Source organism: Clarias gariepinus, chromosome 3 (genome assembly GCF_024256425.1).
Source record: "Clarias gariepinus isolate MV-2021 ecotype Netherlands chromosome 3, CGAR_prim_01v2, whole genome shotgun sequence".
Lineage (NCBI taxonomy): Eukaryota > Metazoa > Chordata > Actinopteri > Siluriformes > Clariidae > Clarias > Clarias gariepinus.
The window spans coordinates 42,682,312-42,826,490 of record NC_071102.1 but is presented as its reverse complement, the minus strand read 5'-3'; the positions used below and the strand labels follow the sequence as shown (position 1 = coordinate 42,826,490).

General features: G+C 39.6%; 2 protein-coding genes across 2 annotated transcripts; both read right to left on the bottom strand.

The window, feature by feature from the left end:
* Positions 1 to 58,686: 58,686 nt before the first annotated feature.
* Positions 58,687 to 69,895, bottom strand: LOC128518713 (B-cell receptor CD22-like). The gene is made up of 6 exons (XM_053491956.1): positions 69,871 to 69,895; positions 64,396 to 64,665; positions 59,326 to 59,410; positions 59,188 to 59,227; positions 58,897 to 59,108; positions 58,687 to 58,811 (listed from the first exon to the last, which is right to left on the bottom strand). The coding sequence occupies exons 1-6, from the start codon at positions 69,893 to 69,895 to the stop codon at positions 58,751 to 58,753; spliced, it is 693 nt and encodes a 230-aa protein (XP_053347931.1). The 3' UTR covers positions 58,687 to 58,750.
* A 2,373-nt stretch (positions 69,896 to 72,268) lies between these two features.
* Positions 72,269 to 115,402, bottom strand: LOC128518712 (sialoadhesin-like). The gene is made up of 10 exons (XM_053491955.1): positions 115,345 to 115,402; positions 112,940 to 113,275; positions 112,598 to 112,822; positions 111,799 to 112,149; positions 111,512 to 111,736; positions 87,080 to 87,093; positions 78,499 to 78,832; positions 78,212 to 78,430; positions 77,048 to 77,317; positions 72,269 to 72,591 (listed from the first exon to the last, which is right to left on the bottom strand). The coding sequence occupies exons 1-10, from the start codon at positions 115,400 to 115,402 to the stop codon at positions 72,269 to 72,271; spliced, it is 2,355 nt and encodes a 784-aa protein (XP_053347930.1).
* Between the last annotated feature and the right edge of the window lie 28,777 nt (positions 115,403 to 144,179).

Below are 144,179 nucleotides of genomic sequence, written 5' to 3'. Positions count from 1 at the left end.
ACCTCTTGGCTCTTGACGAAGGCGGTCGCATCTGCTCTCCCTCCCTTATCTCTCCCCGCTTGCTTCTCTTGTCTGTCTTGTGATACTATTCAGAGACTCTCCTCGCCTTGCTCTTAAAAATAAAAAGGAATATGGATTTGATCAAGTGGTCTCTGAATGAAATTGACACGATCTTCTCGACGAGAAGTGTGGGTTCTGGGGAACCTACTTGTCCTGCTGGGACGTTTGCTGCTGGATACACGATGGACGGTTGGGAGAAGTGGCGCATTGTGTGCCTGGCCGCACTGTCTCTGGAGGATGTTGAAGATATCTACATATTCGGAACTTTGATAACTGGGATTCTGCTGATTGGATTAGGTGGAATACTTGGATATCGAAAAATCTTAAAAGCAGTCAGTCTCAACCCTAAGAGACTGGCTGGCTGGGAAATAGTTGTGGCGAGAGCTGTCAGTAATCAGACTGTGGTTCTGGACCGCAAATTGGATAACATCTTGGTGAGACTAGCAGCTATGCAACGTGATTTGGACAGACCTGGAGACCAGTAATGGACATTAAATATCTGTGAAATTGGCAGATATTGACCGAAACCTGGAAAATATGATTTTCTTTTCGGCTGCCCCTTTTCTTTCCAGCTACTGCATTTCAAGGCCGTGGCTGGAGACATAACAAACTTCCCGAAGACCAAGATAACGAGACGCTCTGGATTCCTACTCCCCCCCCTTCAAGGACACCTGGCGCAGACTATTACGGGATGTTACAGGCTTACAAACTGACATGCACGCACTCACGCACACACATAACAGCTACAGATAGACACTACCTTCCCCATATCCAACGCCTTCGTGTGCTTATTCCCTTTAGTGTGGGTAGGCGGAATCGGGACCAGCGCTCTCTAGCTGCAGGGACTGGAGCTGTTTGCCTACATTGGACATTTCCTATCCCCTGTACCCTAATCGTTGCAATGTTCCTGTCTTGTGTTTACATGTTTTATGTGCTCGTTGCTGAGGTATTTTTTGTACCCCCGATCGCACACGGCCCTTTTCGAAGGACAGTCTGGGAGGGGATTTTTTACCCTCGTTATCCTAATGTATCTATTCCTTATCTTCTATGATGGCGCCGGTTAGGTGGCTGCCGTCGCGACTCTGTGGTCGCACAAAATCATTTCACTGCATATTGTACTCTGTATGATTGTGTATGTGACAAATAAAATTTGAATTTGGATTTGAATTTGAAATGTCTATAACACTGTGTGTACTCAGCTGGATGATTTGGTTGAATGGATCAATTACACATTGACAGATAATTCGTAAGTTTGTCTATGAAAAGCAATAGTTAAGTGTAAAGTAAGCATCTAAAAATATTAAAAAGATAACTTAGTTATCCATGGATACCATTATTGAGGCAAGTTTTACAATTTCACTAATATTTTCCATATCTAAGTAAGCTTTTACATTATTTATTTATTTACTTGTTGCTAATTCACTGGATGGCAGCAGTGCTCCTGCTAATGTTCACAGCAGCATATTGAACTTTCTTTTCCTCTTTGGTGTCTGGAGGAAGTCTGGGTAACAAAGACCCTTTCTGTGTGTGGAATTTTTTAAATTCGACATTGGTATATTGAAGGTTATCCTGCTCATCTGAGGCGCCTCTTCCTCTGCAGTCTGAGGCTGGGACAGTTGGATACACAGCATCAGGCAGAGACTAAAAAGAAGCATAGACTTTATTACATATATGAACATGTCATATAATTAAGCAGTCTCTCCTTTCACCCACACTCACCTGTTCACTCTCACCAGTGCTGCTGTGGCTGTTAGCTGAGCTCAACTTCCTCTTCCTGAGAAACACCAAGCACATGTTCATGATAATTTTATAAATAAGTATTTAATTGTAAATCATGTTTTAAACATACTCAGTGTGTTCATATTTACATACCACTTCCACAGAGCTCCTGGGATGAGTGTTAATGACAGGAAGACACCCAGTCCCACCATGATAAGCTTTAACACTGTGTTATCCTGTAAGACTTCGGAAACAAATCATTAGAACCAGTTAATCTCAATTTGTAACCAAAGACATTTTTATTAGGATTACATACTGTTGGAATTTTACACTCAGTGTTGATAATTGAAAGACACCTTTGTTTATGCAGATATTTATTGTGCTTAATTGCATTAAATCTCTCACTCACTCATCTGTACCACTAATCCTGTTGCATGGAACTTAACCCAGGGGACATGGGCCACTAGATGAAATACATGCTAATCAGGGTGCCAATCCATTTCAGGGCACCCAAGCACACACATTCACACACTCACTTACACAATCTACAGGCACATATAAAATGCCAGTTAGCCTACACTGCATGTCTTTGGATGGGAGAACATTCAAACTGCACATACACAGACCCGAACCAGGATTCAAACCTTCAACCCTGGAGGTTAGTTAGGCGAAGACGAAGTACAACAAAGATGGTGCCGGTGAGATTGGCTGCCGTCACGACTGCTCCGACCCCCTTTTCTTTGTTTTTGTTTTTTAAGTTAGTTTTCAGCATTATAAAACCGGCAAAATCACCACCATTGAGTACATTAAGTATGATACAGACACCCTTGTTTTTATTGTTATACAATATACTCACAATTCGAGGTTTTTAACTCCGGATCCGAGCTGGCCGAGTGAGATCCTGAGTGGTGCAAGACCATGCCATCCAGTCGGCCGAGTTCTTCTCGGTTCACCACATGGACAGGACACGGGACTCGGGATAATCAAGGGGAGGTGGCACGTGTTTAATGGTAAACAGCAGCTGGTGCAACAGCGCAAGCGTTGTTCCACTTACACACTCCTGCACACCAAACCTGGAACTACTGTCCATCATGTGTCGTCCTTTCATAGTCAGCGCCATTTATATCCCGCCTCAAGCGAACATGGACACTGCCTTATGCGAGGTGCATGAGACACTCACACAGCACCAGACACAGCGCTTATTGTGGCTGGGGACTTTAATAGTGCCAACCTTAAACACGCAGCGTCGAACTTTTATCAGCACATCACCTGCCCCACCAAGGGCGAAAGGACCACTGGACACTGAACCACTGCTACATTACAGTCAAGGACGGCTACAAGGCACAATTTTGTCCACCATTTGGGAAATCCGACCATGCCGCCATCTTTCTCATGCGAAAATACAAACAAAGGCTGAAACAGGAAGTTCTGGTTCAGAGGGAGGACAGACCAATTGGTGGCCGCGTTACAGGACCCACTTGATGACGCAGACTGTGACATGTTTAGAAACAGCTCGGATGACATCAGCGTGTTTACGGAAGCGGTTGTGGGATTCTTCGGGAAACTAGCTGATGATACTGTAGAGAAAAAGACTATCAGAACGTTTCCCAAACAGAATCCACGACACTCTGAGATCTCGCACCGCTGCCTACAACGCGGGACTTGCGTCGGGGGACATGAACCCCTACAAAGCTGGGTCATAATGTGCGGAAAGCGGTAAAAGAGGCGAAGCAGCGCTACAGGCGGAAACCAAAGTCACAGCTCCAACAGGGTGACTCTAAGAGCCTGTGGCAGGGACTAAGAACAATAATGCACTATAAAAGCACAAACATTCGGTATGACGAACGCGGACGTGACTCTGGCAGAAAAGCTAAACACTTTCTACGCTAGCTTCAGCTAAAGACGCTATATAGTGACTTTATAGTTTCTTTTACAGGCATTAAAATATTCTTCAGTAGGGGGATGCTGGGAGATGTCAATGGAGTAGGACGTATTTAGCTTGGGCTCTCGCTGAACCCCTGTTATATAAAATTAATAAGTGCCTTATCTTACATACCAGCACGAGAAATCTGTTTGAAATCTGTGTGAATGTGTTCCTAAATCCGGAAAATAGTTGATGTACGAACTAATGGCTGAAAAACTGCGTAAATACAAATTCGACACGCCATCGGCTGCTAGGCCCAGCGCCGCACCGGCCTCAAGTTCCACCGTTACTAGATCGCGAACGAATCCGCCCCCGCTGGACAGCCCAGAAAAGATGGAGGTGGCAGATTTAAAAGCAGAGATACTTCGCTCCCTCAGAACGGACATTTCGGAGGTGATTAAATCTGAGTTGAAAAATGCGCTTGCTGACGATTTCAACTACCTTAAAAACGAAATGCAGGCGGTTAAGGCCGAAATTATGAATAATACAGCGGCGATTCACTCCGAGATAGATCAAATGAAAACCTCGATCAAAGAGGTGGAAAGTGGATTGTCAACATGGTCAGACGAAGTAAATAGTCTACAGACTGTGGTAACAGACTTGAAAGCAGAGGTGACCGCTCTGAAAGGAAAATGCGATGACCTGGAAGGAAGGATGAGACGGTGTAACATTAGGATACTTGGAGTAGCTGAGACAGATGGGTCAAGTTCCACCGTGTCGGTGGCTAGGCTGCTGAGGGAATCGCTGCATTTGGAAAAAGATATACTTGTGGATCGTTCCCATAGAAGCTTGGCGCCAAGGAGATCGGATGGAAAGCCGCGGGCCATCGTAGCTAAACTTCATTACTATCAGGATGTGGCGGAAGTTCTGAAGCGCGCGCGCGCCCGAGCTCCGTTAAGTTACAACGGGGAATCAATCGCCATCTTCCCAGATTATACGGCAAACGTTGCTAAAGCCCGGGCTGCGTTCACGGAGGTCCGGAAATTATTGCACAATCGTCAAGGCGTCCGTTTCGGTATTTTGTTCCCAGCCCGGCTACGTATCTCACATGACGGTAAAGAAAAAGAATTCACAGATGCGGAGGAAGCAAAGAGGTATGTCAAGAAGAACATCATTCCCCCTGAGAAGGACTGAGACTGAACTTTACTGATGTATACGGTACTCCAAGTGCTACGCAGGTACAAAAATGTGAAGGTTTAATTGACCTGAATTGCTATTTGTTTTTGTTCCTTTTGGTTAATAACTTGGTTCACCTATTAAGGAATCGTAATGATCAGCCATGTTTCACTGAAAGATGTTAATGTTCGTGTTGCGTATGGCACTGTTCAAAGTGGAATCTGATTTAATAACAGTGCACGCTGCTTAAAGGGTTTTTGATTCAGGGGTTTGTCGAGAGCCTGGGGGGGTTGTATTGTATTGTTGTTTGTTCTTTTTTTGTTGTTGTTGATCTTATAGCATCCCCAACACGCACAAACACTCGATGTGTGGATTTGTTTTGGAAGGGTATAGGGTTCACCCTGTTCTTGTTGGTGATAAAGGGGTGGGTGGGGTTAGCTCAAGTGCCAGACTTACTTTGACAGATGCCCACTGTATCTTGCGTTCTTTATTACACTGTAGCATTCCTAATTTTCATGTATCCAATTATATCCCTATAATATGACCGATATTAATAAAGCTAGAGGAATGGAAGGCTGCCGAGTCAATTTCATGACTTGGAATGTTAAATCGCTTAACCACCCAGTGAAACGCAAAAAGGTATTTGCACATTTAAAGCAACATAATGTGGATATTGCCTACCTTCAGGAGACCCATTTGCGCACTATGGATCTTTCTCGACTTAAAAGCAGTTGGTCGGGACAGATATATCACTCTAATTTTAACTCAAAGGCTAGAGGGGCTGCCATACTTATTAATAAAAATATACTATTTACAATGACTAAAACAGAAATTGATCCATTCGGGCGTTATGTTGTTGTTGTGGGACAGCTGTTCTCGTTTCCAGTCATCTTGGCCAACATTTATGCATCAAACTGGGATAATCCTGCATTTTTTTCAAAATTTTTTTCCCTTTTACCAAATCTGACAACACACCACCTTATTCTTGGTGGCGATACAAATTGTGTACTTTCCCCTGTTTTAGATCGTAGTTCGCCCAAAAGGGTATCACTGTCCAGGTCGGCTCGCTCAATTAAACTTTTTCTTAAAAACTATGGAGTGGCTGACTGCGGTTTCGTAATCCTACCTCAAGAGAATACTCATTTTTTTCCCCAGTTCATAATACCTACTCCCGTATAGACAATTTCTTTCTGGATAATAGACTTCTTCCTCTTGTTACTAACTGTGGTTATGAAAGCATAGTCATTTCAGATCACGGTCCCTTAGCCATGACAATGTGTATTCCTGATACACAGACCAGCTATCGCCCTTGGAGACTCAATCCTCTGCTTCTGTCAGAAAATAATTTTATTAAATTTATTTCTTCTGAGATTGCATCATTCCTCGAGATAAATCAAACGCCAGGGATGTCCTCTTTAACTGTTTGGGAGGCGCTAAAAGCATACTTAAGAGGCCAGATAATATCATATTGTGCAAATGAAAATAAAATTAACACTATGCGCCTCAAAGAGCTGACAGATGAAATACAGAGGATAGATATGCTTAACAGTCATACGCCCTCTGTGGATATGATGAAAAAGCGTATATTATTACAAACTGAATTTGATCTTCTATCAACGCGGCAGGTAGAATATCTCATTTCTAAATCACGGCATACATGTTATGAGCACGGGGAAAAGGCTGGGCGATTACTTGCTCATCAGTTGAAGCAAAAAACTGCCAATCAGACAATCTCTGCAATTAATGATGAGCAGGGCTGCAAGAATACTGATAACTTAAAAATTAATGCATGTTTTGAGAATTACTACCAGTCATTATACACCTCTGGGGCTTATGAGGACCCTTCTTCCTTGGAGGACTTTTCTGGAAAAATTCACATTCCCTCTGTCAATCCAGAGCTGGTTGCTGGGTTGGAAAAAGACCTTACCGTCGAAGAGATTAGTTTAGCCATTAGATCTATGCAAAGTGGCAAATCACCGGGACCGGATGGATTCCCAACAGATTTCTTTAAAAAATTTTCGGATTAGCTCTCTCCCTTATTGCTTTCTGTTTATGAAGAATCGCTCCTACTGAAATCCCTGCCACTAACTACGCGGCAAGCAGTTATCTCTTTAATTCTTAAAAAGGATAGGAACCTCCTAGAGTGCAACTCATACCGACCGATTTCCCTTTTAAATACTGATGCCAAAGTGCTGGCTAAGGTCCTTGCGTGACGTTTGGAAGGGGTTTTACCATCTATTATATCCCCAGACCAAACAGGGTTTATTAAAAATCGTTATTCTTTCTCTAATGTCAGGCGACTTTTAAACATTTTCCATAGCCCCTCCCCGCCCGGTGTGCTGGAGATAGTTCTTTCATTAGATGCTGAAAAAGCATTTGATCGGGTGGAATGGGACTATCTTTTTGATATTTTGGGGAAATTTGGTTTTGGGCACAGATTTATTGCTTGGATCAGACTCTTTTATACAACTCCGCTAGCTGCTGTCCGGACTAACAATAATATATCTGCTTACTTTGAGCTCCATCGTGGCACGCGACAGGGCTGTCCTCTGTCCCCACTCTTGTTTGCAGTAGCAATGGAACCGTTGGCCCTAGCCCTGAGGCAAAGGGCTGATATCGAGGGCATTCAGCGGGCGGGGCTGGAGCATAAAGTCTCATTATATGCAGATGATATGTTGCTGTATCTATCAAACCCCAGCTCAAGTCTTCCTAAATTGTTGAACTTACTTACCGAATTTAGTAAAATATCTGGATATAAAATTAATGTTCAAAAAAGTGAATTAATGTCTATTGGTGATAAAATTAATTTGCCTTGCTTAGGCTCAGTCCCTTTCAAAATGAGTCATAATAAATTGAAATATTTGGGTGTTTGGATTACACGCAGATATAAAGACTTATATATAGCCAATTTTCAGCCCCTTTTATCTAATTTGAAATATGATTTTGAACGTTGGGACAATCTGCCTCTTTCACTGGGTGGACGAATTAATACAGTAAAGATGGCTATACTGCCAAAGTTTTTATATATTTTTCAGTGCCTTCCATTTTTTCTAACTAAATCTTTCTTTTCTAAACTGAATAATCAAATATCATCATTCATTTGGAATAAAAAACCGCCAAGAATCAAACGAAGTATATTACAGAGACCGCGTTCAATGGGGGGGGTGGCACTCCCGAATTTCATGTACTACTATTGGGCAGCCAACATAAGACCAATGTTCTACTGGATAACTGAGGATGACTCATCCCATGCTTGGCCCGCTTTGGAGGCGGCGGCAGTTAGACCTACTTTGTTAATAGCTTTATTGTGTTCTAAACTACCATTTACACAGCCCATATCTAGCTTAACCTCTAACCCAATAGTTATACACTCAGTTAAGATCTGGAACCAAATCAGACGGTCCTTTGCACTTAAAGATCTATTACATTCTGCTCCAGTTGCAAAGAACTTCATGTTCACCCCATCAATGATGGATGAAGCTTTTGATGTTTGGGCTAAAAAGGGTGTGGTTTCATTATCTGATCTTTATATCGAGGGGAATTTTGCTAGCTTTGAGCAGTTGGTACAAAAGTATGACATCCCTAATTCGCATTTTTATAGATATCTTCAGCTTCGGAGCTTTGTAGCGTTGAACTCTAATTGCTTTCCATCATTGCCTCCTGCTTCTCTATTAGACTCAATTTTTGAATATAAATCAATCGGAAAACAAACTGTAAGCAGGATATATGAATTACTTAATAGGCATAATCTAGAGTCACTTAATTTGCTTAAAAATAAATGGGAAACAGATTTGAAGGAACCTATTTCAGAAGAAATTTGGCACAATATAATAAAAGGAATTTTTTCGTCATCCATCTGTCTTAGGCATGCTGTGATACAGTTTAAAATTGTTCATCGCTTGCATTGGTCCAAGACCCGACTCTCTAAAATTATGCCTGATATAGACCCTATATGTGATCGATGCAGACAGTATCCTGCCACCCTGCTGCACATGTTTTGGACATGCCCGAAGCTTTACACATATTGGGTTAACATCTTTGAGACCTTCTCCAAGACGTTTGGAGAGAGGTTAGAACCATCTCCATTTATTGCGTTGTTTGGTGTGGCCCCAGAAAACATAATTATTAACAAAAGGATGAACACTGTGCTGGCCTTCGGATCTCTCCTAGCTAGGAGGCTGATTCTCTTTAAATGGAAGGACTCTGCTCCGCCGACACACACCCACTGGATAAGAGAGAGTATGGGTCAACTTAAGCTGGAAAAAATTAGATATACCGTTAAAGGGTCTACTGAGAAATTTTATAATATTTGGCAGCCTTTTTTAACTGTCATAGTAGATATGGATGCAGATAAGGCGGTAATGTGACAAAAACAAAGAAAAAGTAACAGAACGGGGAATCTTTATTAGGATATGCTACCCTAGGCTTATAATACACTGTTTGTTTCCATCCTTTTTTGGGCTTCTGTATGTATGCATTGTATATATATATGTCTGGCGATTGGGGAGTTGGGATGTTTGACCTTAGTTTGGTAATTTTGTATTTCTGTGTTTGTTTCTGTACTTTTATGCTTGGATTTCTATGTATGTGTTATATATGCTGCGGAAACTAATAAAAAAACTTTGAACAAAAAAAAAATATTCTTCAGTAAATTTGTATGAATAATACAGGCAGTAAATTTCAGTTTCAAAGTCACTGAAAGATAAATAACATTTGTAATTAACCTGATTTTTTATGATTTCCCACAATTTTCGAACTCATTTCCAAATTCTTTTGATTTTTTAAAGCTGTGACATTGACAGGTGTTAAAAGCCCTATAGATATAAAACTGAATTTGGTTTCATTTTGCTACAGATAAGACTTTAATCTTTGGTGTACTTAAATACGTTTGCCCAGTACAGTAGATAATGACTTAGGAAAGTAAAATTCACACTCACACACTGGAGGAGAGAGGAGACTGTCATGGCCTTCAACAGCACAGCTGTAACTGACCGCACCACTGACTGCAGCTACAGAGCAGGAGGCAGATTTACAGTCAGACACACGCTGTCCGTTCTTGTACCAGATGTAAGTGGGGTTGTTAGATAGAGTGCAGGTGGTAATACAGCTCAGTGTCATGTACTGGTCTCTCCTGTCTGATACTGTAACTTTCAAATCTGTGAAATTATAAAAGAGCTTAATAATTACATCCATTTATCTTATCTTTATATATTTGTATGTCATTACCTGTAACAGACAGAGAGACTCCAGGTTGTCCAGTGTATTTAGGATCTTTAGGATCATCAGTGTAGAATCTAAATCTGTATGTTTGAGCGTCTCTCTCTGTCAGGTTAGTGATTCTCAGACTACAGTTATTCTGGGAGCTTTGTGTGTACTGCACTCGGCCCTGATACTCCTCATCCTCTCTCACATCCACAGGCTCACCATCAGCCTGCTCTTTAATGAAACAGACTGATTTTACGACTGTGAGTCCTGCAGGGTGTTTATAAGAGCAGAAGAGATCAAAAGATGTGTCTTTCAGGGCACACACATGTTCAGAAGTGTAAGTTACACCCCAACACTCTGTACCCAGTACACCTGAAACACACACAGAGGTACACACAGAAAGGGAGAAGTGAAATGCTGACTCTTTTCTCACATAGAAAACAGTAAATTGTACGTTACACCATCACTAAAGCTTTTTTTAAATTACCATTTCAGAGATATATATCAGTATATATATATATTAGTAAAACATGATGTTTTAATGAGAGCAATATGAGTTACTGGTTTCAGTTTGATGCTGCGGGACAGATTTACTCTTGACACTTACACACTGCAGGAGAGCGGTGTTCACTCTCATACACCTGACAGGAGAAGCTGCCTTCATCATGTGGACTGATTGAGTCGAGCATAACAGTGGCATCAGTGGTATATCTAATGTAATGGCCGTTCCTGTACCAGTAAAAACGGGCTGTACTGACACTGCAGGTGGCGCTACAGGTCACTTTCACTTCTCTCTGTCCTACAGTGTTAGGATCCACCTTCACCTGCAAGTCTACACACAAGATTTGGTTAAATTCAAATTAAAATTAAAATTAAAATTTTATTTGTCACATACACAGTCATACACAGTACGATATGCAGTGAAATGCTTAGACAACTGCTCGTGACCTCAGAATAAAAGAATAGGAATAGGAAATAAATATGAAAATTAAAATAAAGGGTAAGTTTAACTAGGGAAGAATAAAATAAAAATATACAAATAAAAGTTAAAAATAAAATAACTGTACACAAAAATACACAATATAGAAAATATATAGAGAATATATGAAAAAATGTAAAACAATAAGAGCAGCCGAATAAATGGTAATAAAAGAATAGGTATGTCCATGGTTGTGCAATCCACATATTAAAAGTGACTTATGCAGTGCAAATATGCTTAAAGTGATTTGTGCTGGAGTGATTTTATGTGATTTGATTTGATGACCACGAAGTGTAGTTGTGCAGTGGCCAATAGTGTAAACAAATGTTCAGTGTGTGTGTAAAAACCATATGTGTGGGCCAGTACTGTGTGGTGGTGTGATTGTGATTGAGAGACCGTATTGCCTGCGGGAAAAAGCTCCTCCTCAGTCTCTCTGTGTTGGCCTTCAGGGAGCGGAATCGCTTTCCTGACCTCAGCAGAGAGAACAGTTCATTGTTGGGATGGCTTAGGTCCTTCACTATCTTCCTGGCCTTGGTCCAGCACCGAGTGCTGATTGAGTGCAGGTCAGGGAGCTCTGTTCGGATGGTGCGCTCAGCTGATCGCACAACCCTCTGTAGAGCTCGTCTGTCCTGCATGGTGCTGTTCCCGAACCAGGTTGAGATGTTTCCCATCAGGATGCTCTCTATGGTGCTGGAGTAAAAGTTCCTGAGCACCTTCGAGGGCAGTCGGAAGTCTCTCAAGTGTCTGAGGTGGTAGAGACGCTGTCGGGCCTTTTTCACCACAGTGTTGATGTGACAGGACCATGACAGGTCCTGCGTGATGTAAACACCGAGGTATTTGAAGCTGTCCACTCTCTCCACTGGGCTCTCGTTGATGATGGGGGTCTGGTAGTTGCTCTTGGTGCTGAAGTCCACTACCAACTCCTTTGTCTTACTGACGTTTAGAAGGAGGTTGTTCCTCTGGCACCAGTTCTCCAGATTCCTAATCTCCTTCAGGTAGGCCGTCTCGTTGTTATCAGAGATCAGGCCCACCACGACGGTGTCGTCAGCAAACTTAATGATGGTAGTGGAGCTGGTAGTGGCCACACAGTCATATGTGTACAAAGAGTACAGCAGGGGGCTCAGAACACAACCCTGGGGGCTCCAGTGCTGAGAGTGATGGAGGCTGAGACGTGTCCGCCCATCCTTACTGCTTGTGGTCTGCAAGTTAGGAAGTTGGAGATCCACTGACACATAGATGAGCTGAGTCCCAGGTGCTCCAGCTTGGTGGTGAGTGTGGAGGGAATTATAGTATTAAAGGGGTCATACAGGCCTACATGCACTTTTTTAAGCTGTTTGGACTGAACTGTGTGTTAGGAGAGTGCGTACACAACCACTCTACGATGATAAAGAGCCGCCCAGTGGTTTTCTTTTCATTTATTACAATAACATGCCCCTTCTGAAATCAGGCCAATCGCAAATGCCTGTCACTGTGACGCCACACCACAAGAGGCCGCTCCTACACTAGTTGATTGACACTGGTGTTTTAGCAAAGACCCGCCCCGAAGGAGGAGAAGCTGTCGGCCATTGTTTTTCGCCGCTGGAGCAAAATGTCGCCTAAGCGAGTGTGGTGTACAGTTGTTGGGTGTAAAAGTGAACACAGCAGTCGTCATTCACTACCGACATCTGAGCCGCTGAGGACGCAGTGGCTAAATTTAGTTTTTGAAGCTAATGTCCCCGCCGATTTACCTAAATGCGTTCATGTTTGCGATAATCATTTTTTAACAGACTGCTTTATAAACGCGGGTCAATATAAAGCTGGTTTTACTAGGAAGCTGCTCCTAAAAAATGGATCTGTACGAACGTTTCATGTTCCTGCTTCATCTTCACCAGGCTCAGTGAGTAATTTCTTTTTCTATGCAGATCGCCTTTTCTAATAATCACGATGAATGCGGAGTGTAGGTTAACTTATACTTATACTTTTTCTTTGCAGATCGCCTTTCCTAATAATCACGATGAATGCGGAGTGTAAGTTAACTTATACTCTCATAGGACATGGTTATGGCTTCTTCTCTATGTACATCTGTCTCTATATAATCCCTAATCGCCCGTTTATAATAAACAATGGATTAAGGTGATTGTCTAGTTGCAAACTGTGTACGTAGTCGGGAAAACTATATTATGCTTACCTTTGTTACGTTAGATGGTTTATAACGGTGTCTGTCGAAGATTAAGAAGTCATGTAAACACATCAGTAAACACATCGCGTACGTATCTCTCTCGGTAAGTTTCTCCGCTTTATGTTGTTGTTGCTCACGGCAGCGTAACAGCCCGTTAATTCATGCCCATGCAGTGATGAGAAAGACAAATCGAGTCGATGCATGTCCATTCTTTTAATTTCTGCGTTGTCAGGCGATATTACAAACTTCCGCGTAGGTTCCGTACTTAAATCAAACCAAAAACTACTTAAGAAAACAGGCTCAGGCTCTATATTCCAGCGTTTTCCAGTTTGGACTGCATTACCCACAAAGCACTGCGTTGTGGGCAATGCTTTGTGGGTAATGCTGTCCAAGGAATTGCCCGCACTGGACTACATTTCCGTGGCTATACCCCACGTGTGTTGTAAAGACACACCCCACAGAACTGGGGGGGCGGGCTCAGCAGAGATCATAAGCATTTAAAGGAACATGCACTGAAATAGGTTGCTGAGAACAGAGCTAGTTTTTACCAGTTAAAAGTAGTGTTTTTTTTACACAACCGTTGAGAATTTTTAATTGAATATATTACAAACTTTTCATTAGGACCCTAAAGATCATATTAACATTTACTGAAACATGTTTCTGGATGATCTCTTTAAATGCAGAGCTGTAGTCAATGAAGAGCATTTTAACATAATTCCCCCTTCTAGTGTTTAAGTGAGTAAGTGATGTGTGGAGGAGATGAGAGATGGCATCGTCTGTGGAACGATTTAGACGGTAAGCGAACTGTAGTGGGTCCAGTGTGGCAGGTAGTGAAGAAATGATGAAGTCTCTGACCAGGCGTTCAAAGCACTTCATCACTACTGAGGTGAGGGCTACAGGGCGATAGTCATTGAGTGAAGCAGGATGAGGTTTCTTCGGGACAGGAACAATGATGGACTCTTTGAAGCATGTGGGGATCACCGACTGAGATAAAGAGATGTTGAATATCTCTGTGAACACAGGTGCTAGCTGGTCTGCGCAGGCTCTGAGGATACGGCCTGAGATGCCATCTGGTCCTGCTGCTTTCCTGGTGTTCACACTTACACTTTATAACCAAAATACATACTAGATATTATACAATAAAGTGTGTGTGTGTGTGTGTGTGTATTACCTGTAACAGTCAGATGAACTCCAGATGAGGCTGATATCCAGGCCCTTCTCCGTGCTTTAAATCCAAACTTATAAACTCCAGAGTCACTCACTCTCACATTCCTCACTGTCAGCTCACAGTCAGACGTCCCTGTGCTTACAGACACTCGTCCTGAGTATTGTGGATCTGTGCTCAGGTCTTGTGGTTTTTCTTCAGAGCTTTGGACTCGATACCACTCTCTCTGTGTGACACTGGAGTGATCAGGTGTTGTAAATGTACAGGGGATTTTTACTGTAGATCCAGTAACAGCACAGAGACTCTGAGAGGAGAGAGTTACACTGTGCTGAGCCTGAACTCCTGGTACACACACAGACACACAGACACACACACACACACACACAAGAAAAAAGTACAATTAAACACATAAAGAAATGACTCATGCACTGAGCAGTAAGAGTGTGACCACTTTCAGTAAACATAGGCGTTCATGAACATCTGGTTTATAAAATTAACAGTAAAAAAGGTGCAGAACATTAATATATAATTTTTACATTTATACTGTAATATAATGATTATTATATTATTATATACCTAAACCCCACAACATCCTAAAAATGTTTTTGTCTGCACTAAAATGTTGTCAAATTTATTAAAAAAAAAAAAATTAATAAAATAAAAAGACTTCTAAACACACGTGCATGATGACAGCTTTCCTAAATTGTTACTGCAAAAAGCTGAAATATATAAAAAGTTTACCTGTCAGTAACATGAGGATTGCTGCTACTGTAATATTTCTCCACATTCTGTAAAACATGGTGACATCAGCCTTCAGACAGCTGACACTTGAAGATCCACCAGGTGTAGAGTTTAGAACAAAAATATCCTTATAAATACAAAATAAATCGATCTTAGATTTCTAATAAACTTTAACTGCATTAATCAGCCTGTTCCTCCTTCACTTGTACTGCTCTTGTAAGCAGTTATGAGCTTCTACTTGAAACTAGCGGTTAAGACAATGAAGATAAGTAGTGCACTTACCACAGCACTGTGGTTTCCACAACACCCAATTTTAGCTTCCCATTTGTACTCGCTTTACTTGTGAAAGTATTGAGGTATGTTTAAAACTGCATTCTCATTTTATTGTTTATTAACACTAGAAGCGCAGAGTACCGGTCATTTAACTGCAATGGGAAAAAAAAACTATATTTCACACTCGATCAAATTCCAAGACCCTTCTTTCATGACTTTTTCCTAGATCTGTGAGCTTAATCACCCAGCATGCTTACATTTTCAAAATCGCTCCAGTAAAAGCCAGTATAAAGCTATTTTGCTCTTATTTACGGAAGCATATATATATATATATATATATATATATATATATATGGGTCAATGACGTGACGCCCCCTTTTTCTGTCCGGGTTAATTTTATTTTGCAGAAAAAACTAAAAAATACATAAAAATTTCTCATCTACTTGTTATACCTTCTTTACCTACTAAACCACTCTAACTTCTCCAAATTTTTAAGTTTTTCATCATTTTTCTGCTATCCGAAGTGCCAAAACACCATATGGGGCGACCGTCCTGCCTTGACTTTAGTTAGGACAACTGGTTTAAAAACACTTTAAATCAACTTAAATATATTCCTAGTTGGCATAATTTTAAACATGTTTTACATCCATTGACAAAGCTATAAAGCATTTGCTCATATATTTCTATCATGATATACAAACGAATGTTGTCCGAATTATGTTGATTCTATCCATTTCATCCGGGGCGACCATCAACAAACCACAATTTTGGGATCTTTATTTTAAAAAACATCTCAAAGATGGGATACTGCATCAGCCAGACACAAGTGAAGACCCCCTGGAAACAACTGTATAGTAAATTAGTCTCTCTCATATAGTAAGAAAAAGCAGTTTTTTAACGGCTGTGATGTTGTAGTCACTTTTGGTCATCATGGGGGGCGACCACCCCAAAACTGTGAATTATAATTTTTTTCCACAAACCTATATTTTGATGATAAATTTGATAGTGCTTTGTCACTAGAAGAAGCTAGTTTGGTTTCTGAGGATAACTGTTAGCCTGTTATACTTGAGTAAACTTGAAAACATCATATGGGGCGACAGAGTATCATGTGGGGCGACCACTGCTAAATGTTTTAAATGATAGATATATGTCCTATATTTGTAATTTTCATACTCTATACATCAATTATATACATAGAGTTAATTGTTTTCAAATTAACAATTAACTTAATTGTTTTCCATTCCCTTTATAGGGATAAACATTTATTTTAACTGGATAATGAAGGAGACTCTGATATTATAGAATAAACTTGTGAAATAATGGTTTTCATAAAATGAAAGGGCACTAAAGTTTATCTTTCTTCATCAGTTTATCTACTTACTGATATAAGTTCAACAATGATACATAAAAATGTGAATTCTGAGATATATTACGGTCGCCCCAGATGACTTTTTTAAGGCTATGTTTTATTAACTTAAGTGTAAAAACACTAAAATGACATTTTTTTTACTTTTCTTTATAAAGGCATGTGTACACTACATTCCAAATGTTTAGAAAATGTTTAGAATTTTAAAATTGGCCTATTAAAAAGTCTTATCCGTCAATGACCCATATATATATATATATATATATATATATATATATATATATATATGCTTCCGTGAAATATTGATTCGCCATTTATTCCCGCGTTGATAATCAGCAATATTTTTTAAGGAGATTTAGCTCTACTTAATTTTATAATGTTTTGAGAAAATTCATTAAGTTGTTTATTCTACTTAATGCTTCTGAACTCGGGAGTTTTTTTTAGTGTGACAAAGCTTTAGATGAAGCAGAAGCAGCGATTTAGTTCTGAACTCGCTTCCGTGAAATTATCACTAAAACAATGTAATGACCCCTCCTGAGGATATAAAGCTTTATTATTGTGTTTGAATAAATCAGATTTACCACAGCAAATAATAAACTATGCTATGTCATACTGTAACTGAAGCAAACACCACGCCTTGTTTTGGTTAGTGTTGCTAGGCAACGGACCACGCGCCTAATTGGGAATGTGGAAATGTGGAAGTGATGTGTGGCCACGTCTCGTCGGGTGTCTAGTCTCATCATGTTTCGTCCTGTTTCAGCTCCACGCGTAGTTTGTGTGTCCTGTCACATGTTTCATCCTTCAGCCTGTGTTTCGCTACAGAGCTTAAACGTAGTGTAACAGGTATTAGAGCTTGTTGGTGTCCCTAAGTCTGTGTCCTGCCAGAGAGCCCATGTTTAACCCCATGTTATTGGGTATTATTTGAGTTTGTTTGTTCCTTTGTTTATTTTGTGTTTTTATTCTTTATACTTCTGTGACTGTCACTATTAAAAAAACTCTTTTGTTGACAAAAACCCTCTGCATTTATGCCTGCTCAATCCGCCCACGGCAATCAACATCTGCCATTACACCACGTTCGTGACATTACTAAGTACCCTAACACCATTGATCATGAGTTTCAGCTGAAACTAATTTTATACATGTAACAGAAAATGTAGATGCAAATTCCATATGTATTTAATATATATTTTATATTTACAAATAAAATTGCTATTACTTGACCCTGAAGTTTAGTTTAGCACACAAAAAACAGAAAACTCCTTTCTGGTAAATCAACTGCGTATGTAGTTCTGTATTTACAGTAATTTATAAAAAATGAATATACATTGTACAGTACAAGGTAAACTTAAGAAAGATTACAAAATGAAAAAAAAGTGTCTCCTTTATAAACATAGAATCATCACTGTGCTTGTTGTAACTGAAAAAACGGTTATGACATAGCATAGTTTATTATATGCAGTGGTAGATCTGATTTATTCAAAGACAATAATAAAGCTTTATATCCTCAGGAGGGTTCATTATATTGTTTTTGAGATAATTTCACAAAAGCTTCAAACAGAATGAACAAACTAATGAATTTTCTCAAAACGTTATAAAATTAAGTAAAGCAAAATTCCCTAAATCTCCCTTAGTTTTATTATTAGTTTTATTATATATATATATATATATATATATATATATATATATATATATATATATATATATATATATATTTAAAAAATAATAATAATAATAAATTGTGTATGTGTAGGAAAAATGTGTCTAGATAATAATGAGATAAATGAATGAAATTTCTCTGATGAGCAAGAAAAGGGTGACGGCGACAGTGGCAAGGAAAAACTCCCTAAGATGGCAATAGGAAGAAACCTTGAGAGGAACCAGACTCAACAGGGAACCCATCCTCATTTGGGTGATAACAAATAGAGAGTGTAGCTCCAACCATAATAAGGCAGAATCCAGCTGGAGCTGGTCCTTCTCTGGATGCCTCAGGATCCTCGCAGGGTTGGCCCTTGTCTACTGAAGCTGGTACAATCTTCAGATGCCTCGGGATGGGTAGAAAAGTACAGAACAGATGGAGAGAATTAGCGTAGTTGCCATTTAGAATAGATGTACTGAAGTAAGAAGTTATAGGATGAGTTACGCGTATGCCAGATTAAAGAGATGCGTCTTGAGTCTACTATTAAACTGGAAAACTGTGTCTGAGCCCCGAACACTGTCTGGAAGGCTATTCCAAAGTTTTGGAGCTAAATATGAAAAAGCCCTACCCCCTTTTGTAGATTTTGAAATTCTGGGAATTACAAGAAGTCCAGAGTTTTGTGATCTTAAGGAGCGTGGTGGATTATAGCATATCAGGAGACTGGTTAGGTATGTGGGAGCTAAACTATTTAAAGCCTTGTATGTAAGTAATTCTATTTTGTAATTAATTCTAAACTTCCTGTGCCTGCTAGTTGTCCTGGTGAAAGTTAATATTCTGGACCCAAACCCTTACTTCTTGTCTACTCAATAATGTACCTGGGTGCCTTGGTTAAACCATCATTATTGCCATTATAATTGATGTCCTTGGGTGCCATTCTCCAGGTGGTGTAATAAGTTATTTTTTAAAGAGAGGTCGGTGGAGTTAAATACTCTTAATCTGAGCCCCTTTATCTTGGAATATTTCCATTTGTGAAATTTATAAAAATAAATGTTTATTTTGTGAAACAGCTGATAGCAGTGGTCAGTGTTGGGATCTTATAGTACTCTTTATAACATACCATAAACACATACCATAACCATAATCATACCATAATCATACCATAAAAGAATTCCAAGAGACCCAGCAGTGTTGCTGATCTGAACCAAGTAAATGTTAAGGCAAAGAATAAGGTAAAGCAGTGAAGACCACCGTGTTGATGTGGTTAATTAGTCATTTACAAGACAATACTGATGCACTAACTCTTAATGGGTCACAGGTGTGTGTGATTGTAGAGGTGCTTGAGTTGGCTTTAACACAAAAACATTCACACACTGACATATCGAAAGAAACCCTTAAAAACACATTGTAATTTGCAACCTGTCTACAGTAGTCCGCACTGGTGGATATAATTGATTTGATTTTAAATTTTCAGTCACATTGTTTAAAAGTAAATTTTTAATAAATGTGTGTTAAAAATATTGAGTCACAGTGCAAAAACCTGAAAATTAGGCTAATTGCCATTCCCAAATTACCTGTAGTGGGTAAATGAGCAAGTGAGTGTGTGTATGTGTGTGCCCTGCAATGGATTGGCACCCTGTCCAGGGTGTATCCCGCTTTGTGCCCTAGTCTTCTGCGATAGGCTCCAGGTCCCCGTGACCCTGAATACAGGATAAAGCGGTATAGATCATGAGTGAGCATATCCTAAATTAGTTGCATTCAGTCCTTGTTCTTTTGAATTGGATAAATCAACTCTTCTCGCATGCACAATTTCTTTAATTGGCTTATACAGTTTTTTCATCCACATTTCAGTTTAAAGTTGGATTTCTTATGGGTGTTTTATCCCAGTTAAAAGCATTTCTTAGTTTTTCATTCTTATACATTATGCGCCGTATCTTAATGGCGGAGTGGCACTGCTGCTCTCTATCACAAACACACACACTGCTTCTGTTAAATGAATTTTAATCAAGTCGTTTAATCTGCTTATACATTTTTCTATAGCTGGTGAAAAAACGGTGGACAAATAATTATAACTTAAAAATGTTGCATAAATTATAACTTAAAAATGTTGCATAAATTATAACTTAAAAATGTTGCATTGCTGCTCACACAGCCTCTTATGATTTAAGCCAGATACAAAATTCCAAGAAAGTTGATTTTTTATATTAGTTTCCTGCTTTTTCCCTTTAGAAAAAACAAAAAAACTATAGTATCTTAACAATATACAGATTTTTAAAATAGATTTTCTCTTATACTGTAAGAGTCCTGCAGCTTCTATCAGCAGGTAGAGTTTTGTTTGTCAAACTCCTTGCATTCTTTCACCCATTTTAAATGTCCAGAGAATCAAGCTGTTTACTTTAAAACTGTCACGCGTAGGTTTCTGTGTTAATGTGTTACTGAGTATGTCTCGGGTTACTTTGCTGTAACTCTGTTCCTTGAAAAAGCGGGAACGAGATGCTGCGTGAAAACGCTATGGGAAAAAGGTCTTCGTTGATCGGTTGTTGAAGCATGTGTGTCAAACATGCCAAAACTTGGCTTATATAATCTCGGTCAGGTGACGTCATCTGATCAGGTACACCTGAGGGCATAAGTTCTTCTAGTAGAGGGAGCCCTAGCACAAAGAATAGTTTTCATTACATTGTCTGGAAGACCAGTATCTCTTAATTGGCCCCCCTTAGGGGCCAAATGTGAAGGTTCCATAGCTCGGGCCCGGGATGAAATATTATTTCCCACGCCTGAGACAGAAAATCCCTCCTGATCGGAATTGAGCCATTAAGGAGAGATATTAGATCTGAGAACCATATTCTGGTCGGCCAACAGGACGCTATCAATAAGTGGCAGAGTCCCTGTTGATGGACCTTCGCTAGGACTCCGGGGAGCAGAGCTATTGTAGGAATTGCGTTAAAGACGCAGTCTGGGCCACATGTGGGCCATGGAGTCCAGACCCAGGGGAGCTGGAGGATTCAGAGAGTAGTAAAGGGGACATTGTGTCATGTCCTGTGAAGCAAAGAGGTTATTGGTGAGCCATGCAAGAAGATGATCTCTCCATATCCTTTGGGCTGGATGGCCATCTAAAACCGCACCCCAACCCAAAAGTTGGCATCTGTCGTTAGCATCTTGCGATGACAACACGGACCTAAAGTGAACTTAACCCTTGTTTGCCTCAGGGGATTGGCCCTTAAATGAAATCCCCTGGTTCTTAGCCACAACTAAAAGGGTCTCATGTGCAGAGGGCCCAAGGGTATCACCATGGATACACCTGCCACGAGACCTAGAAGTAACGAACAGTCATCAATAGTATTTTTATTTATTTTTTTTGCGGTGGGGGAACCCAGAAATACTGGGTGTAGTAGCCTGACTGTCTGTCTGGCAGGGGAACATGTTTTATAGCCCCTTATTTCCAGCAATTCTTGTGTCAACAAATTCGCTCATTCCGGTTTCACAGAAAAGTAGACCATGCCGTTGAAACGCGGAGGATGATGTGCAAATTGGATTCTGTAGCCTCTCTTTAGGATCCTTTGAACCCAAGGAGATATACTCGGCAGTAGCTTTCATGCTGCCAATTTCTCTGAAAGGGGCACAAGTTTTAATACTTCGGCTAGGTGGGGGCAGGGAGGGGGGATTGTTAGATGTTCAGCATCCTGAAAACATGGCAGGAAGCAACTGAACACCTAACATTTTGTTGGATACCACTGTTCCCCAAAACACCAGTGGTGGCGGAGATTTGGGCAGTGGCCTCCTGAGGGTGCCAGGAAGGAGTTTCTTTTCTCTATTGGAATAATATGACACCCTCATGGTCCTGGGCATTTCACCAGCCTCTGGACTTCTTTTTTCGAGGAGATAATACTCCCCAGGTTTGGTCTTTTAGAGGCGGACTGTAAAGCGCAGCGAGTCGTACCCCAGTCCTTACGAGGGGGTGCTCAATTCGCCACACTCTCCCTTTTTGCGCTTCAGACCTCATTAGAGCTGGACCTGGTCGGGACTGGGTGGCCGACGGTCCTGACTCTTGAGCACGGCAGGGAAGAAACCTCACAAACGCTTCTTCGAAGCATTTTGCCTCCTGAAACCTAGTGGTGACGGTATTAATGGCGTCACCGAATAGGCCGTAAGGCAAGATGGGGGCATCAAGGAGGAATGTACGATCCTTATTCTTGATGCCAGTGAGGTTAAGCCACAGATGTCTCTTCGTGGCAACCATGGCAGCCATAGAACGGTCAATAGCATGGCCGTCTGCTTGGTGGGACAGAGAGACAAATCCGAGGCTCAGCGAAGCTCTAAAAAGGCCTCATCGCCGATGGACCCGCCGGTGCTCAAGTCCTTTAGCAGGTCAGCCTGGTATGACTGCAACACCGCCATGGCCGAAAAGCCTTCCCCACTAGCGAAGATGTTAGTCTTCACAGCTTAGTGGGGAGTGTGGGCTTTTTTTAATTAAAATGAACACACAGGAGAGAGATAGCCTGCAAGTGTCACCTTAATCTGTGGCATCATCATATAGCCCTGTGTCTTTGCATCAACGATCGTTGAATAAATGGACATTGATGGCACAAATATACAGGACGAATAAGGTTTACTACATGAAAGAGTTACCTCATCATGGAGGTCACCAAAGAACCTTCGTTGAGGTCTCTCCCCCCGGCCACCCGAAAGAAACCTGTCGTCCAATCTTGAGTGTTTGGGGATCTCCTGTTCCTAGGGCCAGTTGAGATGTAAGCGTTTGACTGCCCTAGTTACCACCTCATTTAATTCCTCATACTCTCACTTGTCACGAGAGGAGCATTCTGAGGTGGTAAACTCATCGAAAAGAATAGAGGAGGTCTCCCGCACCTGATTAGAAGAAGCACCAAGGTGCACTTGAGAAATGGACGCAAGAGTTTCCCAATCTGGCGAGAGCGCGAGAGAAATGGGCGAACCTGTCTCACGCGCTTCTGCCAGATTAACACACAATCCCCAAGAGTGAAGCATGGCTCGCGATTTCTCTTTAAAGAAGTCGGGCGAGAAGCACTCTGATCGTAAGAAGATCACAGTGCTCGCATTCTCCCTTGAGTCCATGGATAGCATGCTCTTCACCCAAACACTCAAAACAGAAAGCATGGCAATCATCATCGGAGAGAAGTCTCTCGCATGGGGGTAAACATATCTTTTTTAACTCAGCCATTTTACTTTCGCTTTCTTTTTTATTTGAACTGTCGCGCAGAATCGTTTTAAACACACACACACACACGCAAACACAATGCAGTCCTTGAAGACAAAAGACCTGGGGTCAGACCTATTTATAACCTCCAGGTGTACCTGATCAGATGACGTCACCTGACCAATGTTATATAAGTCAAGCTTTTGGCATGTTTGACACACATGCTTCCCATAGCGTTTTCATGCAGCATCGAGTGTAGCTACCTCGTGGTGACACTCTGCAAGTGAATAAATAGAGCCTGAATGGACATGTTCACTGTAAAATCTATACACGCCTTTCTTGCAGTAGAAGTCAGGGGTATCCTGGGAATCTCACATTGCTTGGCTGCCAGATATTCACCATTTGTGCATAAACTGCACGGTTTAGGATGTCAAGTGGCTGCCGCTGTAAACCTAGTGTATTATTTCATGTGCTTTTAGGCCATAAATTGTTTATTATTTATTTTGTTTAATATCTCCACCTAATTGTATTAATTATACTTAATATCACATTTTAAATGATCAGGATTATTCCTATGTTATGTAACAAGGGTTGTTCTGCTGTTTAAAGATACTAAATTAGTAAAAATCAATAAATCAGACAGACTTAAATTTATGTTAATGGAGGTTATTATTCCTGGATTTATTATTAACCATTATTAACCAGCTTTTCACCACAGATGGACTATCTATCTATCTATCTATCTATCTATCTATCTATCTATCTATCTATCTATCTCTCTCTCTCTCTATATATATATATATATATATATATATATATATATATGATACATTTGATTATATATATATATATATATATATATATATATATATATATATATATATATATATGATACATCTGATTTTTTATATATATAGCAAACACATTTGTAATAGGTTTAGACAAATAACAGAAAGATGAGCAAAGTTTATAAAACAAATAAACAGTGATAATTTCCCCACTCCAGCATGAACAGAGATCAAGTGAGCGAAAAGATGATGATCAGGAAACGATGGAGTGATAGGTATAGTTTAAAATATAAAGCATTATTCTAAACCACTATACACAGTAAATACAGTATGGAAGTGTTTATAATAGATCAAATGTTACAAAAGACGTCTGAGACACAAAAAGATAAATAACAAACAATTTTTTTTTTTAAATACTAAAGACAGAAATTAATTCTTTGTGATGTCCTCATGCTGTTTAACTCTAATCATTAACTCTAATCCTAAAGCTCTCACCCTAAGCATCCTTTTTATGCTGTTCATGATGCCGGCGGTAAAGTCACTAATCAAACTCAACTGTTATCATTCTCCAGTTCTTTAGTACTTCTGACAGAGTCGAGTGGGCACAATCTGAAAACAAAATAAACATATTATTACATTGTGAAAAATAGTGTTCATTATAGTGTATAAACACACACTATTCACTTTCTATCAAAGGACAATGTTACAGGTTTTGAATATCTGCATGCATCACTTCTAAAAAAAAAAAAAAAATGCACCAAAAAAAAATTCATAAACATTGGTTAACATTTAACTTTTACATTACAGAAAATTATAATTTTAAGTGAATCAGTTCAAAAACTACTCTTCCACTTTTAAATACTTTCCCACAGATACAAAACAAATCCATAACATCAAACTCAGTCTAAGCTACAAGACAAGATAAAATATAATCTTTGTGATGTCCTGGTGAAAAAGGCATGGCAGGGACACTGGGTGGTGCTGACTTAATACTGCCTCCTCTACCTACCTCACTGCTTAAGAGGACACTAATCTTGTATTTAAAAAAAAAAATCATAGCTAGTCCCAAGAAACTGCACCATCTAGTGTCAGTCTATGTAAATGCATTTATTGATGTCAGTCTGGTGAAGCAGGTGTACACACTTACCATCAGTGTGTCATAACCAGAGGACATGGCTGCAGAGTTCAGAGTTGTCTAAGTTTCACTGGCAGAGCTTTTAACATTCTAAGGGAAAATTAGAGTTTAAAGAATTAAATATGCTATGTACATTATGGTATATAAACACACGCACGCGCACACACACACACACACACACACACACACAGGACAGTATGCATACCTGCAGTGTGTCATAATCTGGAGACACAGTCATGAGATTCAGTGTTGTGTATGTGTCATCTCCAGGTGTTGAAACGCTCTGAGAGAAATAAGGTGAAAATTACTTTACTATTTATTTAAAAACTTTATAAAAACTTTATGTACTGTAGGAAAAGACATGCCTTCTACCCACACTCACCTGTCCACTCTCACCAGTGCTCCAGTGGCCATTAGCTGAATTCAACTTCCTTTTCCTGAAAAACAGGAAGCACATGTTTGTTATTTAAAAATGAGTATTTAATTGTAAATCATGTTTGAAACATACTCAGTGTGTTCAGATTTTACATACCACATCCATAAAGCTCCTGGGATGAGTGTTATTGCCAGGAAGACACCCAGTCCCACCATGATGTGCTTTAACACTGTGTTCTCCTCTGAGTCTTCAAAAAAGTCATATCTTGTATTAAGGAAATACTACAGTGATGGTAATTTCTACAACAAACATGAAAAATCAGAACCAGAGCTATTGACATTTACTGTACAATAATAGGTTAAAAAAACATTGGTTAAATGTTCTTTAGACAGACAATCAAGTTCACTAGCTAACATTTTTTTACAAAGAATGAACTACTTTATTGCCTTTTTCAATTTGTATCTGTTTAGACAACAAATTTTAAATACTGGAAAATAACTGGAAAAATAGAATAACTCAAAAAATACACTCTAAAAAATGCTGGGTTGTTTCTGTAAACACCTGGTTGGGTTATTTTGATCCAATAAATGGTTTATTCTTTATTTTCTTGGCTTCTCCAAACAGCAGCCTACAAAATGTTTCAAATATTACTCTCATTGTGCCACAAAGTGTAAGAGTTGTTTAGATGAAAATGCTTGTGTGTACAGCTCAAAACCTCCATCGGTTATTAAAGATAGTGTCTATTAAAAATATCGCCCCAGCATCTTCTGAGATTAAAGCTTCAGAAAATCCCCAGGTGCTCTGCGCTCATGTAGCCACTCAATGCAGCCTCGCCTAGGAAAGAATTTCCGAAAACTCCAGTTGATGCAAGGCTGATGTCTCTGTAATGGTTAAAACAGTGGATGTGTTTTATTTTGGGTATTTCTAATTGGTATTCTTTGGTATAATATGGTTATAGTATAATATATTGCGGCCGTGTGATGCATCCTCTATTCTGCATTCCAGACTTTTTGGTGGAGGCCGTGGGTGTTATTTTTTATTTTTTGATTATTATTTTTTTTTTTTGTCTCTAACGTTAACTACACAAAGCAGTGTCTTTTCACCTGGGAATTTCTTTAGCATACTGTATATCAGATTGATGGACATAAGTCCCCATCTGTTACATTTTTGAGAACAACAGTTTTTTTTTAATAATAATATAAAATTTTTGTTATTTATCTTGTTCTTAACGTTATTTTAAAGTAAATGAAATAATAATAATTAAAATAGTAAAATAAATGGGAAGGATGACATGTGGGCATTATAAGATTTGTGTTAAAAACTTCTAAATAAAAAGTGGCAGCTGGCAAGATTATTTATATAAAATTAGCTTTATTAATTGTGGGCTATTCTTGTTTACTTCCAATATTTGTTAATTTAATTTAAGTAAGGTTTGGGCTTGGGGTGTTAAGTCGACATCATAATTCTCCTCTTTAATTTCCTATGTAGTCTAATCAACGGTTAACCGTATGCATAAAGTTCTCGGGAGCGCAGAAGAATTTTGTTGTACAAAATAATATTTATGCATTATAATCAGGGCCTCGTATTCCTATTTATTGTAGGTTGTTGTTGTTTTAGTGTTACTGTGTGTTCTTTACAATGTCTGACAACATTCAAATGCAAATAATTTACCCCTCCCCAGGTGTGAATTAACCATTCTTACCTATAAATTCAGAGAAACTAAAATGCACCCCTCCCCACTTTAAGACCCTCTTGGATCTAAGGCCTTTCTGAAGACCTGCAGTGCTCCAGGCTTTTTCTTAAATTTGTGTGAATTTAAAATCTTCTGGATTCTACAGTAGATTCTAAAATTGACGTTACCATTTTAAATCCCTGAAAGGGAAGTAATAAAAAATCACTTATCATAACATATGTTGTATTGTTTTTTAATCACTCAATACACAATAATTTTAATGGTATTTTTATTGAATTATTTAATTTTAGATTTTATATATAAAAAAAGAAATAAATAAAACAAATAAAATGATTCCATGTGTATTTTTCATTTGTAAAATAGCATACAAAAATCACGGGTTGTGTATAGAGTGATTAAAAACAATACAAGGCATGCTATAATAAGGGAACTTTCCGTCACTTCCATTCCAGTGATTTAAAAACAGTAACAATGTTAATTTTGGAATCCGTAGAAGCTCAGTGGTCCGAGCACAACCTTTCTCTGAATACGCAATTTTTACTGGGTGGGGTAAGAAAAACTCATCTCCATTTATTAATCCTTGCTCCTGGTTTAGGTTTAGTATTCAGTGCACACCGTTTGTATATCTGTTATGGTACAACTATATTATAATAACTTTTTTCAGCAGAGCCTCTGTTTCACTGAAAAATTCATGACTTCTCATGAATATGTAAGACCTATTGACAACTTTCAGTGACACCACACACACACACACACACACACACACACACACACACACATCCTCTTAGTTCACAGCAAGTCATCCGAACTTTCCTTTATAATCTAAATAAAAATGCTTTTCTAAACATGGGCTATTGTTGTTGAATTCAATTAAATTTTATTTGTGCTTTTAACAATTGACATTGTCACCAAGCAGCTTTACACAATCAAAGGAATTATGTAAGTTTGTATGAAATGTGAATAAATAAAAATGAAAAGACTGGCCCTGATGAGCAAGCCGAGGATGACGGCGACAGTGGGAAGAAAAAACTTCTGCGATGGCAGTAAGAGGAAATCTTGAGAGGAAACAAACTTAACAGGGAACCCATCCTTATTTAAGTGAATGAGGATAGCAGGAATTGATCAGCATTCATACTGTGTGAGACTGGAAGTTCAGGAGATGTGTTGAAGTTAATATGGTTTCCAGTTCGTTATTGGAGGCTCAGGTAGACTATAGGAAACTCCAGTCCTGAACTATCGAGCAGTTGCAGTCATGACTCCTCAAAGAACAGCTGTCAGCATCAGCTGGTTCCAGGCCTGTCTTTGTCGAAAAGTGGAACTGCCCCCAGTCACCACACGCATCCCAGGCAGACCACACGAGGCATCCATGTGACGAGATCTCCAGTCAGAAGCGGGACATCAGGACGAGTCAGAAATCTGACTAACTGGCAGCTCGGGAGTGACATGTATAACTCCACAGAGAGACAGGTAGAGGGAAGAGAGGGGGAGGGAGAGGGAGAAGAAGAGAGAGAAGAGGAGAGAGCAGAAGAGAAAGCGATATGGCAGTTAGGTATGGTCACTGTCACACAATGTATAAGGTGAATGTATATTTAGTGCAGAGTGCAAGCAGGAACTCCAGCAGGACTGACTATGACAGCATAACTCAAAGGAAGAGCCAGAAGGAAACACAGACATAAGGACTCCCTGAGATGTAAAACGACCAATCACTTTATTGTCAACATCGTTAACAGTGATTAATGATGATTAATACGAGTGACGAAGACAGCATCTAAACATACCAGTTCACCATAATACTCTAAGTCCATGAGCACCCCAAATCTGCTCCTTTACCAAAGGCAAATCTATTTCCAAATACACTTGTTTAAATAAATAGTTTTAAGCCTAGACTTAATCATTGAGACTGTTTCTGAGCTTCGGAGTATGTCAACAAATACACATATCTAGGTATCTGGTTGGATTCATCTGTCATTCATTACACACATCAATAACCTTCAAATAAAAGTTAAAGCTAGACTAGCTTTTCTTTTCCGTGATAAAGCTTCCTTTACTCATGCTACTAAATGCACCCTTGTCAAGATGACAGTTCTGCCAATTTTGGACTATGGCGATATTATTTATAGAATGGCACCAAACACAGCCTTAAAAAAACTTGACATACTCTATCATTCAACCATCCGTTTTGCCACTGATGCACCCTTTCACACTCTTCACTGTGACCTGTATAAATTAGTGGGCTGGCCCTCCCTTCATACCCGGCGGCTCCATCACTGGTTTCTTTTCATATACAAGACAATCCTGGGCAAGACACCTCTCTATTTGTCATCTCTTCTTCATGTTGCTCATAATGCCTATCGCACAAGATCAAGTAATTTGATTAAATTTAGTATCCCCCCTACTTTTACTATCTTCGGAGGTAATGCCTTCCGCTTTGCAGCAGTACATGACTGGAACATACTACAAAATACCCTGAAACTTACATCTCTGATCCCAATCTCCACCTTTAAGCAAAACCTCCAAAATTACATAGTTGACTCTTGTTCCTGCTGACAATTATGAAACATATTTATACCCATATTTAAGCACTTTATTCTTTTTCTTTTTTTTTTTTATTCAATTGTTTGTGTGTCATGTATTTGACTATGTATAGTTGTACAGTATGTCCTTTTTGATTTCTGTAGCCTCTTGGCCAGGTCATGTTTGTAAATGAGAAGTGGTTCTCAAACAGTTTACCTGGATAAATAAAGGTTAAATAAATAAAAATAAAAATAAACATTTTCTGTAACATGTAAAATGCATATTTACTAACTAATAAGGAGTAACCACTTGCCAATTTAAAAATGAAGGAGGAGTTGGAAGGTTATAAAGGAACAAAGAACTGTTTGAAGAAGAGAGGGTATATGTTGGACCAGTAGCCAACTGTATTTGATATTCCGTTACCTGTTGACTTGTATTATGAACAGTTATTTTGGTAGTTTTTTTACCTCTTTTCTTTTCTTCCTACCTGTATTGGTTGGACTTTGGTCCTTGTGAACCTTTTGGAAAACGTGTGGCACAGTAAAATATTTTCCATGAACATTGTTGGCATATTTGCCATTTCTTTTTTTACTGCCTGCAGCCTTGCATCGACTATCTTACCACATAATATTTTATTCTATGCGAAATAAAATCCATGCGAAAGAAGCCAATCAAGTGAAGATAAGATAGGTGTGATGTACTTGTATCTTCGGGTTCTAGTGATGACTCTCGCTGCTGCAGTCTGGACTAACTGAAGCTTGTTTATGCACCTAGTTAAACAATCAGAGAATAAGACATTACAATAATCCAACCTTAGAGGTGATAAAAGCATGAACTAGTTTTTCTGCATCGTTTGGTGACAACGTATTCCTTATATACTTACCAATATTTTTGAGGCAAAAGAATGCTATCCTGGTAATATTATCCAGATGTGCATCAAATGAAAGACTAGAATTTACAATCCTACCAAGATCTCTTACTGTTGCACTAGATAGAACAAAAGGGCCATTTAAAGTTACAGTGTGACCTAAAATCTTGCTTCTAGCTGCATGCGGTCCTATGAGTAGAACTTCTGTCTTATCAGAACTAAGCAGAAGGAAGTTAATCAACATCCAGTCTCTCATATCCTTTACGCATTGCTCAACTTTAGCAAGCTGGTTTTTCTCATCTGGTTTTGCTGAGACACATAAATGTGTGTCGTCAGCATGCCAATGAAGTGAAGCCTAGTGGAGAGTTAATTATTTTCAACAGGGGTTCTGACATTTCTGGCATTGTCTGTTTGAGAAAATGTGTCTGTATAGGATCTGATATACAGGTTGATGATTTTGCTGAAGAGATGATTGAAATCAGTCAATTCTCTTCAAGTGGAGTAAAGTATTCTAGGATCTGATCTGACATGGTTAGTTTAACATCTGCATCAATTACATTGTCTGGTTTCAAAGCCTCAATTTTATGCGTAATATTTACAATTTTATTATTTAAAAAGTTCATGAAATCTTCTCTACTGCATGATGTTGTTGTGGAGATTTCTGCAGTGGTCTTATTTCTGGTTAATTTGGCTATGGTATTAAATAAAAATATAGGATTATTTTTGTTATTTTCTATAAGAGTGGAGAGATATGTTGATCTAGCTACACTTTTCTATAGTTCAGGATGCTCTCATTCCATGCTCTTTGAAATACTAACAATTTAGTTTGACGTCATTTACTGTACGTTCTAATTTCCGAGCTGTCTGTTTAACTGGAACTACGTTATCTTAGGTATAACAGAATGTTGACTCTAAATATTCCGTTGCCTGATCTAGTTCTTTGGAGTCAGATGGCGATCCAATCAAAGTTGGTAACTCTGGGAAATTACTTCTGGATTCTCAAAATAAATATTAAAATCTCCAGCAATTAACGATTTGTTTACAGAAATGACCAGGTTTGAGAGAAAATCTGCAAATTCACAGAGAAATTCAGAGTATGGCCCTGGGGGTCTGTAAATGATAATTAGCAGGATCGACTGAGCTGACTTCATATTTGTAGCTACACTTATGTTACTATAGACAACTTCAAATGGATTAAATTTGTGTCCGTGTTTTTGTAGGATAGTCAGATTATCATTGTAAATAACCGCGACGCCTCCTCCTCTACCAGTTAGCCGAGGCTGGTGTATGTAGCTGTATCCAGGGGGACTAGCTTTATTTAAAGCTACATACTTATCCTTTTTAATCGGTCTGAGTTGTCACCGATTAACTAGGCCTCTTTTGAGACTATGAGCTATACCACAAGAAATGAGAGCAGCGCCTTCCTGAGTGAAATAGACACTGTCCCGCCCTAACAGGCCAGCTTTGCTCAAAGGTCTTCCAGTTCCCTTTCAAAAGCTACACTCGATGCTGCATGAAAACACTATGGGAACATTTATTCGTGACCGGTTGTGAAGAACGTGTGTGTCAAACACGCCAAATATTTTGGCTTATATAACCTCAGTCAGGTGATGTCAACAGATGAGGTGTACCTGCAGGTTATAAATACCTGAAGACAAAAAAAACTTTTTGTCTTCAGGATCCGTTTTGTGTGTGCGCTTGTGTGCAAGCATTCTCAGCAAAATAGTAAGTTACTTTCAATGGCTGAATCTAAAAGGAAATGCATCTATCCGTGTGAGAGGAGTCTCGCGGAGGGCGATTTCCGTGCTTATTGTATTGGGTGTTTGGGGGAAGAGTACACTGTCCTTATGCTTGAGGGAGGATGTGAGCATTGCGATCTCCTCTCTATTAAAGTCCTTGGCACCTGGCTTGCCTTCTTTAAAAACGGAATTGCAAGCCACAGCGCATTCCTGGGGCTCGTGTGCTGATCTCGAGGAAGCGCAAGAGACGGAGTTTGCCCTTTCTCTCGCTCTTTCGCCGAATCGTGAGCCGCTTCCGCCTACTTCTCAAGCATGCTCCAGCCCAGGCTGCAGGATTCAATCATTGTTTTTCAACAGCGTAGGTTTTCCACTTCCGTGAAACCACAGTGAGCACCTCTGTTAATTTAAAATCACAGGCTTACTGTGAGTTCACTCTGGGTCCGTGCTGTCATCTCAAGTTGCTAACAGCAGACGTTTTCCCCCTAGATGGCCGTCCAGCCCAAGGGATCTGGAGAGGTCATCTTTTCGCATGGCACATCAGTTGACTCGAAATGATGACTCTATTTCTGGCCCTGAAATATTTCCTCCAGCAGTCAAGAGGTTAACATGTCCTAGCGCGGATGGACAACACTACGGCAGTCTTGTAAATATTACCTGGTATTTACAAGACTGTTTGCGCGCTAAGAAAACTAGCGCACTATGTTCTGCTTTAAGGACAGGACAAATTCTGTCCCTCAGGATAATTTACATTTCAGGACATGGTGAAACATGCAGACCCAGTCCACTGCCAAATTGTTTCAGTTCTGGAGTTTCTGCAAGAAAATTGACCTTGGGCTTAAGCCCTAGTACACTCAGAACTTTCGGCCTATGTCGTGACTGATGGGGTTTGTGGAAAGCACCCCATAGTTACAGGTTTATTCGCGGGCCTCATCAGCCTTTCTATGGTGCTTAGGCTTTACCAATAGCCTAGCTAGACCTATTTTGCATCCTCACCCAACTATCTTCCGCAGTTGTTCTCGAAGCCTCTGTCCTCCGCCGTTACAGCTCCGGAGCAGTAAGACTTCATTCACTGTGTCTAGTTCATGCTCTTCAAAATTTACAGCACACCACCGCACTAGCCAGTGGCGTAAATCAGAGCAGGTTTTCATATGTCATGGGGCCGCGGCCGAAGGGCAGCCGCCACTGGATGAGTCGGGTGAGAAATGCTAGTGCCCTAGCCTATGAGGCACGTGGCACACTTCGCCTCTAGTGATTAGAGCTCATTTGACCAGCAAGCTTGCCTCATCAATTGCTCTGGCAAGAGATGTTCCAAGTGTGTCATGCGGCAGGATGCTCTTTCTGCAAAACATTTGTCAGATTTCATAGTTGGATGCCAGGCTTGGGGGTCCTTTAATCAGCATCCCAAAATTATCTCTAAGACTCCTTGTGGGGACTGTGCGCACACTACACAACCCAGTCCAGACACTTGCAGTGTGGCGGAGTGGGTATTCTCGTTCCCATAGTGTTTTCACACAGCATCGAGTGTAGCTTTTGAAAGGGAACGTCTCGGGTTACTTTCCTGTAACCCTGTTCCCTGAAAAAGCGGGAATGAGCTGCTGTGCTCACCTGACCAAGGTTATATAAGCCAAAATATTTGACGTGTTTGACACACACGTGCTTCACAACCGGTCACGAGGAAACGTTCCCATAGTGTTTTCGCGCAGCATCTTATTCCCGTTTTTTCAGGGAACAGGGTTACAGCAAAGTAACCCAAGACATTATCTATAAAACCCACATTATTTTCGGGGCCCCACCTGGACACCCAGTGGCTCAGCGACCATAACCTGCTGTAAGCTATGTCGCCATGTCTCATTGGGATGGGGCCAGAGCATACTACTTCATCGGACATCGCCTTCGCTAATTTAATCACCTCTGTAAATTTACCCTTACTTACCTCTGACTAATGAAGGCGTATATCGTTAGCTCCAGCATGTACGACTATCTTATGCTCTGATAATCTTATGCCTAAGATTACCTGCCTTAGCATTAGCTGAACAATTATCCTGCCGAATCATTACCCACTCACCCCGCTGTGAGGGCTCTTATGCCGGAGTTGGGGTCTGGTTATATCTGCCTGCAGCACTCAGACTATTGGAATAACACTGCAGTCACGCTCTTAACCCTCTAGCTCCTCTAATGCTGATATCTTTTCCACCAGTGCTAACTAACACACACCTATCACAAGTAAAAATATCACTAATGACGAAGAAAGTATGTCCAAACATTCTGCACTCCACACACTGAACAAGCTGAATATTATCCATTATATCATACCTGAGTCGGAGTTTAGTTCTTTGAAACTGAATTCCGTTTGTTATTCTTAGACAAAGAAACTTGTGCGTTTCCCGAAATGCGAAAAAAACTGAAAAAAAACCTGAAGCCGAATAGTATGAAAATGTAAAAACTAGTTGCTATTAATATTATTATTGTATAAATGGAAAAGCTGTATAATTTAAACACTAATATGTATGATATTGCCTTTTACAGACAGAGAGACTTCAGGTTCTCCAGTATATTTGCCTTTAGGATCATCAGTGTAGAATCTGAATCTGTATGTTTGAGTGTCTCTTCCTGTCAGGTTAGTGATTCTTAGACTACAGTTATTCTGGGAGCTCTGTGTGTACTGCACTTCGCCCTGATACTCCTCATCCTCTCGTACATCCACAGGTTTACCATCAGCATGCTCCAGAATGAAGCAATGAACCAGAATGATTTTAACACTGTAAGTCCTGCAGGGTGTTTATAAGAGCAGGAGAGATTAATGGTTTTCAGAGCACATACATGTTCAGTAGTATAGGTCACACCCCAACACTCTATACCCAGTACACCTGAAACACACACATTTACTGTACATACAGGAAGGAGGAAGTGAAATGTTGACTATTTATTCACTTTAAACCGACAGTCCTTTTAAATATTTCGGCATGTCCCTGTGTCTAACATTTAATTTTACTGTTAAAACTGCTACTAAAAATTTTGTCTTCAGTATTTAGCAGCTCAGATGTGTTTAATCCTCTGCGAAAATAAATTCAAGTGTAATGTGAGGTAAAATTATAAAGTGATGTGTTTTGTTAACCAGCACTTGTATGAGTGTTTTTATTAAATAATAATATTTACTAAATAATTTTAAAAACAATAAATTATATCTTACACTATCATTTTATTTATTATTTATTATTTTTTAAGTTACCATTTCAGAGAAATAATTTGCACTACTCACAATAAGTTACTGTATTTCATTCTTGTGATTTGTTGTTATGTTTATCTTATTTCAGTTTATTAGTTAAGCATTAAACATTAAGTATCATACATATAATTTGTATTGTGACATCATTTCATGGGTTGTTCTGTGACATCATCCCACAGTTATGCAGTTCCATGTCTATCACGCACGTTAGTTGTAGTTGCTGTTAAGACACGGAAGGATACAGAAGGGTTTGGTGCACACAAGCTTTTGACCGTGATAACGTGAGACAGTAAGCTAAAAGGAATACAGTAAAATAAGTTGTTGTAACTGTAATCTATCGAAGCTACAGAACACAGCAAGCGACTTGTCGTGACTACAGTGGATTTATGCAAGAAACTGTAACAACCGTTGTTTTTGATGTTGAAAATAAACAAGAGACAAAGAAATCAACGAAACGTCTGATGTCGTCAGTGACACTGTGTAACTAAAGACACGCGTCAGAACTTGTGAATAACATGCACCTACATTAAAGTCAAAAGCTTGGCTCCGCCGCAGAAATGAAGATAAGTGATTTAAGATTGTGAAGAGCGCGCGTGCGACTTCAAAAACGCGCATCAACCGAAACCGAAAGCGAGAAGAGGACTTGCCTGCCTTAAACTTCACCATGTCACACGGCGAGGACAACGCCGCTATCGCCGAATTTGAGCAGGTTATGGTGCTCGACGAACTGAAGAGCACCAGAGAAGGCAAGTGGAGTCAGTTGACTGTATTATACAATGAACTAGAGGCGCTTATGGACAATGCTTGCAATTTGCATGACGTTAAAGCCAAGCGCCGCCAATACAAAGCGCTGCTAAATGACTTTATTGAAAGTAATGTAACAGTGCGATCGTGCGCAAAGGATGAAGAGCGTGAAACCGATCAGCACCACTGGTATCACCCTAGATTAACGCGCTGCTCAGAATTCATGGTAAGAGTGGAGTCGTGGATCGCGGACACTAGTAATCGCTTTAAGTTGTCTCAAACAGTTGACGATGGAGTTTCGCCAAACGACAGTGTGTCAATGGCGGAGCGTAAGACGCCCGCCCCCCAAAGGCACGGAAGCGTAACGTCAGCGGCATCCAAGAGGTCCTTAACGTCAGCAGCATCCGAAGCTCGACTAAAAAAGGCAGAAGCCAACAGAGCAGCTTTGCTGGCTAAAGCAGCAACTTTGAGAGATCAGCAGGCGTTGGAGCTGGAGGAAGCACAACTAAAGGCTAAACAAGCACAATTAAAGGCACAAAAGGAAAGGCTGGAAATGGAAACGGCGCTTGCAATGGCCGATGCTGAACTAAATTCTTACCAGAACCGCAAAAAACAACATCCTGCCAGACGGAGCGTGGTCGTCGAAACGAGTGGTGCACGCCCCCCGGAACCAGAGCAAAACGACCACTGCAACCACAGTTCGGCAACGGAATACCTCGAGCTGCCATCACGCCTCCGAGCAACCCACTTAAGCATGCCAGTGAGTACCAAACCCATAATGTCAAGCACCCTAATGGAACGGCCCACCCAAGGTAACAAACACTCACTTTACAACACTGACATAGTGGAGCCTCAGGGTAGGATGCCACTTCAGGCAGATCTTACAGAAATGTTTGCAAAGAGTCAGAGGCAACATTCCTTACCTCCGCGCAACGTTCCTCCATTCTATGGTGACCCTCTTGAGTTCACGTCCTTCGTAAGAGCCTTTAAATATGCCATCGAGACCAACACTGATAGCAATCATGAAAGGCTGTTCTTCCTTGAGCAGTATACTGAAGGACAGCCTAAGGACCTAGTGAGGAGCTGCCAGCTCATGCCAGAACATCGTGGTTACGCAGAGGCTATGAAACTGTTACATGATAATTTCGGAAATAGACAAATAATCGCTACAACGCTGATGCAAAAGGCACTCAACTGGCCGGAAATAAAGTCAGAGGACGGAAAGTCGCTCAAAACTTTTTCCCTGTTCCTAGTAAAATGTTACAATACCATGTCAAGCATTAACTACATGGATGAGCTAGACAATGCTACCAACTTGAGGAGTGTTGCCTCAAAACTGCCCTACAAATTGCGTGAAAAATGGAGAAGCCACGTATACGAGTACGAAGAGCGCAATGAAGAAACAGCTAAGTTCGTGCAGCTGATGAAATTCGTAGAACGGGAAGCAAAGGTAATGTCTAACCCACTTTTTGGAGACCTGAACGTTTCGACTAGTGGTACAACGATTAGTGGTAAAAAGCACAGCAACAAATCCCCTTCAGGATTCAAGCAAAAAATGGAAGAAAAGAGAGGTAGCAGCTTTGCGACCGGCGTAAAACAGGTTGGTAAAAATCATAGAGACTCAATCACAGTAAAGAGTAGTGGTGCGTTAGTTATTAGTGCCTTCACTAAACCTTGTGCATCCTGTGAGCAAGATCATACCCTAGACGAATGCCACAAGTTTAACAATGAGACATATAAGGTCAAATTAGACTTTCTAAAAAAGAATGGATTCTGCTTTGGCTGTTTAGTAAAAGGACATTTAAGCAAAGACTGCACGAAGAAAATTACATGTCAGTTGTGCTCAAAGAAACATCCTCGCATGCTACACATTGCAGCAAAGGACACAGCTCAAGTGATCGTAAAGGCTGACGAAACCGAACCAGTTCAAACATTGCCTGTTACAGCGAGTCACGAAACGAGTGCGTGTATCGGGGCTGGAGATGACTGTATTATAAGAAAGGCAACAAGACAGTAAAAGTATACGCCTTTATGGACCCAGGTAGCTCTGCTACCTTTTGTACAGAGTCACTAGCAAGGCGATTAAACGTACAAGGTAAAAAAATTGACATCATGTTAAGCACCATGAACGCGAAGAAACAAGTAGAAAGTTACGTGCTTACTGACCTAGAGGTTAGCAGTCTGGAAGAAAACACCTTTGTTGAACTCCCCAAAGTGTTCACACAAAAGAGTATCCCAGTCTCAGTGGAAAATATTCCACAACAGCACGACATTGATAAGTGGCCATACCTCAGCGAAGTAAAACTGCCTTACATTAATGCTGGAGTTGAAATTCTCATAGGTAACAAAGAGCACAGGCTCCTAGAACCATGGCGAGTAATTAACAGCAGGCACAATGGGCGATATGCAGTAAAGACTGCTCTTGGATGGACCATAAATGGACCTCTTCGAGAGTCGGTCGAGGAAGGCACATGTGACAATGAGCAAGTGAGCATTGCAGTCAACAGAGTCTCCATCGAAAGTGTAGAACAAATGCTGATACAACAGTACAACCATGATTTTCCTGAACGGAACTGTGATGACAAGACTGAGTTGTCACAAGAGGACTATCAGTTTTTAGACTCTGTAACTAACTCCCTGCAATTTACCGATAATCACTTCTACATCGGTCTCCCATTTAAGAAAGCAGCTACTCAAATGCCCAATAACCGAAGCGCAGCCATGCAGCGCTCACTGAACCTCAAACGGACGTTTAGGCATAACCGCTCCTTTCACAAAGAGTATTTAAACTTCATAAATGACATGTTTGAGAAGGGTCATGCAGTCAAGGTCCCCACACCCCACCTAAGTCGACAAGACGGGCAGGTGTGGTACATACCTCACCATGGTGTGTACCATCCTCAAAAGAAAAAGCTAAGGGTAGTCTTTGACTGTGCTGCCAGCTATCAGGGAATATCATTAAATAGCGAGCTTCTGCAGAGACCCGACCTGACAAACTCACTCATTGGGGTGCTCGCACGCTTTAGACAAGAAGAAGTTGCCATGATGGCAGATGTGGAAGCCATGTACTATCAGGTCAGAGTTCCGGAAAAGGACACAGACTTGTTGCGTTTTCTGTGGTGGCCGAATGGAGACGTGAGTCAGGACTTGGTTGAGTATAAAATGGTTGTTCATTTGTTTGGTGCAAAATCATCTCCAAGTGTAGCTAACTTCGCCCTTAGGAAAACAGCAGAAGAAAACCGCAGCAATGCATCTGCCGAGGCAGTCAACACAGTACTTAAAAACTTTTATGTAGACGACTGCTTGAAGTCTGTCTCTAGTCATAGTCAAGCAGTTGCGCTATATAGTAATCTCACCAAACTGTGCGCAAGTGGAGGGTTTCACCTCACCAAGTGGGCAAGTAATAGTCGTACATTGCTAGCTTCCATCCCTGAGAGTGAGAGAATTAAAGACATGAGGGACTTAGATTTAAGTAAAGACGCACTCCCTGTTGAGAGAGCTCTAGGGGTGCTGTGGTGTATTAATTCAGACACGCTCAAGTTCAAGATTAGTTTAAAAGAGCGGCCTGTGACTAGAAGAGGAATCTTGTCAGTCACTAGCTCAATTTATGACCCCTTAGGCTTCCTTGCACCAGTAATACTGCCAGCTAAGATCTTAATGCAGCAGTTATGTAAAGAGAGACTCGCTTGGGACGATGACATTCCCGAACAATTTATAAAAAGATGAAGGGCCTGGCTACACGAGTTGCATCAATTGTCTGAGTTTAGTGTAGCAAGATGCGTAAAACCAGTTGACTTTGGAGTCACAAATACAGCACAACTTCACCACTTCTCAGATGCAAGTGAAATGGAATATGGAGTTGTCTCGTATATTAGGTTAGTAAATGCTGATGGACTTACACACTGTGCATTCATGATGGGGAATTCTCGCGTAGCGCCCTTGAAACAAACTACTATCCTCCGAATGGAATTGACAGCGGCAGTGGTCGCCGTAAACAACGACAAAATGTTGAAAGGTCAACTGGAAATAGAACTGCTGGACTCTGTGTTTTGGACCGACAGCACAACTGTTTTGAGATACATTGTTAATGAAAAACTTCGCTTTAAAACCTTTGTCGCTAACAGAATCTCCATCATACGAGAGTCAACCAAGCCACAGCAGTGGAGGTACGTCAACACTTCAAAAAACCCAGCTGACGCTGCTTCCAGAGGAGTTTCCTGTGAAAAATTCATGAAAAACAACAATTGGATCCATGGTCCGCCCTTTCTTAAAACACCAGAGAGTAAATGGCCTGAAAACATTCACGATCTGTCGACGAAAGAGGATGACATTGAGATTAAACACTCAGCCTCAGCGAATCTCGTAAAAACTACAGAGAGCACAGATGCCGTGAGTAAACTGATTAACTATCACTCCGACTGGTATAAGTTAAAAAGATCCGTTGCCTGGATTCTTTGCGTTAAAGACATGCTTAAACAGAAAACAAAAAGGATTAAGGGACAGGCAAACAACTTAATAATGGAAAACTATAAGTCTCTAACAATTAAGGACTTAACAAGGGCAGAAAACGAAGTCATTAAGTACGTTCAAAACCAAAAATTCAAAGACGAAATTTCCATGTTACAAAAGGGTAATGCTTCCGTAAAAAGAAACAGTTGTCTCTCCAAACTAGATCCAGTACTGCAGGATGGAGTGCTAAGAGTTGGAGGACGTCTTGGTAGGTCTGCAATGCCCGAGCATGCAAAACACCCTGTCATTATACCCAAAGACTCACACATTACAACTTTAATCTTAAGAAACACTCACGAACAGGTCGGACATTGTGGAAGGAATTATATGCTTTCAAAATTGCGGCAGAAATACTGGATTCCGACAGCAAATTCCCTTGTGAGAAAGTTTCTGTCCAGTTGTGTGACATGCAGAAAGATCAGAGCGAAGAATAGTGAACAAAAAATGTCAGAACTGCCACGCGATAGAATAACACCAGATCACCCACCGTTCACTAACGTAGGAGTTGACTATTTTGGACCCTTCGAGGTCAAACGGGGTAGAAGTAATGTTAAAAGATATGGCGTATTGTTTACTTGTCTGACAACAAGAGCCGTGCACATTGAAGTCGCGCAGTCATTAGATACAGACTCCTGCTTAAATGCTATTCGACGCTTCATGTGCAGAAGAGGCCAGGTGTCAGTTATGAGAAGTGATAATGGAACAAACTTCATAGGCGCTGAGACTGAATTGCGTAAAGCTATCCAACAGTGGAATCAGTCAAAAATTGAAGGCGTCCTCATGCAAAAGGGGATACAATGGATATTTAATCCTCCTGCTGGGTCTCACTTCGGTGGAATATGGGAAAGGCAGATAAGGTCAGTTAAAAAAATCTTGAGGTCTGTATTAAAAGAACAAACACTAAACGATGAGAGCTTGCACACATTCCTGTGTGAGGTGGAAGCTATAATAAATGACCGTCCCCTTACCACCGCTACAGACGATCCCACAGACCTGGAGCCCCTGACACCTAACCACCTGCTGCTGATGAAAAAACAGCCAAACTTGCCTCCTGGTCTTTCAAAAAAGAGGACATTTACGCACATCGCAAGTGGAAGCAAATTCAGTACCTTGCCGACCTATTCTGGAAGCGATGGGTGCGTGAATACTTGCCCTTGCTTCAGGAGCGCCAAAAATGGTCTCAGGTGAGAAAAATCCTCTCGATTGGAGACGTAGTCCTAATAATTGATGAGTCTTCTCCAAGAAATTCATGGGTCGTCGGACGGATCACGAAAGTGTTCCCTGATAAAAAAGGACTTGTGTTCCTTTCATTTGGTACGCAGCGATATGAATACCTTAAGTTAAACCGTTAACAAATGTCTAAAGTGTTAAGAAAGTTAATTCTAAAGTGTTAAGAAAGTTAATTCAAATTTTAATCCAATAGTAAATGTTGTAGCCCAATTGTAAAAAAAAAGGAAAAAACAACAAAACAAAAAATGTGTGTAATTGTCAGTCTTCCTGCCTGTCAATTAGGGGCTGGAAATGTAAGGGCCATATTTCATTCTTGTGATTTGTTGTTATGTTTATCTTATTTCAGTTTATTAGTTAAGCATTAAGCATTAAGTATCATACATATAATTTGTATTGTGACATCATTTCATGGGTTGTTCTGTGACATCATCCCACAGTTATGCAGTTCCATGTCTATCACGCACGTTAGTTGTAGTTGCTGTTAAGACACGGAAGGCTACAGAAGGGTTTGGTGCACACAAGCTTTTGACCGTGATAACGTGAGACAGTAAGCTAAAAGGAATACAGTAAAATAAGTTGTTGTAACTGTAATCTATCGAAGCTACAGAACACAGCAAGCGACTTGTCGTGACTACAGTGGATTTATGCAAGAAACTGTAACAACCGTTGTTTTTGATGTTGAAAATAAACAAGAGACAAAGAAATCAACGAAACGTCTGATGTCGTCAGTGACACTGTGTAACTAAAGACACGCGTCAGAACTTGTGAATAACATGCACCTACAGTTAGGGATATTGTTATTTACATGAGTGCTTTTCCTATTTGCTCGGAATTTGAATGAAATAAGTAAAAGTTCCCTTTGATATTACTAATAATGTATGAGAAGAACTTAACTTCAGGAAGTTTAAGAGCCTCATATGGTATGGCTATCAATGTCCCCTGACCTGAACCCCATAGAGCACGTCTGGGACTAGTTGAAGCAGAGACTGGATGATTGTACCCCACCCCCACATCACATGGCAGAACTGAGTGTAGCACTTGTGGAAAAGTGGAACGCATTGCCTCAGAACAACATCATGAGGCTAGTGACGAGCATGAGACATTGCTATCAAGCTGTCATTGCGGCAAATGGTGGAAACACTCGCTACTGACATTGCCAATTTTTGTTATTTGGGGCTATCTCTGTTATTGTCTAAATTTTTGGGGTAATAAATATTAAACTAATGAAAATGGTATTTCTTCTTATACATTATTAGTAATATCAAAGGGAACTTTTACTTATTTAATTCAAATTCAGATCAAATAGGAAAAGCACTCATGTAAAAAACAATATTCCTAACTTATTGTGAGTAGTGTAAGTAAAACATGATGTTTTATTGAGAGCAATATGAGTTACTGGTTTCAGTTTGATGCTGAGGGAAAGATGTACTCTGACACTTACACACTGCAGGAGAGCGGTGTTTACTCTCATACACCTGACAGGAAAAGCTGCCTTCATCATGTGGACTGGTCGAGTCGAGCACAACAGTGGCATCAGTGGTATATCTAATGTAATTGCCGTTCCTGTACCAGTAAAAACGGGCTGTACTGACACTGCAGGTGGCGCTACAGGTCACTTTCACGTCTCTTTGTCCTACAGTGTTAGGATCCACCTTCACCTGCAAGTCTACACACAAGATTTGTTTATACTCTATACCCAAAATACACTCACCTAAAGGATTATTAGGAACACCATACTAATACTGTGTTTTACCCCCTTTCGCCTTCAGAACTGCCTTAGTTCTACGTGGCATTAATTCAAGAAGGTGCTGAAAGCATCCTTTAGAAATGTTCGCCCATATTGATAGGATAGCATCTTGCAGTTGATGGAGATTTGTGGGATGCACATCCAGGGCACGAAGCTCCCGTTCCACCACATCCCAAAGATGCTCTACTGGGTTGAGATCTGGTGACTGTAGCCATCAGAGGATGGGTACATGGTGGTCATAAAGGGATGGAAACGATGGTCAGAAACAATGCTCAGGTAGCCCGTGGCATTTAAATGATGCCAAATTGGCACTAAGGGGCCTAAAGTGTGCCAAGAAAACATCTCCCACACCATTACACCACCACTACCACCAGCCTGAACAGTGGTAACAAGGCATAATGGATCCATGTTTTCATTCCTGTTTACGCCAAATTCTGACTCTACCATTTGAATGTCTCAACAGAAATCGAGACTCATCAGACCAGGCAACATTTTTACAGTTTTCAACTGTCCAATTTTGGTGAGCTTGTGCAAATTGTAGCTTCTTTTTCCTATTTGTAGTAGAGATGAGTGGTACCCGGTGGGGTCTTCTGCTGTTGTAGCCCATCCGCCTCAAGGTTGTGCATGTTGTGGCTTCACAAATGCTTTGCTGCATACCTTGGTTGTAACGAGTGGTGATTTCAGTCAAAGTTGCTCTTCTATCAGCTTGAATCAGTCAGCCAATTCTCGTCTGACCTCTAGCATCAACAAGGCATTTTCGCCCACAGGACTGCCGGATACTGGATGGTTTTCCCTTTTCACACCATTCTTTGTAAACCCTAAAAATGGCTGTGCATGAAAATCCCATTAACCGAGCAGATTGTGAAATACTCAGACCGGCCTGTCTGGCACCATCAATCATACCACGCTCAAAATTGCTTAAATCACCTTTCTTTCCCATTCTGACATTCAGTTTGGAGTTCAGGAGATTGTCTTGACCAGGACCACACCCCTAAATGCATTGAAGCAACTGCCATGTGATAGGTTGATTAGATAATTGCATTAATGAGAAATTTAACAGGTGTTCCTAATAATCCTTTAGGTGAGTGTACATCGTAGGTATTATACAATAAAGTGTATATATATATATATATATATATATATATATATATATATATATATATATAATGTGTGTGTGTGTATGTGTGTATTACAGTACCTGTAACAATCAGATGAACTCCAGATGAGGCTGATATCCAGTCACTTCTCTGTGTTTTAAATCTAAAGTTATAAACTCCAGAGTCACTCACTCTCACGCTCCTTACTGTCAGCTCACAGTCAGACGTCACTGTGCTTACAGACGCTCGTCCTGAGTATTGTGGATCTGTGCTCAGGTCTTGTGGTTTTCCTTCAGAGCTTTGGACTCGATACCACTCTCTCTGTGTGACACTGGAGTGATCAGGTGTTGTAAATGTACAGGGGATTTTTACTGTAGATCCAGTAACAGCACAGAGACTCTGAGGGGAGAGAGTTACACTGTGCTGAGCCTGAACCCCTTGGAACACACACACACACACACACACACAAACACACACACAAAAGTACAATTAAAGACATGAAACAATGACTCATGCATTGAGCAGCAAGAGTGTGACCACAATTTCACTGTTTCACTAAACATAGCAGTTCAATTGATTTTTGGTTCATAAAACAAACTGTAAAAAATGTGCAGAACATTAATGTTTTATTTTCACATTTATAATGTAATAAAATTTGATATACATTTTTTTTAGTAGAAACAGCTTGTCTTGAACCCCACAACATACTACGAATGTTCTTGTCTGCACTCAAATCTAGTCAAATTTATACTATATATATAACACTTTTAAACACACGTACATAATGACAGCTTTCCTGAACTGTTACTAGAAAGAGCTAAAATATATGAAAAGTTTACCTGTCAGTAATATGAGGATTGCTGTTACTGTAATATTACTCCACATTCTGTAAAACATGATGACATCAGCCTTCAGACAACGGACACTTGAAGATCCACCACGTGTAGAGTTTAGACCAAAAATATCCTTATAAATACAAAATGAATTGATCTTACACTTCTAATGAACTTTAACTGCATTAATCAGCCTGTTCCTTCTTCACTTGTACTGCAGTTGTAAGCAGTTATGAGCTTCTACTTGAAACTAGCGGTTAAGACACAGAAGATAAGTAGTGCACTTACCACAGCACTATGGTTTCCATAACACCCAGTTTTAGCTTTCCATTTGTACTCGTTTTATTTGTGAAAGTATTGAGGTATGTTAAAAACTGCATTCTCATTCCATTGTTTATTAATAATTCATTGTTTTAATAAATTGTGTTTTCATCTGTCATAACTGTCTTTATTTTAGATTTTAGAACATGAGTGCTGATCAGTCATGTATGAGTTTATTATTTTTCTAATTCAATGCAGAACATTTTCTTATGAACAGAAAACTTTACTTAAAATAACTTACACTCAAAAAAACACCCTGTTGGATTGGCTTCTCTTTAATTTTTACATTCTGCTACATTTCATTTTGGGTCTCTTTTTAAAGCCAAATATTTCACACACAAAACGATTGTTTCATTCTGTTCCCAAGCACGATTTCTCCCCCTCCCCAATTCCCCCTCATGTTTGTGTGAACATTATAACATTGGTTGCAATCCCGCGTACACCTGTGTATTTACATAACCGGATACATTAGGTGGTGGTAGATATGTAGTTGGTTTGTCTTCTGTCGAAAGAAGCGGCGAAAAAAGAAGCACCTGCTTGGGTCATGTAATGAACTGTGTAGAACCTGTTAATGACCTGTGTGGATGTTTTTATTTTTGTGACAAAAACAATGGTGCTCTAAACAACATGCCTACTGTTACATCTATCGCACATCTCTCAGAGGTTGGAATGTAAGGGAGGGCACGAGGCCCTAAGGAAAGACTTTACTTTACTCTGTAAGGTGAGTAACCAGCTGCTCTTTACATTCTCTTCTGATTTCCACAGTAAAAGTAAAATAAATGTGCTCATTAAGCATTTATTTGTTTGGTCATAGCACATGAGCATTATTTATTAATAAAAAATATTTACATTTTATTTACATAAATATAGTGTTTGTGTACACTTTGAATTAATCATATAGATGTACTGTACACAATGAATAGGTATGTGCAAAATATACAGTTAAACACAGTGAAATACAACAAATGCTACAAATAAATATACAGTACAGATGGTACTCAAGCGGTATTCTAGCTTTGCCGCCTTGCCTCACAGAGGCAGCATTTGGGTTTGTGCGTTTGCTGGCTTTTACCGCTAAGTGACGCTATATAACTATAGACCGACGCCTTCGGCATCAGTTCATTCTCCCAAGGATTAATGAGCTGCAGCTCCTTTAGAACTGCATGTAGTAGCGGATAAAATCAAGTGAAACATTGTAGTTAAACGTATTTGCAATCAAAGTACAGTGGAACCTTGGATTACGAGCATAATTCGTTCCGGAAGTGGGCTCGTATTCCAAAACACTCGTAACCCAAATTTAATTTTCCTATAAGAAATAATGGAAACTTAAATTATTCGTTCTACAGCCCAAAAAAATAAATACATAAAAATAATTAATACAAAATATTAAGTAAAAATAAAAAAAATTAACCCGCACGTTACCTTTCAAAAAAGTTAAAAATAAATCCCGGCAGACAAGCGTTTCCCTTTGTGCATGCAGGCGCTGTGTATGTGTGTGTGTGTGAGGCTAGAGTCAGTGGAGACTCTTGCTTTTAGCCCCTCCTGTCTCCCCCTCCTTATCTCTTCTCTCATTTAAACACACTCACACACATTAACGGGAACACTGTTGTTCTGTTCTAAATTATTGAAGCTTTTACGCTTTATTTAATTGTTGCTCGCAACAGCGTAACAGCTAATCCATGCTTGTGTAATGATGAGATGGACAAACTCGTCGATGCACATTCTTTTATTTTCTTCATTGTCAGGTTATAGTACAAACTTTCGGGTGGATCCTGCACTTAAATTTAACAAAAAAAAAACTACTGAAGAACAAAACTCAGGCTCAATATCCTAACTTAAATCTCACATTCGCGTTCACACACACCGGACTGCATTACCCACAATGAATCTCCCGCACTGGACTACACTTCCGTAAACAGGGGTCATAAATCAACGTCTTTCTCTCGCTACACTGTTTTATCCAAAAAAAAAAAGCAATAAACATCGCTAAAGACACTCGTGTGAGTGCAAACTAACCGAATCACTGCTGTAAAGTAAAACAAACAAATAAATGACCCAGCACCCTACCTCTGAAAAGATTTGCGACAGAGTTTTTTCGGAGAGCAGAGTGTGTGTCTCTTGCCTTCATTTCTGTGCGCGCAAGTGTTTGCGAATGAGGGTTTCTCACACACACACACACACACACAGCCAACACAGTGACTAATTACGCTAAGTACACACGCGCTTTTGAACACATAATAAAATATGTCTTACCCACACGTAGTCACAGTGTTATAGTAAACAGTACACACATGCACAGATTATACCAGTAAGAGACTTATAAGAGAAGAGTAAGAGCACTAAGACGCAGCAGGGGGGACGATTCCGCAAGAGAGAAAATCAAGTTTTGATCACGTGACGCTCGGCGTCTAAACAAGAGGCGCATGCGTGAAACATGATACTTGGTGCTCGTAAGCCAAGAAATGCTTGTATTTCAAGTTAGATTTTATTAAAAATCTTTGCTCGTCTTGCAGAACACTCGTAAACCGCGTTACTCGTAATCCAAGATTCCACTGTACGAAAATTACGGTACAAACTTAAAATTTAAATAAATCTTTTTAGGATTGAATTTTCGCAAAATAAATGTTAACACAGTGAGTTTTTAGATTTTATTATGCGTATGTAGAAAAGCTACGTTTGTAGGTTTTTTGTCATCTTAGATTTCTGTTCTTTACCTTTGTAGTAGATTTATTACCTGAAATTAATATAAAATACAATTGAAACATTAAACGAATTTACAATCACAGTACTAAAATTACAGTACAGTACAAATTTAGAATTTATATTAAATATAGGTGTTTCTTATTTGCATCAAATTTAAACAAAGTAAATGTTAACACAGTGAGCCTTTATATTTTATCATGTGTAAGTCTCCACTTTTATTTAAGTGCACACACAATGACGACAAAATGTTAAAATATGTAAAATAATGAAAGCAAACAGCGCTATTTCCGGTCTGAGTGCCCCAGAAAATGAACCGAAACTCTGTGTATACTTGCCCCCCAGACGTGACAAATATATACTTATAGAAGGCAAAATGTCTGCTTTTATATAAATTAATGAAAAACAAATTGCAGATCACGTAATTCGTATAAAACGTGAATTATTTGCACATCCATTGCTGCGGAGATGACCCCTCACTTCACTTCACTTTCCTTGCTCCACCCCTATTACAATGGCGCATTCAGAGAAAGGCTCGTCCGCAAGAATACAGTATGTTAGTATATTATGACTGAAATAAAGTTGCTCACACCGGCATATGTTTCGCACAGCGCTTATTTAGCGAGTATTGATTTGATTTGTGTTTATAGTATTTCTGGGGATGAATGGCATGCGCGTTCATCTGCCTTTTGTCAAAACTCCCCAAAGTAAAAGAGCGCGCATGTGCGCCATGGGTTCACGCGAATATTTTGCATTTGCTAAAAGGCTTATTTACAACCACATATCAGTCATTCACAGACGTGCATTGTGCTGTGTTGTTGTTTGTAACCAGAGTTTTTATAAATTAAATGTAACTGCTGTTTTTGGTACTCCGATATGAGCCGATATGAGAAGCTTTGTTTCAGTCATAATATTCATCAATCATAAAGAGGGGCAACTTCTGCAAAGCAAACAAAATGTAAATCAGTACCCCAGAAAAACAACAGAGCACAAATTTATACTTGCCGACTAAACACTGCATTTTTTTAAAGTGAAAGCCTGCGCGATGTGCCATTCGTGGTGTAATAAAGCATGTATTATTCTATTTATTATTATCATGCTTTTTTGCTGTTTGTGTCCAGTCTTGAAATATTGTTTGAAACTGAAGCGACTTGGGTGGAATCATGCCACGAGTCATGTTATCAAACAAAGATTGTTACGTTGTGCTCGGACCCCTGACCTCCTGTGGATTCCAAAATTGACATTGTTACCGTTTTTTAATCATTGGAATAAAAGAGATGAAAAGTTTCCTTATCATAAAATGCCTTATATTGTTTTTAATCTCTCAATATATATATATATATATATATATATATATATATATATGTGTGTGTGTGTGTGTGTGTGTGTAAATTTAAAGATTTTTAAAAAATTGTGAGAAAATTGTGTGTAGAGTGATTAAAAATACAATGCATGTTATGATAAAGAAAATCACAATTTCTTCCATTTCATTAATGACGTTAATTACGATAAAAACGATCCAAGATGGTCTTAAAGTGGGGAGGGGTGCATTTTAGTTTCTCTGAATGTATAGGTAAGAACAGCTAATTCATACCTGGGGAGGAGTGAAATATTTGCATTTAAATGCTGTCTTACATTGTAAAAAACACACAGTAACACTAAAACACCAACAACCTACAATAAATAGAAATAAAAGGCCCTGCTTATACTGCATAAATATTATTTAGTACAACAAAATTTCTCTGTGCTTTTGAAAAGCACTGATTAGACCATGTAGGAAATTAAAGAGAAGAATTATGGTGTTGGCTCAATCCAGAGGCCAAACCTCATTTAAATTAAATTAACAAATATTGTAAGTAAACAAAAATACCCCACAATTAATACATTTTTATTTAGATTATAAAAATAATCCTGCATCTATTTTTAGGCGTGCCAGCTGCCACTTTTTAATTAGATTTATTTAAGGTCCACGGGTGTGCGCAACTTGCGGCCGAACATTAACGCAGCTGGCGTCAGCTTTGAGGACTCCTGCACTGCTGTGCGATAGGCCCAAAGCACGAGAGGCAAATGTTCATCCCAATCCTTCTGCCGGTCACTGGTAAGCACGGCGAGTTGGGTGGTGAGTGTCCGATTAAAACGTTTCACGAGGCCGTCATTTTGCGGATGAAGGGGCGTGGTGCAGGTTTTTTTCACCCCTAGGCGCTCGCACACCGCAAACACCTCCGCCTCGAAGTTACGCTCCTGATCGCTGTGTAACTGCTCCGGGGCGCCAAATCGGCTGAACACCTCATCCACCAGCACTCGAGCCATTGTGGAAGCGCTCTGGTCAGGAACAGCAAAAGCCCCCGGCCACTTAGTAAAATAGTCCATGGCCACCAGCACATACCGGTTCCCGCGATCGGAAACAGCCCGAGAATGTCCACGCCCATACATTGCAGGGGTGCTCGCGAGCGCTGTGTAGGGCCCTTCTTTGTCATGCAGACGCCGCATCTGTGCACAAAGAGTTCTTCGGCGTTAGCATGTAATCTGCTTCTGTTCTCTTATGGAACACAACTTCTTTTCGGCGATAGCTCATTTAGCTAATGGGAGGCGTCTCGGATGTAGCCGAACATGAGCTAGAGGGTTCCGTATCGATCGTGTGCTGCACCAAATTGGTATGAGTGCACTCACGCTCATCTACCGCGAAAATGTCCGCGAACTCGTGTAAAAGACTTTACGGTGTTGGTCTGTATCTGACTCAACTCCACACTGCTTCGCTGCATAAGCTTGGCCATTATTCTCGCTCGGTCTGCTACCGGATGTTTACATGGCACGACCACCGGAAGTTCCGCCCCCCTGGTGCGTGCTACTAACACGTCTGGCTGCGCCTTGGGCACTAGCAACCTGGCTAACCCAAAGCTACCACGCAGAGTTCCGTCAGCGAGATTCAGTACCGCACCCCACCTTTCCAAAATGTCCAAGATACAATCATTCTCGATGTCTGCCACAAGGAATGGATAAAAAAGCTCCTACTTGTATTAGCACTGTGCGACATGCCCGTATCTCCAGATAGCTCCCCGACATGGTGCGAATGTTTAAGGCTGGGTCCGGCGGTGTACAGCCGGCAGCTCGCTTTGTCCCAATAATCCCCAGCACAACAGCGAAACTGTAGAGCCGGTGTCTACAAGTGCCCGTAGTGAAACGTCGTCCAGGTTGACACGTCCCAATCAACTGTTAAATCCAGCAGTTGAGGAAACAAAGACAGCTGTGGGAGGTGGCTTCCCCTCGCCGCCCCCGGAGCTAGTTTAACGGCTGCTGGGGTATGCTGTCCTCAGGCCTGAGAATGTTGCAGCGGTAGTCCGGCGGTCCCTGGCCTCGGCGTCGTCGCAAAATCTCGGAGGCTGGTTCGAGGCTGGTTCGATGGGTAGCCCTGTCCCCGGCTAGGTTCACCTACCGAGCGGCCCCGAGCCACGGCAGATTGCTCGGCTCTTTCACCATGGTGTTCTGCCATTATGGGCTCAGCGCGCTCGGCCTCGCGCAGCGCCTCAGACAGGGAAGCCGGTGCCGCTAACCGGATGTGCTTGCGAAGCCGCCGCGGCTGGAGTCCCCGAAGGAACGCACGACGAGCTAGCTCTTCCTGCTTGTTGTGCTTGAATTCTGGGTAGCCAGCTCCTCGCACGCTGCCTCCTTACGGTCACCCGCACTGAACCAGAAGTGGAGCGGGTGGCCTTCTGCTCATCAGCCCGGAGGTCTTCCAGCGCCCAGAGCGCATCGCCCTTCAGCGAGAGGGCCACTCGGACCGCTATTTCCGCCAGGGACCAGCCCACAAAGTCGGGGGCTAGCTCCACTTGCGCAAGGAACGTGTGCGGTTCGTGTCGTGGAAATTGATTGAAGACCCAGGCGTTGGTTTCAGAAGATATCGACCTTTATTTATCATGCAATAACAGCCGGGGGAGACGCTATACTGTCTCGTCTGCTCCCCCCTTATATAGTCAATCAGGACAAAAGAATTCATTCTATATGGGGTACCATTTGTTTCTTAAAAGTTAGTAAAGTTACATAAAATCAAATAAAATTTACTTCCATATGCCCCCCTCTGGGGCTTATAAGTCCCATATCAATGGTTATCTAGAGTGCACATCCATGTGCTAGCCCATGCACATCCATGCTATATATATATATATATATATATATATATATATATATATATATATATTAGTTTAAATTGAAGCATGCACAATACAGTACAATTTTAAAGCAGATAAATATATTTTCCATATATATATCCAGATAATATATGGATCTTCAACCCAGATACTTTGCGCATCGTAAAGGGGCGCCTTTTGGGGCCCAGCCAGTGCTTTTACCCAAGGCATGGCTCATCGTTAATCATCTTCTCTGTCCTCGTCAGAGCCTGAATCTTTTTCTGATTCTTGTGAATCACAGTCGGAGCCGTAAATGTCTTTGTCATTGGTTAAGGGTATTTTTTCATCTTGCCATTTTAATACCTCCATTTGTTGAACTGTAGCTTTTATGACCAACGATTTTAATATAGGAAGCACACAACAGAACAACAATCCTCCTATTAATATAGCAAATCCCAAGAACATACCAAATTTAGCAAACCATGCTCTCCAAGCTCCCAGTTTTAGATCTAACCAGTCCCATATTTTATTATCCCCTTCCAGCATTTTCAGTTACTTCCCGTCTCAGATTTTTTAGTTGGTTCATGGCTTTAGTAAAAGTTCTCTCGGGTGCTGTGTTATTAGGAATACATGTACAACATTGATCACCAAACAGAATGCATACACCTCCTTTTTCGGCGAATAACCAATTTAATGCTTGTCTATTTTGCCAGGTCATTGTACTAGTAGCTACTCATTGTTCTCCTAAAGCAGCCAAAGCATCTTCAGTATAATTAATAAATCTCTGTTGATTGTAGTAAATATAGTTAATCCATTCAGCATTTTATTAGGTGTTATCCATAAAAAAATAAACTCAAATCCAGATTTTACCTCATCTCTGGCTTTAAAATCATTAGGTATACCCCTGGGTTGGCCTACTGAATCTATGTACACGTTGGGATCAGCCTGATAAGCCCTTCTCATTCTATGATGGTCTTTTGAGTTACTCTTTACAGGCTGTTCTTTATTCCAGCCCGCTATTGACATTTCTTGAAGCATCCGGATTCTAGCTGAAATTCCTTTCCAACTTTTTGGTATTGTTGCCCGCAATAATGTTCCTCCACAAAGCCAGAAAAAATCAGCTACTGGTACTGATTGGTCATCATAACGTCCTACAAGTGACTCAGCCGAGGTTCATCATACTAAATATGTCCAAGATAACAAGGGAAACACATCCTGATGGCTAGAGTTTGTCAGGGATTAAAAAAAACACTGTCTTTTTTGGCCTTTACCGCGCTCCATCCTCCTTTTCACGAGGGTGGGGCTAAAAAAACGCATCCTGATGGGGGAACCAACTTCGACACAGCACCGGCAAAGGACTCGGGATGGAGAGATGTACCCAGCGCTTTTTCTTTTTTGAGAGAGAGAGTTTGTTTGTTGCTTTCGAAGGATTATTTTCATTGCTTGGATTAACCTTGTTGGACACTCACAATTCACCTCTCATTCCGTTTCTCGAGCTCCCAGATTTGTCATCTATACCAGTGAGGCCGAGCCATCTCTCCCATGCACCATTTCACACATTGCAATATCATTGACTCTGGACTATCATACACTCACACACCCGCATACATGTCACATATTGTTTATAATTGTATATTTTTTGTATATTTTGGTTTTGGTGCACCTTGTTTGTTTGTTTGCTTGTTGGTTGGTTTGTTTTGTATAATACACTTTGGTTTGGTTCACTACAATTTATTGTGTCACGTCTTTACTTGTCCCGCCTCGATTGCGCAATACCGGAAGTGTTGTTTATAAGCCTGTATTTTGATTCTCGACCCCGTAGCATAGTAACTAATATAATAATCTAAAATGTGATTTCCTTTAGTTTATATAAAGCAGACATTTTACTTTCTATAAATAAAGAGTTTTCAGTTTATAAGTTCACCGAAATCAATAAAGAATAGAGCACCCTGTTTGCTTTAATTATTTTACAAAATCATATCATTCAATCCTAACAAGATTTAATTTAATTAAATTCTACATTTGTACTGTAATTTTAATACTGTGAATATGAATTCATTTACCTACAATGTTTCACTTGATTTTATCAGCTACTGTCACGATTCGGGTGTATCGGGCTGTTGGTACGCCGTGGGCTTACAAAGGGCAGGCATAGATGCAGAGGGTTCTTTTCAAAAATAAAGAGTTTTTATTGACAAAACAAACTAATCACATGAAACTAAACAAACAAAACACTGGCTCTGGACAACATCACACTGAGGTATTTATAAAACAAATCACATGGGGATACAAGAAAACCCTTAACACTTCACATTTACCTAGAGTGGGGACAGAGACTCTCACAGTCAGGCTCTAATACCTGAGACATACACGCACACTCGCTCTGTGTTGTGACACAGGCTCAGTTACAAACAGGCTCTAATACCTGAGACATACACACACTCGCTCTGTGTTGTGACACAGGCTCTAGTACACACAGGCCCTAATACCTGAGACATACACACACTCGCTCTGTGTTGTGACACAGGCTCAAGTACACACAGGCTCTAATACCTGGGACATACACACACTCGCTCTGTGTTGTGACACAGGCTTGATTACCCACAGGCTCTAATACCTGAGACATACACACACTCGCTCTGTGCTGTGACACAGGCTCAAGTACACACAGGCTCTAATACCTGTCTGCACACGCAGACCCGCGCTCCTATGAGCGGCACACACACTACACACGCAGACCCACGCTCCTATGAGCGGCACACACACTACACACGCAGACCCACGCTCCTATGAGCGGCACACACACTACACACGCAGACCCAGACCCCAGGTTAAAAATACACAATCACATTTAACCTAAACATGTCCTCAGAGCCAGTTCAATCCAAAAACTGAATTCAAACAAAATAAAACAAAAGCCCACTAGACATTATTAATGCTCGACCCAGTTTCCCAGAACTAACAGCTTTTTATAATGTCCCTAATGAGCCACCTCGGTTCAGGTGAACTTCGTCAACACCTGACCGAGGTGCCTTCTGGGAAACTGGGTCTTCTAACAAAACTACATACAAAAAACAAACATAGCCACAGTGCCCTCTAGGGGCAGTCCCTTACAGCTACTATGTGCAGCTCTAAAGGAGCTGCGCCTCATTAATCCCTGAGAGAATGAACTTAGGCCTGAGGCATCAGTCTATAGTTGTATAGTGCCACTCAGCGGTAAAAGCCAGCAAACGTACCATCTGTAGCACTATGAGTTGCCACTGTTGGGTCTAACAAGATTTACATTTACCTTGTTCATTATTTATTCTCCTCACCTTTAGGCTACTTAGTACCAGTAGGAAAAAGACAAATTCCTATGTAGAATAGCTGTAGCTAACTAACTGTCCTCGGGTTGAATCCAAGGGTGTAACTTTGGGTTCAACATTGGGGGATTTGATAACCACCCCATGCATGAGGTGTCACTTTAACAACAAGAAATAAGAACTAGTTTTATGTAATTTTAGCAAGTAAATGGAAAATGTATAGTAACTCCAAAAGTAGTTGTTAGCGAAGCTAGCTTACAGTTCAGCTAATATAACATAATGACAACTGAAAAAAAGACATTCATTGAATTATTTCATCCATGAGTGTGAAGGACATCGCAGTAGCCTTTAGACATTGGTTTAGCCTTTAAAATGCCTTTTATTGGGAACAAATTTTCTGTTTTTTATATTGACCTGCTGTACAGTGTATTTTTCTCTTCCTATTTTAATTGTGTATGTACTTCTCTGCTTGCTTATGCAGTTCCTGCTGCATCCTTGAGAAGAAGCGGAGAATAAGTTGGACACAACTAAGTCTAACACGCTGGCGTGTGTGTGTGTGTGTGTGTGTGTGTGTGTGTGGGGGGGGGGGGGGGCGCTATTGGGGGATCTGCTTGCCAATTACATTAAATCAGGAAATTTAATCACCTTATAATATTTTATAATAATTAATAATTTATTTTATGATTATGACATGATAAATTACACCTATGTTTGAATCCCAAATAATATAAAATAGAAAAAAAGCTATATAGGGTGTATAATCCATTCTTCCACACAAGTCAAGCCTTTGTTGAGGGGTTAGAAAATGGATTTGGGTTTCAGGCTTGTGTTAGAAGTTATATAGTTTTGTAGCTCATGTTAGCTATGAACAAAGCAGTGAGCGGAGTAATGAAAGATTGAAACACAATATGGAAGGTTCAAATGCAATTCGGAATAAATTAGAAGCAATTCATAAGGCGTTGGTTAAAATGACATTTGCTGTATAGCTGTATTTAATGTATTTCCTTGCTGAAAGTGCCATAGTGACTGGGTTTAAATGTGTTTTTTAGCAGGCTTTACCTTCATTCTGGTACTGCGTTTAAGATGGACTGTATCAAGTAATGCAAAATGTAAATGTGCTGCTCCCTGTCCTTTTGATTGAGGAATGAAAATTGATGAGAATGAGACAATTGACATAGACTCTTTGGTCTTTTAGATTGGATTGGACAGGAGCATTGAATTGTGCTAGTGATGGTGGACTATGCAGCTTGATAACCAAAAGCAGTGTTGTACTCTTGAGTATTTTTCCTAAAAAAAATTATGACTGCTCAAGGCAATGCCTTAATATAAAAAAAACCAAAAAAAACAAATGTAACTTAACGTTTGTAAACTTTATGAACTGCTGTAAGTTATTTTATTTATACGCTGTACAATATGTATATAATACTGTGTTTTCTCAGCTGGATGATCTGGTTGAATGGATCAATTACACATTGACAAAGATATTTCGTAAGTTATTCATGATTATGCTTTAAAATTGGATAAATGGATAGAACCCCTGTTATTCAAAATACAGTGGGTCCTACAAGGGGCCTCTACAGGATTCTCCTCATAATTAGGGAAAATCAAGTGAAGAAAATGTCTTTTAACAAAAATAAAATTCAGTACTTAATACTTAATACAGGAGAATTAGCTAATGGCTCAACAATGACAATTCTAGTACAACAGGATTGCTTATCAAATGGAAATTTTAAACAGCCCAGTTTAATTACTTATTCTATAGATACAATGCATAAAGATTATTAATTACTACATAAAAAAATGATTGTAAACTATGTAAAGAAATAGTTACATGTAAATTAAGCATCTAAATAAATGTAAAAAGCTAACTTAGTTATCCATGGATAACATTATTGAGGCAAGTTTTACAATTTCACTAATATTTTCTATATCCAAGTTAGCTTTTACATTTTTTTTATCTTTTGATAATACCAGGTTAGGCTGGCATTAGTTTTAGCTAACATGGCTAACTTAGGTTCTTTCTAATTTCTAATTCATTCATTAACAAACTACATGGTGTTAGATATGTCAACATCAAACAATAAACATTAAAACATCAACAAATATTAAATGATAATTTAAGTAAATAGAGGCACTCATAAGGAAAGCATATATAAGCCATTAAAAAAAAAACTGTATAAAATAATTAGCAATAAAATAAATCAGTACTGCTACTCTGATAAAATGCCAAAGTTGCTTTTCTTGTTCCATTCACTTTAGAAACAGAAGAGATTGAAGACATCACTCTTAGCTTCTTCATTTTCTGGGGATTTTATGGACATTGCTGTAGATCTGAGCAATTTCATCTGTCCCAAATCTGTGGAACAAAAACAGATGGTAAACTTAATGAAGTAGACTGAGCAGCACAATTAGTGTTGGTGTAATGATAATGATTTGCTCACTGGGTGGCAGCAGTGCTCCTGCTAATGTTTACAGCAGCGTACTGAACTTCCTCTGTGGTGTCTGGAGGATGTCTAGGTAACAGAGACCCTCCCTGTCTGTGGGATTTTTTAAAATTGACGTTGGTATATTGAACGTTATCCTGATCATCTGAAGCGACTCTCCTGCTGAAGTCTAAGGCTGGGACAGTTTCATACACAGCATCGGGCAAAGGCTGAAAAGAAGCACATATAAATATTAAATATATGAACATAGCACATGATCAAACAGTCTCTCCTTTCACCCACACTCACCTGTTCACTCTCACCAGTGCTGCTGTGGCTGTTCCTCTTCCTGAGAAACACCAAGCACATGTTCATGATAATTGTATAAATGAGTATTTAATTGTAAATCATGTTTTAAACATATGCAGTGTGTTAAATTTTACATACCACATCCACAGAGCTCCTGGGATGAGTGTTAATGCCAGGAAGACACCCACCATGACGAGCTTTAACACTGTGTTCTCCTCTGAGCCTTCAGAAACGCATCATAAGAACCAGTTATTCTCAACGTGTGATCAAAACCATTTTTATTAGGATTACGTCTCGGGTTACTTTGCTGTAACCCTGTTCCCTAAAAAGGCGGGAACGAGATGCTGCGTGAAAACGCTATGGGAACATCTTGTCATGTTGCCGGTTGTGAAGCATGTGTGTATCAAACACGCCAAAATTTTGGCTTTTATAACCTAGGTCAGGTGCGTCATCTGATAGGACGCACCTGCAGGTTATAAATAGGAGTGAACCGGAAACATTCATCAGATTGATTTGTCTGAACGGACGTCCGGTCACGTAGGCAGTGCGGCATTGGGACACAGCATCTCGTTCCCGCCTTTTCAGGGAACAGGGTTACAGCAAAGTAACCCGAGACGTTCCCTTTCACAGGCTACACTCGATGCTGCGTGAAAACACTATGGGATCAAGAATGCCAACGCCGCCGCACTGCAAGTGTCTGGACTCCAAGGTTGTGTAGCGTGTGCGCACAAGGCCGAGAAGGTCTCAGAACTATGTCTGGGTAGCTGACTCGAGGACCCGTTGCCCGGAGTAGTGTGAACATCCAGACTATAAATGTAATAAATGTGTGCGGAGAGGACAACCCTCCGCACTTGCCGCAGGGGAATACCTCTTGCTAGTGCAATAGATGAGGCGATCCCCCTGGTTGAATGAGCCCTGATTCCTAGAGGCAAAGTGAGCCCACGCGCCTCATAGGAGGGGGCAATAGCCCAGTGTAGTGGGGGCCACCCCCTGTTGCGGCCCCAGACCATGTAAAAGCTGCTCTGACTTACGCCACTAGCTGATGCGGTGGACGTAAATCTGAAGAGCACGTACTGGACACAGTAAGTGAAGTCTCTCCTGCTCCGAAGCTGTAAGGCGGAGGACAGAAGACTTCAAAACAATAGGATGCATATTGGCAAATGTGTGCGGAGAGAACCAACCCTCCGCGTCACAGACTTGCTGCAAGGGAATACCTCTTGCTAGTGCAATTGATGAGGCGATTCCCCTGGTTGAATGAACTCTGATTCCTAGAGGCGAAGTGAGCCCACGCGCCTCATAGGAGAGGGCAATAGCATCTCTCATGCAGCTTGCGGCTTCAAAACATGTAAAAGCTGCTCTAAATTACGCCACCGGCTAATGCGGTGGACGTAAATCTGAAGAGCACGTACTGGACACAGTAAGTAAAGTCTCTCCTGCTCCGAAGCTGTAAAGGCAGAGGACAGAAGGCTTCAAAACAATAGGATGCATGTTGACAAATCTGTGCGGAGAGGACCAACCCTCCACGTTACATACTTGCTGCAAGGGAATACCTCTTGCTACTGCAATAGATGAGGCGATTGCCCTGGTTAAATAAGCCCTGATTACTAGAGGCGAAGTGAGCCCACGCGCCTCATAGGAGAGGGCAATAGCATCTCTCACGCAGCTTGTGGCCCCGAAACATGTAAAAGCTGCTCTGACTTACGCCACTGGCTGATGCGGTGGACGTAAATCTGAAGAGCACGTACTGGACACAGTGAGTGAAGTCTCTCCTGCTCCGAAGCTGGAAAGGCGGAGGACAGAAGGCTTCAAAAACAATAGGGATCTCCGATCCTTTTAGAAAGGTAACACCATTTAGAAAAAACATCTTAGGGTCAGAAACCTGAGGCGCTGACTCTAGTGGTTCAACAAGGGGGCACAAGCCAGAGGACAAATTTTTTCCTGCAGAAACTCCAGCACTGAAACAATTCGGCAGTGGACTGGGTCTACCTGCTTCGTCATGCACCAACTTTCAAATACATTCTATTTGAGTGGAGGCAGCCCTAGCACTTAGAATAGTCTTAATTACGCTGGCTGGAAGACCAGCTTGACTTAGTTGGTCCTGTTCAGGGACTGCCAAGGCGTCCAGGCGCAGGGGCTGGAAGTCAGAGAGTAGTAAAGGGGACATTTGTTGATCTTGCGAGGCAAAGAGGTCCACCTCCGCTACATGAAATTTTCCCAGAATGTAAATCGCTCTGAGGGACAGGAACCTGGTGCGCTAGCCTGGCGATTAATATATGAGACTGCCATAGTGTTGTCCACCCGCACTAGGACATTGTAGTCTCAACTGCTGGAGGAAGTGCTTTAGGGCCTGAAATAGAGCCATGATTTTGAGGCAATTGATGTGCCACGCAAAAAGATGGCCTCTCCAGCTCCCTTGAGCTGGACGGTAATCTAAGACCGCACCCCAGCCCATGAGGGAAGTGTCTGTCGTTAGCATCTGCGACGACAAAACTAACTTAGAGTGGGACCCAGAGTCAGAAACCGGGGTCTGAACTACACAGGAAGCACCTGGCACGTAGCCCTTATTGGGAAATGGCCCTAGAGTAAAATCCCCTGGTTCTTAGCCACAACTAAAATGCTCTCATGTGCAGAAGGCCCAAAGGTGTCACCGTGGATACAGCTGCCATGAGAGCTAAGATCTCTGAAAGTGATGGTCACTTTCTGGTCTAGCTTGATTTCCTTGATGGTGTTGAGAATGGATTCGACACGAGCTGGAGACAGCTGTGCCCGCTTACGCTCAAATTCCATGTGACACCCAAAAATGTTGTCCTCTAAACAGTAAAGAGCATGCTTTCATGGCATTGGATCTCAATTGTAGGAAACAAAGATTAGCTAGAACGACATGCTGATGTCGAAGCGCTAGCTACTGAGACTGGGCCAGCCAGTCATGTAATTCAATAAGGATGCTCTGGAGTCGTAAGAGCCAGAACTACATCCATGTATTTTGTGTATGTGCGGGTGAAAAAGCTAGACCAAATGGAAGGACCCGATACTGGTAAGCTTCGCCCCCGAAAGCGAATCTCAGGAACCTCCTGTGTTGTGGCAATATTTCTATTGATTCATTTTTAGATAGCGGTAAAGCCCGAAAAATCAAAAAAATTGGACGCAGCCCCCCGTTCCTCTTGCGCACTTTCCGGTTTCATGGAAGTGGAGACCACGCCATTGAATCGCGGAGGTTGATGTGAGAACTTAATCCTGTAGTTTTTCTGCACAGTGCTTAGTACCCAAGGAGATATACTTGGCAGTAGCTTCCACGCTGCCAGTATCCCTGAAAGTGCAAAGCTCAGCGGCTTGGTTAAACGGGGGGGATGTTAGATGTTCGGCATCCTGAAACATGGCAGGAAAAACCCGAAGAACTAACATTTTATTGGAGACTGGAGTTGCCCGAAACACCAGTGGTGGCGGAGCAAGAACACCAACCTCCTGGGGGTGCCAGGGAGAACACTTCATTCTTTAAAAGGAATTCTGCGTGCCTCTCCCCATTGGGGGGCCACCCCCCACGATCCTGGGCACATGAACCTCAGGGCTTCTTTGTGAAGACAATATGCCAGTCTGACCTCTTTCCTAACTCTCCTTGTGTGTTTCACGCCTCGCAACAGTCAGACCCGGTCGAGACTGGGTTGCCGACAGTCCCAACTCTTGAGCCAGGCGGGGAAGGAATTTCCCGAAGGCTTGTTATATAACTTCGCCTCATGAACCTAGTGGCAACCGAGTTAACGACATCGCCAAGTAGGCCCGGAGGCGAGATGGGGCATCGAGGAGGAATACACGATCCTTCTCCTTGATGCCCCTGAGATTCAACCACAAGTGCCTCTCCACGGAGACCATAGCAGCCATAAAACGGCCGATAGCACGAGCCGTCTGCTTTGTTGCACGAAGAGACAAGTCTGTGGCCCGGTGTAAGTCCAATACGCCTTACCTTGCAGAGCCCCGCCAGTACTCAAGTCTCTCAGCAGGTCAGCCTGGTAGGCGTGCAAAACCGCCATGGTGTGCAATGGAGCACCAACCTGACCTGCTGCCTAAAAAGCTTTTCCCTCCAGGGAAGATAAAAGTCTACACAGCTTGAAAGGAAGTAATAGCTTTTCAGGAAGGATGATGTCCCAGAAGAGAGATAGCCTGGAAGCGTCTCTTCTATCTGGGTGTCATCATATAACTCCGCGTTTCTACCTCAACTATATTTAAATAAATAAATAAGTTGATGGCAGGAAAACACGGGATGAATACAGCTTACTCCATGAAAGGGTTAACTCATATGGAGATTGCTAAGAAAAGGGGAGAGAGCGTCGTTGAGGCTCCGCCCCCCGGCCACCCGACAGAACCTGCCGTCTATGTTTTTATTTATTTATTTTAATTAATTTATTTTTAAGTGCTTAGAGGCTATTACCATCTCCGCGGAAGCAAGAGAGGATGTTTATCCTTGCCCATTCACAAGAAGCGCAGCGCGCGCTTGAGAGCGGACAGAGGAATTTCCCGATCCGATGAGAACGCGAAAGAAAGGAGATTTTAAATCCGTCTCTCATTGCTCTGCCGGATGAACGAGTTTAAGCCCCAGGAATGCGCGGCGGCTCGAGGCTTCTCAAGGAATGCGAGGCGCGCGCGTAGCACTTAATCGAAGCAGTAAAGTGTAGAGATCGCCCTCCGATATGGATTATACACACGGAGGGACACCTCGTTTAAAACTCTGCCATTATCGGTGAGTTAAACACTTATTTTGCTGGTTAGACACAACACGCTCACAACTAGGTAAAGACAAGAATCTGAGGAATGTTTCCGGTTCACTCCTATTCATAACCTGCAGGTGCGTCCTATCAGATGACGTCACCTGACCGAGGTTATAAAAGCCAAAAATTTGGCGTGTTTGATACACACATGCTTCACAACCGGCAACATGACAAGATGTTCCCATAGCGTTTTCACACAGCATCGAGTGTAGCCTTTGAAAGGGAACATACTGTTGGAATTTTACTCCTAGTATTGATCATTGAGACACCTTTGTTTAGGCAGTTATTTATTGTGCTTAATTGCATTAAATCTCTCACTCACTTATCATACCATTAATCCTGTAGCATGGAACTTAAATGATGTTTCTTCATTTCACAACAAGTGATTGCGATTTTGATGATTCGGGTTCCACAAAACACTCTAACACTGAACTCTGGTATTACTTACCTAACACATCCAGAAGTGTTGGTGTGGAGTTTTGCTGTCCCAGCTGATTGTGAGCAGTGCAGTAGTACAGTCCTCTGTGCTGGGAGCTGATGTTGCTGATGCTGTAATTCTGGCCTGTTGTCAGCAGTGTGACTGCAGCTGCTCTCTGCTTAAACCAGGTGTAGTTGAGAACAGGAGGGTTTGCATCACTGCTACAGCTCAGAGTCACTGAATCCCCCTCCACTGTGTCTCCAGAGGAAAGAACCACTGCTCTGGTGTTTTTAGGGGAATCTGATTAGAAATAAAACATCTGAATCAATAATACAATAATAATGTACACACAGCGCCGCGCTACCGTATGAAACGTACATTCACATCAACTACCAAACAGAGTTTTATCAGTAATCTCCCAGAGTTCCCAACTTCGATTAGATCACCGTCTGACCCCACAGAACTCGATCAGGCGACTGAATATTTAGAGTCGACATTTCGCTATACCCTAGATAATGTAGCTCCAGTCAAAAGAAAAATTATTAGAGATAAAAAACTTGCTCCCTGGTATAACGATCACACGCGCACTTTAAAACAGACCGCTCGGAAATTAGAACGTAAATGGCGTCAAACTAAATTACTAGTATTTCAAATAGCATGGAAGGAGAGCATCCTGAACTATAGAAAAGCTCTTAGTGTAGCTAGATCAACATATCTCTCCACTCTTATAGAAAATAACAAAAATAATCCTAGATTCTTATTTAATGCTGTAGCCAAATTAACCAGAAATAAGACCACTGCAGAAATCTCCACAACAACATCATGCAATAGTGAGGACTTCATGAACTTTTTTAATAATAAAATTGTAAATATTAGGCATAAAATTGAGGTTTTGAAACCGAACAATGTAATTGATGCAGATGTTAATCTAGCCATGTCAGACCAGAACCTAGAATACTTTACTCCCCTTGAAGAGAATGAACTAATTTCACTCATCTCTTCTGCAAATTCATCAACCTGTATATTAGATCCTGTACCGACACATTTTCTTAAACAGATAGTACCAGCAATAATAGAACCCCTGTTGAGAATAATTAATTCTTCACTCAGCATTGGTTATGTTCCAAAATCTTTTAAATTAGCAGTTATCAAACCAATAATTAAGAAACCTGACCTCGACCCGTGTCAGCTGTCCAGTTACAGACCAATATCAAACCTCCCCTTTATCTCTAAGATCCTGGAAAAGATAGTAGCGGAGCAGCTATGCTTATATATACATAGAAATGGCATACATGAACTGTATCAGTCAGGATTTAGGCCTCATCACAGTACAGAGACAGCGCTCGTTAAAGTAGTAAATGACATTCTATTGGCCTCTGATCAGGGTTGTGTAACTATGCTTGTATTACTTGACCTCAGTGCAGCTTTTGACACTGTTGATCACGCTATTCTTCTTCACAGATTAGAAAATGTAGTGGGAATTAAGGGTACAGCCCTCTCCTGGCTCAGATCCTATCTGACCCATCGTTATCAGTATGTAGACTTAAATGGTGATTATTCTGCATGTTCTCTAGTGGAGTTTGGCGTTCCGCAGGGTTCAGTTTTAGGTCCACTGCTTTTTTCCCTTTACATGCTTCCTCTGGGCAACATAATCCGTAAGCATGGTATTAGTTTTCATTGTTATGCCGACGATACACAGTTATATGTCTCAGCAAAACCTGATGAGAAAAAACAGCTTACTAAAATTGAGCAATGTGTGCAGGACATAAGAAATTGGATGCTAATTAACTTCCTTCTGCTAAATCCGGATAAGACAGAAGTTCTAGTCATAGGACCGCATACAGCTAGGAGTAAAATTTTAGATCACACCGTAACTTTAGATGGCCTTTCTGTTCCATCAAATGCAACAGTAAAAGACCTTGGTGTGATTATTGATTCCAGCCTTTCATTTGAAGCACATGTAGATAATATTACCAGGATAGCATTCTTTCACCTCAGAAATATTGCCAGAATAAGAAATTTATTGTCGCTAAACGACGCAGAAAAACTAGTTCATGCTTTTATCACCTCTAGGTTGGACTATTGTAATGCCTTACTGTCTGGTTGTTCAGCTAGATGCATAAATAAGCTTCAGCTAGTCCAGAATGCAGCAGCGAGAGTCCTCACCAGAACCAGAAGATATGAGCACATCACCCCTATCTTATCTTCACTCCATTGGCTCCCTGTGAAATTTCGCATTGATTTCAAAATACTACTCTTGACATATAAAGCATTAAATGGTCTCGCGCCGCAGTACCTGAGCGAACTGCTAGTGTCTTACGATCCGCCACGCCTACTTCGATCAAAGGATGCAGGCTGCTTGTCAGTACCGCGTATTATGAAAAATACAGCTGGGGGCAGAGCTTTTTCTTACAAAGCCCCAAAGTTATGGAATAGTCTTCCAAATAGTGTTCGGGACTCAGACACAGTCTCAGTGTTTAAGTCCAGGCTAAAAACCTATTTATTTAGCCAAGCATTTTTATAAATAGATTTTCCATAGGTAAAGGAGCAGATCTGGGGGACTCATGGACGTAGAGTATTATGGTGAACTGGTATGTTTGGATGCTGTCTTCCTCACTCTCATTGATCACTCAGGTTTGCTGACGGTGAGGTGATTGTTTGCTTTACATCTCAGGAAGCCCTCATGTTTGTGTTTCCTTCTGGCTCTCCCTTTTAGTTATGCTGTCATAGTTAGTCCTGCCGGAGTCTCTGCTTGCACTCTACAGTTAATATACATTCACATTATACATTGTGTGACTGTGACCATACCTAACTGCCATCTCTCCTCTTCTTCTCTTTCCCCCCCTCTTTCTTTTTCCTCTCTCCTCCTGTCCCCCCTTTCACTCTTTCTCTCTCTCTCTGTCGAGCTACACATGTCGTTCCTGAGCTGCCAGTGATCCAGACTCCCTCTGCCCTCCGGACCTGTCTGACCCATCCTGGTGCCCCGCTTCTGGCTGAAGATCTCGTCACATGGATGCCCCGTGTGTCTCTCTGGGATGCGTCTGGTGTCTGGGAATGAGTCTCTCTACCTAGAAAATGGTTCTGGCCTCGACTGGTGTTGGCAACTGTTTCTCTGGGGACAGTTCGTTAGTTTAGGACTGGAACTTCCTACAAGTCTACCTAGAGTCTTCAAAAACTACCTGGACTCCATATTAACATCAACTGTTATGCTAAACTGCCTGCCACCCTACACACTGTATAAATGAAGATCATTTACTGCTCTCTGTTTTACCCAAATGAGGATGGGTTCCCTGTTGAGTCTGGTTCCTCTCAAGGTTTCTTCCTTTTACCATCTCAGGGAGTTTTTCCTTGCCACTGTCGCCCTCGGCTTGCTCACCAGGGACAAACTGACCATTTTGATCCATACAAATTCACATTTCATACAAACCTAAATAATTCTTTTGACTATGTAAAGCTGCTTTGCGGCAATGAAAATTGCTAAAAGCGCTATACAAATAAAATTGAATTGAATTGAATTGAATTGAATCAGCTGGTGGGTGACCATTTTTTTATTAGTTTTTTATTTTATTTTATTTTTTTATGTGCAGCATTGTTATTAGTACATTGAATTAAAAATGTCTTAAAGTCCCTTATGTGTAAAACAGTTATAGTCTTCCTAGACTTCTCAGGTTTGTTGACAATGTAGTGGATGCTTTCCCCCAGAGTGCGCATTCCCACTTTGTTCTGGTGTTATAACTAGTTCTGTCCCAGCTTGCACTCACATAGTATACCCTTTCAAACTACATTCCTGATAATCTGCTTTTCCCCTTATTATCTCCCACATCTTAATTCTTCTTTGTGTTATTTTGCTGCCCACCATGATACCCAGTTTCTAATACTCTGTCGGGTCCTTGAGTGTGATAATAAGAATATACGCCACAATCTCTGCTTGCATTCATAATGTAGCAGTTGCAAACTCCCAAACTTAAAAAAAAAAAGCAAGTAAACCACTATTGCACTTTGACTATAGAATTTCTGTAGTCACATGGCTGCTTTTAAAGGATTTGCAACATATGTGGGTGGAACCCAGATTTATGAACAGTGATAGGGATTCGGTTTAGCCCAAATGTGAAAATTGTTACTTGAAGACAATTCTGGAATTATAAGTTTAACAAAATAATATAGTGACTCAGTTTCCCCGAAGGCACCTCGGTCAGGTGATGCGAGTGTACACCTGAGCCGAGGTAGCCATTAATCCATCTATAAATAGCTGTTTAGTCTGGAAAACTGGGTCGAGCATTATTTGTTAAACTACTGTCATTTTTATGTGGGCAGTTTGGTTTGGTTTGGCTTGGCTTGTTTTGTTCTTTGTTCAGTTTATATTTTGATTTAAGTTGTTAAATTGTTAAATTGTTAAGTTGTTGTGGCTCTTAGTTTGGCAATGTTTTCTGTAGATGTTCTGTCTGTGTTTGTGGAGCTGATTCAGTCATGTCATGTGTGGTGATGTGAGTATTGTGGTTTTTGTCCCCCTGTTTTCTTGTATGTTTAGCTAGAGCAGGTAAGTAGATAGGTGTGTGTTTGGCTAGGAGTGTGTTTAGCTAAACTGTTGAGCTAACTATCATGCTTCTAGCCATAGACCCTTTGGGTCTCTTGCCTTTCTGTGTTTCCTGCCTCCCTAGTTTCCCAGTGAGCCTAGCCTTTAATTGTCCCCTAGCCTAGCCACTGGGTATCCCTCGTCTCTGCATTTTTGTGCCCCAATTCCCTAGTGTTGTGTTGAGCTATTATGTAAGTGTAGCTTAGTGCATGTCGGGCTAAAGACATGCTTAGCTAGATGAATGTGTAGCTGACTGCCATGGTTAAGTGCTCCTAACCATGTTTAGCTAAAAGCAATGTCTAGCTGATTGCCATGTCTTTAGCCCTAGTCCCGTCTCTTTCTTGTCTCTCTCCCGTCTCTTTCTTGTCTCTCTCCCGTCTCTCTCTTGTGTAACACTCAGGTTTTATTTTAGAGCTAATAACACTAACTAGGGGGTCTTATTTTAGAGCTAATAACACTAACTAAAGGGTCTTAAATCTATACACAGGCTAATATTATTCACTTCCAGTGTTGCGCAATCTTCACGAAGCAAGACAAGACACGTGACAACAACTACTTCAAAACCAAACCAAAGTGTATTAAAGTGAAATAGACAAACATATAAAGTGCACCAAAACCAAACAATATGTACAAAATATATACAACCATAAACAATGTGTGGAGTGTATGCGTGTGTGTGTGAGTGCGTATGTATGAAAGTCCAAGTCCGTGTTATTGTGAGTATGAAATGGTGTACGGGAGAGATGGCTCGGCCTCACCGGTAATAGATTTATAATCCGGGAGCACAAGAAAACGGAACGAGATGGGTATTGAGTGTGTCCTGGAAAAAGCAATTCACGGGTGCAACAAACAATCTCTCTCTCTTTATTTCAAAATGCAGCGCACTGTCTCATCTCTCTGTCCCGAGTCCTTTGCCGGTTCCGGCTTTATACCGGGACACGTGACCTGATAGGTCATCGGGGTACCCCCGCGGCACAACTACGCATGCGCGCGAGAGCTTAACCTCGGAACCAAAACACAGTCGTCTTGGAGACAAAAATAACCGTACAGGGGTCGCTAAAAAGACCTGGTGGTTTTATTTCTTTCTTACCACTTTATTTGTGGCCTATAAAAACAACCCCTTATGTGGCTGCGCTACACTTGTCTCCCATCTCTCTCTTGTCTCTACTTGTCTCTTATCTCTCCCGTCTCGTCGGGTGTCTAGTCTCGTCATGTTGTGTCCTGTTTCAGCTCCACGCGTAGTTTGTGTGTCCTGTCACGTGTTTCGTCCTTCAGCCCGTGTTCCGCCACAGGGCGTTTGCTAGGAGTCCTTCAGCCCGTGTTCCGCCACAGGGCATTTGCTAGGAGTCCTTCAGCCCGTGTTCCGCCACAGGCCGTTTGCTAGGAGTCCTTCAGCCCGTGTTCCACCACAGGCCGTTTGCTAGAAGTCCTTTAGCCCGTGTTCCGCCACAGGGCGTTTGATAGGCGTCCTTCAGCCCGTGTTTCGCCACAGGGCGTTTGCTAGGAGTCCTTCAGCCTTTGTTTCGCCACAAGGCGTTTGCTAGGAGTGCTTTAGCCTCTGTTTCGCCACAGGGCATTTGCTAGGCGTCCTTTAGCCTGTGTTTCGCTACAGAGCTTAAACGTAGTGTAACAGGTATTAGAGCCTGTTGGTGTCCCTTAGTCTGTGTCCTGCCAGAGAGCCCATATTAAACCCCAATGTTATTAAGTAGTGTTTGAGTTTGTTTGTTTTCTGTCTTTATTATTTCTGTGACAACCATTATTTAAGGACTTTTTTGTTTACACATCCCCTCTGCCTTTATGCCTGCTCTCTCTGCCCACGGCGATCAACATTCACCATTACACCCTGTTTGTGACACACTCTTTCACAGTTTAAGTCTTGGAATATGCCAGAGCTGTTAGGGAATCCATGGATGTGATACCCTGGTAATCCAGTACATTAATTTAATCAGCTAACTTGATTCTATTTTTAAGTAATATTGCTTGGGGCAAATTAAAGGCTTTGCCTCCCAAACAAGTGACCACACACTGGTGTAGTCTGTTTCCTTTGAGTTTGTATCACATTGATTGTATAAAAATTCCTTTACACACACAATTTCTGCTGTTGACTTTTTAAATGCTTGTTCAACAAGTGTTTAGGTCTCCATTTATGTTTTTTTTAACCACTATTCTTCCACAGTTGATGGATCAACACGTTCTTAACCCAACTGCAGTATTTTTAAATCTCCCTAGTTGTTTTATTTGTTTGTTGTAGTCTAATAATTACAGTAGACCCTTTTGAAATTGCAACTTTTACAGAAAGCAGTATATTAGTATTTTGATATATTTTTTTATTTAGCAACATGCCCACAAATTGTGGTTCATGGCTGGCATGTTTTTTTTTTTTATGTAAATATGAATCGATTGTTTGAATCATTTATATAGCTACATTAGGGTGTGTATACTGCACTTACACAACACATCCAGGAGTGTTGGTGTGGAGCTGTGCTGTCCCAGCTGGTTGTGAGCAGTGCAGTAGTACAGTCCGCTGTGCTGGGAGTTGATGTTGCTGATGCTGTAATTCTGGCCTGTTGTCAGCAGTGTGTCTGTAGCTGCTCTCTGCTTAAACCAGGAGTAGGTGAGAACAGGAGGGTTTGCATCATTGCAACAGCTCAGAGTCACTGAATCCCCCTCCACTGTGTCTCCAGAGGAAAGAACCACTGCTCTGGTGTTTTTAGGGGAATCTGATTAGAAATAAAACATCTGAATCAGCTGGTGTGTGTTCAGGATCAGCATTTGATGAACAGTACTGTACAAAAGTCTAAGGCACCATATTATCTGTGGTAGAAATTTTTAATCTGCCAATTAAAAATGATTAATTAGTAATCATTTTATTTCGACTTAATATTGCTTGGGGTAATATAAAGGCTTTGTCTCCCAAACAAGAGGACACACACTGGTGTAATCTGTATCCCGTGAGTTTTTATCAACTCTGGTCTATCATTTCTGATGTTGTTTCAATGCACATTCAACAATAGTTTAAGAGTCTATGCATAATTATCTTTTTCTAACTACATTCCTTATACAGAGTTAATTGATCACCACTGTCCTTCCTTGTTCAATAATGTGTTGAGGATTCTAAACCCAATTGCAGTAACTTTACATTTCCTTAGTTATTTTCTTTATTTGATGTAGACCAATAATTTAACCCTTCTGAAATGGCAACTTTTCCATAAAGCAGTAAATGTTAGTAATTTGAGATATCTTATATATTTTCTATTTAGTAATATGCACCCACAAATTGTGGTTTATGACTGGCATAGCTTTCATTATGTGAACAATAATCAATTTTGGTTAAAACATTTGCTTTATACAGCTACATAAAAGTGTGTGTATTCTGCACTTACACAACACATCCAGGAGTGTTGGTGTGGAGTTGTGCTGTCCCAGCTGGTTGTGTGCGGTGCAGTAGTACAGTCCTCTGTGCTGGTAGCTGATGTTGCTGATGCTGTAATTCTGGCCTGTTGTCAGCAGTGTGTCTGCATCTGCTCTCTGCCTAAACCAGGAGTAGGTGAGAACAGGAGGGTTTGCATCACTGCTACAGCTCAGAGTCACTGAATCCCCCTCCACTGTGTCTCCAGAGGAAAGAATCACTGCTCTGGTGTTTTTAGGGTGATCTGATTAGAAATAAAACATCTGAATCAGCTGGTGTGTGTTCAGGATGAGCATTTGATGAACAGTACTGTCCAAAAGTCTAAGGCACCATATTATCTGTGGTAGAAATTTTTAATCTGCCAACATCATTTTATTTCGCTTTAATATTGCTTGGGGTGAATTAAAGGCTTTGTCTCTGAGACAAGTGGCCACACACTGGTGTAATCTGTATCCCGTAAATTTTTATCAACTCTGGTCTATCATTTCTGATATTGTTTCAATGCACATCCAACATGCATAATTATCTTTTTCTAACTACATTCCTTATACAGAGTTAATGGATTACCACTGTCCTTTCTTGTTCAATAATGTGTTGAGGATTCTAATGTCATGCACACTCAGTCCGCGACCGGCACTAGGACTTGGAAGTTAAGCGGTCGCGAACCAGGAAGTATAAAAGGAGTAAACAAACCATAGCACCTCGCTCAGTCATTGAGTTTTGCTCATGCCACTTCGGAATCGTTTGTCAATTCCTGAGTACTCACAAATTGTCATTCATGACTGACATAGCTTTCATTATGTGAACATCAATTAATCTTGGTTAAAACATGTGCTTTATACAGCTACATAAAAGGGTGTGTATTCTGCACTTACATAACACATCCAGGAGTGTTGGTGTGGAGTTGTGCTGTCCCAGATGGTTGTGAGCAGTGCAGTAGTACAGTCCGCTGTGCTGAGTGCTGATGTTGCTGATGTTGTAATTCTGGCTTGTTGTCAGCAGCGTGTCTGCAGCTGCTCTCTGCTTAAACCAGGAGTAGGTGAGAACAGGAGGGTTTGCATCACTGCTACAACTCAGAGTCACTGAACCTCCTTCCATCGTGTCTCCGGAGAAAAGAACCACTGCTCTGGTGTTTTTAGGGGAATCTGATAAGAAATAAAACGTTTGAATCAGCTGGTGTGTGTTCAGGATCAGCATTTGATATAAAATACTGTGCAAAAGTCTTAGGCACTATATTATCTGTAGTACAAATTGTGTTATATATGTTTATCATGTACAAAACCACTCACTGTTTCCAAACAAACCTAAAAAGAAAGATTCATCAAAATTATATTTTACCTTTATTAACATATTATGACAACAATAAACAATGTGTTGATGTTAGAAATCCTGTGATAATTGTGCATGTTCATACATACCTGTCAAATGTTTGCTCTGGTACAAACTAATAGCACTATAGCTCTGATTATAGTCCAAAGAATAAATTTAAAAAAAAATCACACAGTATCACACATTCAAAGGACACCATAAAACCTGACCTACTAAACAACCAACCAAAAAACTAAACAAAAACGAATGCAGAACAAAACAACCAACTATAATAAAAAAACAAATCTATATAAATAAAAGTCTAGTCTATACACGGTCTAAACTCACTCTTTGAATGATATTGTAGTGCTCACCGCTATAGGAACCACACCACAAGTACAACAATACAGTTTTATTAACTTGACTGTTGTTGGCCACAGTCACACCAAAACAACAAACAACAGAACCGGAACGATATCCTGCCTCTTAAACTCAGAACCTGACTTGACTTGACTTACACACACAAACTTCCCCGGTCTCGCTCTCCCCACTCATGCATACGTGCCCCCATACACATGCCTCCACACACACAAAAGTGGTCCTTTTCTCTCTCTGCTTAAACCTTTTACACAAACTGTGCAGTGATAGCTTATGACTTATACTCACACTGCTACAATATCTTTACATTTTATCTATTGGAGGACTCGGATCCAGCCGAAAATAAAGGGGTGGTGGTGTTCTTGAACAGAGTTGACCTCGCGAGCGCACTGACTAAGAGTGGATTATGTGTGAGAGGCGCTGCTGTTAAAGTCACCCCCCTGTCTGTCCCTGCGGCGAGGGTGGTCATATCAAACGTGCCTCCGTTCATAAAAAACGAGGCAATAATGAAGGAGCTGTTTTGGGAAGTTTGTCGGCCCCATGAGAGCTATACCGCTCGGGTGCAGAAGCCCCAACATGCGAACTTGTGAACTTTAAAGTTAAAGACGAGAGCAACAGCTACACCGTCTTTGCCACCACGGCAGAGGTGTTTTGAGTGCGGGGACGTCGGTCACAAGAGGCTGAGCTGCCCGCACGGAGCCGTGCAGCCGGGGAGTCCGTGTCTGCGGTGGGCCTCGCCAACACACCAGAACTCCAACAGGTCAGTACTGAACACACCGGCAGCACTGAGACACTTCCCGCGCTCGGCGCTGAACCCAACACCGGTACCACTGTACACAGTGCGAGCGCAGAACCTGATGTCGGTACAGTGTTCAGTGCTGACAGTGACCACGCCCCCAACGTCTGCACCGAAACACAGCAGCCACAGACCAACACACCACCACAGACACCTAAAGACACAACAAAACCGAGGAGAAAACGGGAGAAGACGTCCGGCACAGAACTGACAAATAAGCGGAAAACCCGCAGACAGACTCAGGGCAGCGCGGTACAGGAGAGTGAGGAGGCCGGGTGCAGCACCGCACACACACCTGTAGGCATAGAGGAGCAGGTGAACCTGTTGCACACGCGCGGGGGCACAAGTCCTTTTGCACACGCGCGGGTGCGTTACAATAATAATAATAGTAAATTTGGAGAACTACTACTAATAATAATAATAATTCTGAATGAAAATGAAGAATAAATACATATCAGTTTGAGCTTGACACGTTTATGAGCTCTGTCTCTTGCCGTCAATGGGCGCCTAAGAGACATAACATTTTTCGGCTTCAGTAGACACACAATACTTTAGACTGAAACACGACTGCCCCCTACAGGTATTGAAGGGCATTTTCACAGCTTGCCGCGTGCACTCGCGGCAAGTCGTGGGATCCCTTTTCCGAAAACGTGCGTTTTTAAAGGCCAGATCTGTATGTGTAGCAGCCTGTGGATCTGCCCGTTCTGAATAGTGCTGAGTATTTTTGCATGGCTCTGCTCCTTGCGAGACCTGCGTCGTTACAGTTCCTGTTTTTTTTCTGTTTTATTGTGCACTGTTTTACCCTGAATGTCTGTTTTTGCTCAGTTTTGCCATAAATATGCCTCCTGTACCACCACATGTTTCATGTGTTAATTCAACTATGCTGAAATCATGGACATTTTCTGTGCACTATGTAGATAATGCATAAGGTGTAAGAATGAGCTTTTATGTCTGAGCTTTTTGCCTGACAGTTAACTACTGTATATTATAAACAAACTACAAAAAAAAATGTTTCTTTTGTCCTTAAATTTTCTTTTAGCACTTCCCTCTTTTACATACCTAACTGAAAGGCTCATTATGCAGCTCATTATCTGGTTCTTTGTCTTCTCTGGTGTGAATTATAGCATTATTCATGATCCTTCATGTCTTCTCATAATATGGCCTTTCTAAACAAAAAGTGTCTTAGAAAATGTAAATGAATATATATTATCTGTGAATGAACGACCAGGATGACCATCACATCACTTTAAAGCAACAACTCCAGTAGTCTTGTGGACAAATGTTATGAATGTGGTTTGTGGCCTTATCTCAGTTACTTAATAGTTTTTTTAATAACCATGCATAAATGTTATTTTCTCCAAAATACAAAGGTGTATATATATTCCGCTTACATATTACTGTATCCCAGTTTTTGCTGAATACAGTGTAATCAGAGTTTAGCCACTTAAATGTTTATACGTTAGAAAAATACACAAATGTCAGGACATGTCAGAACCTTGTCAGGGCCCCAGAGAGACAGACTCCAGAAGGTTAAAGGCCTTGCCTACTGTGGCAGGACTGCTGAGGCTCCTCCTAGTTACATACCTTTCATGTATGCGTGTGTGCACATGCGAGTGAGTGTTTATACATGGGTATATGAAAACATGAGATGCTGTGAAGGCCTTGTTGAACCCCTTATTGCCTCTTATATAGTGTGTACTTAGACCTTTTGGGGTAGCCCAGTCACTGTTGTGCGAAGTTGTTTATGTGATTGATTATTATTAAGTAATCTTCATTCAAAAAAAAATAAATTTCTAACCACATTCCTTCCACAGAGTTAAAGGATCACTGTACTTCTGTGTTGGAACATTCTTATCCCAAATGCAGTTACTTTAAATCTCTTAAATTGTTTTCTTTGTTTGGTCAATAATGTAGGCCAATAATTTCACTCTTCTGAAATGTCAGCTTTTATCAGAATGCAGTGTACTGTATATTAGTATTTTAAGATATTACAATTTTTATTTACTAACATGCCCACAAATCGTGGGTCATGACTGGCATAACTTTCATTATATAAACATCAATCAATTTTGTTTTAATAACATGTCCTTTTATATAGCTATATATAATATATAATGCATTTCACTACATTTCGTACTGTGTATGTTTGTGTATGTGACAAATAAAATTTGAATTTGAATTTGAATTAGCTACATAAGGGTGTGTATACTGCACTTACACAACATATTCAGGAGTGTTGGTGTGGAGTTGTGCTGTCCCAGCTGGTTGTGAGCAGTGCAGTAGTACAGTCCTCTGTGCTGGGAGCTGATGTTGCTGATGCTGTAATTCTGGCCTGTTGTCAGCAGTGTGTCTGCAGCTGCTCTCTGCTTAAACCAGGTGTAGTTGAGAACAGGAGGGTTTGCATCACTGCTACAGCTCAGAGTCACTGAATCCCCCTCCACTGTGTCTCCAGGAGAAAGAACCACTGCTCTGGTGTTTTTAGGGGAATCTGATTAAAAATAAAACACCTGAATCAGCATATACAGTACTGTGTAAAAGTCTTGGGCACCATATTAACTATAGTACAAATTGTTATACATGTTTATTATGTACATAACTATTTAAAACATGCCCCAACAATTAATGAATTACATTATGGAAGTATATTTGCATGTCTGTAAAAAAAGAAAATATTACATAACAGTCTAGTTTCCAGATGAAAAATAAATAAAAAAAACAAATTTACTGTGGGCTCCTGGGTTTTGCATAAAACAGATAGGAGCAATTGTGAAGGTTACCAGAAGACCTAAGTCACGCTCAGTAAAATCAAACAGCTGTTTTACTTGCAGTACTGTGCAACTGTCTTAATGCCATAATAATGCATGAAGAATGCAATAAAATGTTTTAAGAACATTTTTGCATTAAAGAAACTAAAGCGTAATAAATTAATATAGTCTGGTGTGAAAACTCTTGAAATCTTGGACAATAATCAATAGTGTTAGATACAGATTTGTGTAAGTATAACATCTGGAATTTTTAATTTCTTCTGGTGACTTTGTAATCTCCTTTACAAACATGCAAATAATATTCAATAATTTTGTATATAATAATACAGGCATGATAATCCTTTGTCACTAAAAGATAAATAACATTTGTACTTAACATAATCTGATATTTATGATTTATATATTTCCACTTTTTGAACTCATGTCCATATTTTTTTTTATTCTTTAATGCTGCTTTGTGACATTGACCACTGTTGAAAGCCATTCAGGATATACATAAAACTGAATTTACTTTAATTTTACTAAACATACTGTAACACCTTAATCTTTGGTGCAAGTAAGTACTTTTGCACAGTACAGTAGATAATGACTTAGGAGAGTAAAATCCACACACTCACACACTGGAGGAGAGAGGAGACTGTCATGGCCTTCAACAGCACAGCTGTAACTGACCGCACCACTGACTGCAGCTACAGAGCAGGAGGCAGATTTACAGTCAGACACACGCTGTCCGTTCTTGTACCAGATGTAAGTGGGGTTGTTAGACAGAGTGCAGGTGGTGATACAGCTCAGTGTCATGTACTGGTCTCTCCAGTCTGATACTTTAACTTTCAAATCTGTAAAATAATAAATTAGCTTAATAATTACTTTATTTTATCTTATCTCTATATTTGTATGACATTACCTGTAAGAGACAGAGAGACTCCAGGTTCTCCAGTGTATTTAGGATCTTTAGGATCATCAGTGTAGAATCTGAATCTGTATGTTTGAGCGTCTCTCTCTGTCAGGTTAGTGATTCTCAGACTACAGTTATTCTGGGAGCTCTGTGTGTACTGCACTCGGCCCTGATACTCCTCATCCTCTCTCACATCCACAGGCTCACCATCAGCCTGCTCTTTAATGAACCAGACTGATTTTAACACTGTGAGTCCTGCAGGGTGTTTATAAGAGCAGGAGAGATCAATTGATGTGTTTTTCAGAGCACACACATGTTCAGAAGTGTAAGTCACACCCCAACACTCTGTACCCAGTACACCTGAAACACACACAGAGGTACACACAGGAAGGGAGAAGTGAAATGCTGACTCTTTTCTCACATAAAACCGACAGTCCTTTTAAATATCTCTGCATGTCCCTGTGTCTAACATTTGATTTTACTGTTAAACTGCTACTACAAATGTGTCCTTAGCATTAAGCAGCTCAGATGTGTTTATTCCTTTGTGAAAATGAATTCAAATGTAATATGAGGTGAAATTATAAAGTGATATTTACTAAATAATGAATAAAAAACAATAAATTATATCTTACACTATCACTTTATTAATTTATTTTTATTATTACAGAAACAATAATATCAGTAAAACATGATGTTTTAATGAGAGCAATATGAGTTACTGGTTTCAGTTTGATGCTGCGGGACAGATTTACTCTGACACTTACACACTGCAGGAGAGCGGTGTTCACTCTCATACACCCGACAGGAGAAGCTGCCTTCATCATGTGGACTGGTCGAGTCGAGCACAATAGAGGCATCAGTGGTATATCTAATGTAATGGCCGTTCCTGTACCAGTAAAAACGGGCTGTACTGACACTGCAGGTGGCGCTACAGGTCACTTTCACTTCTCTCTGTCCTACAGTGTTAGGATCCACCTTCACCTGCAAGTCTACACACAAGATTTGTTTATACTATATACACAAATACATCGTAGATATTATACAATAAAGTGTGTGTGTGTGTGTGTGTGTGTGTGTGTGTGTGTGTGTGTGTGTGTGTGTGTGTGTGTGTTACAGTACCTGTAACAGTCAAATGAACTCCAAATGAGGCTGATATCCAGTCACTTCTTCGTGTTTTAAATCTAAACTTATAAACTCCAGAGTCACTCACTCTCACATTCCTCACTGTCAGCTCACAGTCAGACGTCACTGTGCTTACAGACACTCGTCCTGAGTATTGTGGATCTGTCTTCAGGTCTTGTGGTTTTCCTTCAGAGCTCTGGATTCGATACCACTCTCTCTGTGTGACACTGGAGTGATCAGGTGTTGTAATTGTACAGGGGATTTTTACTGTAGATCCAGTAACAGCACAGAGACTCTGAGAGGAGAGAGTTACACTGTGCTGAGCCTGAACCCCTGGAACACACACACACACACACACACACACACACACACACACACACACACACGCACACACACACACACAAAAAGTACAATTAAACACATGAAACAATGACTCATGCACTGAGCAGCAAGAGTGTGACCACAGTTTCACTGTTTCACTAAATATAGCAATTCATGAACTTTTGGTTTATAAAATTAACAGTACAAAAGGTTCAGAACATTAATATATTATTTTTACATTTATACTGTACACTGTAAAAATGTTCATAATTTTAACAGGAAAATACCATATAAATGCTAAAAAACTTTTGTTGATACAGTTTAAAAACCAGAAAAATATCTGCTTTGTAAAAAATAAACTGTAAATTTCACGGTAAAAAACCTGCAGCTGTGGTTGCCAGAAATTTACCAGACCTGCACGTGCAGACCTTTCTTCCCTTTTTTCCCTTCCTCCCTAATTTAACCCTTTCCTAATTAAAATTACTCCTTTTCTGTAAGACCTCGTCTGTGTTTGTTGTTGCCCCCCTTGTGCCAAACCCATTACAAAAAACATGAACATATTTAACACCCCAGTGCAGTGTGTACTTAAAAACTACAACGTAGGACATAAACAATTTTAACATGTGTGTAATAAAAGCCCTTCTATAAAATTCACAAATCTTTAGACAATTAGACAGTTCTGAGCTGTAAAAAACATGGTTATGATCCGTGTTTGTTACAATGTAAACCCTGGAATTTGATGGGAATAAAGTGTTTTTATAACAACATAAACATGTTAATTAGACAGTTATAAACCGTAAAAAAATAATTAAAATCTGTAAAATATCCAGTATAATGAGTGCAATCCCGTACAACCAAAACTATTGCTACCCTATTTTTTACAGTAAACTTCTGGCAACCGCAGCTGCCGTTTTTTTTTTACCGTAAAATTTATGTTTGTTTTTTTTTTACAGTGCAATAACGGTGCTACCATATTTTTTACGGTAGAATTCTGGCAACCACAGCTGCCATTTTTTTTACGTTAAAATGTACTTTTTATTTTTTACAGTGTAATATAACAATTTGATATACGTATCTTTCAGTAGAACATCCTACTAATGTTCTTGTCTGCACTTAAATCTTGTCAAATTAATAAAAAATAAAACACTTCTAAACACACTTACATAATGATAGGTTTCCTGAACTGTTACTAGAAAGAGCTGAAATATGAAAAGTTTACCTGTCAGTAACATGAGGATTGCTGCTACTGTAATATTTCTCCACATTTTGAAAAACACGGTGAAATCAGCCTTCAGACAGCTGACACTTGAAGAACCACCAGGTGTAGAGTTTAGACCAAAAATATTCTTATAAATACAAAATAAATCGATCTTACACTTCTAATGAACTTTAACTGCAGTAATCAGCCTGTTCGTCCTTTACTTGTAGACTTGTAAGCAGTTTTGAGCTTCTACTTGAAACTAGCGGTTAAGACACTGAAGATAAGTAGTGCACTTTCCACAGCAGTGTGGTTTCCATAACACCCAGTTTTAGCTTCCCATTAGTACTCACTTTACTTGTGAAAGTATTGAGGTATTTTCAAACTTAGCTAAGGTGCTGGAACTGTTAAATTTGAAACCTTACCACGCATCAAGAGATGTTTAATATGTTTTGTGTGTAATGTATTTATAATGTATTTTTAAAAATAAATTTATACTGTTAAAATCCAAGATGTGTGTGAATCTCCTTAATTTGTAACAGAGACAAAATACTGATTAAAGAATGCAAAATGTTTCGTAAAAAAAAAATCATTCAAGTAAAATATCATTTAAGTAAGTGTTGTAACAGAAAGGTAGCTGTTCAATATGAGAAAAATGTAAACAATAAAATGTAGCTTATTTACTTGTACTTGCATTGCAAGACGGTGTGTTCCTGAAATCAAGATAATGGCACTATTAAATTGAGCAGTTTGTCCATCATCTGCATCCTATTTGATCTCTTGATGTTTCTTTCTCTGCATCTGTAGTCAGCACTCCTCCATCTAAATTTAAGATTTCATCCAGGCATTACCAATGTCTAGCTTTTGCAGGTTGGGTTTTGCTTCTTTCTTTGGGTTGTTAGCTGGTCTTGTGCTACTGTCAGAAGTTTCAGCTTGTGTCTCCTCCAAAGTTTGAAAGAAAGTATAAAAAATTTGAAAGGTTACAACCAAAACAGTTCGGACAAATTAAATTCATTTAACATCCAAATGTTGTCATAGTAACCACAGATAACCTGAAATTGTGTGTGGAGCTTATGTGGAACATTAGCATCTCACTTTCCATAACTGTGTCTTAAATGTATTAGAGTACCAACAGAAAGGTTACCTATATAAATATAATACCTACTGTACATATGTACACATAGCATCTTTCCTGTGTATCTTAGTGAAACTAGCCTGCTTATTAATTCATATTTGGACACATACTTGATGTAAAGAATTAGCTCAATTGTATCTGTTAAATGCTCGTCCAAATCCCTGCTAAAAAATAATCTGCCATAGGGCAGCATGATTTATATACTGGTCTATGTTGGTTAATACTAGTTAGTGTTGTTCTGATGCTGGTGTAGTTGGTGAACCAGCATAACTGATTGAAGACCAGCATATCTACACTAATGAAATCTTACCACCAGCATTGGTCCTGCTGGGTAGTGACGGTCTGGTGCCGGTTTAGCTGGCATACCAGCATACCTTTGCTGATAAGTTCAACAACAAGGTATAGCTACTTTTACTGGGCCACCAGCACATTATTTTACATTCATTAACTATCTGCTTGGTTCTAGAAAACACAACATAAACCTTTTATGTAAATGCACTGGCAATAAATTCATATATTTTTAAATTACTTAAAACTGAAAAAAAAACACAGCATAGACTAGCATAGATGTTCAACAGCTTGACTAATTAATTAATTTACTTACCAGCTCGACCAGCATACCAGCACCAGCTTCATGGCACTATAATGCTGCTCACCAGTATAGCAGCACCAACATCATAGGGTTGGTTCTGGGTTCCAGCGCTGGGACCACTTGCATTTTTCCAGTAACCATGGAAAGAACTTAAAATGCTCTGTCATTTTTAATCATACACATAAGAGTAATACATCATTTGAATCTGTAAAGGTTCTACATTTGTAAATGTACCCTTGTTGTGGAACCGGCTAATGTTATAAGTTGTCATATGTTCCAGCTTACTTTAGGAGATGTATTGCATGAAGCTAAATATTTTTAGAGATGAAAACTCAACGAAGACTCAGGAAGAGGCGCAGAGGCCCCTAGAGGGAAGTTTTAGCAGAGGCCCCTCAAACGTTCAACGTTCTATCATGCTGTATTAAACCCAGAGAGGAAGCCATTGACCTCTGCAAGGCTGCGGTTACCAGCAACATTTCTCTCACCTAACAATGAACTGTATAGAGTCACGTTCACTCCTGCTGTACAATGTATTTCAGTTTAGCAGGAAGCCAGCCCTGAGAAAGAAATATGTATTTTGATGGGTGCATTAGGTCTAGTTAGAAGCAGTATAAGCTTAGCTTTGTGTGCCAGTATTTATTTATAAGGTCAAGGCCTTCAAATTGGTTAGTAGCATAAGACCCTTTCTTTTCGAAACGCATCACTAAAATAAACTGAAACTCAGCGAATACTGCACACACATTGATGTATCAAATATATAGAAAGCTTAAAGTACCTACTTAAAGTCACCAGCCTGACCATCAATTATACCAGCATATGTTGTGTTCTGGTGTTACCAAACACAACACCAACAAATACCAACACCAGGATCATGGCACTATAATGCTGGTCACCAGCATACCAGCACCAAAACACAATATATGCTTGTATAATTGCTGGTCACCAGTTATGCTGGTCTATGCTGTTTTTTTTGTTTTTTTTTCAGCAGGGTACTGTGAATAAATCCAACTGCCTGTGTTTAAATAATGTTCTTTGCCAAAGCATACAGGATGCTTGTAGAAACTGTTGCAGGTTTGATAAATGAATATTATGATATCCACATGTAAATAAATGAGTATTACGATATCCACATGTAAACGTGACGTTTATTGACCACACCCCAGCAGTTAACATGACTGACAACTCTAGCAAAAGAGAGCAGGAAGGAAGGGTCGAGCCCCTTCTTAAAGAGACTAACACATCTAAAGTGCAACGTACCAGGATACATTAATTACAATAAGTTCAGTGAGATCATTTACTGTAATGATCTACATCCCTTTCCTTTAGCTGAAACCTCCTAAAACAGAAAGAAGAACATTTGTCAATAAACAGATTTGCTGCATGACATTAACTTATTCAACAACCAAGAATATTAATGACTTTTCATAAATCAATATAACTGTTGCAATATGTGACTAAACCATTACATAAACAAATTTTAAGACACATTAACAAATAATGAAGTTTACTGTTCATATCTTGGGTTAGGCTTGCAAATGTGACTTGAACCTATTCTGTAAGGTGTACTTCTGATTTTTGTAGGCGAATGTATTGTGTGCTTTGGCAAGTCAGTAGGTGCAGATTCTGACTGTGGGATGTTTATGTGTGATGAATGTGGTGCAGTTCGATGTATGTGCAGTGGTATTTTGAATGTCAATGTCCTCATGTGTGGGCCCTGATGGAGGGGGCTCTGCAACAAAAAGAATGTGTCATTGGTTCCTCCTGTATGTTCTTTCATTGCATTGGATTTTGTAAGATCAAGGCTCATTGTTCACCTTCTTTACTATGCCAAGACTGTTATATCCTTTTGGAGTTTGCAGTCTGACAACTTGGCCATCTGCCAACTTTTGTAATGGACAACTTGAGGCATCATAATATCGCTTTTGGGTCATTCTCGTATGGAGTTGTGCAGTTTGGGAGCTGGTTCTAACAGTTTGGAGTAAATGGAAATGGTTGACCATGTCTGTCGTGACAACAAACGTTGTGCAGGTGAACCTAAAGTTGGATCATGAGAAATGTTTCTCAGATTTAAGAGATTTAGGAATATGTCTGTCCCATCTCTGTGAGATTTCTCCATCAGCTGTTTGACACTGCAGTTCGCTCTTTCTGCCAGGCCGTTTGTCTGCAAGAACTCTGGACTACTGGTGACGTGGATAAAGTCCCCCTGTTTGGCAAAGTCTCTAAACTGTTGACTTGTACTGTACACTGCCTAGCGTTATCAGAAATTAGTGTGTGTGGTGTGCCATGCACAAAGAAATGTCTTTTTAATTTTGGGATTACAATGTTATGTTATGAAGATGTCTACAAGCACCAGGTAGTTTTGCCCGCGCCATTCAAACATATCCTTTGCCAAGGTAGATCAAGCAAGTCTGGAATTGGATATAGTTTTAGCGGTTCTTTTTGTTGATGTGGCTTTGTGCTGTTACAAACTGAGCATGTGAGGAGTTCTGCCATGGTATCAGCTGTCATGGGTTGCCAGAAAATTATACTTCTTGCTCTGTGCTTGGTAGTATCCAGACCAGGGTGACCTCTGTGAGCTATTTTAATATATTCTCTCTGTAGTAAATGAGGAATGACAGTTTTGTGGCCTTTTATAACAATTTTATCTTTCACAGCTAGTTCGACTCTATAGGGAAGGTTTTACAAGAAGGGTAAACACACACACACACACACACACATATATATATATGTGTGTGTGTGTGTGTGTGTGTGTTTACCCTTCTTGTACACCAGAAGGATGTCGTAGCACTGTAATCTGAGCATCATTCTCTGCAAAAATACAGGGGCTATGTAAATAGGCTTCTTTAGAATTGTCACAAGAGGCCTGTTGCCTGTTTCAACAACTGTAGATTTCCCATACACATAATCCCTGAATTTGGTGCAGACAAATACAACTGTCAGCAGCTCCTTTTCTATCTTTGCATATCACGTCTCTGTGTCTGTTAGTGTGTGAGATGCATATGCAACCGGTCTGCCATCCTGCATACATGCAGTACCGAGTCTAAAACATGAGGCATCACAGGTTAAGGTGACTGGCTTTTTACATTATAGTATGACAAGAAAAGTGGGGTTTTTAAACACGCTTTGAGGGTATCAAATGCGTGTTGGTGCTGCCGGTACCAGCACCATGCAGTTTTTCTGTGTGTCAGCTTCCTTAGAGGTGCAGCGACATCACTGAAGTTTTGGATGAACTTCCTCAGGTAGTTTACCATTCCAAGGAACGCTGCAATGTGGGAACATAGGAGTTGGCATCTCAGAGACTGCTTTTGTTTTTAAAGGATCGGCCTTTTAGCCTTCGCTTGTGAAAATTTAACCTACATATCTGACCTGGTTGAGGTGGAATTTGTATTGCACAGAAATTAGTTTAAGCTTGACCTCCCGTGCTCGATTAAGTACTTGTTTTAAATTGATGTCATGTTCTGCACAATCACGGCCTTCGATGATGATGTCATCGACAATGATTGCACAGGGGTATCCTGAAAACAGCTGCTCCATTGAGCGCTAAAATACTTTGCTTGCTGAGTTTATGCCAAATGGCATACGCAGAAACCCATATGGAGTGCTGAACATAGTCATCATAGAAGATTTGTGGTTAAGATGTATCTGCCAAAAAGTGTTCTTTGCATCCAGCACAGAAAATACAGTTACCTCCAACATCTGGGATGCTATTTCCTCTACACTGTGCATTGGGTGATGAGGTCTCTTTAAGGCAGTGTTGAAATCTTTAGAATTTATGCACAGTTTGATTTCTTGTCCATCCTTTTTGTGTGTTACAATTACGGATGAAACCCAGTCTGTTGGCTCGGTCTGTCCAGCTTTGTTTTAACACAGTCCTGCATTGCCAGTGAAATGCGATGTACAGAGCAAACTACAGGCTGCACGCTTGGGTCAAGTGTCATGGAGTAAATGATTGGGACTTCCCCAAGTTCATCAGTAAACAAATCTTTGTATTCTTGGAAAATCCCCATGTATAAACATGCACAAAATCCTAGCAGTGATTAAACATCTTTATGCACCCAGAAAAATAGGAGTGATTGGTTCTGTCTTTCAAGGCTACAGAGCAGTGTAACTAAACCTCCACCAAAAGCCACTGGGTTAGGCACAATTTCCTGCTTCACTGGTTGTTCAGTTTTTGCAATTTTCTTGAAGGTTGTTTGTGACATCATGTTACACTTTGCTCCACCAAGTGTTCGTCGACTTTCTCCCCGAAGTTTTTGGAGTTCTGTTTACGTGCAAAGTGACAAATTCTTCTTCATGCTTGGCCATGGAAGGGTTAACAGTATCAACGCACATATCAAATCCAATGCCATTGACATAGGAAGTGTCATCATGAACAGAGATGGGAAGCTTGTCCATTTTAAATTCATGTACTGTCTTTTTGAAGTTTGTTGTTTTTTGGAGCATACTGAAACGTGTTCTGCAACATTTTTTTAAATTATTAATTTTCTTGCAACTGTGGCACTTCTGTCCAAACGCTGGCATTTTTTCTTTCTTTGCCACATGACTGTTTCCACAATTTTTGCAGTTGACAATGGTGAGTGAATCATTCTGTTCAATTCTAGGCTTTTGCCTTGTGTACTAGCATCTCCTGCTGGAAACTAGATGTACTGCATCTACATAGTGGGCGTTTGCGGTATCACCGAAGTTTGATTGTTTTCTTCTGTCATTTCATAAATGCGACATATTGAGATGGCTTTTGTAAAAGTTAAGTCGCTATCTGTTAAGAGTGCTTTCTTTAAGACTTCACTTTTTATACCATATACTATCCTGTCACCTATTAGCTTATCTGTCAACTCTCCAACTTGGCATGCTTTCGCTTTAATCCTGAAATCACTGATAAATGACTTAAAGGTCTTATCTTGTTCTGGGGGAGTTAAAAAAGCTCTATTTTTACCTGGCATGCACACCTATGCTGCATTGACAAATGAACGCTCTTGTTTTATGGCCTCTGGTCCTGTTAGATTGAGGAGGATATATGCCCTTGTCTTGGCAGGCTTGTTGTTGTGGGCCGCTGCAATGAAAATGTTATACTCCTGCTCGAAGATTCGCCAGTTGTCAGCAACATTCCCTTCGAAAGAGAGCGGGTCGGGTCTCCGAAAACAATCCGCCACCGCCACTCAATGAACACGCTTAGACGAGAAAAAAAACTTTTACAAGCAGTCTGTTCACTACAAAAACTATTTACTCATTGGCGAAAAGTTTGTGCCGTATTCTGACACATGTTGCTGTTGCATGTTCGATAAATGAGTATTGCAGTAGTGATGGGTCGTTCATGGATGATTCATTTTTTTTTAAAGAATCTTTAACATGACTCAAATGAACGAGTCGTCTCGGAGAGTGATTCGTTAATTTTCTACTGGGCATGCATGCCCAAAGCATCGCAAAACCTCTGTATGTTATTTACAGAAAGCTAAAATAAGTTGTTACCTTAAGTCTTTTTGGTCATGAGTCGTTCGTTCTTTTGTCACGTGACTCCCATAGACGCTATGAGTGCAGTACACAGGAACCAGTATTGAATGATTCTGCTAGTGAGTCTTCGAGTCCAGTGTCGTTTGTTCTTTTGACACGTAACTCCCATAGATGCTATGAGCGCAGTACACAGGAAACAGTATTGAACAATATTCAAGCAATGAGTTTTCAAGCCTCAAATCGTTTGTTCCTTTGTCAAGTGACTACTATAGACGCTATGCAATGCAGTACATAGGAAACAGTATTGAACGATTCTGCTAGTAAGTCTTCGAGTCCCGAGGTGTTCGTTCTTTTGACACGTGACTCCCATAGATGCTACGAGTGCAGTACACAGGAAACAGTATTAAACGATTCTCAGCAATGAGTTTTCAAGTCCCAAGTCGTTCGTTCCCTTGTCACGTGACTTCCTTAGACGCTATGCGGTGCAATAAATTTAAAAGAACGAATGACTCAGATTGGAAGATAAGTAAGGTGAGCTGCTTATTCTGTTTATTATAATATGTCCTTGGTTGCATTGTAATATTTTTATAAGTGGAACTATAGCCACAATTTGTGTATGCAGACGTATTTAGGGTATTTTTATTGAAAACATTTTAATTTATTTTTGCCCCAAAAAAACAAAATGAATGAAAGGACTCAAGGATTTGTTCATTTTGATGAACGAGATTCAAAGAACCAAGTCACTAAAATAATTCCAACTTCCCATCACTATATTACAATATTTACACGTGAATGTGACGTGTATTGACAACACTCTAGCAGTTAACATAACCGACAACTCTAGCATAGGAGGTAAGGGAGGGGCCCTTCTTGAAGAGCCCAACACATCTAAAGTGCAACACACCAGGATACATTAATTACAAATAAGCTCAAATAGATCATTCACTATAATGATCTACAGAAACTGAGTTGATTTATTTGTAATTATTTAATTTAAAACCAGAATCGCTGGTCCGAACTGTTAATCCAAACATGCAATAAATCCAAAATGATACACGAGGTAAAGCAGAAAACAAACGGGGTAAACAAACGATAGACAACTGCAAAAAAAAAAAAAAATCTCAGAAATACTGAACTTGACGAAATGATGAGAGCAAAAGTGGCAGCAGGTGTGCTCGGACTGGCGACTGAGGCAGTAAAAGGTAAGATGCGGACTGGAGCTTAAAATAAAGGGAGTTGCTTCCTTGCCTCATTTATGCCCCTACATATTTAGCATATTTTAGCCCTGCACTGTGTAAAATCGGGACCATGTCTCATGACAAACGTTGTGTGAGGCAATACACAAATCAGTTAAATCCATATTATAATAAAGATTAAAATATTGTGAACTTATGTATATTTCAGGCGGTGTTATGCAAATTAGTATGTGGTGCTTCTGTGTATGTTTCAAGTCTTTTATGTTTTTACTTATACAGTTGTTTTGTATTCATTATAATTTTTAGCAATTTGCCATGTGTTGATTATACAGAGAAATCCTTTTTATTTAATATGGTGAGTAATTTTTCTGATCGTTATTGTGTATTGTATCATGTTTACTGGGTCGATGTGTTGCGAGTATAATGACATATTTATGTAGTCACGTTCTATTGTGGTGAGATGTGAATGCTTTTAATAATGTGTGTGGGGCCCTTGCCGTCAGACTGGGTCCTAGGTGACCGCCTGTATTGCCTGTTGCATAGACCGGCACCGAACTTAACATTCAGATCTGCAAATAATCAACAGGGTTTGGTGTTTTATTCAGTGTTGCTAATTTAGTGACTTTGTCGCTAGGTTTAACAATTTTTATTCACCTGTAGGAAATTTAATTTAAAATAATGATGAGCTGAAAATCTAGTGACTTTTTGGACAGAGTTGAGGTACTTTCTCTAGGGGAGAGTCTCCATGACTGGCCGTGAGGGGGTGCAGTCTAATGTCGCTTTTCCACTGCGTGGTACGACTCGGCTCGGCACGGCTCGTTACGGCACCGCACGGCTCAGTTCGACTCAGTTTGCGTTTCCACTGCAGTTAAGTACCGCTTGAGAGTGGCCGAGATTATTCACGTGTCAAAGTTGCGCCGCCTCTACTGCCGTGTGCGGTCAAGAGCTTAGCGACCTCCTGAAAAATCCGCTCCTCGGCTACCAACGAGAGGAACGTCTGTACTTCCTCAATAGACCATGAAACAACCATTTTTTTAGTTAATACAGTACAAAAAGGTGCGTCCGATCCTTCACTGGCTGTGCTAATAATACTAGTGGGTATACTAGTGGGTCTGTTGTGTCTCGTGTCGCAAGTTCAGTGACGCAGTAATGACGATTTTTTCCGGCCAATCAGTGACCAGCAGAGTTTACACGTCACGTTTTGGTAACGGTTCGGCGTGCTTGGAACCTTGGCTGAGGTGGTACTAAAAAAAGGACCAGGTACCAGGTACTGTTCCCAGTGGAAAGCCCCCCAAAAGTGAGCTGTACTGAACCGTGCCGTGCCGTACTATGCAGTGGAAAAGCGCCATTACTTGCAGGATGTAAGAATGCTTCACTCACCTTTCCTCCGGTCAGTCAGTGTAAGAGAGAAGCGGCGCATGCAGCCAACAGCACTGCCACTGAGAGAGACGTGAATGACCTGCGAATGTCCACACCAAAGCTCCCCATGATCAATCACACACCCCTGTTTGCTTACGGAGCTCCTTCTTTGTATTTAGAAAGATTCTTTGTATTTCATTAGATTTAATTTCTTTTTTTTTCATGTAAATCAAATATAACACAATACAAAATAAAATATGAATTCACAATAATGTTCAATATATTTAATTAATTACTCTCTCTCACATTCCTCACTGTCAGCTCACAGTCAGACATCACTGTGCTTACAGACACTCGTCCTGAGTATTGTGGATCTGCGCTCAGGTCTTGATAAGTAATAGAAACATTTTTCTTTGGATGTTAACCCATTTGTTGATGTCATCAGTCATACCAGACCAATAAAACCTTTTAGCAATTGCATCTCTGTTTTTTTTTTTTTTTTTTTAACCTGTGTGGGCTCCCTCGGACTTAAATGAAAGTCTTTAAAAATTGAACTGGCTTATTGAAGTAAGACACACAATGCTCTGTAATTAATTAATTCTGTAAGCATAAATTTAAAACCATGTTTAGATGGTCTATATGATATAAAGACCACGTATTCTATGTACTTTTAGTTGAAAATTTAATTTAGCAAACGGCAAGCAAGTGCGCAAGCACTACGGACAGAGCGCAATTGCTGCTGAGGTTTATTCTGACAATGCAAATATAAGAAACAAATATGTAGAATATATAACCCAATTAAACAGGAAGGGAATGTGACATTTATTGTTACTACTACTATTTATTCCATAATTATGCATCACCATTTCAAGTCGGTGGTTGTCCACCCATTCCAATTAATGCACATCTTTTTTTTGTTTGTGCAAACGCCATGTTAATTATCCACGCTGCACCATCCTCAACCAACGATGCGAGTTAACATTACCTTCCAGAAGAAAGCGTAAAGCTGTATGTCTCGACTCCCCTTTTTAACAACTGTTTAAACTGGATGGTCTCCACCCAAACAAACTCGGTGCAAGGGTGCTAAAGGAAAATATCTATTTCTCCCTCTATCATCCTTCAGCAGAGAAAGGCACATGTACGCCTGGGAGAAGTATGAGTGACCACAGACAGTTATCGAGTCATCATGGGGTTAAAGAATCCCACAAGGACATTGATAACACCACGCAGCCAAAACAACCACTGCTCATGGACATCCCGGCTCAGTCCTGCCCACAGAGCTCATCACGGACAGACTATGACATACAACAGCTTCAAGATAACCTTCTGGAAAACAGCCAGGAAATTCAAAACAATATACTACAGCCACGGGAAACACCAGAACCAGAGCCCATCTCACCAGACACAGTATCCCTCTCTCCAGCTTCTCCACTTCTAAGCTTCTCACAGAAAATGGAGGAACTGGTGTACACTGGGACGAAACTCTCCCACTCTTTTGCTGCAAGCCCCCAGATGCCAACTAAAAAACAGCGGGCTCCACAACCACCAAGGCCTATGGGCCCAGCTCGTCCTCCTCCTCCTGTGAGAGCTCTTCGACCGCTGCCACAGCGCCAAGGCTCGAACCCCCCTCCTCCATCTGGTCTAGGTGAAATAAAACAAACAGATAGCAGCTCTCAGTGATGTGTGTCGGGTCCCCGCTATGATAGCAGAAACATTTACAAATGTTTACAGAACAAGCGGGAACCCAGTGTGCCTGTAGCTTTCTCTATCTCTGTTCTATCACGTGATAGAAAGCCCAAGGCCTTCTTAAGCCGTACAGCTGACCCATCTAATCTCCGACCTGTTATACATCAAACTAAGATTACTGTGGGGACAAAAAGTAATGCCATCAAGGTAGCATTTTTAAATATTCGCTCGCTAAAAAATAAATCATTTCTAATCAATGATTTGATCACCACGAACAAATTGGATTTTATGTTTTTTAATGAAACCTGGTTAGATGATAGCTGCAGTGCAACAGTCCTAAATGAAACAGCACCTCCTAACTTTACTAGTGTCTGCAGAACTGCTAGGAGAGGCGGAGGTGTAGCTGCTCTATTTAAAGATGTCTATCAATGCAAGCAAATGTCATTTGGTCAGTATTTGTCTTTTGAATATCTAGGTATATTGCTGAAAGGTGCCCCACGCATTCTGTTTATCATTATTTACAGACCTCCAAAATATTCTCCAGACTTTATTGAAGAGTTTACAGAACTGCTATCAATGATTTCCTCAGAGTTTGACTGTTTTGCCATAGCAGGGGACTTTAATATTCACATTGATAATGTAGAAATCAATATTACAAAAGAAATGATAAGTGTTTTAAACACTTTTGACCTGATTCAGCATGTGCACGGGCCCACACATAATCGTGGACACACTCTAGACTTACTCATCAGTAAGGGTCTAAATATCTCATCCATTATTATTAAGGGTGTAGCACTATCTGATCATTTCTGTATTTTCTTTGATATATTGATCTCTGTTACCACCGAATCTAGATCTGTGTCTATCAGAAAAAGATGCATTAATGAGAACACAAGTGCACTATTTATGAAGGCTATATCTTTAACACCAAGCATTTCTGCAGACTCTGTTGATGTTCTCCTTGGTTCCTTTAACTCAAAAGTTAAGAATGTTATTGACGATATTGCTCCAGAAAAGGTCCGAAAGGCGGGCAGACAGAAATCACCATGGAGAAAATCAACAGCAGTTTAGAATATGAAAAGACAATGTCGAAAAGCTGAGCGGATGTGGCGGAAGACGAAACTTGAAATCCACTATAGCATCTATAAAGACAGCCTTCGTGCTTTCAGTGTGGAACTAGCCAAAGCTAGACAGACCTTCTTCTCAAACATTATAAACAGCAATATAAACAACACACGCACTCTTTTTGCTACTGTTGGGAGACTGACAAACCCACCAAGTCAGATTCCTATTGAAATGCTCTCTGACAGCAAATGCAATGAGTTTGCTTTCTTTTTCTCTGAGAAATCAGTAATATTAGGAGGGCTATTAACACATCAAGTTGTGCATAGATTAGAAAAACTCAAACACAACCTCACAAAACAGTTACTATGTCTGTCTTTCAAGCAATTGATAGCAAAATCTTGAAAGAAACAGTACAGCACCTCAAATCGTCAACCTGCGACCTTGACACACTTCCTACATCTTTTTTTAAAAGTGTGTTAAACTGTTTGGAAACAGATTTATTAGAAGTGGTGAACACCTCACTTCTTTCTGGGACTTTTCCAAACTCTCTGAAAACTGCAGTTGTTAAGCCACTTCTAAAAAAGAATAATTTTGATAACTCCGTATTAAATAACTACAGACCAATATCAAATCTTCCTTTTACAGGTAAGATTATTGAAAAGGTTGTCTTTCATCAGGTGAACAACCATTTAAACTCAAATGAATACCTAGACAGTTTTCAATCTGGTTTCCGAGCGCATCACAGTACAGAGACAGCACTCCTAAAGATAATAAATGATATTCGTTTAAATTCTGACTCCGGCAAAATATCAGTGTTGGTACTGCTAGATCTCAGCGCTGCGTTTGACACAGTCGATCATAACATATTAATAGAAAGACTGGAAAACTGGGTCGGGCTTTCTGGGATGGTACTCAAATGGTTCAGGTCATACTTAGAAGGGAGAGGTTATTATGTAAGTATAGGAGAGCACAAGTCCAAGTGGACGTCCATGACATGCGGAGTCCCACAAGGCTCAATTCTTGCACCGCTTCTGTTTAGCCTATATATGCTCCCTCTAAGTCAGATAATGAGAAATAACCAAATTGCCTATCACAGCTATGCTGATGATACCCAGCTTTACCTAGCCTTATTTCCAAATGATTTTAGCCCCATAGACTCCCTCTGCAAATGCATTGATGAAATTAACAGTTGGATGTGCCAGAATTTCCTTCAATTAAACAAGGAGAAAACTGAAGTCATTGCATTTGGAAACAAAGATGAAGCTCTGAAGGTGAATGCATACCTTCACTCTAGGGGTCAGATAACAAAAAATCAAGTCAAGATCTTGGGGTGATTCTGGAGACAGACCTTAGTTTCAGTAGTCATGTCAAAGCAGTAACTAAATCAGCATACTATCACCTCAAAAACATTGCAAGAATTAGATGTTTTGTCTCAAATCAAGACTTGGAGAAACTAGTCCATGCCTTTATCACCAGCAGGGTGGATTATTGTAATGGTCTCCTCACTGGCCTTCCCAAGAAGACCATTAGACAGCTGCAGCTCATCCAGAATGCTGCTGCCAGGATTCTGACTAGAACCAGAAAATCTGAGCACATCACACCAGTCCTCAGGTCCTTACACTGGCTTCCTGTAACATTTAGGATAGATTTTAAAGTACTTTTACTTGTTTATAAGTCACTTAATGGCCTAGGACCTAAATACATTACAGATATGTTCACTAAATATAACCCTAACAGACCGCTCAGATCGTTAGGATCGAGTCAGTTAGAAATACCAAGGGTTCACACAAAACAAGGGGAGTCCGCCTTTAGCCATTATGCTGCCCGCAGCTGGAACCAGCTTCCAGAAGAGATCAGATGTGCTAAAACATTAGTCACATTTAAATCTAGACTCAAAACTCATCTGTTCAGCTGTGCATTTATTCAATGAGCACTGTGCTACGTCCGAACTGACTGCACTATTTTATGTTAAAATTTTTTTTTTAACTGTTTTATTTTTATTTTAAATCATATTTTTATTAGTTTTAATTAGTCTTTTATTTATTTATTTTTTAAATTAAATTTTAATTAGTTTAAAGTTTTGTTGCAAACTGCATTTATTTTTATTTTAAATGAAATGTAACAGTTTTTGTTCAAATATCTTATTGCTATTATCTTTTATTTTATTTCATGTTTATTTTATTTTATTCTATGTAAAGCACTTTGAATTACCACTGTGTATGAAATGTGCTATACAAATAAACTTGCCTTGCCTTTTTCTGACTTTAAAAAGCCCTCAGGGTATTTATTATGACTTTTATAGGCCACGATGTTTTTAAATATTGTGGGATTTATTGCAGCTCTTTTTTATTTTTGTTTCACTTGTAAGCTATAAGTGCACACATTTATCAGCCTTTTGATCAAAAAGCTGCATGCGCAACTCACTTTCACTTTGCAAAAGGCAGTGTTTATTGTTTAGTGCATATTTAAAGCACATACACACAATAAAACAATATTGTTCATAATAATAAAAATAATAACATTAATACTAAATTTGGAGCACTACTAGTACCACTACTACTACTACTACTAATAATATTAATAATAATAATTCTGAATAGAGAAAGTGCAGTTAACGAAGTATCATCATAGAAGGAGAGAAGAAAATGAAGAATAAATACATATCAGTATTTACAGTTTGAGCTCGACACGTTAATGAACTCTATCAATTGCTGTCAATAGGCGCCTAAGAGAGAGAACACATTTTCCGCCTTAGTAGACACACAATACTTCAGACTGAAACACGACTGCCCCCTACAGGTAATGAAGGGCATTTTCACAGCTTGCTGCGTGCAGCCGTGGCAAGTCGCGGGATCTTTTTTCTCGAAACGTGCGTTTTTAATGGCCAGATCTGTATGTTTAATAACAGATGTTAGATGGAGCTTTTGAGCTGTACACACATGCATTCTCACCTAAACAACTCTTAAAACAAAATGAGAACATGGATCCATCATGCCTTGTAACCACTGTGCAGGCTGGTGGTGGTGGTTTAATGGTGTTGGGGATGTTTTCTTTAGGCCCCTCAGTGCCAATTGGGCATCGTTTAAATGCCACGAGCTACCTAAACTCTGTTTCTGACAATGTCCATCCCTTTATGACAACCATGTACCCATCCTCTGATGGGTACTTCCAGCAGGACAATGCACCATGTCACAAAGCTTAAATAATTTCAAATTGGATTCTTGAACATGACAATTAGTTCACTGTACTGAAATTGCCCACACAGTCACCAGATCTCACCCCAATAGAGCATCTTTGGGATGTGGTGGAACGGGAGCTTCGTGTCCTGGATGTGCATCCCACAAATCCCCATCTGCTCCAACTGCAAGATGCTATCCTATCAATATGGGCCAACATTTCTAAAGAATGCTTTCAGCACCTTGTTAAATCAATGCCATGTAGAATTTAGGCAGTTTTGAAGGCGAAAGGGGGTCAAACACCGTATTAGTATGGCGTTTCTAATATATATATATATATATATATATATATATATGCAAATAGAGGCTATATAACAGTTAATTCTTTGTACAAATAAAATTGGTAGCTAGTGATCTTGTGTGTCTAAACAACATTTAACCAATTTTTGTACTCATTATTGTACAGTAAATGTTAATAGACCTGGTACTGATTTTTCATGTATGTTGTATAAAGTACTCTGATGTGGAAATTACCATTACTAGTATTTCTCGATACAAAATATGACTTTTTATAAGCTCAAATCATGTTCAAAAACTGCATCGATTGAAAATGTCACTTTGTGCCACCTGGCGGTCGTTTCATGAATGACACGAAATGCAACTGATTTATTTTGGCCGTTGCCGTTTTTTCGTGACAGAGAGCGTGGTAATAGACATTCGTCTTGACTAACTACTGGATTTGTAGCTACACTTTTTATGTTACTATGGAGAACTTCAAATACATTAAATTTGTGTCTGTGTTTTTGTACGATAATCAGATTATTATGGTAAATCGTTCTCTTTAATCCATTTTTCTGTTAAACATATCAAACTTCTGATCTGTAATAGTTTCATTGACATCAACTGCTTTAGATGTGAGAGAGCTAATATTTAACAGTCCTAGCTTCAGATCAGAGGTGCTGTCTGTGTATTTAGTGTGTTTTTAATTTTTGTTCTTCTCTTTAATTTCCTACGTAGTCTAATCAGCGCTCAACCGCACGCATAAAGTTTTCCAGAGCGCACCAGCAGAAGTAGACTAATGATTATGAAAGCATCGGGGGAAAAACAGCAAGCAGACTGATTCTGACAGTTTTAATAATTCATTGATGAATTAGTGATGTCTTTGTTTTTAGCTGTAGTGATGAAGGTAATCAAGTCATGTCATGTGCTATAATAATTCACGTTTTATATGACTTACATAATCTAAAATGTGATTTCCTTTAGTTTATATAAAGCAGACATTTTACTTTCTATAAATAAAGAGTTTTCAGTTTATAAGTTCACCGAAATCAATAAAGAATAGAGCACCCTGCTTTAATTATTTTTAAAATCGTATCAATCAATCCTAATAAGATTGAATTGAATTAAATTCTACATTTGTACTGTAATTTTAATACTGTGATTATGAATTCGTTTAAGTACAATGTTTCACTTGATTTTATCCGCTACTATGTGCAGCTCTAAAGGTGCTGTGGCTCATTAATCCCTGAGAGAATGCTGAGAGATTGCACAAACGCTGGACATTACCATTTTTTCATTACCATTTATTCTAACTCCATTCCACACAAAAATTACATAAATATATACCTACCTCTTCTGCTGTTTTTATTGTTCTATATTTCTTCATACATTCTTCAAATATTTTCTATATTGTGTATTTTTGCTGTACAGTTATTTTATTTTTAACTTTAATTTTTATATTTTATTTTATTCTTTCCTAGTTATATTTACCCTTTATTTTAATTTTCATATTTATTTCCTATTACTTTTCATAGTCTTCTATTTTTAGGTCACGAGCAGTTGTCTAAGCATTTCACTGTATATCGTACTGTGTATGACTGTGTATGTGACAAATAAAATTTGAATAAACTAAGGCCTGAGGCATCAGTCTATAGTTGTATAGTGCCACTCAGCGCTAAAAGCCAGCAAACGTACAAACGTACTATCTGTGGCACTATGAGTTGCCACTGTTGGGTCTTCAACTGCTTGGATGCAGATGTAAGTAATTTATCTTACTGGTACTAAGTAGCCTAAAGGTGAGGAGAATAAATGATGAACAAGGTAAATGTAAATCTTGTTAGTTTCTTGGTCTTCACAGACAAATTCCTATGTAGAATAGCTGTAGCTAACTAACTGTCCTTGGGTTGAATCCAAGGGTATAACTTTGGGTTCAACATTGGGGGATTTGAGATCCACCCCATGCACGAGATGTCACATTAACAACAAAATTAAGAACTAGTTCTATGTAATTTTTCGCAAGAAAATGGAAAGTGTATAGTAACTCCTAAAGTAGTTGTTAGCATAGCTATCTTACTGTTCAGCTAATATAACTAATGGCAACTGAAAAAAAGACATTCATTGAATTATTTCATCCATGAGTGTGAAGGACATCACAGTAGACTTTAGACATTGTTTTAGCCTTTGAATTGCCTTTTATTAGGAACAAATTTTCTCTTTTTTATATTGACCTGCTGTACAGTGAATTTTTCTTTTCCTCTTTTCATTGTGTATGTACTCCTCTGCTTGCTCATGCAGTTCCTGCTGCATCCTTGAGAAGAAGCGGAGAATAAGTTGGACACAACTAAGTCTAACATGCTGGCATGGTGGGGGGGAGGGGGGGAGGGTTGCTATTGGGGGATCTGCTTGCCAATTACATTGAATCAGGAAATCCAATCACTTTATCATATTTTATAATAATTAGTAATTTTAGTTTATAATTATGCCATGATAAATTACACTTTTTCATGTTTGAAGCCCAAATAATATAAAATACAAAAAAAGCTATATAGGGTATAATCCATTCTTCCACACAAGTCATGCCTTTATTTAGGGGATAAAAAAAATAGATTTGGGTTTCAGCCGTGTGTTAGAAGCTAGTTAATTTTGTAGCTCATGTTAGCTATGAACAAAGCAGTGAGCGGAGTCAGCACATTGGACTAATGAAAGATTGAAACACAATATGGAAGGTTCAAATGCAATTCAGAATGAATTAGAAGCAATTCATAAGGCGTTGGTTAAAATGACATTTGCTGTATTGCTGTATTTAATGTATTTTATTGCTGAAAGTGCTATAGTGACTGGTTTTAAATGTGTTTTTTGGCAGGCTTTACCTTCATTCTGGTACTGTGTTTAAGATGGACTGTATGCAAAATAATGAAACATGCTGCTCCCTGTCCTTCTGATTGAGAAATGAAAATTAATGAGAATGAGACAATTGACATAGACTCTTTGGTCTTTTAGATTGGATTGGACAGGAGCATTGGATTGTGCTAGTGATGGTAGACTATGCAGCTTGATAACCAGAAACAGTGTTGTACTCTTGTGTATTTTTCCTGAAAGAAATTATGACCGCTTAAGGTAATGCCTTTATGTAAAAAAACAAAACAAAAAAAAAAACAAAATGTAACTTAACGTTTGTGAACTTTATGAACTGCTGTAAGTTAATTTATTTATACGCTGTACAATATTTATATAATACTGTGTTTGCTCAGCTGGATGATCTGGTTGAATGGATCAATTACACATTGATAAAGATAATTCGTAAGTTATTTATGATTATGCTTTAAAATGGGATAAATAGATAGAACCCCTGTTATTCAAAATAAAAGGGGTCCTACAAGGGACCTCTACAGGATTCTCCTCATAATCAGGGAAAATTGGGTGGAGAAAATGTCTTTTAACAAAAATAAAATGTATTACTTAATACTTAATACAGGAGAATTAGCTAATGGCTCAACAATGACAATTCTAGTTGTACAACAGGATTGTTCCTCTAAGAAAATATTAAACAGCCCAGTTTAATTACTTATTCTATAGATACAATGCATAAAGATTATTAATTACTACAATTGAAAAAAAAAGTAAACTATGTAAAGCAATAGTTAAGTGTAAATTAAGCATCTAAATAAATGTAAAAAGCTAACTTAGTCATCCATGGATAACATTATTGAGGTAAGTTTCACAATTTCACTAATATTTTCTATATCCAAGTTAGCTTTTACATTTCTTATTTATTTACTTTTTTGATAATACCAGGTTAGGCTGGCATTAGTTTCAGCTAACATGGCTAACTTAGGTTCTTAGCTAAGCAGCAATTTCTAATTCATTCATTAACAAACTACATGGTGTTAGTTATGTCAACATCAAACAAATAAACAGAGATTAAATGATAAATCAAGTAAATAGAGGCACGCATAAGGAAAGCATATATAAGCCATTAAAAATAAAAACTGTATAAAATAATTAGCAATAAAACAAATGTAAAAATTGAACAACAAAAACTGATGCATCAGTACTGCTACTCTGATAGGATGGCAAAATTGCTTTTCTTGTTCTATTCACTTTAGAGACAGAAGAGAATGAACGCATCACTCTCAGCTCTTTCATTTTCTGGGGATGTTATGGACGTTGCTGTAGATCTGAGACAAATCATCAGCCATTTCATCTGTCCCAAGTCTGTGGAACAAAAACAGATGGTGAACTTAATGAAGTAGACTGAGCAGCACAATTAGTGTTGGTGTAATGATAATGATTTGCTCACTGGATGGCAGCAGTGCTCCTGTTAATGTTCACAGCATCGTACTGAACGACAGTTTCATACACAGCATCAGGCAGAGGCTGAAAAGAAGCACAGAATAAATTACATATATGAACATGGCACATGATCAAACAGTCGCTCTTTTCACCCACACTCACCTGTTCACTCTCACTAGTGCTGCTGTGGCTGTTAGCTGAGCTCAACTTCCTCTTCCTTAGAAACACCAAGTACATGTTCACTGAATAGAACAGTTCAGGATAATTGTATAAATGAGTATTTAATTGTAAATCATGTTTTAAACATACACTGAAAAAAGTGAAACTGCTGTGTCATTGATACAAAGTTTGTTTCTACTGTACATTGATCTGATGGAAATTTTTGATTTCCTACATGAAACTGATATTTTTACGTTGCTTAAAAGCAAACATCAAAGCCCCTGTCTTAACTTGAATGTATCCATTCACTCAAAGGACATTTGTGCTTCAAACCAAAAGTTTGCCGTGTCACGTGACCAAATGACATAGTATTATCACGGACTGAATCCCGTTCTGCTGGCGGCCATAGTTTTTCAAAGAAAACAACAGGTAAGAAAGCAAACTCATGTAATTTTAAATGTATCTCTTCCATTAGCAAATTCATGATTTATGTCAGGGACAACTACTTTGTAGATTGAGTTTTGCGTCTGTGTTTGCTAGACTGCATTTTGTGCCCGTGTTTACTAGCTAAAAACACCTATATTACCTACAGTAGCATTAGCGAACTAATGCGGTTATTTTCAAAAACACCGGAGTTTCTACGGTAAGTCGGCTGTGCCGAATAACATGTAATTAATTATATTTAAGTACCGTGAAAAATTAATAGGAAAGTGACCTAAACACAGAACAAGCCAGTTTGAAGTGAGTGCTGTTTGTAGTGTACTTATAGTTATGCTTAAAACCTTCTGGACTTGCTAATGTGTGAGTAATGTGATATCACTAAAACTATATTCCCTCATGTGAAACGGGGCATTAGCACATGCATGTACCGCACATACTGGTAACACTTTATCACACGTTTTTAAGGTTATCAGTATATAACCCACACGGAAAAAACCTATATAAAACATATATGTTCAGAGTCGACATTTCGCTATACCCTAGATAATGTAGCTCCAGTCAAAAGAAAAATTATTAGAGATAAAAAACTTGCTCCCTGGTATAACGATCACACGCGCACTTTAAAACAGACCGCTCGGAAATTAGAACGTAAATGGCGTCAAACTAAATTACTAGTATTTCAAATAGCATGGAAGGAGAGCATCCTGAACTATAGAAAAGCTCTTAGTGTAGCTAGATCAACATATCTCTCCACTCTTATAGAAAATAACAAAAATAATCCTAGATTCTTATTTAATGCTGTAGCCAAATTAACCAGAAATAAGACCACTGCAGAAATCTCCACAACAACATCATGCAATAGTGAGGACTTCATGAACTTTTTTAATAATAAAATTGTAAATATTAGGCATAAAATTGAGGTTTTGAAACCGAACAATGTAATTGATGCAGATGTTAATCTAGCCATATCAGACCAGAACCTAGAATACTTTACTCCCCTTGAAGAGAATGAACTAATTTCACTCATCTCTTCTTCAAATTCATCAACCTGTATATTAGATCCTGTACTGACACATTTTCTTAAACAGATAGTACCAGCAATAATAGAACCCCTGTTGAGAATAATTAATTCTTCACTCAGCATTGGATATGTTCCAAAATCTTTTAAATTAGCAGTTATCAAACCAATAATTAAGAAACCTGACCTCGACCCCTGTCAGCTGTCCAGTTACAGACCGATATCAAACCTCCCCTTTATCTCTAAGATCCTGGAAAAGATAGTAGCGGAGCAGCTATGCTCATATATACATAGAAATGGCATACATGAACTCCATCAGTCAGGATTTAGGCCTCATCACAGTACAGAGACAGCGCTCGTTAAAGTAGTAAATGACATTCTATTGGCCTCTGATCAGGGTTGTGTAACTATGCTTGTATTACTTGACCTCAGTGCAGCTTTTGACACTGTTGATCACGCTATTCTTCTTCACAGATTAGAAAATGTAGTGGGAATTAAGGGTACAGCCCTCTCCTGGCTCAGATCCTATCTGACCCATCGTTATCAGTATGTAGACTTAAATGGTGATTATTCTGCATGTTCTCTAGTGGAGTTTGGCGTTCCGCAGGGTTCAGTTTTAGGTCCACTGCTTTTTTCCCTTTACATGCTTCCTCTGGGCAACATAATCCGTAAGCATGGTATTAGTTTTCATTGTTATGCTGACGATACACAGTTATATGTCTCAGCAAAACCTGATGAGAAAAAACAGCTTACTAAAATTGAGCAATGTGTGCAGGACATAAGAAATTGGATGCTAATTAACTTCCTTCTGCTAAATCCGGATAAGACAGAAGTTCTAGTCATAGGACCGCATACAGCTAGGAGTAAAATTTTAGATCACACCGTAACTTTAGATGGCCTTTCTGTTCCATCAAATGCAACAGTGAAAGACCTTGGTGTGATTATTGATTCCAGTCTTTCATTTGAAGCACATGTAGATAATATTACCAGGATAGCATTCTTTCACCTCAGAAATATTGCCAGAATAAGAAATTTATTGTCGCTAAACGACGCAGAAAAACTAGTTCATGCTTTTATCACCTCTAGGTTGGACTATTGTAATGCCTTACTGTCTGGTTGTTCAGCTAGATCCATAAATAAGCTTCAGCTTGTCCAGAATGCAGCAGCGAGAGTCCTCACCAGAACCAGAAGATATGAGCACATCACCCCTATCTTATCTTCACTCCATTGGCTCCCTGTGAAATTTCGCATTGATTTTAAAATACTACTCTTGACATATAAAGCATTAAATGGTCTCGCGCCGCAGTACCTGAGCGAACTGCTAGTGTCTTACGATCCGCCACGCCTACTTTGATCAAAGGATGCAGGCTGCTTGTCAGTACCGCTTATTATGAAAAATACAGCTGGGGGCAGAGCTTTTTCTTACAAAGCCCCAAAGTTATGGAATAGTCTTCCAAATAGTGTTCGGGACTCAGACACAGTCTCAGTGTTTAAGTCCAGGCTAAAAACCTATTTATTTAGCCAAGCATTTTTATAAATAGATTTGCCATAGGTAAAGGAGCAGATCTGGGGGACTCATGGGCGTAGAGTATTATGGTGAACTGGTATGTTTGGATGCTGTCTTCCTCACTCTCATTGATCACTCAGGTTTGCTGACGGTGAGGTGATTGTTTGCTTTACATGTCAGGAAGCCCTCATGTTTGTGTTTCCTTCTGGCTCTCCCTTTTAGTTATGCTGTCATAGTTAGTCCTGCCGGAGTCTCTGCTTGCACTCTACAGTTAATATACATTCACATTATACATTGTGTGACTGTGACCATACCTAACTGCCATCTCTCCTCTTCTTCTCTTTCCCCCCCTCTTTCTTTTTCCTCTCTCCTCCTGTCCCCCCCTTTCACTCTTTCTCTCTCTCTCTGTCGAGCTACACATGTCGTTCCTGAGCTGCCAGTGATCCAGACTGCCTCTGCCCTCCGGACCTGTCTGACCCATCCTGGTGCCCCGCTTCTGGCTAAAGATCTCGTCACATGGATGCCCTGTGTGTCTCTCTGGGATGCGTCTGGTGTCTGGGAATGATTCTCTCTACCTAGAAAATGGTTCTGGCCTTGACTGGTGTTGGCAACTGTTTCTCTGGGAACTTGACAGTTCGATAGTTCATGACTGGAACTTCTTACAAGTCTACCTGGGTCTTCAATAACTACCTGGACTCCATATTAACATCAATTAACATCAGCTATTATAGCTGAACTGCCTCCCACCCTACACACTGTATAAATGCAGATCATTTACTGCTTTCTGTTTCACCCAAATGAGGATGGGTTCCCTGTTGAGTCTGGTTCCTCTCAAGGTTTCTTCCTATTACCATCTCAGGGAGTTTTTCCTTGCCACTGTCGCCCTCGGCTTGCTCACCAGGGACAAACTGACCATTTTGATTCATACAAATTCACATTTCATACAAACTTAAATAATTCTTTTGACTATGTAAAGCTGCTTTGCGGCATTGAAAATTGCTAAAAGCGCTATACAAATAAAATTGAATTGAATTGAATTGAATATAGGTTTTTAATATATGTGACATATATAAAATTGGCCGTTTTCCTATATTATATGTACATATACGTGCATATATGTACCTATATATACACATGCATACATGTACCTATGTGCATATATATGCACCTATATTTTTACCTAGATATTAGTAAAATTATTAAAATCCATAGCTGTTAGACAACATAAAAAAAAGCCCAAAATGTAGAAATTTTATTTTTTTATTTTTTTAAGAACAATCAAATAGTAAGAGAACAAAAATATAGTACAAGAACAAAAATAAGACAAAAAAACTCAACAGGAAGAAAACATATATATATTTTCAGGACCTTCTCAACTTCGTGAGCTTTGAATTGATAGATGTGCCTGTCTGCCCTTGGGTGGCTGCCGGCCACTTCTTCAATGTAGCATCTAGAAAAGACAAAAATAATAAGACAGTATAATAATAATAAATGATTATTTATTAAAACGTTTATAAACATCTGTAAACTCCATAAGGCATTAGCTTAGCCACCGGGAAATATCATGTTTGTGCTACATACAGAAAGGCAGCATGTTAGCATGATTTACCTAAACTATGTAAATGGCATTGAAAGCCAATGTGTCACACAAGCTGACAAGAGCTAGCTGAAGTGAGAAAAATATTTACTAATATTAGTTTAATATTATCAGAATAAGAGTTATATAAGACTTAATAACTTACCCAGTGTGTCCCCCTGGATTCTCTCTTCAAAATGCTCCCGTTCGTCGTCAGGGCCACACAGTCTTCTTCTGAGGTAAATGTAAACTCCTCCCACTTTCCAGAACATTCTGAAGAGTTTCCTTGTCCGGGGGCGTGGCCTAGTATGTAAATTAGCCGGACTGATTTCCGTGTGATTGGCGTGTGGGCGTGTCCTGCCTCGGGTCATTAGCAGATAATGCGACAGAAATTCTAAAATGTGTTTTTTATTTAGTTAGTTCTTAGTTATTGCCTTGATAATAGAAAATATGAGCGCATCATGTATGACAGTTGCCAAAGTGAGATATGAGCTAAAATGACCAGATCCTGCCATGAGCTATATAGGAGACATATCTTGTATGTACATATAGGGCTTATATGTGGATATAAAGAAGCAATACAGGAGACCTATATGGCCTGTATATGCACATATATGCACCTCAATTTTGCCTATATGCAGCATATATATTATCATATATATGCATATATACTGCATATAGGCTTCATATATGCGCATATATCCCCATATAGGTGAGGATAAATGCGCATATATACTGCATATAGGCCTTCATATATGCGCATATATCCTCATATAGGTTCTTTCCATGTGGGAATCCCCAACACTGGCAGCAATTTTTGATACGTTGATTTAACGTTACCAACAGTCCACAAGTCGACCGATTAAATTAACCATGTTAAATTAAATGTGAAATAAAACTCAAAACAGTTAATTATTTATATATACAATTATATAAACCTTCCAATTTGCTTGGTAGTATTAGGTTGGATTAATGGGCGAAGCACTGTCCCACTGTCCACTAGTGTTTACACAGACCAACAAGCTGAGGTTAGACATTACTGTGTCATGAAGTTTAAAAGTAAACATGAAATCTTTATTAACTTTTGTGTTTACAGGTCTGTTAGCTTTTCTAATAGAGCATTACTTTACCCCTACTGCAGAAATTAAGTCCTAAAATGCACAAATAAAAACATTATGTGGATAAATTTTGAAATAGAAATGATACAATAGAATTGCAGTGAATTTAGTAAATGTCAGTGTAATCTAAATATCCTAAAATAAACTCCTTAAAAACGACGAAGCACTGAAAATTAATAGTTAAATTATCTGGTAATATCAGAGAATAATTTTAATTATCCTGCAAAACTGAATTATGTTCATTGGTTTATTGTATTATCAGCAGTGAGCACTTACAAAGCAACAGAATGCAGTTATTTTAAAGGTGTGTGGGGGGGGGGGGGTGATTCTTTCTATACACACTGTAATTAAGATTTGCTAAGAATTTTTTTTGTTCATTTTTTTTTTAGATCAGTAATGAGTTTCTGGGAATTATAACTGCTCCACTTCAAGCAAGATTGCTGGTTTACTTTAACAAGCAACACTACAAACTCATTAAGATCATCAGAAACAAGGGAAGAATGGTCAGAGAGAAGACCAGAGATGTAATCTTCATCTTCAAGTTCTTGATCTGGTATGTACTTGCTCAGAAAAGCAAGCTTGGTGTCAAATTATATATATATATATATATATATATATATATATATATATATATATATATATATATATTGTGAATGGAAGCCACAGGAGCTGAGCAAGGCATCCAAATCAAGTTGGCTGTGACGCACTAAATTACTAGCAGAATAAAACATTTTAGTTTAACTTGTTCACAGGTTAGTGTATGCTGTCTAAATACAGGTTTCAATGTCTGCCATGTTCATTTTATCACGCTTCACAAGCCTAACATAACCAACAATACTATGTTTGTTTTTATATGCCTGGAGCCTGGAGGTGAATGTATGAAAAGAGTATCTCCTGAAATGTCTTATGGTGTATTTGAGTGGAAGATGTGGACCAACTGATTAAGCACTGGTAAGCATTTGTCCATAAGGCATTTCAATCTTAGAACTCAAAAATATTACTGAATTGATAAATTAGCCTTGCTCTAAGGTCCAGGTGGCAGTTTTGGTGGTGCTCAGGTTTAAACCTGTGAGCTTCCAATCAGTATACCAACATCCAAAAACTACACAACTACCTCTGCCCCTTCATATTGACAAATATGAGGTCATTGGCATTATCAGCTGCAGCACAAACTTTACACAGGGTCATTGTTTTTTTTGTTTTTTTTTTAAATCATAGTATGTAGTTACATACATGTTTCTAAACCTTGTGGAAAGACTGCACAAAATAGCTGAAGCTGTTACAGCTGCAAAAGATCAACATTATATTAAATCCTATGGATTAAGAAGTGGATGTTACTCAGGTTTATACTGTATGCATGTGATGGCAGGCGAGCCAAGACTTTTTGGCAATATAATGGAATATATAATGTGTGTGTGTGTGTGTGTGTGTGTGTGTATGCCAGTTTTTTTTTGGCCTTTTCATTGACATAATTACATTTAACTTGATGCACGATATTCCTATGTGTTTTTTTTTTTTTCTTTTGCACTCATAGGGAGCATTAAGTGATTTTTACATGCATACATCAGGAACTTGGAGAGGAACTTGTCTAACAAATGTCCTTTCTTTTATTAGGTTGTTCAGAAAGATGACGCTCAGGCAGAAATAACCCTGTCATAACCCCTGTTCCTCAGGGAGGAAGAAGACTGTCTTCAGCCACCACATGCAATCGGGATTGTGACTTCTTGAGTTTCTATCAGTCGCACATGAATGTTCCATGTTATTTGGCGTTATCTATGCGCTAAACTTGTGCTATCTTGGTAAACTCAAACACACTTTTGTGGCCCTGTAGAAAATCTTAAGGGACTGTATAGCTTATTGACAGTAAAATATAAAATTTTGGTCACTTTATTTGTCAAACAATTGTCAGATTTTTACATGGTTGGCAAATAGGTTTATACCATTCTTAAGATTAAGTTATTAAAAATGCATTGTTTTATTTATTTTATTTTTGTTTTCTGTCTTTTAATTGGAAAAAGGTAATGTATCGTTTCAAGGATGGTAATAAATCTTTTTGGAGGAGAACCTGGGTGTTCATTATCTTTATTTTTAAACATATTTTTTTTAAAGGTTGCTTACTTCATTTATAAATGTAACTTCTCTACATAAATAAACTTTTTTGGTTTAGAGATAATTATTTTTTTTATTTCAGAAAAAGACTATATTTTGTATAATTCATAAAATTAAGTTTGTACGTAATCATACTTTTAACTTGAGAATAATGAAAAAGATTACTACTATAATTTACTCCTATTACTTCATACTACATGAATGTAAGTTGTTTCTTTCAAGGTAAACACTAAACTTACAGTTCAACAGTAATCACTTTTTCTAAAGTGATATAATCGAGTTGTTAAAAAGTAGAAAAATACGTTTTACTGGCCTAGGGCATTGTAATAACTTTTGTTTCTGATTTGGATGGATGAATTTCTTTTGCTTTGGGAAAACTTAAAAATCTATTTATATTTAATCAAAATCAAACCTTAAATAATATTCTAACATTTGATTTGAGAGAAAGAAAAAAAAATTGCTTGTAACAACTAAAAAATTTTTTGGGAAGTTAATTGAAAGTATCATTTTTTTCATTGTACTTAAAATTTTCAATGTTTCTAAAGTGAAAATCAAGTTGTTACAAAGTCAAAAAATTAGTTTTACTAGCCTAAGGCATTGTAACAACTTTTGTTTTTGATTTGGATGAATGAATTTATTTTTGCTTTGGGGAAACTTAAAAAATATATTAATATCAAATAAAAATTTAACCTTAAATAAACTTATGACATTTGATTTGAGAGAAAGTAAAAAAAATTGCTTGTAACAAATTTAAGCAATTTTTTTAAAGTTGATCCAAAGTGTCATTTTTTTCAGTGTATACAGTGTGTTCACATTTACATACCACATCCACAGAGCTCCTGGGATGAGTGTTAATGCCAGGAAGACACCCAGTCCCACCATGATGAGCTTTAACACTGTGTTCTCCTCTGAGCCTTCATTAACACAGAACCATCATCAGAACCAGTTAATCTCAATTTGTAATCAAAGCCATTTTTATTAGGATTACATACTGTTGGAATTTTACCCCTAATATTGATCACTGAGACACCATTGTTTAGGCAGTTATTTATTGTGCTTAATTGCATTGAATCTTTCACTCACTCATCATACCACTAATCCTGTAGCATGGAACTTAACTGATGTTTCTTCATTTCACAACAAGTGGTCTGGGATTTTGATGATTCAGGTTCTTAAAAATCTACAGTTACAAAACAACTCTAACACTGAACTCTGGTATTACTTACCTAACAAATTCAGGAGTGTTGGTGTGGAGTTGTGCTGTCCCAGCTGGTTGTGAGCAGTGCAGTAGTACAGTCCGCTGTGCTGGTAGCTGATGTTGCTAATGCTGTAATTCTGGCCTGTTGTCAGCAGTGTGTCTGCAGCTGCTCTCTGCTTAAACCAGGTGTAATTGAGAACAGGAGGGTTTGCATCACTGCTACAGCTCAGAGTCACTGAATCCCCCTCCACTGTGTCTCCAGAGGAAAGAACCACTGCTCTGGTGTTTTTAGGTGAATCTGATTGGAAATAAAACACCAGGATCAGTATTTGATATACAGTACTGTGTAAAAGTCTTGGGCACCATATTATCTGTACAGTGGGTTTTGCATAAAACAGATAGGAGCAATTGTGAAGGTTACCAGAAGACGTAAGTCACGCTCAGTAAAATCAAACAGCTGTTTCACTTGCAGTACTGTACAACTGTCTTAATGCCATAAAAATGCATCAAGAATGCATTTGCAAGAATGCAAATGTTTTAAGAACATTTGTGCATTAAAGAAACTAAAAATAATAAAATCAATATGGTCTGGTGTGAAAACTCTTGAAATTTGGACAATAATCAGTAGTATTAGATACAGATTTGTGTAAGTATAACATCTGGAATTTTTAATGTGTGCTGGAAAATATGCCACAGTTCTTCTGGTGACTTTGTAGTTTCCTTTACAGACATGCAAATAATATTCAATAATTTTGTATATAATAATACAGGCATGATAGTCCTTTGTCACTGAAAGATAAATAACATTTGTACTAAACATAGTCTAATATTTATGATTTATATATTTCCACTTTTCGAACTCATGTCCATATTTTTTTTATTCTTTAATGCTGCTTTGTGACATTGACCACTGTTAAAAGCCATACAGGATATACATAAAACTGAATTTATTAAACATCACACCTTAATCTTTGGTGCAATTAAATACTTTTGCACAGTCCAGTCGATAATGACTTTAAAATCCACACTCACACACTGGAGGAGAGAGGACACTGTCATGGCCTTCAACAGCACAGCTGTAACTGACCGCACCACTGACTGCAGCTACAGAGCAGGAGGCAGATTTACAGTCAGACACACGCTGTCCGTTCTTGTACCAGATGTAAGTGGGGTTGTTAGACAGAGTGCAGGTGGTGATACAGCTCAGTGTAATGTACTGATCTCTCCAGTCTGATACTGTAACTTTCAAATCTGTAAAATAATAAATTAGCCTAATAATTACTTTATTTTACATCATATTTGTATGACATTACCTGTAACAAACAGAGAGACTCCAGGATCTCCAGTGTATTTAGGATCTTTAGGATCATCAGTGTATAATCTGAATCTGTATGTCTGAGCGTCTCTCTCTGTCAGGTTAGTGATTCTCAGACTACAGTTATTCTGGGAGCTCTGTGTGTACTGCACTCGGCCCTGATACTCCTCATCCTCTCTCACATCCACAGGCTCACCATCAGCCTGCACTTTAATGAACCAGACTGATTTTAACACTGTGAGTCCTGCAGGGTGTTTATAAGAGCAGGAGAGATCAATCGATGTGTATTTCAGAGCACACACATGTTCAGAAGTGTAAGTCACACCCCAACACTCTGTACCCAGTACACCTGAAACACACAGAGGTACACACAGGAAGGGAGAAGTGAAATGCTGACTCTTTTCTCACATAAAACCGACAGTCCTTTTAAATATCTCTGCATGTCCCTGTGTCTAACATTTGATTTTACTGTTAAACTGCTACTACAAATGTGTCTTTAGCATTTAGCAGCTCAGATGTGTTTATTCCTCTGTGAAAATGAATTCAAATGTAATATGAGGTGAAATTATAAAGTGAAGTGACGTGTTTTGTCGAAAGTTAATCAGCACTTCAATAAATAATAATATTTACTAAATAATTAATAAAAAACAATAAATTATATCTTACACTAAACTTTATTGATTTATTTTTATTATTACAGAAACAATAATATCAGTAAAACATGATGTTTTAATGAGAGCAATATGAGTTACTGGTTTCAGTTTGATGCTGAGGGACAGATTTACTCTGACACTTACACACTGCAGGAGAGCGGTGTTCACTCTCATACACCTGACAGGAGAAGCTGCCTTCATCATGTGGACTGGTCGAGTCAAGGACAACAGTGGCATCAGTGGTATGTCTAATGTAATGGCCGTTCCTGTACCAGTAAAAACGGGCTGTACTGACACTGCAGGTGGCGCTACAGGTCACTTTCACTTCTCTCTGTCCTACAGTGTTAGGATCCACCTTCACCTGCAAGTCTACACACAAGATTTGTTTATACTATATACACAAAATACATCGTAGATATTATACAATAAAGTGTGTGTGTGTGTGTGTGTGTGTGTGTTGTGTGTGTGTGTGTGTGTGTGTATTACCTGTAACAGTCAGATGAACTCCAGATGAGGCTGATATCCAGTCACTTCTCCGTGTTTTAAATCTAAAGTTATAAACTCCAGAGTCACTCACTCTCACATTCCTCACTGTCAGCTCACAGTCAGACGTCACTGTGCTTACAGACACTCGTCCTGAGTATTGTGGATCTGTGCTCAGGTCTTGTGGTTCTCCTTCAGAGCTCTGGACTCGATACCACTCTCTCTGTGTGACACTGGAGTGATCAGGTGTTGGAAATGTACAGGGGATTTTTACTGTAAATCCAGTAACAGCACAGAGACTCTGAGAGGAGAGAGTTACACTGTGCTGAGCCTGAACCCCTGGAACACACACACACACACACACACACACACACACACACACACACACGAAAAAAAGTACAATTAAACACATGAAACAATGACTCATGCACTGAGCAGCAAGAGTGTGACCACAGTTTCACTGTTTTAGTAAATATAGCAATTCATGAACTTTTGGTTTATAAAATTAACAGTACAAAAGGTTCAGAACATTAATATATTATTTTTACACTTATACTGTACACTGTAAAAAAAAATTGTAATTTTAACAGGAAAATACCATATAAATGCTACAGAATCAAACCGTATTTTACAAAACTTGGGATAACCGTAGAATTCACAGTAAAAAATGTTTTACAGAGTAAGACCTTAAATTTAACAGTTAAAAAATATGAAAATATGGTTTATTGCAGTAAGATTTATGATGTACTGTATTTATAAAAAGGAAACCCTCAGAGAAGGTATTTGTTACTAATATCATGAAGCATCAGTTTATATTTTACTAAACCTTTTTTGATAGAGTTTAAAAATCAGAAAAATATCTGCTTTGTAAAAAATAAACCGTAAATTTTATGGTAAAAAACCTGCAGCTGTGGTTTCCAAAAATTTACCATAAAAAATACGGTAGCAACATTATTGGTTGTACAGGATTGGACTCATTATAATGTATATTTTATGGCTTTTAATAGTTCTTTTTACGGTTTATAAATAAACCGTAAATTTGATGGTAAAAACTGGGAGCTGTGGTTGCCAGAAATTTACCAGACCTTCACGTGCAGACCTTTCCTTCCCTTTTCCCCCTTCCTCCCTCCTTTAACCCTTTCCTTTCCTAATTAAAATTACCCCTTTTCTGTAAGACCTCGCCATATGTCTGTGTTTGTTGTTGCTCCCCTTGTGCCAAACCCATTACAAAATACATGAACATATTTAACACCCAGGTGCAGTGTGCACTTAAAAACCACAATGCAGGACAGAGGACATAAACAATTTTAACATGTGTGTGATAAAATAATTTTTTGTGTAAAGTTCTAATAAAAGCCCATCTATAAAATTAGATGTTTAGATTGTCTGTCCAAAATGCTTAAAAATGTCCACCCTGACACTTGTATATTTGATGTTGAGAATTTAAATATTGTTTTGCTGTCTTTATTAAAAAATACATGGGACCATGCTGATGTCCAGGTCTTGAATAAATTTTGATGGGTTTTAATCATTTGATTTAGGTTTTTATTCATCAATCAGTATAAAAGTACTCTTAATAGTTTCTTAATAGTAAAATCCGAATGCTTAGCAATGCAACTTCTATCTCTTTTAGCTCCCAGCTAGTGTGATAAAATGATGCTTTCACAGAATTGCTGAATGAATTCACTGTGGTTGTTCATAATAAAAAAATAATCCAACAACGACAGCAATAGTGTAGCAAGAATGGTAGTGTAGTGGTTAGCACTGTTGCCTTCCACCTCCAGGATCCGGGATCGATTCCAGGCCAGGTTTGATTCCTGTCTCTGTGTGCATGGAGTTAGTACTGTATGTTCTCCCAGTTCTTGGTGGGTTTCCTCCATTAATCCCCCCCCCCCCCCCCAATATACTGGATAAAGTTGTATAGACAATGAGCGAGTGAGTTCTGAGCTGTAAAAAACATGGTTATGATCCATATTTGTTACAATGTAAACCCTGGAATTTGATGGGAATAAAGTGTTTTTATAACAACATAAACATGTTAATTAGACAGTTATAAACCGTAAAAAAATTTAAAATCTGTAAAATATACAGTATAATGATTGCAATCCCGTACAACCAAAAACATTGCTACCGTATTTTTTACGGTAATCTTCTGGCAACCACAGCTGCCATTTTTTTTTACCGTAAAAATTTACAGTTTATTTTTTACAGTGTAATATAATAATTTGATATACGTATCTTTCAGTAGAAACAGCTTGTCTTAAACCTCACAACATACTACAAATGTTCTTGTCTGCACTCAAATCTAATTTATAAAAAAAAAATAAAAAAAACACTTCTAAACACACTTACATAATGATAGGTTTCCTGAACTGTTACTAGAAAGAGCTGAAATATAAAAAGTTTACCTGTCAGTAACATGAGGATTGCTGCTACTGTAATATTTCTCCACATTCTGTAAAACATGGTGACATCAGCCTTCAGACAGCTGACACTTAAAGACCACCACGTGTAGAGTTTAGACCAAAAATATTCTTATAAATACAAAATAAACCGATCTTACACTTCTAATGAACTTTAACTGCATTAATCAGCCTGTTCCTCCTTCACTTGTAGACTTGTAAGCAGTTTTGAGCTTCTACTTGAAACTAGCGGTTAAGACACTGAAGATAAGTAGTGCACTTTCCACAGCACTGTGGTTTCCATAACACCCAGTTTTAGCTTCCCATTAGTACTCGCTTTACTTGTAAATGTATTGAGGTATTTTCAAACTTAGCTAAGGTGCTGAAACTGTTGAATTTGAAACCTTACCACGCATCAAGAGATGTTTAATATGTTTTGTGTGCAATGTATTTATAATGTATTTTTGAAAATAAATGTATACTGTTAAAATCCAAGATGTGTGTGAATCTTCTTGATTTGTAACAAAGACAAAATACTGGTTAAAGAATGCAAAATGTTTCGTAAAAAAATTATTTAAGTAAAATATCATTTAAGTAAGTGTTGTAACAGAAAAGTAGCTGTTTAATATGAGAAAAATGTAAACAATAAAATGTAGCTTATTTACTTGTACTTGCATAGCAAGACGGTGTGTGTTCCTGAAATGAAGACAATGGCACTATTAAATTGAGCAGTTTGTCCATCATCTGCATCCTATTTAATATTTTGATGTTTCTTTTTCTGCATCTGTAGTCAGCACTCCTCCATCTAAATTTAAGATTTCATTCAGGCATTACCAATGTCTAGCTTTTGCAGGTCAGGTTTAGCTTCTTTCTTTAGGCTGTTAGCTGGTCTTGTGCTACTGTCAGAGGTTTCAGCTTGTTTCTCCTCCAAAGTTTGAAAGAAAGTATAAAAAATACGAAAGGTTATTCTGTAAAATGTGATGTATTTTGATGTGTGCATTAGGTCTAGTTAGAAGCAGTATAAGCTTAGCTTTGTGTGCCAGTATTTACTTATAAGGTCAAGGAGGTTAGTAGCATAAGGCTGTTAGAACATGAGTCACAGGACCAGGATATAAGAGAGTTCTGTTGTACTCCTGATTTTTTCCTTAGTACTTGGGCAGTGTTAGCATACGCTGTTAATTTAAGTTCACAAACCTTTGTGTTCTTTTATTTTCCATTGAACCCTTTGCTTAGTATTTACTGTTGTATTCACCATAAATCTACCTCGTTTTATTTGCTTTAAGTTGGCGTTGTTTGCAATATAAAATAATAAAAGGACTGCCTCCCATTGCGAGGCCAGTACCCCCAGCACGGTGCCGAAGGTGTGAGTTTGTTTTGTGTTTGAGAGCAGACGATTCCGGGGACTACATTTCCAAGGACCTTTTCTAAGGTGAGTCTTGCACTTATCTTTACAGAATTTGACACCAGTAATGTTTCGTCCTTTGCATATAGACATGTCCTATTTGTGTGGTTTAGGTTATGTTTATTAAATGCAGCAAAACACCTTACATATCAACAAATCATTGTGCCTTTTTTAAAATAAAGAAAATAAACGGTGCATTTTCAGCCGTCTCAGTGTCCACGAAAATCTTTTCGAAACGCGTCACTAAAATAAACTGAAACTCAGCGAATATGCACACACATTGATGTATATATATATAAACAGCTTAAAGTACCTACTTAAAGTCACCAGCTTGACCAGCAATTATACCAGCATATGTTGTGTTCTGGTGTTGGTATGCAGCATCAGTAAGGTGACCAGCATACCAACACCAGCACCAAAACACAATATATGCTGGTATAATTGCTGGTCACCAGTTATGCTGGTTACCCTGCACCAGTTACCCTGTTTTTTTTTCAGCAGGGTACTGTAAATAAATCCACACTGCCTGTGTTTAAATAATTTTCTTTGCCATAGCATACAGGATGCTTGTAGAAACTGTTGCAGGTTTGATAAATGAATATTATGATATCCACATGTAAATAAATGAGTATTACGATATCCACATGTAAACGTGACGTTTAATGACCACACCCCAGCAGTTAACATGACCGACAACTCTAGCAAAAGAGACCAGGAAGGAAGGGTTGAGGCCCTTTATAAAGAGACTAACACATCTAAAGTGCAACGTACCAGGATACATTAATTACAATAAGTTCAGAGAGATCATTCACTGTAATGATCTACATCCCCTTCCTTTAGCTGAAACCTCCTAAAACAGAAAGAAGAACATTTGGCAATAAACAGATTTGCTGCATGACATTAACTTATTCAACAACCAAGAATGTTAATGACATTTCATAAATCAATATAACTGCAAAAGTGACTAAACCATTACATAAACAAATATTAAGACACATTATCAAATAATAGAGTTCATTGTTCATATCTTGGGTTAGGCTTGCAAATGCGACCTGAACATATTCTGTAAGGTGTACTTCTGACCTTTGTAGGCGAATGTATTGTGTGCTTTGGCAAGTCAGTAGGTGCAGATTCAGACTGTGGTATGTTTATGTGGGATGAATGTGGTGCAGTTCGATGTATGTGCAGTGGTATTTTGAATGTCAATGTCCTCATGTGTGGGCCCTGACGGAGGGGGCTCTGCAACAAAAAGGATGTTTCATTGGTTCCTCCTGTATGTTCTCCCATTGCATTGGATTTTGTAAGATCGAGGCTCCTTGTTCACCTTCTTTACTATGCCAAGACTGTTATATTCTTTTAGAGTTTGCAATCTGGCAACTTGGCTATCTGCCAACGGTTGTAATGGACAACTTGAGGCATCATAATATCGCTTTTGGGTCATTCTCTTATGTTGTCTGTCGTGACAACAAACGTTGTGCAGGTGAACCTAAAGTTGGATCATGAGGAATGTTTCTCAGATTTAGGAGATTTAGGAATATGTCTGTCCCATCTCTGTTAGATTTGACACTGCAGTTCGCTCTTTCTGCCAGGCCGTTTGTCTGCAGGAACTTAGGACTACTGGTGACGTAGATAAAGTTCCACTGTTTGGCAAAGTCTCTAAACTGTTGACTTGTACTGTACACTGCCTAGCGTTATTAGAAATTAGTGTGTGTGGTGTGCCATGCACAGAGAAATGTTTTTTTTTATTTTGTGATTACAGCTTACAATGTTATGAAGATGTCTACAAGCACCACATAGTTTTGCCCGCGCCATTCAAGTTTGGAATTGGATATAGTTTTAGCGGTTCTTTCTGTTGATGTGGCTTTGTGCTGTTACAAACTGAGCATGTGAGGAGTTCTGTGTTGGTATCAGCTGTTATGGTTGGCCAGAAGATTATACTTCTTGCTCTGTGCTTGGTAGCATCCAGACCAGGGTGACCTCTGTGAGCTATTTTGATATATTCTTTCTGTAGTAAATGAGGAATGACAGTTTTGTTGCCTTTTATAACAATTCCATCTTTCACAGCCAGTTCATCTCTATAGGGAAGTTATGGACGCACAGCAGGACACAGGCTGTATTCTTTGCTTGGCCAACCTCATTGAATCACAGTGCTGAGAGCCTGTAGCACCTCATTCTCAGCCATTTGCTTTCTGAATTTCTCCAGTCAAGCAGTGGAGAAGTAACTAATGGGCATGACCTTAAATGTGTAATTTTTAGCATCTGGAGGAACTTCTGTGTTTGGAGTATGCGATAGGGTATCCACTATATATATATATATATATATATATATATATATATATATATATATGTGTGTGTGTGTGTGTGTGTGTTTACCCTTCTTGTACACCAGAAGGATGTCGTAGCACTGTAATCTGAGCATCATTCTCTGCAAAAATGCAGGGGCTGTGTGAATGGGCTTCTTTAGAATTGTCACAAGAGGCCTGTTGTCAGTTTCAACAACTGTAGATTTCCCATACACATAATCCCTGAATTTGGTGCAGACAAATACAACTGTCAGCAGCTCCTTTTCTATCTTTGCATATCACGTCTCTGTGTCTGTTAGTGTGCGAGATGCATATGCAACCGGTCTGCCATCCTGCATACATGCAGTACCGAGTCCAAAACATGAGGCATCACAGGTTAAATCATAGTATCACAAGACAAGTGGGGTTTTCAAACACGCTTTAAGGGTATCAAATCCATGTTGGTGCTGCCAGTACCAGCACCATGCAGTTTCTCTGTGTGTCAGCTTCCTTAGAGGGGCAGCAACATCACTGAAGTTTGGGATGAACTTCCTCAGGTAATTTACCATTCCAAGGAAACGCTGCAATGTGGGAACATCCTTAGGAGTTGGCATCTCAGAGACTGCTTTTGTTTTTGAAGGATCGGCCTTTAAGCCTTCACTTGTGAAAATATGACCTACATATCTGTATTGCGCAGAAATTAGTTTAAGCTTGACCTCCCGTGCTCGATTAAGTACTCGTTTTAAATTGATGACATGTTCTGCAGAATCACGGCCTCCGATGAGCATGTCATCGACAATGATTGCACAGGGGTATCCTGAAAACAGATGCTCCATTGAGCGCTGAAATACTTTGCTTGCTAAGTTTATGCCAAACGGCATACGCAGAAACCTATAGCACCCAAATGTAGTGCTGAACATAGTCATCATAGAAGATTTGTGGTCAAGACGTTTCTGCCAAAAAGTGTTCTTTGCATCCAGCACAGAAAATACAGTTACCTCCAACATCTGGGATGCTACTTCCTCTACACTGCACATTGGGTGATGAGGTCTCTTTAAGGCAGTGTTGAAATCTTTAGGATTTATGCACAGTCTGATTTCTTGTTCATCCTTTATGTGTGCTACAATTACAGATGAAACCCAGTCTGTTGGCTCGGAGACTGGCTTTATGACACCCAAACTCTGCATGCGGTCCAGCTTTGTTTTAACACAGTCCTGCATTGTCAGTGAAATGCGATGTACAGAGCAAACTACAGGCTGCACGCCAAGTGTCATGGAGTAAATGATTGGGAATTCCCCAAGTTCATCAGTGAACAAATCTTTGTATTCTTGGAGAATTCCCATGTTTAAACATGAACAAAATCCTAGCAGTGGTTGAACATCTTTATGCACCCAGAAAAATGGGAATGATTGCCTTTTTCTTTCAAGGCTACAGAGCAGTGTAACTGAACCTTTTATCTCAATTTTACCTCCACCAAAAGCCACTGGGTTAGGCACACTTTCCTGCTTCACTGGTTGTTCAGTTTTTGCAATTTTCTTGAAGGTTGTTTTTGACATCATGTTACACTTTGCTCCAATGTCGACTTTCACCCCGAAGTGAAAGTCTGTTTGGAGTTCTGTTTACGTGCAAAGTGACAAATCCTTTTTCATGCTTGGCCATGGTAGGGTTAACAGTATCAACGCACATATCAAATCCAATGCCATCGAAATAGAAAGTGTCATCATAAACAGAGATGGAAAGCTTGTCCATTTCAAGTTCATGTACTGTTTTTTTTTGTAGTTTTTTTTTTTTGGAGCATACTGAAACGTGTTCTGCAACATTTTTTTTTTATTATTAATTTCCTTGCAACTGTGGCACTTCTGTCCAAACGCTGGCATTTTTCTTTCTTTGCCACATGACTGTTTCCACAATTTTTGCAGTTAACAATGGTGAGTGAATCATTCTGTTCAATTCTAGGCTTTTGCCTTGTGTACTGGCATCTCCTGCTGGAAACTAGATGTACTGCATCTACATAGTGGGCGTTTGTGGTATCACCAAAGTTTGATTGTTTTCTTTTGTCATTTCATGAATGCGACATATTGAGATGGCTTTTGTAAAAATTAAGTTGCTATCTGTTAACAGTGCTTTCTTTATCTTGTTTCTGGAGTGAAACTTGTGTCTCTCCATTGCTTTGTTTTGCTGTGGAATGCAAACTTTATGAAACTTCCTTTTAAAGCATTCGGGATCCTCTCGTTTCAGGGGGAGTTAAAACAGCACTATTTTTACCCGGCATGCACACCTCTGCTGCATAGACAAATGAACACTCTTGTTCTATGGCCTCTGCTCCTGTAAGATTGAGGAGGACATATGCCTTTGTCTTGGCAGGCTTGTTGTGGTGGGCCGCTGCAATGAAAATGTTATACTCCTGCTCGAAGATTTGCCAGTTGTCGGCAACATTCCCATTGAAAGAGAGCGGGTCGGGTCTTTGAAAACAATCCGCCACCGCCACTCAATAAACACACTTAGATGAGAAGAAAAAGCAGCAGTCTGTTCACTACAAAAACTATTTACTCGTAGGCGAAAAGTTTGTGCCGTATTTTGACACATGTTGCTGTTGCATGTTCGATAAATGAGTATTGCAGTAGTGATGGGTTGTTCATGGACGATTCATTTTTTTTTACGAATCTTTAACATGACTCATGCGGAGAGTGATTCGTTAATTTTCTATTGGGCACGCATGCGCAAAGCATTGCAAAACCTCTGTATGTTATTTACAGGAAGCTGAAATTAGTCGATACCTTTAAGTGTTTTTAAATCTGAGTCGTTCGCTCTTTTGTCATGTGACTCCCATAGATGCTATGCGGTGCAATACGCAGGAAACAATATTGAATGATTCTGCTAGTAAGTCTTCGAGTCCCGTGTCGTTTGTTCTTTTGACACATGACTCCCATAGACGCTATGAGTGCAGTATACAGGAAACAATATTGAACGATTCTGCTAGTAATTCTTCGAGTCCCGAGTCGTTTGTTTTTTTGACACGTGACTCTCATAGACGCTACGAGTGCAGTACACAGGAAACAGTATTGAACGATTCTCAGCAATGAGTTTTCAAGTCCCGAGTCGTTCGTTCCTTTATCAGGTGACTTCCTTAGACGCTATGCGGTGCAATTCAAAAGAACGAACGAGTCAGATTGGAAGATATGTAAGGTGAGCTACTTATTCTGTTTATTATAATATGTCCTATAGCCACAATTTGTGTATGTAGACGTATTTGGGGTATTTTTATTGAAAACATTAATTTATTTCTGCTAAAAAAAAAAAACGAAATGAACGAAATGACTCAAAAAAAGATTAGTTCATTTTGATGAACGAGATGCAAAGAACCAAGTCACTAAAATAATTCGAACTTCCCATCACTATATTACAATATCCACACGTGAACGTGATGTGTATTGACAACACTCTAGCAGTTAACATGACCGACAACTCTAGCATAGGAGGTAAGGGAGGGGCGAGCCCCTTCTTGAAGAGCCCAACACGTCTAAAGTGCAACACACCAGGATACATTAATTACAAATAAGCTCAGATAGATCATTCACTATAATGATCTACAGAAACTGAGTTGATTTATTTGTGATTATTAAATTTAAAATCTGAATCGCTGGTCCGAACCGTTAGTCCAAACGTGCAATAAATCCAAAATGATACACGAGGTAAGGCAGAAAACAAACAAGGTAAACAAACGATAGACAACTGGGGGGTATTCCAGAAACCTTGGTTAACTTACCATTTGGTTAATCTTAACCTCTGGGTTGATTAACCCCAAACCCACATACCGCGAGCATGTCGGTGTCACGAACGGGGTGTAGTGGCAGGTGTTGAATGCCGTGGGTGGAAAGAGCAGGCATGGAGGCAGGGTTGTGTAATCAAAAAAAAGAGTCTTTTAATGATGGTTAAACACAAAGTATAAATAAAGACACAAACAAACTCAAACAATACTTAAGTCTGTGCTAACAGGGGCACTCTGGCAAGACACAGACTGGAGGACAAACACACAGGCAGGGCGAGACACATACAGTGGGAGCCACGTCAAACAGCCGCTTGGAGCATGATAGGTCCATGACAGGACCGTGACAGGACCATGATCGATCCGTGCACGGAATGTGATCCCCCGCGATGACGTAGTTAACGATGCCCCGCCCCATAAACGCCCCCATGCGCTTTCTAAAAAGATGGTTGCAATGCTGTATAATTCCGCCAGATGGAGCATTGACTGCTTCAGTTAACTGCAGTGTCCAAGCAGCCGGTTACTATATTTGATATATATATAACATAACTTACATCAACATAGTTTCATAAATAGATGATGTGGTAAAAAAGAGGAATAAAAAACGATTCATAAAACAGATTTAAATCCCTCAATACACAATCCATGATGCTTATGCTATTTTTAATTAATGATTAAATTAATTAATAAAACTACTTATTGCAATATTTTTCACGACATCCTTAATAATACTTAAAGACACGGTAACATCTGTAATTTATCTATACCGGTCGTTGTAGGTACGGAATACAATGCGGGCTATGTACAGTATTTTACATTACGGTGTAATGTAATTTACACTGGTAGATAATATTTTGCTGCAAAGTAACGCTTAAAATTTAACTTCTGCTTGGGTTTGTTTTCGTTATATTTTTGATGTTTTCGCTAATGTTTTTTTTCGCTGATAGTCAAAAATTGGCAAAACAAATTGATTAATAACGCATAATATATGAAATAAATATCTGTCCATACGGATCAGTATGTCTTTAGTCATTTAACCAGCATAACGTTTCCCCATTAAAGATCTGATGGGACATTAATCACTTATCACTACGGTGAATAGATGCGGCAGCAGAGACAGATTAAATCCCCATAAACATTCACACCTGAACACAATACTAACAGAACTAAACAGTTCCAGAGGGTCAGCGCCTGTTATCAGGACAGGAATCACCTACAGGATACTACTAAAATTTTTACTGCTTATATATTTTTGCCATAGTTTTATTTGGTTTTACGCGATTTCATGTTTTATTTGTTTGTGTGTACGTGTGTGTGTGTGTGTGTGTGTGTGAGAGAGAGAGAGAGAGAGAGAGAGCGTGCGCGCGGGAGAGGGCTTATATTGTGATTTATTCAAGGTTACTAAAGACTGGCTTACTACTACTAATAAAATATTTCAATGTAACCCATGGGTCTTAATCACAAAATCAGCCAACGCTGTAAACGGACAAGACAAATTATATAGGCTACTCTGAAACGTTAATTTGATCATTAATATATATATATATATATATATATATATATATATATATATATATATATATATTACGGGGCTTCTCAGTCTTTCGTTAATTTTACTACTGACTGGAAACCAATGTGGCTTATTAAAGATGCACTGTTTTATTGGACATGGCTGTTTTGTAATGTTATGCAGAATAAACTCTGTCTACGGTTCGAATATACTGTGAACGTCTCAAAGTCACGTCTCTAGATCCGTCTGCAGTAATGTTATCGTGGTGTAAATTATTAACGTATCGATGCATTTCACTTGCAGACAAAATAGTCTAGTAACGAAAGTAACGAATTCGTCACTACTCTTCTCTTACGCAGCACGGCTAAAAAGATAATGAAAATGACACCAATCCTGCCATGATGCTACCCTGTCCATACACAACACTGGCTGGGGAGATGAACTCAGACTTTACAAAACTTACTATTATTTCATGAGATGAAATTAAGCTAGGATGAAGAGAACAGAAGTGAACTCCCCTCTGTGTAATATCTAAGTAGAGTGTAACTGGATCAGCCACAAAATGCCCCCCGTCTAACTCTGATTAGGAAAAGCTCACAGACACCAAACCTGCAGCACTTTGGTGTAATTTTTATCTTTTTAGCCGTGCTGCATGAGAGAAGAGTAGTGACAAATTCGTTACTTTTAATAACTTGATGTTTGATTGAATATTATATAATTTCCAAGTTTGATAGTGTCGATTTTAGAGTGCATTATACGATGCGAAAAGGAAGTAAATAAACACGTAGCAATGCAAAGAGGACAGAGCTGCGAAATATTTAAGCAATATAAATTTAACAAAGTGTGATCATAATGGTTGTTGTTGCTGCTGTTTATGTAATTGGTTCCACCGTGTTACTGAACGCAACTGTGTTCACAAAACCGAGCGTAGGGAAAGAAAAACACTCGCTAACGCGTTTGAATGAAAAGGGGCGGCAGCTTTTCTTTGAAGATAGCGATTGCGTAATGGGCGGCAATCCGTGGAAGGGGGGTATAACACACCTCTGAACGTCCTTTGTCTTGTAAATGATTATATTCGTTCACCTTCCAATCCCCCACAGCGCACACACTGTTGCTATGTCTGTTGGGGCACTTGGTTATACACAGCACCTTAATGTATGAAACACTTACTTCCTGGTTTGTTTTATTTTAAATATTGCTTATTACCTTTTCCCGCAAAATAAACATTAAACATAAACATGTTATCATTGTGTAAATTATTAACATATTGGTGTCTTTTAATTAGGGACAAAAACAGACCCTGCGCTTGTGTTTAGGACTGATGCTGAACAGCTGTGTTCATAGGTTTAATCAACGATTTACAAGACAACAGTTAAAGCGTTTGTGGATGAGAGGTGTGTGCGCGCGCGCGCGCTCCTGCATTTCTCCGTTGGTTTAACACAAACATTTTGCGCACAGACAAGTAAGTCTGAAGTACCCCTCCCCCCGCCAAAAACACACACACAGAGCAATTAGCACCATGTCATAGTCAGTATTCTCCACTGAGGTTTCTTACCTTCCAAGTTTGTCTTTGCTCTTTTAATGGATTCTTAAAACCCCCAAAAAAATTATACTGAGAAAAAAATGATTATGGGTCACAATCACAAACTAGCACAGATACATATGATCAAGTGTTTAACTTTTGTTTTCATTCGTTTCTATAACCAGTAATAATAATTATTATTATCATTATTATTAGCCCAACTCTTTGACTATTTAAAACAACGTCGGGTCCCATTTTTTGCACATTGAAGTTGTTGGTTTAAGTAAATGTATTTTTAAATACACAAACAATCCAACAATTAAAACACGCACACATGACTTTAAAAATAAAATTTATTCTTTCAAAACTAGTCAAAAGTAAAAGTAAAAACAAATAATTTGTATAAAACAGGTGAAAACATGTTTAATTTTTGCTTAAAGGTCATTAAAATACCCGGATAACACCAGCTGCTTATCAGTCTCTATCTGGTTCTTTTATATTAAAATATCATTTTTTTAAAATATTAAAGATGGAACTGTTTAATTCTTTTTCCCCCCTAAAGTATTAGACGTTTTGCAATTCTATCTTCAGAATATACAGTAGACCTGACCAAACATCATTCTAAAGCTGTTGCACTGTGACGTCATCCCTCCTACAGCTCCCTTTAACAGCTTGTTCAGGCTCCTCCAGTAGCTCCAAAAGGCCAACCGTCATCCGTCTGACCCCCTAATCCTCCACAGCGGAGCCCTGATTAAAGACAACAGGAGAATTTAGTGAAGACAAAGAAATAAACTTTACAGTATATCTAGTTGTAATAGATATAAAAGATTAGTAAACCTACACCACAGAGTGTGTAAAATACTGTTTTGGGGAATTCTGAAATGTAAATAAACTGGGATAACTTTAACCATTGAACTTTGTTAGTGTTAACCCCGGTCTGTCTGTAAAATTAAAATGCGCTTTTCATACAAATAAGTTAGGCGATATAACACTCGTATATATTAGTTAATCTCTGAAGCCAAACTATAACTACCCGAGTACTGAAGCCCCCCTCACCTCCTCCCACACACACCTCCCCCCCCCTCACCTCCTCCCACACACACACACCTCCCCCCCACACTCCTTAACTGATAAACACTTCAGAGTTTTATCCAGTTCGGTAACTAAGCGCTCGCGCTACCGCGCAAAGTCACAGCCAAACTGAGAAAAATATAATCCCAGTTATGAGCTTTTAGCTCACAAGCTCCTGTACATCTATCCTCAGCTTGTGTCCTTCATGAACTGCATCACATAATATTCACAGATATAACCTGCAGATTAACTCTTACCCAAAGAATAAATAAATGCTGAATTAATCCAGACAACACGCGGCCAGACTCTAAAGGCATTTTTATAGAGCACAAACACTCTTCATCCGGTAGTGCAGCTTTTGTATTAGGGACATTAATAGTATTTTCAAAGCTTTAGTGTCTTTTTTAGTTAAAGAGGAGTGACATTGTGAGTTTGTGACACTGACAGTAAGCTGTAATGTTAACTCCAGACTTGGTAAACAGATCATTAAGTTATCTAAAGTCACATCTGACCGCTGCTGGTGCTGCCAGTGATTTTCAAAACGGCCGATAAAAAACTAAACTGGGAAATAAACTGTAAACTAATCCCAAACAAATTTTATAAATTAAAACACCACTTACCGCGAATAGTCCATTAAGCCGCCATCTTCATCTCTAGTGCAGTTTGGTAGCGTCAGTTCGGCGGGGGTGGGAGCGGGTTGTTAAAAATCACGTGATTGCAACTTAGCGCAGCTAAATTGCTGGCTTGTGTTAACGGGTCCTTGAGAACGAAGCGCCATCTAGTGGTGGAACCAGGTAAATGCATAAATAGGGCTTGAATGGGCGTGTTTACTGTGAAATCTTGACACGCCTTTCTCGAAGAAAAAGGAGGGGGGACTACGGCGTGCATAAGGCAGCCGTACGCCATTCGTACGCAATTCACACTTCTACTATTTGGCGTGGCGAGACACATAACACGCCCTGTGGCGAGACACATAACACGCCCTGTGGCGAGACACATAACACGCCCTGTGGCGAGACACATAACACGCCCTGTGGCGAGACACATAACACGCCCTGTGGCGAGACACATAACACGCCCTGTGGCGAGACACATAACACGCCCTGTGGCGAGACACATAACACGCCCTGTGGCGAGACACATAACACGCCCTGTGGCGAGACACATAACACGCCCTGTGGCGAGACACATAACACGCCCTGTGGCGAGACACATAACACGCCCTGTGGCGAGACACATAACACGCCCTGTGGCGAGACACATAACACGCCCTGTGGCGAGACACATAACACGCCCTGTGGCGAGACACATAACACGCCCTGTGGCGAGACACATAACACGCCCTGTGGCGAGACACATAACACGCCCTGTGGCGAGACACATAACACGCCCTGTGGCGAGACACATAACACGCCCTGTGGCGAGACACATAACACGCCCTGTGGCGAGACACATAACACGCCCTGTGGCGAGACACATAACACGCCCTGTGGCGAGACACATAACACGCCCTGTGGCGAGACACATAACACGCCCTGTGGCGAGACACATAACACGCCCTGTGGCGAGACACATAACACGCCCTGTGGCGAGACACATAACACGCCCTGTGGCGAGACACATAACACGCCCTGTGGCGAGACACATAACACGCCCTGTGGCGAGTGTTACGTCCCACACAGTGTCTAGGGGATGAAGAAACGTAGCATTATGTGAATGAGCTTTTACTGTATGTCGGGGGTCCTGCCGTCGTACCACACGGACAACAATTATCTTTATAGTCTTTTTTTATTGTAACAAAGTAATCAAACAAGGATGGGAACATAAGTTCAGGAGCAGCCAGGCAAGAAAACAACAAACAAATTCCCCTCTAACTTAGGAGTGGATCAGCTTAATAATCTCACAAAACAAAAGCAAATCAACAACAGAAATATACACTCACTCCCTGACTAACTGAAGAAAAACAGGAGAAAAATGGGGGGGTTACAATAAATAAAAAGGCCAGGCACCTCCCTACGGTTCCCCTGTACAAAAGGATAAATCTGCAACACTCAAAGCCACAATGCTTAAGGTTGGAGGTTAAGTTTGTTAATTCACTGTTAACCTTTACACATTCAGCAACAATCACAATCTCAGCAACAATCACAATCTCAGCCACTAATAAAAACAGCTAAAACAGGAGAAGAGATGGAAAATAAAGTACAACCGGTTATGATGGTCAAGCTCAACAACAAATTGTACTAAACAGGACACCCGACAGCTCTGGAGAATTTCCCTCCTCTGCTGACTGTTGAGAACTGCCTTTAAGCCGTTTCCTTCCTTGGTCTTAACCTTCTGCAGCTGGAGCTGCAATCAGCTCCCTGGTAGAGTGAGAAAGAGAGAGAGACAAAAAAACCTGGAGAGCAGAAGACAGGGCTTTGAGAACAACTACACCAGACAATAATAAATGAATTAATACGTCCTTGGACGTAACACCCCCATCCATAAGTTACAAACAGTACTCACTAAAGTGTTTGTAATTAAAATAAACTACTTTTACAACCATCTTTAAATGTACCATTTACATCTCAGTTATCCCTACTGTAAACTCTGGAAAGTGCGTCAGCTACAACATTTTCCACCCCCCTTCGATGCTGGATGTCTAAATTATACTCCTGAATAATGAGAGACCAGCGCATCAGCCGTTGATTAGAATTCTGCATTCTACCCAGGAATATTAAGGGGTTGTGATCGGTATAGACCACCACTGGATTAGAGCTACCACCCAGGTAAACTTCAAAATGTTGCAGTGCTAAGAGTAAGGCCAAAGCTTCTCTCAATAGTACTGTACTTCATTTGACACCTTGTAAACTTCTTGGAGAAGTAACTCACAGGATGCTCCACACCAGTTACATCCTCCTGTAACAAAACAGCACCCGCACCCGACGAACTTGCATCCACCTGCAGCTTGAAGGGTAAAGAAAAGTTAGGAGCAGAGAGAACTGGGGCATGACACAGCAAGTCTTTTGCAGCATTAAAAGTGTAGTTACAATCTTGACTCCACCCAAACTTCTTAGAGGTACTGAGCAGATCAGTCAACGGGGCAACTACGGTAGCAAAGTTTTTGCAGAAGCCTCGGTAGTACCCAGTCATACCTAAAAACCTTCTCAGTTCTCTTTTATTGGTGGGAGAGGGAAAGTTCAGTATGGCAACAACTTTTTCTTCAACAGGCCTTACTGATCCTTGACCAACTCTTTTACCAAGGTAAGTAACCACTGCTTTGGCAAATTCACACTTCATTAAGTTCAAAGTCAAAGATGCATCTGATAATCTGTTAAAAACTTGATTCAGACTGCTCAAATGGCTCTCCCAACTGTCTGAATAGATCACCACATCATCTAAGTAAGCCTCACAATTAGTCATCCCTAACAACACTTTGTGCATTAGACGTTGAAAGGTGGCTGGTGCATTTCGCATTCCGAACGCCATAACAGAATACTGCAGGAAGTTATCAGGGGTGACAAAAGCAGAGATTTCTGAGGCACGAGGAGTAAGAGGCACTTGCCAGTATCCCTTTAAAAGGTCTAACTTTGTGACATATCGAGCTGAACCAACTCTATCTACGCAGTCTTCTACTCGAGGAAGAGGGAAAGAGTCGGGCTTAGTGACACTATTCACTTTGCGATAGTCTGTGCAAAAACGATGAGAGGTTAGACTTCGGAACGAGCAGGCACGGTGAGCTCCAGGGGCTCTGACTGGGTGTAGCAAAACCATGCTGCAACAAATACTCAATCTCTGACTTCATTATCTCTCGTTTATGAGGATTGACACGATATGGATGCTGCTTAATAGGTGGAGAATCACCAACATCAATGTCATGTGTGAGGATGGTAGTCTGGCGTGGAACATCAGAAAACAAATGGTCATACTTCCTGATTAACTGAACTATATCAGCACGTTGGTTCTCAGGTAAGTGGGCAAGGTACGAGTCCAAGTCACTCAGTACCGCAGAGTTGTTAAGACTGATACAGCTCATACGTTCTTCATTTCCCACCAGGTTATCCTCCTGAGGGCAACATGCAGAAGACAGTACAGTAACTGCAGACACAGAATCACACACAGGAGTTTCTTTTGCAGCGTCACTCTTGACGTAAGCTTTCAGCATATTTAAATGACACACTCTACTCTTTTTCTTACGATCTGGAGTCACGATTACATAGTCAGTGTCTGTAAGTTTTTTCTCCACAGCATAAGGGCCTTGGAATTTAGCCTGTAACGCTGACCCCGGAACAGGAAGTAAGACTAAAACCAGTTCACCAGGTTGAAAACTGCGTTTGACACAGGTCTTATCATGCCGTAGTTTCATCTTGGACTGAACTGTTGCCAGATGGGACTTAGCTATCTCAAGCCTTATGAAGACGTTCACGGAAAGCACTTACATAGTCTAAAATATTACTAGACACTGGGTCTTTTAACAGCCACTGCTCACTCAGCAATTTCAAGGGTCCACGGACCGTGTGACCAAAAACAAGTTCAGCTGGGCTGAACCCCAGTGACTCTTGCACCGTTTCTCTTACCGCAAACATTAACATTGGTAAACCCTCAACCCAGTCTTTGCCCGTACTTAAACAATATGCACGCAACATTGACTTTAGGGTTTGATGAAAACGTTCCAGAGCACCCTGAGACTCAGGATGGTAAGCACTGGACATCTTGTGAGCAACACCTAACTCCTTCAAAATTTGAGCAAAGACTTTTGAGGTGAAATTAGTACCTTGATCTGTTTGAACCACTCTGGGCAATCCAAACGTTGAACAAAACCTCACCACCTCTTTAACTATTGCGTGGGCCTTGAGAGTGCGAAGAGGGACAGCTTCTGGAAAACGAGTGGCAGTACACATCAGCGTTAGAATGTATTGGTGCCCTGATTTAGATTTTGGTAGTGGACCAACACAATCCAGAATCAAACGTTCAAAAGGCTCACTCATTACCGGAATTGGATGGAGGGGAGCAGAAGGTATGATCTGATTCGGCTTACCAGCAAGCTGACAGACATGGCAAGATCTGCAAAAGTTGGAAACACTAGACTTCAGCCCAGGCCAAAAAAAGTATCGGGAAATTCGTTTGTAGGTTTTGTTAACCCCAAGATGACCAGAGAGAGGGTGTTCATGGGCCAGCTGCAATACCTGGGAACGACAATCAGAAGGAACAACAATTTGATGGATAGTCAAAGCTTTATCAGCCCCATGCGGCCTCCAATGACGCATCAAAACCCCGTCTTCCCAAACTAAAGCTATTCTAGCATCAGGCAGGTCATCTGACTGAACAGCTGCTTCGACATAGGAGGCTAGAGATTTGTCAGACTTCTGAGCTGCACTTAACTGTTCTCTGCTAAACTTTAAAGCATCCGCTTTTAAATCAGTGTTTACAGAGACATCAGGAGCTACTGGTGGGTTAATGGATAGAGTACACTCCACTGGGTCTTTTGCTGGGCTCAAAAATGAGTCAGCAAGATTGACCTCCTCCTCCCACTTCTGTGCCTGAGCACGGGTTACTGCGCAAGCAGGGAACACAGAAGGAAAACAAACGGCGACGTCAGAGTCAGAGGGCTCTGGTGTATCAACAACAATAGGAAATGAGAAGACCTTACCACCTGCCAAGTCATTCCCAAGGATAAGGCTTACTCCTTCCACAGGCAGCTCGGATCGCACCCCAAGAAGAACAGTACCTGTAACTAGATCAGACGCGAGATAAACCACATGCACTGGCACCCTTACACATCCTAACTCAATTCCCCTGACCAAAACATCAGTACCGGAGTATGTTTCTGCTGAGAATGGCAAAATGTCTGCTAGAATGAACGATTGGCTTGCTCCTGTATCTCTCAGTATCGAGACAGACTTACGTGGGGTGTCAGCACCAAGAGCAACAGAACCAGTAAGAAGAAAAGGTTCATACCCTGTACTCTTAGTTGGCACAGAAGTTTCAGGAGCGACAACAGTTTGGGCAAAACCTACACTTTTAGATTTTCTAGTCATACTTTGTTTCCATGCTCTACAATCGGAAATGAAATGCCCTGGATCTAAACAGTAGAAACACACGCGTTTGGTACTAAAGGATTTTGCGTCAGCCTTACGACCCTTGTCTGCAACTTCTCTGGACACATTAGGAGTTTCCTTCTCTGCATACCGCTCCGCATACAGTCTTCTAGACTGACGTGAAGATGGGAACATGGTCCTATGCGCAAGTACAAACTCATCTGCTATTACAGCAGCTTCAGAAAGCGTGACTACCTTTTGCTCATTCAAGTGGACAACTAAAGACTCAGGTGCACAGTTTTTAAAGTCCTCAAGTAAAACAAGTTCCTGTAACTGCTCAAAACTAGTCACTTTATTTGCGAAACACCATTTCTCAAAAAGGGATTTCTTCTCTCGTGCAAACTCTACATATGTCTGTTTGGCTGTTTTCATTACATTTCGGAACCGCTGGCGGTACGCTTCGGGAACCAACTCATAAGCTCTCAATACTGCAGCTTTAGCAATCTCATAATCAAGAGACTGCTCAATTGGAAGAGAAGAGCAGACTTCCTGGGCCTTACCAGCTAAATTACACTAGAGCAAAAGCCCCCACATGTCTTTTGGCCATTCTAACTTAGCAGCAATCCGTTCAAAAGCAATGAAGTATGAATCCACCTCCGACTCTCTGAAAGGAGGAACTAATTTTACATACTTCACAACGTCAAAGTTTGGCTGACCACTACTTACGGTATCAAGGTTAACTGTACTAGAGTGTGACTGGTCATGCTGAAACATTGGTGAGGAAGGAACCCTAGTGCGTGGGCGAGGAACAGGAGGCATTCTGCTTAAAGCAGCTGCTTCCAACTCAAGTGTTTTAAGCTTAATGTCTCTATTTGCCTCAATCTCACAAGTACGGAGCTGTACCACTTTAATATCATGTTCTTGCCTTTTAAGCTCCAAGTCAAGCTCTTTTAACTTAATTGCAGTCAGTGGATCTAATTGAGACACAGCAGGAACAAGAATGCCTGAAGCAGAAGTTTCTTCTCCTACTACATCTTCAACAGGCAAAACACCTGTACTCACTAAATTATATAACTCCTGTTTGATAACCGCTTTCACAGCCCCCCTAGTTACCTTGACATTGAAAAACTCCGCAATTAACAACAAGTCTTCTTGCATCGATTAAAAACTTCAATTGTTGGTGAAAGAGTAAATGCCACAAGATCAAAATCCATTTCACACACTCTGCCCTCACCTTCAAAAAAAATGAAAGCAGCCAAAAAAAAAAGTAATCAAATTTAGACCAGCTACAAAATTTTTTTTATGTGATTCTGTCTTTTGGCAGAATGGTCAAATGCACCCCTAAAAAAAAAAAATGTAGGAAGTGTCACAACATCAAGAAATTAGTAAAAGTACTAGCTCTTAACTGAGTAATAAAGTTTATCCCGGACGAGCCCCCAAATAATGTTACGTCCCACACAGTGTCTAGGGGATGAAGAAACGTAGCATTATGTGAATGAGCTTTTACTGTATGTCGGGGGTCCTGCCGTCGTACCACACGGACAACAATTATCTTTATAGCCTTTTTTTATTGTAACAAAGTAATCAAACAAGGATGGGAACATAAGTTCAGGAGCAGCCAGGCAAGAAAACAACAAACAAAAATTCCCCTCTAACTTAGGAGTGGATCAGCTTAATAATCTCACAAAACAAAAGCAAATCAACAACAGAAATATACACTCACTCCCTGACTAACTGAAGAAAAACAGGAGAAAAAAGGGGGGGTTACAATAAATAAAAAGGCCAGGCACCTCCCTACGGTTCCCCTGTACAAAAGGATAAATCTGCAACACTCAAAGCCACAATGCTTAAGGTTGGAGGTTAAGTTTGTTAATTCACTGTTAACCTTTACACATTCAGCAACAATCACAATCTCAGCAACAATCACAATTTCAGCAACAATCACAATCTCAGCCACTAATAAAAACAGCTAAAACAGGAGAAGAGATGGAAAATAAAGTACAACCGGTTATGATGGTCAAGCTCAACAACAAATTGTACTAAACAGGACACCCGACAGCTCTGGAGAATTTCCCTCCTCTGCTGACTGTTGAGAACTGCCTTTAAGCCGTTTCCTTCCTTGGTCTTAACCTTCTGCAGCTGGAGCTGCAATCAGCTCCCTGGTAGAGTGAGAAAGAGAGAGAGACAAAAAAACCTGGAGAGCAGAAGACAGGGCTTTGAGAACAACTACACCAGACAATAATAAATGAATTAATACGTCCTTGGACGTAACGCGAGACACATAACACGCCCTGTGGCGAGACACATAACACGCCCTGTGGCGAGACACATAACACGCCCTGTGGCGAGACACATAACACGCCCTGTGGCGAGACACATAACACGCCCTGTGGCGAGACACATAACACGCCCTGTGGCGAGACACATAACACGCCCTGTGGCGAGACACATAACACGCCCTGTGGCGAGACACATAACACGCCCTGTGGCGAGACACATAACACGCCCTGTGGCGAGACACATAACACGCCCTGTGGCGAGACACATAACACGCCCTGTGGCGAGACACATAACACGCCCTGTGGCGAGACACATAACACGCCCTGTGGCGAGACACATAACACGCCCTGTGGCGAGACACATAACACGCCCTGTGGCGAGACACATAACACGCCCTGTGGCGAGACACATAACACGCCCTGTGGCGAGACACATAACACGCCCTGTGGCGAGACACATAACACGCCCTGTGGCGAGACACATAACACGCCCTGTGGCGAGACACAGGCAGAGGACAAACACATAACAGGACACACAAAACATGCGTGGAGCTGAAACTGGATACCAGAGGGAGACACTAGAGAGAAGGGAGACACTAGAGAGAGACACTAGAGAGGAGGGAGACACGTGGAGACTAGAAACGAGAGACCAAGAGAGAGACGGGACGAGGGCTAAAGACATGGCAAACAGCTAGGCATGGCTTATAGCTAAACATGGTTAAGCTGTGCTTAACCATGGCAGTTAAGCACATGTATGTAGCTATACATACACCTAGCTAAGCATGTCTTTAGCCCCAACATGCACTAAGCTACACTTACCTAATAGCTTAACACACACTAGGGAATAGGGGCACAGAAACACAGACAGAGGATACCCAGTGGCTAGGCGAGGCGGCCCTCTAAGGCTAAGCGATGCGGCACTAACAAGCTAGTCGGTACTTCAAAGCTAGGACTTTAAAGCTAGGCGCACTGGGCAACTAGGGAGGTAGGAAACACAGGATAGCTGGAGACACAAAGGGGCTATGACTAGAAGCATGGTAGTTACTGTAACTCAACATAGATTTTAGCTAAACACGCTCCTAGCTAAACACACACCTAACTACTTACCTGACTCTAGCTAAACACACAAGAACAACAACCACAGTACTTACATACATTTAAGACAGGACTGAATCAGCTCCACTAACACAGACACACAGAACATACACAGAAACATTGCCAATAAGAGAGCCCAAGTCAACACAACTAAAATCAAAATAAACTAAACAAAGAACAAAAACAAACAAACAAACAAACAAACAAACAAACAAACAAACAAACAAACAAACAAAATGCCCACACAAGTGACAGTGGTGATACCAAAAATGCTTGACCCAGTTTCCCAGTCTAAACAACTATTTATAGAGATGGATTGATGGCTACCTCGGTTCAGGTGTGCACTCGCATCACCTGACCGAGGTGCCTGCTGGAAAACTGAGTCAGCCAACAAAAAACTACAAAATGAAAAACAGTGACCTCTAGTGGTGGACCCTTACAGTCGGTTCCAAAACACCTGATAAGAGTAAGTTTAATCAACCCTCTACTGGTTACCTAGAGTTAGTGCGCATGCACCATGCATTTATAAAGACATTTTCAATAGATCACCGATTTCACGAGTCAAAATAGAAAATCTAAGTGAAAAAAAGAGGTTGTATTTCACAGAGGTTTTAATGCACGCATTTGAGGAATTCAAGCCAACAATAATGATATAAAGCAATACGGCTGCATCGGCTAAAGAAAGAGAATAAAAAATAAAAGACAGAGTAAATGCGTGAGTGTATTAAATTGCAAATTTAACATCGCCTCCCCTTTTATTATAATACAAAAAAATTAAACATCCCTTCCGCATCCTTTTGGCTGTTAAATGAAAGCCTTTACTTTTCCTACCATTCATTTCTTTAGGTTAAAATACCAATATATACTGACTAGGAATTTATGGTTTCTTATTCAATAAGGTGTAATCTTTCTGGAGCCAGAGGCCAAGTGAAAATGAAACACAAAAACGTTCTGCAAAAAGGTAATATTTGATTACACGATCACTGAACTATTTATTTAACATGATTTAGTATATTCTTTCTGTCATGAAGCTAATGGAAAGAAGGCTGAAACTGTCATTGTGCTTTCACAGTACATACCTGGGGATTTACCCACGGATGAAGGTCCTTTAACCTCAATGCACAATCTAATCAATGTAAGAATTTGTGTGCAGTTGTCCATATTTTAATTTTATTGTCTGACAAAATTTTATTTATTTAATTATTTTTAATAATAAATCCTAGTTTCCTTCCTAGTTGCCACCAAAGGAGCTGTATAAGGTCCATCTTCAAAAACAAATAAGAAAAAGTGACATGGAGATGGACCTTAAATAGAAGAGAAAAGGCTATCCAAAAAAAAAGCAACACTAGAAATTGAATTACTAGAGCGTCACCTTAAGGTGAGAACTTGTGCGTATATTAATCTGTTGCATGTTAAAAGTCTTGTGTATATAAAGCAATGTCATTTAAAAAAAACACATTTTATTTCATTTTACTTTCATTGTTTTTCAGGAAATAAAGAAATGAACTGAGCAGCAGACCAGTGCAAACAGTTTAATAAAAGTAATTTTGACAAATCCTGTCTTCCATCACTTCCATGTTGTGTGCAAAAATCTGTAGAGGTTCCTCTGGGCCTCTTCTTCAATACAAGGAAGGTGGCTCTCTCCTTTTATAGTGGCAATGTGGTGAAGCATAACACAAGCCACTATGATGTTGCATGCCCTCTCTGGACTGACCCGGAGCCCACGCAGACACTGAAACCTAGACTTGAGGATCCCTATAGTCATCTCCACCTTGGCCCGTGTTCGTCTGTGAGCCAGGTTAAAGCATGTCTGTGGTCCAAGATCAGGTTCAGAGTAGGGTATCATTAAATAGGGCAGACAAGGGTATCCTCTGTCCCCCAGCAAGTAACCATTGTACTGTCCTGTAATGATTCAAGTGTACAATACTAATATATATTTTAAAAAAATTAAAAAAAACATTAAATAGAGCAAAACATACCCTGCTGAAATGTCTGGCATAATTATGACTTGTGGAGAATTCTGGCATCATGCACAGATCCTGGCCATTTTGCATCATCATTAGTAATGATGTGAGTTGCCTCAAATATTAAAAAAGTAATGAGTTTAATGATTTTAACAATGCAAAAAATTAAGCACACAAAATTAGGTTGTTACCTGTACATTGCTACTATGAATAAATTTCCTATTAACATGGTCTCCCTCATTTATTGAAGGAGCTTTAATAGGAATGTGTTTGCCATCAATGCACCCAATTACATTTAAAAACCCTGAAATAGAAAGTCATATATGGAAGGATTAAGTGTGTGTGTGTGTGTGTGTGTGTGTGCAGGATGAACACATGTATACAGTAGATATAAATAGTATGACTACATATTAAATATGCGTCATCGATTTTACTATAAAGAACAAACCTGCCCCTCTGTGGAATTCCTCTAATAACATGCACACTGTACACGTGTGTGTAAGAAGTGTTTAAGTGCCAGACATACAGTTGCCTTTCCCATATGCTTTGCATCGCCCACGTTGTACAAAAAATGCCCTGACGCAAAAAAACGAAGTGCTATACAGAATGTTTTAGCGCAGACCCGCCGTTTGTGACATTTGCAATAGGCGGTGTTATGCAAATTAGTATGTGGTGCTTCTGTGTATGTTTCAAATCTTTTATGTTTTTACTTATACAGTAGTTTTGTATTCATTATAATTTTCAGCAATTTGCCATGTGTTGATTAAACAGAGGAATCCTTTTTATTTAATATGCTGCGTAATTTTTCTGATCGTTGTTGTGGATTGTATCATGTTTACTGGGTCGATGTGTTGCGAGAATAATGACATGTTTATGAAGTCACGTTCTATTGTGGTGAGATGTAAATGCTTTTAATAATGTGCGTAGGGCCCTTGCCATAAAACTGGGTCCTAGGTGACCGCCTGTATTGCCTGTTGCATGGACCGGCACTAAACTTAACATTCAGATCTGCAAATAATCAACAGGGTTTGGTGTTTTATTCAGTGTTGCTAATTTAGTGACTTTGTTGCTAGGTTTAACAATTTTTATTCACCTGTAGGGAATTTAATTTAAAATAGTGATGAGCTGAAAATCTAGTGACTTTTTGGACAGAGTTGAGGTACTTTCTCTAGAGGAGAGTCTCCATGACTGGCCCTGAGGGGGTGCAGTCTTACTTGCAGGATGTAAGAATGCTCTACTCACCTTTCCTCCGGTCAGTCAGTGTAAGAGAGAAGCGGCGCGTGCAGCCAAAAGCACTGCCACTGAGAGAAACGTGAATGACCTGCGCATGTCCACACCAGAGCTCCCCATGATCAATCACACACTCCTGTTTGCGTAGGGAGATCCATCTTTGTATTTAATTTATTACATTTAATTTCTCTTTTTTTCATGTGAATCAAATATAACACAATACAAAATAAAATATGAATTCACAATAATGTTAAATATAATTAATTAATTACTCACTCTCACATTCCTCACTGTCAGCTCACAGTCAGACATCACTGTGCTTACAGACACTCGTCCTGAGTATTGTGGATCTGCGCTCAGGTCTTGTGGTTCTCCTTCAGAGCTCTGGACTCGATACCACTCTCTCTGTGTGACACTGGAGTGATCAGGTGTTGGAAATGTACAGGGGATTTTTACTGTAGAGACTCTGAGAGGCGAGAGTTACACCATGCTGAGCCTGGAACACACACGCACTGACACACACACGCACCCACACATAAGAAGCACAAATTAAAATGAAACACACAACACAATCATGCACTGATCAGTGAAAGTGATTTCAACACTGTTGAAAGTGGTTGTAGTGGTTTTAAACACTGCTGCTGTCCTTTTACTGATTTGTGAAAATGACAATAAAAATAGGACTCGGATCTGTGGTTTACAGGCTTTAATCCTTTTTAGGGCTTTTCTGAATTTTAAGTTTTCTACTTCACACTTTCATCCGAATCTTTCATCACTTAGTGGTTTCTTTCATTCTAGTCTGATCTCACAAACTACTCGAATACACCAGATCTTGTTGCTAACTTTTTCTTTTCTCCATTTTTTAAGATACAACCAGATGTTACAAAAAAAGTGAACCTGTAACAACATCCAAAAGCTCTGACGATTGGTTAAAGCACATGCTTATTAACTGATGCTGCCGCGCAAAACATGATTTTTAAATGCATTTTGATTAATTGATTAACACAACAATTTTAACTGTAATCAAAATATATGCATTTAAAATGTAACACGTTACATCACTGCATTATCAGGAAAAGTAATTAGATTACAGTATATAGTTATACCCAACTCTGCTGATTACATTAAAGTTGATTAGCTTATTTTTAGCTTTAACTATTTCTACAAACTCTTTACTAGTCAATGACTGTATGTGGTATTAACTCTAGTATTACATATATTATTCACCATTTCTAGTAAATGTGTGTTTGTCCCTTTACTTTTTAATGGCATTTTTTTGCCAACCTTATTTGTTTGTGGAGTGAATACCCAGTTAGTTTCTTTGTATCCGTGCATACTTGGTTATTAAACCTGATGCTGATCTCAATATGTGAGCTCATTAAACACATCGTATCATACGTACACTAAAATAAATAGTACACTAAAATAAATAAAAATATAAAAATTATTATTAAAACAAACCAATTTTTCAAGACAGAAAAGAGATGTCTCTGTGATAAGACCGAAAATGATGACATGTTGTGTGAGCTTATACACTACTCACACAAATTGTACACACACACACACACACACACACACACACGAAGCACAAACTAAAATTAACCACACAAAGCAATGACTCATGCACTGACCAGCAAGATTGTATTCACAGTTACTACTGCTGTTGTTCTCCAAAGATGTGTGAAAATAACAACTAAAAAACTTAGTTTGACACTGTTTATAAACTTAATCTAATTTACAGAATTAACAGTACATACAGTATTAACTTAGATAAAGAAAGGTGCAGAATATTAATATATTATTTTCTACATTTAAATCATGAAATAATTATTTGATATACACTACATATAATTTATCTTGTTCTTTATCTATAACACTTGTCAACTAGTTGAACTGTTACAGTAGTGACACAACAGCACATAAAACAGTAGAAAGAGCTGAAATATGTGAAAAGTTTACCTGTCAGTAACATGAGGATTGCTGCTACTGTAATATTTCTCCACATTCTGTAAAACACGGTGACATCAGCCTTCAGACAACTGGCACTTGAAGATCCACCACATGTAGAGTTTAGACCAAAAATATCCTTATAAATACAAAATAAAAATATCTAACACAGTTTAACTGCATTAATCAGCCTGTTCCTCCTTCACTTGTACTGCACTTGTAAGCAGTTATGACATTCTACAGTACATGAAACTAGCAGTAAAGATAGGGAAGTACACTAAAAAAAATTTGGTTGAACATGATTCAATAGTGTACAGTGGTCCCACACAATTACACCACATTATCTTAACAACATCGGATTATGTTAAACCAACTTGAAATATTTGTGTTCGTTTAACATGAACAGCTAACTTTGATTGAACATTATTTAAATATTTCTATTTAACCTTTTTTTTTTGTTGAACTTTAACTATTCATGCTATACAAAATTTATTCCTTGATGTTAATCCTATATGTTTACATCGATTTTAATAAATCCCATTTAGTCAGTGATGCCTTCAAATCTTTGACCGTCACTCAGTTGGTTGTTTCTTTATCTCATTGCTGTGCTCCCATTTTGGCAGCCACGTTGTGGTAGAGAAACCACAGTCTCAAAGTGTCTCCATTTGCCTCACTGTAGACTGGTGAATATTTTTAAATCACTTTGTAACTTTTTCCAGCTTTTTGTAAATCAACAATTTCTGATCTTAGATCCTTTGAAAGCTCTTTTTGATGTGGCATGGCTCACATTAGCATATTGTTCTAGTTCAGAACAAACTCAAAAAGTTTGAGTGTTTTTTAATCAGTCAAAGTAGCTATAGTTCACATCTTAAACTTATTTTCTAAACAAAACTCCAAGTATCCCATCACCTGACTTTTATGGTTGTTCTCAATGAAGACATAAAGGATTTATTTCGTGTTACTATTTTAGGTACATTATATTTGTTAATACTTTTGAAGATGACGATCAGATCACATTTTATAATGAAAAAAAATGCAGAAACTACTGTATGACATTTTTCTTGTCAGTGTAACTGCTAACACAAACTGCACACACACACAAAGCACAAACTAAAATTAAACACATAAAGCAATGACTCATGCACTGACTGGCAAGTGAGTATTCACTGTTATAACTACTGCTGCTGCTATTCTCCAATGAGGTGTGAAACTGACAACTAAAAAACTTAGGTTGAAACAGTTCATAACCTTAATTTGATCTACAGAATTAACAGTACAGAAAAACTCAGATAAAGAAAGGTGCAGGATATTAATACATTATTTTTTACATTTAAATCATGAAATTTTCATTTATCGTCTACACTTTATCAATCATTTTTTATTGCTTATAATAAATATTTTGAAATAGTATTTTTTTATTCTCATGAGCTGTAAGCCGTAATCATCCAAATTATAATTAAAAGTCTTTGTTTTATATATATATATATATATATATAAATTTACATTCCATTAATCTAATATGTGAGAGTTTTACTTTTTGAATTAAATTACAAAAGAAAATGATCTTTTTACAATATTCACATTTTTCGAGATGCACTGTATGATCAGTATGAAGTGTACTGGGTTTTTCTGTGACCATTAATTTATCAGACTGATTTAAACATTTGACAATATCAGCTATACATTAGAAGCAGTTGTGTTTTTTTTAGGTTATCAGAGATAAAATAACAACACAAGTGAAAGAAAAGAAACCTGTGATTTGAGCTACAGCTGGAACTACAGTCAAAGCTGCTGTTACAGAAAATAAATCAACAGCGTACACAAACAGGAAAGAGTACACAAGTGCACACTCACACTTTGGTTTCTGTACCAGCATCTTCACAGTGACACAACTGCCTCTATAACCACAAGGTATTACCTCTGCTGAAATTAAGTCACCAACTTCATAGTTAAAAGGTCTACAATTTCCACTTAACATACAGAAAAAAGAAATTATTTGGATTTAGCGTCCTGAAAGTTTATTAAGTACAGTGGAACTTCGGATTTCTAGTAATGCAGTTTGCGAGTGTTCCGCAAGATGAGCAAAAAATTTATATAAATTTTGACTTAAAAAACGAGCAAGTCTTGGTTTACCAATGTTTTTTCTTCCTCTTGCGCTGCAGAATTGTGGGTAATCATCTCCCCTGCTTGGTCTAGTGCGCTTCTCTCACTGGTATAATCAACATCCGTGCATGCGTGTACTGTTTACTAGACTGCACTGACTCCAGGAGTGTGTGTGCACGCGCATCATTAGACACTGTGCCCCTTCCCTCCTCCTCTCGCCTTCTCTCACACACCACTATTTTGCAACTCTTTTCAAAGGTAAAGTGCAGGTTAATTAATTATTTTTTTTTACTTTACAGTAGTGATTCTGTAGTTTGCATGCACTCGAGAGTTATTAGAGAGGTTTTTTGTCAAGTTTCCCGATGATCCACTGTGTGTGAAAGGCGTCCCACACAGTAGTCATCCCTCCTCTTATATAAGTGTAAGACGAGAGGAGGGAGAGGGGAGGGCGTCATTTCTCCTCTCCTCATATTTTAGCATCTCACACACACACACACACACACACACACACACAGCGCGTGCGCACACAAACACACATGCATAGCTTTAGCACTAATATAATTGGCTAGACAGCAAGATCACTATTTACAATACAGAAATACATATTATTTACAGAATGGTTTACCTCCGATCATTTTAATAGAGCAGATGAC

Bases quoted from the DNA above. Each gene is read 5' to 3' on its own strand.
- LOC128518713 (XM_053491956.1), bottom strand. From the start codon at position 69,895: ATGACCTATCAGGTCACGTGTCCCG. The intron at 59,411-64,395 runs GTAAGTAATACC...GCGTTTCTGAAG, and splicing joins AACACTTCTGGATGTGTTAG to GCTCAGAGGAGAACACAGTG. The intron at 59,228-59,325 runs GTATGTAAAATT...GGTGTTTCTCAG, and splicing joins CCAGGAGCTCTGTGGATGTG to GAAGAGGAACAGCCACAGCA.
- LOC128518712 (XM_053491955.1), bottom strand. From the start codon at position 115,402: ATGTTTTACAGAATGTGGAGAAATATTACAGTAGCAGCAATCCTCATG. The intron at 112,823-112,939 runs GTAATACACACA...TCTTGTGTGTAG, and splicing joins AGTTCATCTGACTGTTACAG to ACTTGCAGGTGAAGGTGGAT. The intron at 112,150-112,597 runs GTAAGTGTCAGA...TGTGTGTTTCAG, and splicing joins ACACCGCTCTCCTGCAGTGT to GTGTACTGGGTACAGAGTGT.